Below are 144,179 nucleotides of genomic sequence, written 5' to 3'. Positions count from 1 at the left end.
AACGAAACATTTGTGTTTTTGTTTATCTAATTTAATTTGTAGAAATATTGTTTTCAGACTACCCATTCTGCAACGACATGGAAGACTCCACTTATTGTGTCGAAGCCGAAAAAGAAGAAATGTGCGGTGTAGAGTACTGGTTTCTAACATGTTTAAAAACATGTGCTTGTAAGTTTTAAAAATAACTTACTGTTTATTTATACTAAAAACAAATATGTTTAAAACTATGTGGTTGTAAGTATTAAAAAATATTTAATTGTTTATTCATATTGGAAACAATTATTTTTTTAAACATATGCTGGTATGCATTTAAAGAATTATGTTATTCATTATTAATTTTTATTGAAAACAAATGTAATCAAAATGTTTTGCTTTTTAGTATTTAAGAAAATAGTTTATTATCTATGATTAATTTTTAATTGAAACAAAAAAAAAAATTGTTTTATTTCATTCAACAAGTATGCTTGAAAACTTGTGGTTGTAAGTTATAAAAATAGTTTATTATCTATTTATATATTTTTTAAAGTATGTTTGAAAACACACGCTTGTAAATAATAATGAAATTAGTTATTTAGTATTTATTTATACTGGAAACAAGTATATTTGAAAAATGTGCATTTAAGTATTATAAAAAATTTCATTATTCATTTATATTGGAAACGATTATGTTTAAAAACTTATGCTGGTATGAATTAAAAAAGTTATATTATTCATTATTAATTTTTATTGGAAACAAATGTGCTTGAAAATTTTCGCTTCTTGGTATTAAATAAAACAATTTACTATATATTATTAGTTTATAGTTGAAACAAAACGTTATTTTGATATTTATTATTGATTTATTTGTGAAACAGATATGCTAAAAAACCTGTGCTTGTGAGCATAAAAAGATAGTTTACTATTTGTTAACAACTTATATTAAAACCAAGCATGTTTGTAGAATTTTCCTTGAATAAAATAAAAAATACTATTTGTTACTGATTTTTGTTTGAAACAAATATGTTTAAAGACTTGTGAATGCAGGTTAAATTTCCACTAGTATAAGTTTTAAAAAATATCTTACTAGGATTTGTGTTTAAGTCTGTAGATTTTAATGCACCCTTGTAAGAACTAAAATTATATAAGTATAGGTTTATTCTTACTTTGAAATCAAAGCATAAAGTAAAGCTTTTATTAATAAATTTGTTTCATGTAAACAATTTTACAATGGATATTTTTAAAGAAATAGTCATGCACACATTAAAAGTTGCAGAATTTCACTAAACTGTTAAAAAAAAATAAACAAACATTTTTTTATTTGTTTGTATAAGACCTAAATTAACTTTCACATCTAAACCTTCCTTATAACCTTTTTTAAATTAAACACTGTTTTTATAATAATTTTATTGTTGAAAACAAAACAATAATAACAAATAAATTTTCTATGGTTTTCAAAATTTGTTTTAATGCGCAACAAACTGCTACTTTTAAGTTTACGCCAATACAAACAAATCTGTTCTTATAAAAACTATATATAAACCCTTAAATTTTTTTTTTTTTTACACTAAAATAAATTCGCGTTTTTTAGACTAATTCCACATAAACGCTCTTATTCTAATGATTACTTATTGCCCTATTTGTTTAAATATTTATTTTTTATTACAATAACATATTCAGACGCCGACAAATACCCTACTTGCTTTGATGATTTGGACTATTACTGCTCATCGGACTCCTTTAGAAAACTTTGCATGAAGTCTTGCTACGAAAGAGGTGAAAAAACGATTTAAAATAAAAAACAACTAAATTTTTTTTGCACAAGTTGTTCACTTTGAAAAGTTTAACAACGCCTTCCTTCGGCCCATTTTAAGTCAAGTATCGGTGATATTTTAATGTTAAAATTTTTCTTGAAGTTTTTGTTACGAAAGAGGTAAAACGCATTTTTGTATTTGCATATAGAAATGAAAAAGTGTTTATGGATTCAAAAAAATTTAAACGTTATTAAAATATTTCAAGCTGCTTTAAAAATGTAACGAAACAAATTAAACTGTGTTAAAAGTATATCTAAAAAAAATCACGAATTCTTAATGAAGGATTAAAGTATCATTTTTAAATAAAAAAGTTTTAAATAGTTTATACACAAACCATTCGTTTTAAAACGTTTAACAACACTTTAGTAGTTCAGTCTTTATTCACATAAACAAAACTAAGAATACTAAAAAACTAACATTGCATAAAAAAAACAAGTTTTAAGTTTTCGTACATAACAACAGTATTGTAATCTCTTTGAAAATATTACGAAAAGTTTGAAATACTATCATAAATAGTTTCATTGTATTTCAAGTATATTTAAGTATTAAGAAAAATTAGCACTATAACTTAATATATATCTTTTTTACATTATTTTTATTAGCCATAACTTTTTGCTCTTTTTTAGCTTGCGTATAAATAACAAAATTAAATCAAAAAATAATTGATACTAAATCACAAAATTACTTATTTAAACTAAAAATGAATGTTATTCCTTTCAAAAATAATTATTTTATACGCTGCAGTTCTTATTTAATTTTTAAAATTTTTATTATTTGTTATATTTTTACTTTTAAAATTACTACTACTAGGTTCATATTTTTAATAGAAATTTTAAAATTCTGTTTTTTTTTTTTTTAATTCATTTTTGTTACAGATTGCAAAACTGAAGAAACTTAAGAAGAAAATAATGATGAAGAAGAAAACAACGAGTAAATTTTATTTCGATTATATAAATACGTGAAACGTATTGTTTTAGATAAGTATATTTTAATCGAAATAAACTAACTAATATAACAATGTGCATGACTTGTTTCAATTTAATTTATAACTTTTAAATTTCTTGTAAACGTCTAAACTTGTAAACGGTTGGAATTTAAAGCTTCGGCTGGAAACGACTTGTTAAAATATTTATCGAGTTGTAAACACCTATCGAGGTTACAGAAAAGTAATAAAGTAGAGATAAGTTATAAATAGTTTAAATTCTTTATTATATATCTCTACGCAAATGACAATACAAACTATTTTTGGATAATGTACTGATTTAAACTGTCACTAATAGTGGTAAGACTTTGTTCAATGTGCACTATTTTACTAGAAATATTATCGTACATATAAAATAGTTCTACCAATGAACATTATTTTAAATTTTGTAGCTTGCAAATTAAAAAAAAATTATTAAGTATTTACGCAAAGGTCAAGTAGCGAATTTTTAATTTATGTCATAACCATATTAGTTAATATTAATAAAAAATGTTTGTCTAAAGCTAAACTAAACTTATAAGAAACTTTTAATTTTGTAACTTAAGAACAGCTACGTTATAACAAGCTGTATAAAATGAAGTTAATAATTTTTTTATTTATACACCATTTATTTTGTTGCATACTTTTATGATAATTTCATTACTTCCTATAAGTTTTAGTGCATAAACTTTTTATTACAGAGTAAAGTCTTACCGTAAAACATAACTTTCAAAGTTTTTAAACTGTACAATGACTATGTACCAGAATTATGATCAGTACTAAAACTTTTCAAATTTTGAACCAGTAAAATTAATTACAGTAAGCTCTCGCTTATTTACGCACATTGTGTCCACAGCAAAAGTGCGTAAAGATATGAGAGATCGTAAAAAAACGAGAGGTACCAAATGTACTCACTAAAATGGCTGTTTTTTAATATTGCTTCTAGTTAAAAGCAGACTGGGCACTTTCCCACTTTTATCAATCTGTTTACTTTATTTATAAATATGAAAACAACAGATAAAACTATACATATATTATAAAAAAAGATTTTAATTTCTATAAAATAATAATACGAGTAGAAATAATATTACTATTTTAATAATAAGTAGAAATTATCTTTATCTTTATTTATATGTGACATTTATATTCTATTCTACTTAGCAAATTCAATTTATAATAAAGCATTTCTTTACAATAATAAAATGGTGTTTATTAATATATAATGCAAGACTGCTGTATATTTCTTTGTGTTTTAAACTCTCATTATTTAATTATACTTTCATTATTAAAAACAGTCATGTTTATTTCAGAATTTTGATTTAAACTCTTATTGTTTACAAAATTTCTGATATACTAAGGCAGTGCTTCTGAAATGGGGTTCCGCGGAACCCTAGGGTTCCGCGATGCCTCTCAGGGGTTCCGCGAAGCCTTTCAAAATTTAGAAAATAAACTTAAAAGAAGAAAACATAAATCATAAAACTTCAACTGTCCACTGACGTACTCGTTTTGTTACTCGTTTTTGTTAGATATTGTGGGCAGGAAGGATTCAACAAAGATATATTATTTTGTGGAGAATTACCCACAAAAACAATTTCTGTTGAAGTAATGAAATGTGTCGAAAATTTTTTCATCAGCAAGGGTTTAAAGTGGAATAAATGTGTCGGCATTTGTACTGACGGTGCAGCGTCTATGACTGAGTCTAAAAATGGTGTAGTGAGGAAAATGAAGGATAAAACAATTGAAGCTAAATGAATGCATTGTTTTTTTACATATAGAAAATTTGGTAACAAAACATCTTCCTTCTTGTTTACAAGAATTTCTCTCAGCGTCGATTAAAACTGTTAATTTTATAAAGAAAAGTGACACCAAGGCCAGATGTTTCAAAGACCTATGTGAAAGTTTAGATGCTGACCATCTGCGACTTCTTTATCACAACGAAGTTTGCTGGCTGTCGATGGGCGGACACTGGTTCGTCTCGTTGAATTATAGAAGCAGGTGTATTAAAGATGAAGGCTTAGAATTAGCGGAGTTCTTTGAAGATGATGTTATTTTGGCCAGGCTAGCTTATCTCACCGATATTTTCGAAGAAATGAACGCTTTGAACTTATGCATGCAAGGGAAGCAAAATTCCATTTTTGTCATGACCGACAAGATTGAGGCATTTAAAAATAGAATTAACTTTTGGAAGATAAAGGTTAGCAATGGTAATTTTGCGATTTTTCACTGGTTTGATGAGGCCCATGAAAAATGCATAGAATTCAACTTCTCTGACGAAATATACAACCACCTTGATCTTTTGTCTATAAAGTTTCAACATTATTTTCCTGAAGATGTTCGCATCGGAAATTTATGGATTTTGAATCCTTTTATGTGTGATATTGCTTCAGAAAAAGTGAATTTTCCTACAGATACAGAAAACGAATTGCTGCAACTATCTGAAAATGGCAATTTAAAATAGAGTTTTAAAGGAAGCAGCTTTTAGATTTTTGGATATGTGCAATTTCAGAGTACCCCGTCTTAGCAAAGCGTGCAGTAAAATTTATTTTACCATTCACCACCACTTATCTCTGCAAGTCCGGCTTTTCGCATGTAACAAACATTAAAACGAAGCATAGGAACTGTATGCTGACTCCAACCTTATCTGCCTGTCTCCGTCTCAGTCTATTCAAAATCCAGCCGCGCATTGACATGCTTGTTGCTAAGAGACAAGTTCAAGTTTCGCACTAAATGTTTTTTATCTATTTTTCGTTTGGCATCTTACCCGTTTATTACAGTAATCTGTGAATTTGATTAGGTTCATCTTCATTTCGTTATTGTTTGTAGCTCTCATTTTGTTTTTATTATGCAAGGAAAAATTTTTATGACGATGCAATTAATCATGTTTGTTTTCGTTTATCTATTATAGAATCATAAAATACCTAATGCCTCTGGCGCACTTTGAGTTCGACTCGACTTAATACTATTTTAATTGGTATGATTTCTAAAAATGATATAGATTTTTTTTAAATTCGTTTTTCACTGAAATTCTTTTGTTTTTGCCGGAAATATTATATTAAACATTTTATGTAAAATTAAATTAGGGGTTCCGCGGAAAAGTTGAACTTTGGAAAAGGGTTCCGTCACTAGAAAAAGGTTCAGAAGCACTGTACTAAGGTATAACTAAATGTTTATCAATTAGTCAAGGAAAATAAATTTACAAAGTCTAAAGATATAGAGAGGTGTGTTAGCATTCAAAAACATATTTTAATTTAAAAATATACATTAAACCTAATTTGTGCAATATTTAAAAAATAATTTTTTTATTTTCTGAATTTTATAGAATTCTGAAATGCGTAACTAAACGAGAGTGCGTAACGTCACGAGTGCGTAAAGATCCGAGAGGTTACTGTAATCTATAAGTATTTTTCATACAAAAACAATTTTGTTTTTAATTTATATTGAAGCTTAAACGAAACATAACAAAGTTTGTTTTATTTAAGAGTTTCTCGCAAATGAAAAAAGAAAATCATAAAAAAAACCGTAATATATTTTTTGATATATGAGGTAATTGAAAAGATTATTGTAAGTATGCTTATCAAATTATAAAGCAAATATAATAAAAATATCTTTATTTTGACTAACAAAAAAGTTGGAAAGTAAACTGCTTAACTTAAATAGATAACATTAATCATTCAGCCAAACTTTAACGCAAAACTTTAATAAGTGCAAAGTAGAAGATTAAAAAAAAAATCTTTGCTCAGCACATTATAACATATATTTTCATAAAATGAAACTTTTTAATTTGTTTGAGAAATCGAAATTACTCAAATTAGTAAACATTAATTTTCAATACAATACAATCTATCTTATTTTTTTTAACTTCTTAAGAGTTTTTCTTTCAACATTTTCCTGAAGAGCAGAAAAAGTATCATTAACGTTTATTATTTCTTTATCTAATTTTTTTCGCAGAGAAAAAAGCATTTTTAACTGGCTTTCAACAGACAATGTTGATAAATTATTCACACCTTCGTAAGGAAGCAGACAAAACAAATATTCCGCTTTCACCAGGTATATTTCTATCGGTAAACTAGTCATAATTTAACAAAGCCTGTAAATATTTTCACACTAAATTAAAACGCTTTGATACAACACTATGATGTTAGTTTTTTACTACCTATTACAACAATGTAAAGCTAGTTTGTTTTTGACAATTCAAATAAACTATACTTTTAAAATGCATTAGTAAGTTAACAACTAATTCTGATGTATCATTTGCTGGTTTATAGTATAACTATTATTTTAACAGAGAACTCACTAAAATGAAAAAAACTCAAGAAAAATGTAAAAAGGCATTCTAAACGCTTTAAAAAGCTTAATCTTGTTATAAGACACTCTAAAGCACAAAATAAACAATAAATAAAATAATGCAATAATGGCACTTAAAGTAGTTTAGAACTATCTCTATCCTAATCACTGATCGTCCCTTTAAAATAAATAAGTAAAGGGAAATGATTTAAGTTATTTTACTTTAATACAAAACATTTATACCTAAAAAAGTATTACACTTAGAAGATTTTCAAATAAAACACTCCAAAATAATGTTATGTTGTTAAACACAAGTCTTATAAAACTGACATAGTTTAGTTGAATATCATTCTGTTCTTTTAAGGGTTTACAGATTTAAACCTAGTACTGAACTTATAACAAGACTGAATATACTAAGCAATTTTAACTAAACAATCTATAAATATTGATTTTGGAATGACAACTGAACATGATCAAAGGATCACTGATAAAACCAATATCATTTTTCTATTGAATTTGACTTGACTACCTTCAGAAGCTAAATTTTTTATTAAATATGACTAATAAAATAGCAGTGGTTCTGAATGAAAGCGTTTATACTTATATATTCTTTGTTTTTATAAATTTTTAGATCTATCTGCAGTAGCAAAATACTTAAAAGAAAAAAAAGTAGATAAGGCAAGTTTTAGCTTTCTTATTTATTTTGCAATAGATTGATGTTTTTTGACTATTAGAGTGCCACTAATTATTGCAACAGTCTAATTGCCTGTATTAATGTTTTTGTTACTTTAACCTTGACTTAAGCCTGTTTATAAACAAAATGTTTTTTATCATTAAGTAACTTGAAGAAAACTCGAATTTTTCTATTAATGTAAGAATTAAAAGGAACTGATTGCAAATATGTTTGCCTAACACAGCTATTCGTTAATAAAATGTTTGTATATGATTTCAGACGTTGAACAAGGAAAATTGAAACGATTTATAAGCAGGTCAAATATCTTTTTGTAGTTTAAATTTATTTGATTAGTCGAATCTTAAAGTTTTGTGTTGTAAAATGACCATGAAAATATAACTATTCAAGTTTCACTAAAATTGTTTAGATTGAAAAATAATTAAGTAGATAGCATTAAAACTCTACTTAAAGAACAGGCTTCAAAATGCTTTTTTGAAGAGGAAACAATAACTAACTTTTTAGACGAGAAAATCATAAAAAAAACTGTACAAATTTAGATTTTTATAACCTAAATGCTTAAACTAACTAAAATATTAACGTTTAACTTTTAAATCAAATTTTATTTTGTCATTAATTGTGTTATTTGAAACAACTCTCTAATTTTAACTAGTCAATCATAAAAAATAACCGGCTTTTTAATCACCCTATAAGTCAAATAAAAATAATCTCAGTAAGTTAATACCTGATCAAATGTTTGTAAAACTAAATGAGAGTTGTAAACTAGAAACTTTTTTTACTTAGTTTGTTTAACATTTTTTTAATTGTGCACTTTCACATATTCTGTTTGAATAATATTTTATCAACAAGTGAAGATCTCGTTAAAACTTCTTTAATGTTTAAAACCTAAAAAATTGACAATTCGATACAACAGTTATTAAACGATGTATAAACAAAGTTTTGTTGCTTATATATTTTTTATAGTGAAGTTTATAAAAAATCACTATTGAGGTCTGCGGATGGCATATAAGTCGAAATTAAGTCTCTAAAACAATAAATACTAATACTGGTATCTAAACAATCAAAGCTTAATTGTTTTGATACTTGTATAGGTGGTTTTACCTCAAAAAGGGATAATACTATTATGTTAGTATTAAAAAGGGAGTGTCTAGACATTTTTCAGAGGGGTTACATGATCATTTGGTTTAATAATATAGTATTTTTTGTAGTGGAATTGTATATTTATTTGTCTTAACTAAAAAAGATTGCTCAATTTACTGGAATGAAAAGAGCTTATTTGAATAGAGGTATGCAAGTTAAATATTTTATTTACGACCCGGTTTCGGTGATAAAAAAATTGCGACCTCTTCATGTAAAATAAAATATTAAATTGTAGTAGAGTTAAAGATTACATTTTAAAGTATAAAGAAAATAAGATTTATTTTGACCACGTTTTTTCATGTCATTTTAATTTTGGTTAACAAAACTTTTTTTTCCATTAATTTGTTACATGTTTGGGTAAGGTGGGTCAGACAATTTTAAAAACTCAAAAAAAAAATATTTTAGAGAATAGAGAAAATAAGATTTATTTTGACCGGTCGTAGGATTGTCTCGGATGCTGTTGTTGTTGATATTGCGGTAAAGTTTATTGTTTATTATATATGTTTTAGAAAAATAAGAAAAAAACTTTAATAAAATTCGCACTAAAAATGCAAGGAACTTTTTTTCTTAAATTAAACGCGCAGATTTAGCTTCAAAGAAGTGCCGCAAAAGCGATAACGACAGCGATGATGTAGCGAATTTTGTGACGTCACTTCCACTTGTGACGTCATCATCTTTTGAATTGTATTCGTCGATATTTGCCACGTCGTTGCACTTGTTGCCTCGACAACAAACTATCTTCGGCGGATTTTCGGCTCTTTAAAAACAATAAAAACAATTTGAAAATATTTATGACTTTTATATTTAATTTTTTAGTTGATCTGATGTACAACAATAAGGTAGGTAGTTATCATAAGCTAATACGTTTTATCTACTTTTACTTAAAGTACCAACTATTATTTTCAAATGCTATTATAAACTTTTTTTATAAACTTTTTTTTTTTAAGTAGTTCTTTAAAGTTTAAAACTTCTAAGTTTACTGAATAGATGTATTTCAACTAAAAATCACTCTAAGAAATTAATTTACTTTTCATGTTAAGTTTTAAGTTTTACGTGAAAGAAATTAGTTGCTATAAATATAAAATTAAGTCAGCTGTAAAAAAACTCTTCGAAATTTCTTTGTTTTAAATGTTTCAGGTACGCATATGAACCTCCCTAAAATCTTTTAAAAGTAGATAATTTACTTTTTAAAAATACTAAAGACCTTTTTTCTATAACATAAATTCTTTAAGATTTTTAATATGCTATTTAAACAAACCTCAAACTTAAAAACTTAGAAGGTAATACCTTATATTTAAATGTTTTAAATCAGGAAATATAAAAACAATAAATACTTGCTATGATGACAACAGAAAGTTTGTTTAAGCTGTTCTTAAAAACAAACAAAAACTCTTTTTTTAAATATTGTATAAGGCCATAGGGGGGTCCAACATTTTTTTTTTCACAAAAATTAACTTTGGCTTTTATATGAAAGCTTTAAGTACAAACTACAAGCCAGTTTTTACTCGCCTCGACAACAAACTACTTTCGGCGGATTTTCGGCTCTTTAAAAACAATAAAAACAATTTGAAAATATTTATGACTTTTATATTTAATTTTTAATTTATCTGATGTACAACAATAGCGTAGGTAGTTATCATAAGCTAATACGTTTTATTTATTTTTACTTTAAGTACCAAGTATTATTTTCAAATGCTTTTTTGAATTTATCTGATGTACAACAATAACGTAGGTAGTTATCATAAGCTAATACGTTTTATTTACTTTTACTTAAAGTACCAACTAATACTTTCAAATTTTATTTTTTAATTGATATTATGAACAACAATAACGTAGGTAGTTATCATAAGCTAATATGTTTTATTTATTTTTACTTAAAGTACCAACTATTACTTTCAAATTTTATTTTTTTAATTGATATTATGTACAACAATAACGTAGGTAGTTATCATAAGCTAATACGTTTTATTAATTTTCACTTAAAGTACCAACTATTATTTTCAAATGTTATTTTTTTAGTTGGTCTGATGTACAACAATAACGTAGGTAATTGTCATAAGTTAATACTTTTTATTTACTTTTACTTAAAGTACCGACTATTATTTTCAAATGCTAAATTTTTTAGTTGGTCTTATGTACATTAGTACATTATTCACAATTTTTGTAATATTCATTTTCTTTTACTTGAAGTAGTATGTTTACCAACGAGTGAGAAACTATGTCAGCTTCCTACTGAATTCTGACAGTTCATAAGAAAAGTTATTAAAAAAATTTAAGTAAGAAACTAAAAAACATATTACTAAACAAACCCATCTTGAGAATTTGCAACATTTTAACTCTTCTGAAGTTTATTAATACGTTGTTTACAACTATCATTTAGCATTCTTTTTTTTCAGTCACTTAAAAACACTAATTAGCTATTATCACCAAAAATTCAGAAACCTACAATTAGCAGATCTTTTTGGTGCATAGTACCAGCAGTTTATCAAAAATTATTGATCAGTTTAAATTTATAATAAAAAACTTATGAAAAACAAACCCAGCTTGAGCTGTATACAGACGGTCCCAATACCCAAACTTGTCCATTGCGATTTGCAGCGAGTCGGCATCGTTTTTGTAAGCGTCGCAGTCGGGCGCGCACCCCCTCAACCTCTGTACCCTGTCTGTGTGAAAAGAAAATTTGCTGAAACTGCAAAAGCTCGTTTTTGCACAAAACAATAATTTTCGAGAGCGAGCTCTAGTGTTTTTTGCGCGAATATTTTTCACTGAAAACAATTTTTTCCTCGTACAAACTAATGCCTCGTTATGTTGCGCAACAGCATGCTTTTGAAACTTTGTGTGTTGTTCAAGGTTAAAATTTTAAACGGAAACTAACACTTATCGGCGCCGTCAACCAACATGCCCTCGCCAATCAGGCACTGATCGTTGCAGGCCACTGCTGTGATGTTTTCCTGCGACATTGGAACTTTGTTCTCTGTGACCTCCAGTCCCTGCATACACTGCGAGCCGAAACACAAGTGGGCGATGAAGAGGAGGACCAAAATTGCCAGCTTCATTTTAAACAAACAATAAAGTTCTGTTCGGAATAGTTTTTGCTTTGAATCAATTAACAAACTACTTAAAACACGTTTTATTTTAACCAAAATTGGTTGAAAACTTGACTTTGTTTCGAATCGGTTTAGTTTTTGGCTTAAAAGCTATGTTTTAAAGCATTTTATTTGTAAATAAAACGAGGTTGCAAATTATTTTTGGCTTTTTGTCGTAAAATAATTATATAGTTACATAAATTTTCTAGAAAATTTTCCAAAATCTAGATAAATACAATTCCTTATGTTTTTTATCTAAAGCGTCTATTAATAAAACTTATCTTATCTATGCTTAAATCTTAATTTTTAAGTTGTTGTAGCAAATAAATGTGTACAAATAATTTATTTTACTTATATTTTTAATAGATTCAAAACAAAATGATACTTATAAACTAACGATAAAAAAGAGTACTTATAATATGGGCGGGTGGGATGGTAAACAAAATCGAAAACAGCAGTACGAAGAAAGCGAAGCCTTCGAGGCATAAAAGCTGAAAGCAAGGTCGCACAATCGCGCGCAAAGCGCGCTGTTGTGCTCATTTTGCGAAGCAAAACCGAAAGAAAGCGGAGCTTTCTGAGGTTGGGACTTACAAAAAAAGCGAAGCTTTTGAGGCATGGAAGTTTAAGCTCACCGACAAAAGGAAGCTTTTTTTTTGAAATGCACAAATGGTGTGTATAAAATGTATCTAGAAAAAATAATACAAACGGCGTACAAGTATTCAATTTTTGGATCTTCAATTAATGGAGCTAAAACGATAAAAACAGCCGCTAAAAAGCAAAATGCAGGAATTGTCAACCAAACCTGTAAGTTTGTAACATTATTGTTCCTACTATCACTTTGTTATTGTTCTGTTTGTTGTACATTATTGTTCCGCGTGACCTCCAGTCCCTGCATACACTGCGAGCCGAAACACAAGTGGTCAAACAGTCTCCTTCCCCATCATCACCTCCGGACCCGCGTTGGTGGCTTCGGTTTGGGGGGTTTTGCTGTTCAAGGAAGTGTCGGTTGGTTGTTTGTTGGTTGTTTTCAAATAATTTATCATGTTATTTTTGAGTTTAATTACTAAAACTTTTTTTTTTGGATTATTTTTTTTAATTTCTGGATAAGGTGGGTTATGGATAAGGGTATAGATTAAAATAAATAAATGAATAATATGCTGTTCACACAAGTATCGGTTGATTGATTGTGCCGGTTGAAAGCTAGAAATTGAAAAAAGCTGTGTTTATAACAGGGTTGCCAAAAATCTGGGAGTACCTGGAGTTTGACAACTCAGGCAAAAAGAAAATCTGGAAAAAGCTAAAGTTTTAAACAAAAATTGCTAAAAAACGTGAATAAAAAAACTAGAATTTTAAGCAGTTATTGCATGTAAAAAAAAACACATTTAAAGTAGCATTTCAGTATCTTTTTAGTATTTGTTTTGCTGTTTTAGACAGTTTTGTTACCAAACAAATTTAATTTATTACTAGAAATGAAAAAAAAACTCGTACTTCGAAAAACCTATAATTTTTTTTAACCCTTGGCAACCCTGTAATTATTATTGATAACGAGAAATGAAATTTTTTACTTGTAGATGAAGTTTGTAAAACGAAGTGATTATACTTGGCATTAAAAATTTATCTGTTGTGTAGTTTTAAAGGTCTGTTTAAAAAAAAAAAAACTTTTTTAACTTTAGCTTTTTTTACAGGGTAAAAAGAATTTCCTGATAATGGCGATTGCTTACATGCTGACGATAACTGCTTCAGTTTTAGCAGGACTTTCCAAGTCTAAGTAGTGACCTTTTTTCTTTTCTTTTTTATAAGTAGTTAAACTAATTTGATAACAGTTTTGTGTGAAAACTTTTCGTTTTAATCAATTTTTCTAGGTTCTTATATAGTTTAATTATAATTTTTTTATTTTATAAAAGTTTATATCTCATTTTGAATTGTTGAACTTTGTCAAAGCCAAAATAACTTTTGTCTTATTGTTATTTCTAACAAGTCTAAAACAGTATTAAACTGTAATGTTGTTTTTTTAACAAACTTACTGCAAAGGTTGAAAAAGTATATCTTTTCAAGTCTTTAATAATACGTATTATATAAACATATTAAATTGAATAAATCATGAGTTTAACTTACAATCAGCGTTTTTAAAGTAAACATTTCGAACTTGAATATTTGTTTGTTTATATTGTGATTTGTTTGTTTGTCCTTGCAGCTTTAAATTATATTGCATTAAAAAAAATATTTGTAGCGTCAATGTACTGATTACACACTCAGTCATATCAAGTTTTCGTACAACATTTTTTTAAATAAATTGTTTTCTGTCCACAGACTTGATTTAAAAGTGTTAGTACAACCAATATATTTGTTAAACATTTTTTTCTTATTGTTCACAGCAGTTGGCTTCAACCTTTTCAAAAGCTGCGCACAATAAACTACTTTAAATTCTATTCACACTAGTCTATAAAATAAATTGTTTTATAACAAAACTTATTACTTGTTTATGTTTTGAACGACTTAATAGATTACTTTAAAAAAACTATTAATTTATGTTATGTATGGCTTAATATAGATATAAATAACAAAAAAAAAACTTCATTAAAAAAGTTATGTTACTGAGTTTACTGTGCACAGTAAAATAAATTATATGACACTGGTTTGTAGTGTTTTATTGCTTTGTTTGTGTAAGTATTTAGTTTCAATTTGTTAACTTTAAAACAAAACCATAAAACTAAAATACTGAGGTTTATCTTTTGTTTAAATTCATTAGTTTTTAAATTTATATACTTTTTTCAGATAAAAAATAAATTAATGACACAAGCTAGTTGTTTTTTTAATGAGTTTAACACAAAAATTTTGTTGTGTTCTAATGAAAAAACTTTACTTTTAAAACTGCTCTGTGGTAATGTAGGCTTAAACAATTTTTTTTTGCTGTAGCTTTTAAAATCCCGACGCCAATATAAAACATTGTAGTCAAATAAAACTTTAAGTCGGTGTTTTTGTTAATGCTTATGGGGTATAATAGTATATTAAACTGTGCGAAACAATTAATCCAAATTTGTTTAAAAAATTTTATTTTATAGTAGATACAAAATAGAAAATATTCAGTTATACAAGAAAATTAAAAAGTTGGAAAATTTTTCTTTTTAGCGTGTTGATTTATTTGAAAAGTTTCATTTAAAAAATATGATATTTGTTAGTAAACAATAAAAGTTTGTTTGCTTAATAATCTATATTACAAACTCTAACTTACTTAAAAGTAAAAAATCCTGAAGATCTCACTAAGTATTTTTATAAAGCTACAACTTAAATGCGTTATATCTGTTATTAGAGATATCGCTTACTTAAGCATTAATGTATATATTTCGAAAAAATATTTGAAAACTTTTCCATACAGAAGAAATAGTTAATACACAATTTTACAAGGATTAAAACAAATAACACCTAATTATACTTCAACTAAACTTATAAACAATTTGTTTAGTACTGGTCCATGTTAAAAATTTATAGATCAACTTAAAGAAATTGAAAACTTTTAGAATGGAATCATGCTCAAAAAAACATTTAAATTGAAATTTTAGGTAGCACAAAGATTTAAAGTATACTGAGTTAATATTTATTTAATTTTCGTATATTTAGTAGTTTACTTTATAGTATATTTTATTTTAACAGCCGTTCATTTTATTGCAATGAATGTCAAATAAATTGATGAAAGCTTTGTAAATGATAGTTTGGTTTATATTTCACTTGACAGTTGTTTATGAGGTATATAATAGCCTTTCTGATTGATGTTTAAAACTGTTTAACTGTCCGAAATAGTAGTGAATTAGCTCTTGTTCTGAATCTGGATACGGCTTACTTGATTTCATAAATAATATTAACATTTATGAAATATTGATAATTTAGTCTTTTAGGTTACACTAGTTTAAATTTAATACTTTTAACCTGTTCTAAAATATAATACTTTTGTATCACTAGTTTTTAGTTTGTTTTTTAACTTCAAATTATAAAAAGAGCAATTTGAACACAGCGTTTTTTGGCTAAAAAGTGCGTACCTATTTGGCATGTTACCCTATTAAATAGAATTATTGAAACTAGTTAGTGAAAAATTTATATATTTACAATTTTAAAGTGCAATTTTTTCTCTCCAAAAAGGGATTTAATTTATGAAGATTGTTTTTATCTCACAGTTGGTCTTCAAATAGTTTTTACAAACTTTAAATCTATTAGCAACAGCAACTAGTTTTTTTCTAGGGTGAAAATAGACATTTTGTTTAAACTTGATAATTTTTTAAAGGCTTACAACCAAGTTTTCAGTAAAGCTAGAAACCTAAATGTTTTCCATTTTGTTTTTTGTGTAATTCAACCACTGTTTTCCATTGTATAAAATTTTTGCACTTTTTAAAATAAAAGCTTTTAAATTAAGAAATGTGTATAGGTTGTACACTTTTCAGATTTTTATTTATACTACTCAAGTTATAAACCTTGGTGTGTATAAATAGTTAATGTTATTATCTATTTCTAATTCTTGTTAAAATTTTTTTATATTAGGTAAAGTTTGGGTCATATGGTTTTTTAATATAAAAAGATATGTATGTTGATTTTGATTTTTACTGAAAATTCTCTAATGTTCTTTGTTTAAAGAAACCAGTTGAGGACCTTTTTAGTAATTCATTTTACTCTTGATTTTTCTAGATAGTTTGAATTTTACAAAATATTGCTTGATTTCCCTCAAAGACACCAATAAAAATCATTAAAAAATTAAATTTGATTTACTTTTCAAAAATATTGTTTCAAATGTTTTTCAAACTATGGAATTTTTAATTGCAGAGCAAACCCTTTATTTTGAATTTTGTGTTTTTCTGAACAACCTAAAAAATGTGTAAATATGATAGCGTGTTTAGAACATTTTACTAATTTAAGTTCTTACAAAAGTTTAATTTATAGTGTTTTAAAATTACAGTTTTAACCAAACTCTCGTATTACTCAGTCGTTTGTAATAGTCTTATTTAGTCAACATGTTGCTGTTTACAAAAAAAATTAACGTATAAAAGAACCGAAATTTATGCTGTTAAATAACTTCTACGATAAAAGTACAAGTTAAAAAACAAATTTAAGTTAATAAATTATCGTTATGTTAGTACTTTTTAACTTGTTTCTATCGAAAACGTTTTCCTTTTTACTTTTACTATAAGTTTATACCACATCTAATACATTACTTTTATTTTGACGAGAACAAGCAAATAAAGTGACTGTTTTAAATATCTGAGAAAGTTAATAAATTTTATATTTGTTTACTATATTGTTATAAACTTTTTAGTTATAGTAATTTATCAAGTTTTTTCAACAAAACTATATGTGTTTTTGTAAACAATTAGTTTTTTTTATATTACAGTATTCATACTCATTATAGTACAAGTTATAAGCTTTTATAACAAATTATCATGTGCTGAAATTTTATATATAATAATAAAAATCAGGGTTTATGTTAAACGTATTAGATAAAAAAGAAAATACTTTAGGAGTTCGATTTAAGTTTAATAGAATTCCAGTAAGTGGGTATTTCCCTACAACTGTAATTGCACTCGAAAAGTTCGAGAAAGTAACTCTCTCTGGCACTAAAAATAACAAAAGAAAGTATAACTAGCAATTCAGAGACAAAATCACTTCAGTTAGCGATCAATTTTCAATTGAAAGCTGTTTTTAGAGTTGCAATACTTTAGTAAAAGCCTTTTTAATACCAATTGTTAGAGTTGTTTTACTTTGTTTGAGTTTTTTAATATAGATTTCAAAATTAGATTATTAGCATTTTAATAAAAAATTGTCTTAAATTAGGATTAGCAACTTTTCTAGTCTGTGGGTATTTGAAAATTGTACATAGAGTACAGTTCAAATTATTGATAGTAAAAATATATTTCTTTTAGTTTGCACAGTTTTTTTTTTTATAAGATAATTTTGCTGGTCTTACATAACTCACTCCAAGGCGTAAACTCTGTACTTGATGCGTTGAAAATAAATAAATTATAACATTTTATAGTTGACAACAAGCCGTTATAATCTAATAGCTAGCTTGATATCAAATAATCATAAAAATCAATTTACAGTAGATTATACCTTGAATTGCTAGAGAACGGTCACAACAAAAAATATAAAAGAATTCGATTAAAAGCTGGAGTTATCATAATAAAACAAAAAAACTTGCGTAGATTGATTGCAGCAGTATTTACTTTGTTTTTGTTTTACTTGAATAAATTTAAAAACATAATATTTAAGAAACTTGTGTGAATTTTTCAATTTTGAAATCTATAGTTTTTAATATAATAATTTGCTTTTATTATTTTAGTTTTAAGGTTAGAACTATCGTTGTTTACATTCTATATTGTAGTATGTAAGATTAAATTAGTCAAAAGATAAGTTTATAAAACAAAAGTATTTCAAAAGTTTGTCGGATAATTTTTAAAACTGGGCTAAATAAAAAGTTTAGCTCGTGATTATTTTAGTTTAATCAACAGTCGTTTTAGTTATAATCATTAATATTTGTTAACAAAACATAAAACCTCTAAATTTTGGTCTCACATAACCACTATTTATCAGCTTAATGAGGCTTTTAATAATATTAAAAACTAAGATTTTTATGCACAATTTACAATAGCTTGATATAAAACTAGGTTTAACCTTCCTTTGACTTTACTAAGCTGTTTTAGAAATTGCTGTATGAAAATTTTTCAAATGCACTCTTGAGACAACTAAAAATAAGTGTTAGTACTTAAATTAAGTTAAACTTCTGAAGTTGAACTTTATTTTAATTATCAATAAAACTTTCAAGTATTAAAACACTTTAAAACGTTTAATTACTGTTATTACTGTTTTTTTATTAAGATTTCTATAAGCTTTTAAGTGCATGTGTTCTTTTACAGTTTTGAATATGACAACTGGTTTATGTGAAAAGAGTTTCGAGCTAACTTTTTTGAGTTTGTGTAATAGTTTGTATAAAAAATAAGAGGGAGTATGTTTCTGTTTTCACATGATAATAAAAATGACGGTAAAATCCATGTTGGTAAAAATAATACTGTTTAAAAACTAGTGACATTTTAAGTACCACTTACAACTTAACATAAATATGTTTTTTATTTTTAAATGGTTTGTAAAACTTAAAGCTATTCGTATCTTAACTCTGACTATTTTTTTTAAAGTTAAATGAAATGTTAAACAAGGGTTTACAACTTATTAACTTAATTATCGGTATTTTTTTTTGTTTCTACTAAGTTTTTTATATCTTTGTACAACTACGTCATATTTAGTTTTAATATTTTTTATCTCAGCATTCAAAACTGTGTAACATTTTATTTAACGTTTGAAAAGCATCAGAGATAAGAATCGGAAATTTTTAAGTTCTGTAAAATTTTTTTAAATTTATATTTATGTTAAGTTGCAACAGGTACTTAAATACAACAAAGATCCTTCAGACAATATTATTGGTGACTTTTTAACTTAAAGCTTTTTATTGTTACACTATATCTGTTTTTGGGCTGAAAATAATTTTACTTGTCAATTAAAAGGAGGAAACTTTACCATTTTTAGTTTGATTATTACTAAATAAAGTTTTGCTGACTGTGATAAGCTCTTATAATCTACGCTGGAAAGAGTAGTAAAATTTGTTTTTATCAAAGTTTGGAAACAAAGTAAGATAAAGATCAGCTTTTTCAAACTAGATTACTTTTAGAAACTTTTACTTGTGTCCTTAACATTTATTTTATTCCTTAAGTATAAACTACTACAAAGTAAAATACTCTTTATGTTAAACTTAAAAAGTTAAACATAAATTTTAAGTTCATTTAAAGTAGATTATTTTATTAAGTAATAATGATTTGTTGCGAGGAATTTTACATACTAAAAAAATGAATGAAAGTTTATTCTTAACAAGTAACGGTTAATAAAACTTCTATTTCTATCACTTACTTTTGATGACTAAGATAAGTTTATAGCTTGTTTCAAACCTGTTTTTAATGTTTTAATAATTATAAACTAAAGTATGTATTAATAATTTCATTTGTTCGATCAATACTTCAGGCTTATTTTATGAGGTGACCAAAATTGTACTTTTTCAGCCAATATTCATGTTAACTTTTGCTTGTCTTTTATATAAAAATGTGAAAAAAGATTCAATTTATGTATACTTTTACTATTAATAGGTTTCACAGCCATCATTACAACAATTTAGCAAGTTTAGTTTTAATAATATTATTTTAAGTATGAGTTAGCTGTGATGAAACTGGTTACATGATAGTTCAAATTCCAACATTCAAATTCTTAGAAAAAAAAGTTTGTAAGGCCTAATCTCGAAAAGTATATTTTTAAAATAAAAAAACGGTTTTAAGTCTATTAATTATAACTATGGTATAAAAATTAAACTAAGTTTAAAACTATTACAAGTGAAATTTAAACATTACTAAAATAAGTATATTTTGAAACTTATTAGTCATATCTCTACAGATATTCAAAACTTTGCAAAATAAAAATAATGGTGAAAAGGTATCAATTATATTACAAACGTTTTTTTTAATATATTTTATTTTATAATTTGTAGCCATTTCTGAAAAATTTTAATAATTTGAATTGTTGGAATTTGAATTGTCAGAATTTGAATTTTCGTGCACCAAAAAAAATTATCTATCGTTTGAAGTTTATTTACAACTTTTTCTACTGATATTATTTAGTTATTTACTAAACGAATAAAAAGATTTAAAGGTACATATACTTGTGCGTATCTGGCTTTTCAAAAGCTATGATCAGTGCCGATATTTGGGTAAACAAAAATACCAGTGTTTTAGTGGTACAATAAAATAGTGTCAATGTAGTTTGTTAGATCTATGTAGTTTGTAAACTCTATATAAATTATTTGAATTAAATCAGCAATAAAAGTTAAAATATTGTTTTATCTAAAATTACATAGCAGTGTTTTTTATTTGTATAAACTATGAAACTAAAAGTAGCTACTTGATATATTAAATTAAATATCTAAAATTTTAAGATAGAATATTATTTTATTTAACCAAATCTAATATATAAAAACCTTATGAATAAACTTCTACTAAAGTTGTATTAGAGAATAATCTTTTCAATAAATGTATATTTTATTTACATGTTGATAAAATAGTCTTTTTTACTTTTTGAATACTGTTTTATCAAACAACTATATTTGAGTTAAAATTTTAAAATGGTTATAAAGCAAAAAAAAAAAATTAAGTTTTTACTTTCATTCAATTTGCAGTAAACTCAACATTAAGTATAATTTAATTTAAACAACACCACAAACACTAGTTTTGTGTTCGATTCTAGCTGTTCGAATGAAATTTTCAAATAAACAGCGCAGTGTGCTGGTTGTTCAAAATCACTTCAGTTAGCGATCAATTTTCAATTGAAAGCTGTTTTTAGAGTTTCAATACTTTATTAAAATCTTTTATAATACCAATTGTTAGAGTTGTTTTACTTTGTTTGAGTTTGTTAATTTAGATTTCAAAACTAGGTTATTAGCATTTTAATAAAAAATTGTCTTAAAGTAGGATTGGCAACTTTTCTAGTCTGTTGGTATTTGAAAATTGTACATAGAGTACAATTCAAATTATTTATAGTAAAAATATATATTTTTTTAGTTAGCACAAGTTTTTTTTTTTATAATATAAAATAATTTTGGTGGTCTTACATTACTCACTCCAAGACGTAAACTATGTACTTGATGCGTTGTAAATAAATAAATTATAACATTTTATAGTTGACAACAAGCCGTTTTAATCTAATAGCTAGCTTGATATCAAATAAGCATAAAATATCAATTTACAGTAGATTATACCTTGAATTGCTAGAGAACGGTCACACTAAAATATTTAAATAATTTTGATTAAATGCTGAATTAATCATAATAAAAAAAAGAAATTTAACTTGCGTAGATTAATTAGAGCAGTATTTACTTTGTTTTTGTTTTACTTGAATAAATTCAAAAGCATAATTTATAGGAAACTTGTGTGTAATTTATAAACTTCAAAACCTATAGTTTTTAATATAATAATTTGTTTTTATTATTTTAGTTTCAAAAGTTAGAACTATCGTCGTTTATATTCTATATTATATATTGTTTATTGAACGACAAAAAAAGCGCTCAAAATATTTTGTCTTAAGACTTGGTGCACGAAAAAGCCTTTTGGTTATCGAGTCGCACACCACGGATACCTTTTAATGTCTTGTCCAGGACTTTCTTATAGTATATAAGATTAAGTTAATCAAAAGATAAGTGTATAAAACAAAAGTATTTCAAAAGTATTTCGGATACTTTTTAAAACTGGGCTAAATAAAAAGTTTAGCTTGTGATTATTTTAGTTTAATCAACAGTCGTTTTAGTTATAATCATTAATTTTTGTTAACAAAACATAAAATCTCTAAATTTTGGTCTCACATAACCACTATTTATCAGCTTAATGAGGTTTTCGATAATATTCAAAACTAAGATTTTTATTCCAATTTACAAAAGCTTGATATAAACTAGGTTTAACCTTCCTTTGACTTTATTAAGTTGTTTTAGAATTTGCTTTATGAAAATTTTTCAAGTGCACTCTTGAGACAACTAAAAACAAATGTTATTACTTAAATTAAGTTAAATTTCTGAAGTTGAACTTTGTTTTAATTATCAATCAAACTTTCAAGTGTTAAATCACTTTAAAACGGTGAACTACTGTTAATACTGTTTTTTACTAAGACTTTATAAATTTTTAAATTCATGTTCTTTGACTATTTTGAAAATGACAACTGGTTTATGTGAAAAGAATTTCGCGCTAACTTTTTTGAGTTTGTGTAATATTTTGTATAAAAAAACAAGAGGGAGTATGTTTCTGTTTTCACATGATAATAAAAATGACGGTAAATCCATATTGGTAAAACTAATACTGTTGAAAAAATAGTGACATTTTAAGTACCACTTTCAATTTAACATATATTTTTCATTTTCAAATGATTTGTAAAACTTAAAGCTATTCGTATCTTATCTCTGATTCTTTTTTAAAAGTTAAACGAAATATTAAACAAGAGTTTACAATATATTAACTCAACTATCGGTATTTTTTGTTACTACTAGCATGTTTTTATAACTTTTTACGACTACGTCATAGTTACTTTTAATATTCTTTATCTCTGGATTCAAAACCGTTTAACATTTCATACAACTTATGAAAAACAATCAGAGATAAGAATCAAAAAGCTTTAAATCTACAAAATTTCTGAAAATTAAATTTATATTTATGTTAAGTAGCAACTGGTACTTAAATATAACAAAGTTCCTCCAGACAATAGAATTGGTGACATTTGAACTTAAAGCTTTTTATTATTACACTATATCTGTTTTTGAGCTGAAAACAATTTTACTTGTCATTAAAAGGAGCAAACTCTACCGTTTTCAGTTTGATTATTACAAAATAAAGTTTGCTGACTGTGATAAGCTGTTAAATTGACGCTGCAAAATGTGTTTTTTATAAAAATTTGGAAACAAAGAAAGATAAATTTTAGGTTTTTTAAACTAGATTACTTTTAGAAACTTTTACTCGTATCCTTAATATTTACTTTATTCTTTAAGTATAAACTACTACAAAGTAAAAGACTTTGTAATAAGTCTTTTAAAAGTTTTTTCAAAATGGATAAGCCGATGTACTGTTCTTGTACTGTTGTAATTCATTAGCCTCTTTGTTATTATCCAACGCATACCTTATTTCAGTAACATTTGTAAATACTTCAACAATTTTTAAATTAAATCATTTTAAGAATGAGAAATTATAAACAAAAAATAAATGGAATCCGGATACGGCATACTTGATTTTATAAATAATATTAACATTTATGAAATATTGATAATTTATTCTTTTAGGTTACACTAGTTTAAATTTAATACTTTTAAGTTGTTCTAAAATATAATACTTTTGTATCACTAGTTTTTAGTTAGTTTTTTAACTTCAAATTATAAAAAAAGCAATTTGAACACAGCGTTTTTGGGCTAAAAAGTGAGTACCTATTTGGTAGGTTACCGTATTAAATAGAATTATTAAGGCTAGTTAGTGAAAAAATTATTTATTTACGACTTTAAAGTGAAATTTTTTCTCTCCAAAAAGGGATTTAATTTATGAAGATTGTTTTTATCTCACAGTTGGTCTTCAAATAGTTTTTACAAACTTTAAATCTATTAGCAACAGCAGCTAGTTTTTTTTCTAGGGTGAAAATAGACATTTTGTTTAAACTTGATAATTTTTTAAAGGCTTACAACCAAGTTTTCAGTAAAGCTAGAAACCTAAATGTTTTCCATTTTGTTTTTTGTGTAATTCAACCACTGTTCTCCATTGTATAAAATTTTCGCACTTTTTAAAATAAAAGCTTTTAAATTAAGAAATGTGTATAGGTTGTACACTTTTATAATCTTCCGTTATAATCTAATAGCTAGCTTGATATAAAATAATCAAATTACAAAATAAGCAAATAAATTTTTCAAACTGGCACTAAAAATAACAAAAGAAAGTATAACTAGCAATTCAGAGACAAAATCACTTCAGTTAGCGATCAATTTTCAATTGAAAGCTGTTTTTAGAGTTGCAATACTTTAGTAAAAGCCTTTATAATACCAATTGTTAGAGTTGTTTTTACTTTGTATGAGTTTGTTAATTTAGATTTCAAAATTAGATTATAAGCATTTTAATAATTAATATTAATAAATAATCAACTTTTCTAGTCTGTGGGTATTTGAAAATTGTACATAGAGTAAATTCAAATTATTTATAGTAAAAGTATATATTTTTTTAGATTGCACAATTTTTTTTTTATAAAATAAAATAATTTTGCTGGTCTTACATTACTCACTCCAAGGCGTAAACTATGTACTTAATGCGTTGAAAATAAATAAATTATAACATTTTATTGATTATTTTAGTTTAATCAACAGTCGTTTTAGTTATGATCATTAATATTTGTTAACAAAACATAAAATCTCTAAATTTTGGTCTCACATAACCACTATTTATCAGCTTAATGAGGCTTTCAATAATATTAAAAACTAAGATTTTTATGCTTAATTTACAATAGCTTGATATAAAACTAGGTTTAACCTTCCTTTGACTTTACTAAGTTGTTTTAGAAATTACTGTATAAAAATTTTTCAAATGCACTCTTGAGACAACTAAAAATAAGTGTTAGTACTTAAATTGAGTTAAACTTCTGAAGTTGAACTTTGTTTTGATTGTCAATCAAAGTTTCAAGTATTAAAACACTTTAAAACGTTTAATTACTGTTTTTTTATTAAGATTTCTATATGTGTTCTTTTACAGTTTTGAATATGACAGCTGGTTTATGTGAAAAGAATTTCGCGCTATTTTTTTTGAGTTTGTGTAATAGTTTGTATAAAAAAATAAGAGGGAGTATGTTTCTGTTTTCACATGATAATAAAAATGACGGTAAAATCCATGTTGGTAAAAATAATACTGTTGAAAAACTAGTGACATTTTAAGTACTATAACTTAACATAAATATGTTTTTTATTTTTAAATGGTTTGTAAAACTTAAAGCTATTCGTATCTTAACTCTGATTCTTTTTCAAAAGTTAAATGAAATGTTAAACAAGTTGAAAACTTTTAGGATGTAATCATGCTTAGAAAAACATTTAAATTGAAATTTTAGGTAGCACGAAGATTTAAAGTATACTGAGTTAATATTTATCTAATTTTTTGTATATTTAGTAGTTTATTTTATTGTATATTTTATTTTAACAGCCGTTTATTTTATTGCTTTGAAAATGTAAAACAAATTGATGAAAGCTTTGTAAATTATAGTTTGGTTTATATTTCACTTGACAGTTGTTTATGAGGTATATAATAGCCTTTCTGATTGGTGTTTAAAACTGTTTAACTGTCCGAAATAGTAGTGAATTGGCTCTTGTTCTGAATCCGGATACGGCTTACTTGATTTCATAAATAATATTAAAATTTATGATATTTTGAACTTTTAGGTTACACTAGTTTAGATTTAATACTTTTTAAGTTGTTCTAAAATATAATACTTTTGTATCACTAGTTTTGAGTTTGTATTTTACCTTCAAATAATAAAAAAAGAAATTTGAACACAGCGTTTTTTGGCTAAAAAGTGCGTACCTATTTGGCAGGTTACCGTATTAAATAGAATTATTAAAGCTAGTTAGTAAAAAAATTATTTATTTACAACTTTAAAGTGCAATTTTTTCTCTCCAAAAAGGGATTTATTTATGAGGATTGTTTTTATCTTACAGTTGGTCTTCAAATAGTTTTTACAAACTTTAAATCTATTAGCAACAGCAGCTAGTTTTTTTTCTAGGGTGAAAATAGACATTTTGTTTAAACTTGATAATTTTTTAAAGGCTTACAACCAAGTTTTCAGTAAAGCTAGAAACCTAAATGTTTTCCATTTTGTTTTTTGTGTAATTCAACCACTGTTTTCCATTGTATAAAATTTTTGCACTTTTTAAAATAAAAGCTTTTAAATTAAGAAATGTGTATTGGTTGTACACTTTTCAGATTTTTATTTATACTACTCAAGTTATAAACCTTGGTGTGTATAAATAGTTAATGTTATTATCTACTTCTAATTCTTGTTAATTTTTTTTATATTAGGTAAAGTTTGGGTCATATGGTTTTTTAATATAAAAAGATAAGTATATTGAATTTGATTTTTACTGAAAATTCTCTTATGTTCTTTGTTTAAAGAAATCAGTTCAGCACCTTTTTAGTAATTCATTTTACTCTTGATTTTTCTAGATAGTTTGAATTTTACAAAATATTGCTTGATTTCCCTCAAAGACACCAATAAAAATCATTAAAAAATTAAATTTGATTTACTTTTCAAAAAAATTGTTTCAAATATTTTTCAAACTATGGAATTTTTAATTGCAGTGCAAACCCTTTATTTTGAATTTTGTATTTTTCTGAACAACCTAAAAAATGTGTAAATATGATAGCGTGTTTAGAACATTTTACTAATTGAAGTTCTTACAAAAGTTTAATTTATAGTGTTTTAAAATTACAGTTTTAACCAAACTCTCGTAATACTCAGTCGTTTGTGATAGTCGTTTGAAAAGCATCAGAGATAAGAATCGGAAATTTTTAAGTTCTGTAAAAAATTTTTAAATTTATATTTATGTTAAGTTGCAACAGGTACTTAAATACAACAGAGCTCCTCCAGACAATAGTATTGGTGACATTTTAACTTAAAGCTTTTTATTATTACACTATATCTGTTTTTTGGCTGAAAATAATTTTACTTGTCAATCAAAGGAGAAAACTTTACCATTTTTAGTATGATTATTACTAAATAAAGTTTTGCTGACTGTGATAAGCTCTTATAATCTACGCTGAAAAGACTAGTAAAATTTGTTTTTTATAAAAATTTAGAAACAAAGAAAGATAAATTTTAGATTTTTCAAACTAGATTACTTTTAGAAACTTTTACTCGTATCCTTAATATTTATTTTATTCCTTAAGTATAAACTACTACAAGGTAAAATACTCTATAATAAGTGTTTTAAAAGTTTTTCAAAATAGATAAGCCGATGTACTGTTAAAAATATTTTTTTTTTAATCGAGTAATATTAAGTTTTTAAACGTTACTCAAGATACCATTTTAGACTTGTTTAAGACTCGTGTATATATTTAAATAAGTTTAAAGTACATATGGCTGTGTAGGTCTCTAACAAATAAATGTTGATTATATGACTTAAACTACTTAAAACTATAAAATTAAACTAATTAACTATTGTGCTTTAGTGGCTTTTAAATTATTAAGGACTTTCAAATTTCAAATTGTTTTTTTTTTCATAATTATTATTAATTGTTTAAAAACGACGAAGTTTTGTACAAACTTTAATATGATTTGTCTAAATTGGAGCTTATTTTGTTATTAAGGTACCAAGTTGTTGTTTTTTATCCTAAAAAATTTAAAAATAAAACAATAAAGAAATATGTTTTTAAACCGTTTTAACTTTGTTTTGTTCAATTGCTATGAAAAGTAGATTTGGAAAACTTTTAACTAGTATACTTTTTTTTATTCTTTTTGTTTTTGCTGCGTGTTGTGATGCTCAGTTTTTTTTAAATGTTTTGTTTAAAATTATAAGTTTATGAAAGGTTTTTTGTTCGTTATATACTATTATAGTTTATTCCTACTAGTTTTAGAACAGAACACTGTGTGTGTATTTTTTATGTTTAAAATAACCTTTTAGACTTTCTCATATATAAACAAGATATATTTGTGTTATACAAACGAAGATTATAAAATTACGTTTTAATATGATTATTTTCCTTAAATTTTGTATTAGTTATATCTCAGCACTTCGAAAATAAAATACTGAATCTTAAGTAAAGCCTAAGTCTATCATCTTGAAATTTGATCAAATTTCATAATAAATACAAAAATCAAGCAAAACTATAATTTTTTTTATCCTATTAAATTAAAATAAACTTTCATTGTGTTTTATCATCTTTTCAAACTGTTTGAGAAATTATAGGTTTTTTTAAATTATGTTTCTTTACGTTTATGTACAAATTTTTGTTTTGTTATGAGTTTTCGATCACAAACAAGCATCGAAAACGAAATTAAAATATTTAATTAGCCTCTTTGTTATTATCCAACCCTTACCTTATTCCCGTATCATTTGTAAATACTTCAACAATTTTTAAATTAAATCTTTTTAAGAATGAGACATTATAAACAAAAAATAAATGGCTGTTTTGTTTTAAAATTGAAAGGTAAAGTTCTATAGACAAAAATCTAAATAAATCTTAATTGTTTTTAGTACTACTGACATCTAACTTACGAACTTACTTTGTTTTGGAAATTTTAAATACTTGATGGTGAAACACGGGTACTTTGAGGGTAATACCCAGTTGAAATAACAAATTCTTGTCATGTTGAATTGAACTTTTATAAACTATGGGCTGGTATTTAATTGGTAGAAAATTTATCAAACCATAAATATTTACTAGCATAATAGTTAGGTCATAATAAGTTTTACAGCTACAGTAAGCTTTTTGACCTCGGGTAGATTTTAACCTAAAATACACAAGAAATCCACTCATCTAAAATGGAAAAGTTCTAAGTATTGCAAGTAAGCGATATTATGTGTAAATTATACAACAATAATAGATATTTTAACTTCAGAACAACCTAAAGTGTTTGAAGAAATATTTTATAATATTTATTACTTATTATCAAAAGTCTTAATTGTTAAAAAAATGACATTTTAAACTACAATTATAAAATTCAAAGTGATAACTCAACAATTTTGTTAAATTACTTGAGTCTAACATTGGGGATTGTTTTTATCTCACAATTAGTTTTTAAATAAACTTTACAAATTAAAAAAGCCATTAACAATAGCAACTAGTTTTTTTCTAGGATATGAATAGAAACTTTGTTTAAATTTTATAATTTATTAAAAGTTTACAACTAAGTTCTCAATAAAGTTAGAAGTAAGCTTTAATAAAAACAAGAAAATTTTATTTTTAATATTGTTGTTTGTGTAGTTCAACCACTGTTTTCCATTGCTTATTTTCTTTTACTTTTTAAATATAAAAGTTATTTGATAAAAAAAACATATAGGTTGTACACTTTAAAAATTTTTATTTTTAATACACAAGTTATAAACCTTGGTGTGTATGAACAGTTGATGTTATTATTTATTTTTAATTGTAAATAAAATTTTTTTTTATAAAGGGTAAAATTTGAGACATATGTTTTTTACAAGAAAAAAGATATGTATTTTGTGTGTAATTTTTATTCTAATGTTTAGTTTTTAAAGAAATCAGTTCAGGTCCTCATTTAGTAATTAATTTCACTATGAATTTCTCTAAATAGTTTGAACTTTACAAAACATAACTGGATATCCTTAATAAAATTAAAAAATAAACATTAAAAAATGAAACTCAATTTACTTTTGACAGAAATGTTTCAATTACTTTTTTAAACCAAAGACCTTTTTAAAGTTTAGTACGAACCTTTTAAATTAGTTTTTGTATTTTTGTAAATAATCTAAATAGTATGTAAATATTATAAGAGTTTTAAGAACATTTTAAAGATTGAAATTATTTAAGTTAATTAATGGTGTTTTAAAGGTACAGTTTTTGCAAAAATCTTATCAATTTAAAATTAAAGGTTTGCCAAAAAACCTGATATCCTGAAAAAACATGAAGTCCTGGAAAAACCTGAAATTTGATACTTTAGGTTAAAAAAACCTGAAAAAACCTTGAGTTTGAGAAATTAAAGAAAAACCTGGAATTTTAAACAAAAATCAATAAACAAAACTTTTAATTTTGAACAATTTTACTTGTTAGGTAATTAAATTTATATATAACACAAAAAATCTAATCCATAGATTGAAATGTTAATCAAAAACACATTTAAAGAAACTTGACAATAAATTTTGAGGTTGTTGTTTTAAGACAGTTTTCAACTAGAGTTAAGTTTTAAGACCTTTAACTTAATCTTATTCCAGAAAAAGACCCAAAAACTAGTACTTTTGAAGACCTGAAAGAAGTTAAGAAAATCTGGAAAAAAAATCTTTAAAAAAAATTAGCAATTCTGCATTAAGAAAAGATTATAATTAAAAAAAAGGTTTTTGAATATATAAAAAAAATCTGTCAAAAAACATGTTTTGATTGTTGTTTTAATTAAAGGATTCTTCAGGGTTGCCGCACACTCAGGGAACCTCAGGGAATTTTCAAACTGTAGAAAATCTCAGGGAAACTCAGGGAATTTTGGCATTTTTCTTTTAACTCAGGGAAACTCAGGGAAGTTTTGATTTTTTCTCTAAATTTCAGGGAAGTTTTTGAAAATCTCAGGGAAATTTTTTTCTAGATCTAGAATGAGGTTTAGTTAATCCAGTTTCAATATTTTGTTCAAAAGTAGTAATTATTATTATTTAAGTGGTTATTTAGAATTTTTTTAGCCTTGCGGCTAGTTCTTCAATATTCTTAGTATTAACATTGTAGTTTTTTTAAGTTTTTAATTTATATTTACTTAAGTAAAATCAAACAGTTTAGAGAAATGAAAGTTGTTGTTAACTATTTATTGAAAAGTTCCAATAAACTTTTTATTTTTAGTTACTTATGTAGTTTAAAAAACACTATTTTGTACTATTAGTTCTTATTTTTTAAATAATAAAGTTATTTGTTATTTGTTTACAACTACTTGTTTTCAGTAAAAAAAATTATAAATTCATGTGAAATTATTATTATAGTATAATTAAATTTTGTCAGTTAAAATGTCAAACAAATTAAACTTTATTCTTTTATGTAGAAAGTTAACTAACAAGTCTACACAAAGTTGTGCAAAAACTTAGTTTTTAATTTTTAATTGGTTTAAACCTTTTAAGATTGAGTTTTTGAAAACAGTTTTTTTCATAAATTTAATGCAGAAGCATACACATACAACCTTCCTTTTATTATTAAAAAATAAAAATGAGAATGAGGTATTAATAATTTGTGTTAGAAGAGAAAAAAAAAATTTAAGATTTGAAAAATACTCAGGGAAACTCAGGGAAATTTAAGGTTACTCAGGGAAATTTTTGGTCACTCAGGGAAGATTTTTTGGCTCAAAGAGTGGCAACCCTGAAGTTAACTAACAAGTTTACACAAATTTGTGCAAAAATTTAGTTTTTAATTTTTAATTGGTTTAAACCTTATAAGATTGAGTTTTTGAAAACAGTTTTTTTCATAAATTTAATGCAGAAGCATACACATACAACCTTCCTTTTATTATTAAAGAAAAAAAATGAGAATGAGGTATTAATAATTTGTGTTAGATGAGAATTTTTTTTTTTTAATTGAAAAATACTCAGGGAAACTTAGGGAAATTTAAGGTTACTCAGGGAAATTTTTGGTCACTCAGGGAAGATTTTTTGGCTCAAAGAGTGGCAACCCTGATTCTTTTATAAAAAAAAGGAAATTACTAATTTAAAACCATAAGTTTTTTTTAAGTGTTATAGAATTCTATACAATAATGATTTTTTAAATCTTAATTTGAAATTTTTTACCAATCACTAAGTCATTAAGAATATAGCCAGCAATCAAAAAATGTCAAGTTTCTTTTTTATAAAAAATGCTTTTTGTTTTAAATTTCTTGGCTTTCAAACTAATGTTTACAAGTGTTTACTTAACTAAAAAGTTGTTAAAGAATAACACCTAAAGGATTAAAAGCGTTAATTTAAAATAACAAACATTAAAAGTATGTTTTAAATGAACCAGGTTGTAATCATACCAAAAAACATTAAGCGTATAATTAAAATTTAAAACAAATACATATTATACTGTTTTTATGCTACATACACAAATTTAAAAAATGTTAGTTATTTCTGTTGTAGTTTTAAAGTTTTTTCGTATGAATTATTTTTTCAATTTTCCTATTAAATGAAAAGGTTTTACTAAATCAGCTTGTATCTAACAGTTTGAAACTTTTTTTAGCTTATCATTAATTAACTATAATGTTACTCTTTCTAAATTTACATAAAAAAATTGGCTTATTTCTAAATGTCCTAAATTTTTTCATCCCCTTCAGTAAATGTTATATTATAACTATTTTTTAATTTACAAAGATTTAAGTATTAGATGTAAGCTGAGTTAATAACTTTTTTTTAAACATTTGTAAAAAAAGTTCATTAAAAACGTTTTCTACCAATTTTCTTTTAACTTTTTAAGCAAATTTAAAAAGAAAAGTTGATTATTCATTTACAAAAATGGCGTCGCCTTCTGATTCCAAAAAAGATCCTGAAGTCGGAATGTATAAAAGAGAGACTGGGAAAGTTTTATCATTATTGCAACAAGCAAAGGCAATAGCTAAATTGGCTAACCCGGACTTTTACCCGGACTTTGATTTCTCGAAAACGACTTTTCCGCTTCCCGAGCCGCTAGATTCCAAACACGACCTGATGTCGGCAACGAAGAAGGCCATCCCCGCACTCTTCAACTCGCAGGCGTCCGTTGCCGTTTCTCATATCATCAGAGTGGCTTACTCTTTGTCAATTGAAGGTTCTACGGTCCGTGAGAGATCCAAGAAGGTTGTTGAAGACCTAAAGGCCAGTGCAAGCGAAAGCAAGCCTTTGGAATTAGAAGTTGACGCAACTTCAGATTCACAACATTGCGGTCCGCTTCTTGATGCCCTGACGGAGGAAAATCTTTTGCACCACGTTTTTGGGATAATCAACACGCTTTCGCTGCTGGTCAAAATGGACGAGCCCGCTTTCAAGAACTACGCTGAGAGAAGATTCAAAAGCGTGGCTAGAGCGAACGGACTCGCTGCCCTTACAAATCTATTCCCGCCATCTTTGACAACTCAAACAATCTTCAGCTTAAAAAACGCTGTAAACCGTGGCCCTGAAACCTGTAAGCAGATGTACCTCCTCTACCTCGTGCAGCTCGACGCCCCTTCGACGAGGAAGAGCGCCGAGGCCTTCGGAGCGTCGCGACTGACTTGCCACACGATGATCCTGGCGTCCCTGTTCGTTCAGACCTGCGACTCGTTGAACTGGTAGCCCGGCAAGCTGTTGAAAGCGCTCGACTACTGGCCGTTCGAACGCGGAAGCAGAAAAGTGAACGAGTTTCTGAAGATCCTCAACGGCAAGAAGACGTTGGTTGGAAGGTACTCAATTTTATTGTCGGGAATCCTGCCTTACAATTGCAATTATTCTTCAAGCTATCTAACCGTCAAGGAGAACCCTGATATTATTGAAATGCTTAAAAAAATCAACATTCGGTGCGGCAACGACAGCGTCTCCGGGATAAGAGGCACGAAGCGAGCTCATCGGATCGACACGAGACTCGTCGAGATGATTGTGGCAAGGAGGGAACGAGGAGTTAAGAAGGAGATCACTCTGTTTTCCAGTTACGAGCTGTGAAAAAAGGATCTTTGATATAAATCTTAAACTTGTTCGTAGATAGCTTAAACATGTAAAAAGTAGTTTTTATGCTGTGTAGGTTTATAAATAAAAAAGTTAGTAGTTATCTTGTTGTTTTACGGTTGACAACTGTTTAGTTTAAAATAAGTCTAAAAAATTTTTAAAAAGAAGTCTTTGTTTTAAAACTAATTTAGTTGTTGCTCATCTGGTTTCATTAAACTGTTCTACTAGTACCGTTTGTTTTATCATATATTTGAAATTTAAATTATAAGTATTCTGTTACGAAATAGTTTAAAATTGTTTATGTTGGGAGTTGTATACATATTTTAATATTATTATTATTGAAGTTAATTGTGCGAAGATGGACTCTGGCATTAAAACCTGAGCCGCTTAAACAATACACACGAAAAAAGAAACAAACAAGCAACATTCAATAAAAATTGAATAACTAAACATAACATAGTAAAAAATTACAAACAAATAGTCCTGTATGATCAATTATAACCTAGTATGCACAAAAAACAAAACGAAATAAATTCACACACAAAAACTTATGCATTGACTATAAAAGATTACACATTTACAAAAATTATATATAACAACTTATAATCTGTAGGGGGAAGGCGTAGGGAAGAAAAAAATATTCTTAGTGATACTAATATTTTGAAATTAATTTTTATTCGATAATCACTGTATTTTACTCGTGTTTACATTTTTTAAATCTTTTTTTTTTGTTTTAATCAAAAATGTTCCACCCTCCCACACGAAACCACATCCTGCGGTAACCTATTCCACATATTTATTGCTCTGCAGAAAAAAGGATTTTGAGACTAACTGTTATTAAAATTATATTTACATTTTATTTTTTTATCATTTCCTCTCAAATTATAATTGGTCTAAGAAAAAGCAAAAAACTGATGAAAAATTCTTTATATTTACCATTAACAATTTTAAAAAGTGTTATCAAGTCAAAATGTCATCTTCTATACTCTAGAGACTCCAATCTGAACTTTACCAATCTATCTTTGTATGAGGTATTTGAAATGTTGCATCTATTACAAACAAAACGGGTAAAATTTCTCTGCACAGACTCAATCCTAATAATGTCTTTTTTTAAATAGGGGGACCATATTGGGGTATTGTATTCGAGTTTAGGGCGAACTTAATTTTTAAATAATTTAGTAAGAATACTAGCAGAAGTGATCTTGAAAATTTTAAGTATTTGATACGATGAATTTTGAGCAATTTTATATAAATAATTTACATGTTCGTTCTATTTTAGATTTTCAGATACATGTATTCCTAAGTCTTAAAAAATTTTTCTTATATTTTAGTTTTATTAATTAAAAGGTTAATAGGGAAAAGTTTATATTTTGATGGTTAGAACTTGGCATTTTTTTGGATTTAAATCAAGTTTTCTTGTTTTTAGCCATTCGTGAATATTATCTAATGTTAATTGTACAGAAGTTTCTGACTTGCTAAATACTTTTGCGTCATCTGCAAATAGACTTATTTCGCTTTGAATTTGAGTATTAAAAGTAATATCGTTTATGTAAATTAAAAAAAGAAGAGGACCAATGACTCCACCTTGTGGTACTCCACTGTGAATTTTCAGAGGATCTGATAATGTGTTGAGTACACTTTGAGTCCTACTATTAAAAATTCGTTAACCAATTCACTTAGTTATCATCAAAACCATATTGAGTCATAATTTTTTATAATCTAATATGTGACACAGAGTCAAAAGCTTTTTTGATGTCAGTATAGACCACTGTGACTGATTCATTGTTCAAGTAAGTTATTAAGCAAGTATGTAAACATGTCAGTAGTTGAATTCCTGGTGATCGGTGGGGAACAATTGTTTTGGTGTTAATAAATTAAAGTCCAAGAGGTGATTAAATGTTTTTTTAAAAATAATGTGTTCAAAAATTCGGGAAAACGTACTGGTTAAGGATATTGGCCTATAATTTAATGGGTCGTGCTTGATACCTTTTTTTGTATACTGGAATTACATAAGATGTTTTCCGTTGTTTAGGTATTTCTGACAATGCTAGGGAGCAATTAAAAATTAATGATAAAGGAAAAACTAATGACGTATAGTATGCCTAATTAAACGTACGGTCCGGATCTCAGAATAAAAATGACTGGCTTTCCAATTTGAAAAAAATTAAAGTGGAATTCGGCCCGCGAAAGACAAAACTGCGGCTAGCGAACAATACTGTATTAAAAGTTATTTAAACTAATTAACAATTTTTAGTGGGAACTTAAAGCATCATAGTAAAAAGTTTCCTAGAAAGATAATGCTACTTTAAAATATTATGACGTCACAATTGAAATTTTATTTAAAATCTATTTCAGCTGGGCAAAAAAGAGCATTTTTTGTTAAGGAAACTTTTTTATCTTTCAGTGTTATAAATTCAACATTCATTATTCAAAGTTTATCAAATAACCAAAACAAAGTTAATAAACAACGTTTTTAATGATATTCTAAGATTTTTTTTCTTCTCTTTTTTTTTCATGGGGTTCACAGGAAACCAGTCAAAACACGCCCCTGCTATGCTATCTAAACATTTAATCATTTTTATGTTGCAAAGTCTATAAAGAAATAAAAGAATATTATATTTTAACGTCTTGTCCTGGACAAGACGTTAAAATGTATCCAAATGGTGAGCGACTCGATAACCGAAAGGTTCTACGTGCACCAGGTCCTACGACCAAATATTTTGAGCGTCTTTTTTTTGTCGTTTAATAAACTATAACTACAATACATTAACATAAGTAAAACAACGTTAGCTATTAAGTAAAACAGTTATAATCAAATTACATAACTTAGTTTGATTTATCTTAACAAAGTATAAAAATGTATTATAGATGAAGTTAATCTAAAATAAAAAGTTTACATAGTTTATTTACCAGACATCCATAACACTTATCCAATGTGCGTTTTACATTGTACAATTACATAATAAAGTTAACCAAAATTAAAATAAGTTTTTCAGTTGATAAAAAAAAAGTTATTAATATGATCTATTGTGTTTTAATCTTTAAAGTTGTTTATAACTAGAATAAAGCAATATAAATTATATCATCATAATATATATTCAACATTATATTGATAGCTGTAAAAAAGTATTTGTTAATGAAATTTTGACGAATTAGTATATTTTTTTAATTTTTAAGATTTTGTACATAAACACGATAAAAAATAATATTTTACAAGCTGTTTAAACGTTAACAGTTTTAATATGATCAAAAACTTTATGACGAACATAGGTTGTTGTTGTCTACTATAAAACTTTAGTCGGATAGTTTTAAATTGTCTGAAAGAATGTATAAAAAAGCTAATTAAGTAGAAGATATTTTCAAGTGAAACTACTTATGTAAAGTTGTAGACAAACAAATTTGACAAAAAAAGTAAACTCAAAACATACACAATGGGAAAATAGAGTTAAGTTTAATTTATAAGAGTTAAGTCTGCTAGTGACCAACTAAAGTAGTTAGTTATATTTTTTTATCATTCAAAACTTTATGTTATTAATAACAGCTGTTAAAAAGACTATTACTGGAGCATCTTTATGTTATAAGCTTCTTCAAATTTTGAACAACGACTCAGACATAAATTCTTTAGTACTTTATATAATTGATTAAAACTAAAGTACTAGTTTTAAATTAAGGTTGTTAAACAAAGGATGCAAAGAATATTTTAAAACAGTTAAATGATAAGTCAATTCTAATGATTTCATATATAACATTTTAAAGTTGAAACGCTTTTTATCTATATCTTTAACACACTTTGTATTTAATTTCTGAAAAAAGTATTTATTATAATTAATACAAACAAAAATTTAAGTGTTTTACATAACATATAACTGTAATTAGTACAGTTTACTTACTTTATAAAACAAGTTTACAATTTTAATAGTTAAGTGAAGCATGATAGTTTATCTAAAGTTTAAATAGATAAAAAAAAATTTATAATCTTCCAGTAAAACCTTAATCTAAATAATAACTACTTTTTCAATTATATTGATTAAAAAATTGCTACTCAAACTTGTAATGTCGAAAATTATTAACAGTAGATCCATTTTGTTTTCACTCTTATTTGTATATTCTTTTATACATTTCAACAACGACTTGAGCACAACAGGAAACTATTTTTCTCGCACTCTTGCGTTTACAAAAAGCAACGTCAGCACAACAACGAACGAAGTCAAAGCAACACCACAAAGTGCTCCAGTCGATCCTTTTTGCGAGACGCGGACTGTCTTTAATACGAGCCAGCTCAAAACTTTTTTGAAACATTTTCACAACAACACTAAGCTTTACTACGGTCAGAACGGAGGGCCGTTTGTAACTGAAAACGAACCTTTTCCCAAAAAGATACCTGAATGCAACCTTAAAAATATCTACATTAGTTTTAACGAGTCTGGTAACGGCTCGATCAGTCTGGAAAGCTACAGAGAAAACCGCATCAGAGAGTTTGAAAGTGAAAACTCCGTGGCGATCAACGAAAAGGTTTTTTGCAAAAACAAAAGGTGCGTCCTGCAGCCATACCCGAAAACCGTAAAAAGGCCCGAACCGGAGCAGTTTGTGAAAAACGCTAAAAAAGAAATAGACGAGCGGGCCGTAAACGCGGAATTGAAACGGATCAAAGACGACGGTCTGCAAAAAGGCGACGACGACCTGGAAAACCTGGACTTTTTAAATCGGTACTTGAAAAGTGAGAAAAATTCGGAGTTCAAAGTGCCGAACCTGATCCACTACATGTGGTTTTCCTGCCACGAGTACAAAATTTCCACCTACTTGTGCATGCTGAGCGCGCTGAAAATTCAAAACCCGGAGTTCATACTGATCCACGGCGACTGCGAGCCGAATGGCAAGTACTGGGACCTTTTCAAAGCGGCAGCAGGACAAAAGCTCAAATTGGTCAAAAAATCCCCGGTCACTCAGATTTTTGGTAAAAATATTTCCGTGGTCGTTCTTCAGGTCGGGGGAATTTATTTAGACGACGACGTTGTTGTGTTGAAGTCGCTGGACGCGCTCAGGCGTGACCACGACATCGTAATCGGCGAGGAGTCGCCCATATCGGTGGCGAACGGCGGCATAATATCCAATAAAAACTCGTGGTTTCTCAAGCGCTGGTTCCAGGAGTACCAAAGTTTCGACGACTCGCTCTGGGGCGCCAACAGCTTCCAGACCCCTTTGGCGTTGTGGCAGCTGTTCCCCGAGGAGGTCGAGGTGGTGCAAGTTCGCATGATGCGGCCCAACTGGATGGAGTACCACATGCTGCACCATGGCTTAGTGGACTGGTCCAACCACTGGACCGTGCACCTGTCCACAAGGTTTTTTGACGAGTTAGACGGGAAGAGGACGCTGAGTCAGTTAGCCAGGTTGAGGACCAGCTACGGCGAGGTCGCGCGGTTCGTTTTTTGGGGAAGCCCCGAGTTGGTGGACGTCGAAGAATGGGTTTTGCACCCTGATTTTAACGAGGTGTAAACTTTTTATTGCTGATTTAATTTTTTGGCTTTAGTTTCTAGTAATGAAAATAAGATATTTTGCTAATATAAGACATTGTAACATCGGTTCAAAAGTATGACTGATTTTTGACATTTAACTTAATAAAATATCATTTAGACTTCTAATGCTGTTAAAAATTTAAGTATTTAAGTACAATACTGTTGCTTGTTGCTTTCATTTAAGGTTAAAAACTTGTTATAAGTTTTGTTTTAGTTTATTTGATAACATCTAAAGACATATTTCGCATGAAATTGTAATTAATACTGTTTAATAGCTTTCTTTTGTCTATTGCACTTTAGGTAAACATACGTATTCAAGTTTGAAGTGGGTAGCTGTCTAATTTGCACGAGTGCATTAAATTGCAAAAAGATACTTTTGCACGAAGGGTCACTTTTGCACGAGCAGACAATTTTACATGGAGACATTTTTGCACGTGTTAATTAATTTTTTTTGTATTAGTTTTAACTATATCTTATTTTTCTTTTTAAACTGTTACCCCCTAACCCTTACCCTCGGTCGGTAAGTTATTATTTAATTTATTTTTTTTAATTATTACAATAAATTTTCAATTTTTTTTTAGTTTAATTTTTTTTTTTCTGTCACTGTTACCTCTAACCCTTATCCTCGGTCGATAGCTTTTTTTTTAGATTTTTTTTTTTATTAATTCTCATTAGTTATTTTATTATTTTTATTATTACTATCACTGTTACCCCTAATTCTTACCCTCGGTCAGTAACTTTTTTTTCTTTTGTTTGATTATTTTTTAGTTCTTTTTTCTGTATTTTTTTTACTCTCGTGCAAAAATGTAACTCGTGCAAAATTGACCCTTGGTGTACAATCATCTTCGTGCAATTTTATTCTCTCGTTCAATTTTGTGCCCTCGTGCGAATATGGCTTCGTGCAATTTTGTGCACTCGTGCAATTTCGTTCTCGTGCAATTCAGTAACCTCGTACAATGTTTTCTTCGTGCAATTTAGACCCGTTCCCGTTAAAAGTTTAGTATAGCATTTTTTCGCTACAAATCTTATAAAAACTTCATGCAAGTTTGTTTTTTATAATGAATTATTTTTTATATTTTTGTTATAACTGTGAGATTTATAATAATTCTACTGACTCATATGTTTTTAGCAGTTTAACAATTTTGGGAGAACTTTTATATATTGAAGTTTGTTTGGAACAGCTTTACTAATATGGATAAAAGTACTTTAAATTCTAAAAAACTGTATTTCTTAAATTTTAACAACAGTAAATTGAGTAAAACCATTGAAAACAAACAATTTAGAATATGAGCAAAGAGCATACAGCAATTATATTTTTTTTTACGTGTTAAAAATCCTCAAAAAAATTTATTTAAAATTGTACCTTCTTTATTTAACATATTTTTTTTGTCTTTTTTAAATTACTTATATTTTCGCTCAGTATCATATTAATAAACTTAGATTTTAAAATATTTGTTTTTATGTTTGATTTGAGTCTTCTGAGCAATCTTAAATCTTTATATTTGATGTAAGTTTATTGATTTTTAATAATGAAATTACTGGTCAATTGAACCAAAAATATTTCTGTTAAACGAACTAATTGTAACAACTGAAAAAAAAATTAAAGAACGTAACAAAACTACAAAATAATATCACTTTTACAAATTTTAAGCTTTCACCGATATATTGCTCATTTTGTACTTTGTAGCCAACTCAAATAAAATAACTTTGAGACGAAGCAAAAACTTAAGCTTAAGTTTTTCAAAAAATCTAAAACTAAATCAGTTTATAATCAAATTTGTTGTATTGTAAAACAAAACTTATTTTTGTTTTGTAATTAATTAAATCTAGTTTTAATTGTTTTGAAATTTGTTGCACGCTTACTACCGATAAGATTGAAAAGCTAGAGACTTTTCAACTAAGTTATTTAGAAACAAAATAAAACGGTTTTTTTTTTCTATGCAAGCTAAACTAATGAATAAAGTTTAGCTTAAGTTTTTCAAAAAATCTAAAACTAAATCAGTTTATAATCAAATTTGTTGTATTGTAAAACAAAACTTATTTTTGTTTTGTAATTAATTAAATCTAGTTTTAATTGTTTTGAAATTTGTTGCACGCTTACTACCGATAAGATTGAAAAGCTAGAGACTTTTCAACTAAGTTATTTAGAAACAAAATAAAACGGTTTTTTTTTTTTATGCAAGCTAAACTAATGAATAAAGTTTAGTATCTTTGTAAACTATTAATATGCACCTAAATCAGGGTTTCCCAAACTTTTCTTAAAAGGCCCAAATTAAAGAAACTAAGGAAATATGGCCTCTCCAACAGAATTACTAAAAAAATTACCATTAAAAACACATAAGACCTTGTTTTTTGCTTTTCATCATCAACTCCAGAATATCTATTGTAAATTCCAATTTATAACCCCATGGCCCCCTGTGGCCCCTTTGCTGCTCATGGCCCCCTAAATTTCTGTCATGGCCCACTTTGGGAAACCTTGCTTTAGATACATTCTACTAAATCCAAGAAAAAGTTAAAAACAAAAGTCAGTTCACAAAAATACTACGTATACCTATTTTTTAAGCAAGTTTTAATTTAATCAATAAAGATTAGATAGACAAATAGTATAATAAACAATCAACTGTTTAAACTTTCATATATACAAAAAACTATACAAAAGCAACTATAAAGTTAATTTAACTATATCATTTTGTTACAGCTCATTTAAAATAATGTACTCCAATAAAACAACCAAACAAGCTTTTAAAACATTAACATTTATTTTTAACGTTTGTTTTAAAATTACATTTTTTAATTCATATTTTAATCTAAACATTAAGTTTTTTCTTTAATTAAAGCTTTAAAATTTAAAGCTTTAATTGAAGAAAAAACTTAATGTTTAGATTAAAAAATTGAATTTTTTTAAGTATTTATACATTAAGTTTACAAGTTAGATTTTTAGGTTATTAGGTTTTTTAATATTAACTTCAAAACAAAAAACACTTTTTACATTAGAAGGTAAACAATCCTTATTTAAATGCAGTAGTTTAATATCGTTTCTGTTTTGATACTTTCTTTAACAGGTTCATGTTTACAAAAAAAAAAATTAACAGCTTTTTATTTTTCTGCAGAAATTTATCTTATTGTCGATGTCGATTATGATTGTAATAACATTCGCTTCAAAAAACTAATAAGAACATTTTTAATTTTTCGACATCGTACTTAAACATAATTATACATTAACAAATTACAATTTTGAAAACATCGGATCAGACTAAATTTAGAATATTTTTTTAAACATAATCAAAAATTAAAGTTAAGCTTGTATTAAAGTGACGCATTTAAACGACTATATAAGTTAAATCACTTAGTTAGACTACTATATTTAAATAGTAAAAGTTAAAATTATACGTTTCAGATTTTTTTCAGTGTAAGTTAAGTTTGTTGTAAAACTACAGATTTCTACGGTTTATAAATAAAATATACCTATGCAGATTTCCGAGAGGAAATATTAAAATTTAAAACATTTTCAGATTTGAAAGTTTCATCGAAGCAGCCGGGTGACTGACAAAAAACGAAACTATCAACAAAATTCGAAGATTGCGTCAATATAAAAAGCACAGACGACAGTGATTATGATATACCTACTTTTTATGGTTATAAGTGCGAAAGTTATGAAAATGTTATCAATTCATTGAAGTTTTTGCAAAGTACGAAAACAGTTAAGTTATTTATGCCACCTATGTGCCTGTTGGTTGTTATAAAAAAGTAAGAATGCGAAACGAGACGTTAATATGAGTAAAATTAAAAGATATCAAAAAATATTTGAGTAAACTTAGGTGATATTTATCTGATCAATGAAAAACATTTTAAATGTAAATTTTGTATTGTTGTTTAAAATTTATAAACAAATTTAAAAGTGGATGTATATTGTCTGTTAAGATTCTAACTTAAGCTAAGTTATGCAGCATGTTTTAAAATTTACTGAAACTTATAAATTTTGACTACAACCTTAAACTTGTTATTATTTTAAACTAAATTATACAAATAAAGTAAAACAGTTTTTACAATTTATTGAACGAGTACAAAGAGTTTTGTTTATTTAATTTCATAAAATAAAATATTTGCATTAATAATATTAATGTTATAATTCATTTTTGTATTAATTCCATAGAAAATTTGTTTACTTATAACTTTTCAAAACACTTTAAACATTTTTTTAGTAAATTTGTATTATAGTTTAAGACTTTCATTTTATCTACATTTATACACATATAAATAGTTTGAGTTCTCAGTAAGTACCTTTTAATAATATCCACATACAAAAACTTAAAAATTCATCAAAAACTTATCTCCACATAAAGTTTTAAGCAATCAAATTTTAAATTTCACATACAACTAATAAACAAAATTTATTTTTTTAATTTTTGTGGTAAAATGAAACAACAAAAACTTAGAATTACTTTAATTACGTAGTTTATCATAGTTGTAATTATACATATTTTGTAATTTTTCAAAATTTTTCTCATAATATCTAGTTTAAAGTGCAGAAATAAACACTTTCTCCATCTATGAATTCTAACTATGAAGATAAACAAGTTTACAGTGTTGAATAAAGTATTGTTCCTCATCAAAATAATTGTTTTAATTTTTTTAATATAAATTTTTTCACAAGTATTCTATAGGCTTTATAACGTCAGAACAAGACGTTAAAATGTATGCAAGTGGTGAACGACTCGATAACCAAAAGGTTTTTTGTACACCAGGTCATAGAACCAAACTTTTTGAGCGATATTTTTGTCGTTCAATAAACCAGATTATAAAAAAGCTAAATTCACGTAAAGTACTTTTTGAAGCTAAAGTACCAAAAAATATAAAGTGCGAAGAAAACGGTTGCTTTTATAATAAAACAGAATAAGTTTAGAAGAAAGTGTTAGTTAAAAAATAACGACCAAAAAATGTTAATGCTAAAACTTTAAAATTTACCTCAACGTTACCTTGGTAAAAGTATTTTTATGATAGTTACAAATGAAAACATTATGCTACCTGTAAACGATTTTTAATAAGTATTTTAAAAGAACCATTAAAAAGTGATAATTTGTAAAAGTCTCAACGGCAAACGGAGGCATAATAACCAACAAAAACTTATCTTGAATTAAGAATTTATGAACTACTCTAAAAAGTTTTATTTAAAACAATCACAACTATGATATTTTAATAGGTGCTTATCTATTATAACAAAATGATAAAAACTGTTCATGGAAAAGTTTTTATCAAATGCAAATTTTTCACCAGACTGGGCGTGAAGAAAGGATATTCGAGGACGGTGGCTTTCCGAAGATCAAACAAAGCCAAAGAGCACGTCAACCAGTATTCCGTTCTGGAATTTACTCGGCGGTTGGTAACAGCTGGACGGGAGCTCACTCCTGCACTTCTCACGAAGAAGAGGAGTTTTACAGCGAGGAGTCGTCTGTCGGGAATTACGACAACGTGACGTTGTTGGTGAGAACTGTCAGGTTTCGTTACAACACAGGTCGAGTGTTCATCGTACACAAGGAAGACGTTGTCAGACAAAATATTAAGGGTGGTTATTCTCTGGAACGGCTCACAGCAGAATCCGAAAAGTACATGAAAGCAAAGTGCGGCGTTGATAACTCAACGGAGGTGGAAGTTCCCATGAAAAGTTTGAAAAGAAAAGTTACGTCGCTTGGAAGCCGTTGAACAATGGAGACGTCACACCGAAAGACGCAGTTTGTGCGGGAACTTTTGAGCACTACAACGCAGTTTATATTTTGAGGCGCGACAGCACACCAGGTTTCGTCGGCACGCTTTCAGGCAAACTTAATTCATTTTGGTGCACGGTTTGGACATGAGAACATCCGGCGAGGTTCCGCTCACCAACGGCTGTTTCCAATGGGTGGAGGTGGTAAGGGGTGAAAAATTCTTGGACACCGCCGTGTACTCAAGAGTAGACTAGATGGAAAACCCGGCTTGGGTCGGCAAGTCGATGACCGGGTAGCACAGAACTGACGGCGCAAGAAGGGAGCAGGATGGGAAGTTTGTGGAGCATCAATCTCGGTGAGCTAGATCGCGGGTATATGTTGACTGGTTCTTAATATGTGTTTCTCATTATGATGAAAACTTCAAATTAAACTGAGCAAATAAGAACTAACTTTATTAAATTTATTTCTGAAAGCAAGAAAGTTTGCTAAACGAGAAAAAATAAAGCTGTGTACAGAACACTGAAAAATCAATCACAAAATAAAAGCATCAAATGTCTTAAAATGGACAAAGCAAATGGAAAGTTTTGTAAAACACTACTGAATTCTAATATAGTATTTCATCTTTTATACAGTTGTTTTTGTTTTAATAAGTACAAGATATGTTTATAGTAATATAAAAATCAACAGGTTGCAATTGTTTTACAGATTAATTATAAAACTTTAGCTGATCCTCAGAACTTGTTTATTATAAAACTGAATAAAAAATAATTCTCAAGATTTGATGAAATGACGTAATGATTTGTTGCTGAGCTGTTCAAAATTTAAAAATTCTTGTATGTTTAATACGAAATTCAGTTATTTTTGAGATAATTATGTAAATGATTTTATTCATAGGCTATATGTTTGACTTGGCAGGGGATATATGTGTATTTTAACACAACGTATTGAGCACTGCATACCAGATTTAATTAAAACAACAAACTATCTACTAATGCAAGATGTATATCATTATATTACTTTCTGATTACAGTGTACCAAGATTTAACTTAGTCTTTTTAGTTGAAGAAAAAAAGTTGAAAAGTTTGAGTTGATTTTAGAGCTAAGGGCACAAGTTAAGTGATTAATTTAATTTTATTTGTTTTTATAAGCACTATTTCGCTATTGTCAAATCTAAGTATTCGCCAAAACTTGTATTGGCTCTATATGATTTTTCCATTAAGCACTCAATCTCATTTTCATATACAGTTGGTATGGAATCCCATTCTTGATAACTTTGTTGTGGAAAACTGTTGGTGTTTATTATTTATGTACAATATCAGATGTTAACAAAAGTCATTAATTTTTTTCACATTTTATCTATCATTAGATTGATTGTATAGCAAGATATTTGTAATAATATTCTAAGAAACTGCTTTTATTTTTACTCACTATATATTTTTGCCATTAAAAGTAAACATAGAAATATTTAAAACACAAAACATTCAAATACTTAAAAACTAATAAAAATTTTGAAAGTTAAAAAATTTTGTTTCAACTAAAGATTATAAGGTAAGTATATAGACTGCATTTTCATTCTACATATCAAAATTTCTTCAATTTTTATTTTCATATTTACTAGTTTTTATATTTTATTATACTGGGTATAAAGGTACTAAAAAATAAAACAAACTTTTTTATTATACTTTCAAAAATTTTAAAGATATTTTCTGATGAAACATTAAAAAAAAATTTTTATTAAAAACTTTATCTGTCTTGTTTACACAAAGAAAAATACAAAAAATAAAGTCTATTTCTAATAATTATACGAATTTACATCATATACTTACATATAAAACATTTTCGTAAAAATCAAAACACTAGCCCAATAGACATGCATATGCAAGCATTGAAAAAACCGCAGTTCTCTATAAATTTAGCAGCTTTTAACATGTTTGTATTAGGCTTAATGTAGGTAAATAAAGAAAAAGGTACGCACTGCCGGTTAGGCACGCACTTTTGTGCTTTGTTCTATGTGCATACCTAAGCGGTAAGTTACTGTACTGAATAAACTGAAGCACTGTCTACTACCTATGGGCAGGACACAAAAAATGAAAAGAAAAAAATAAAATGAAAAAACTAATGTTCAACAACGAAAAAAAATAAATTTTATAGCCTACCCTTTCCAATTCAAAGTGCGTCGCAAGTCGTTCAGAGTTGCCTTGTCATCTTTGAGCAGCGACCCGTCTCTCATCAAGATGTACTTGCTGCAGACGAATGCGAAAGGGGCCGGCCTGCTTATAATTGAACCTGATTTGTCGAAGGAGCACGATTTGGCAGTTTTGTCGGCAGCTAAATTGTTACTGATTTTTTTCTCAAGCCTTTTTTGTTACGTTACTTGCAACATATAAACAATTATTAAACTATAAAAAAATAACCAAAGCTTTTATTTTACACAAATTATTTTCATTAATTTTTCTAAGTTGAAAAGCATTTGCTAGGTAGTAAGGAAAAAGAAAAATACGTTTACTTTTAATTGCAACCCAGGTAGAGTTTTTGAAATAGTTTAATCTATGAGCTTACTATTTTGTATTACTAAATAACTTTTTTTAATTATTTACACTTTGATTACTTAAGAAAAACAACTAGAAAAAAGGTTGTATAAAATGTATAAAAGTACTACTAAAATAAAAAATAGATACAATATAACATAAATTTTATAGATCTAACGTTAAAGTTAATATAAACTATATAAAGAGTATATAAGAGTATTTATAAGGTATAAAGAGTTATTAGTAAACTATTCTTTAAACCAATGACCATCTTTAATGAATTACTAACACATTAAAAGATCCCTGAACAAAACTATAAAAGCCAACACTTTTTAGGTTTAATTATTTATTATTTTTGTGATGGTTACTACTAACCTATATCGATTGAAAGATGAAACTCTTCCATGTAATAAACTTTTTCGATGATGTAAAGTTTATGAACATGTGGCAGCTTGTCAGTGTCAAGAACTAAATTTTGTATCTGCTTTCTGTGATTCCCTACTATAATGCCTATACCAGCCATGTTGGCCTGCAGTAACTTCCAAAGTTTTTCACTTTTTAAACCGCAAGACCGCCTGAATTATTAAACTTGTATATATTTTTTTTTTCTTAGCCTCATTAAAATCAGACGCTACGCTTTATCTAACACAATATTTGGAGTTTAAAATAGCAAAAACAAAAATAAAAAGCACTGTTGCTTAGAAATTCAAAAATAGCTGTGATGTTGTTAGCAAATAAGTTGATATTACCAGTGAGTAAAGTTCCAGTGAGTAATTTTAGCAAGGAGAACATTTTTTTAACACAACAATGTTCGCATACTACTTACTCATCGTCTAAAGTAAGAAGTTCTTCATCGAGTTTACGAGCTTCAACCTTGCAGTCGGCGCTGAGCAAGTCTTTCAAATTACCGACTACCTGGTAACTACTATCTTCCCTTTTCTGCAAAAATATTCAGAAATTTGTGCATAAGCTTAAAGTGTGACCGTTTAAAAGTGTTAATGAGTGGATGTTTGAGTTTAAAACTTACGCGATTGCCTTTTGTCTTTGCCAGAACTGTGTGCAGTTTGAAATCCAAAATGCTCGGGCCGATAAATGGAACAGGAATCAAGTTGTCGAACTCTGGATAAAGTGTTTCTATGATCAACAACCTAAAAAAAAGTTATAGTTTAAGATATGTTTGTGTTTTTGTATTATAGTAAGCACTGATACTTTTTAAACACCGACAAATAAAAACATTTTTTTTGTCAACAACTTTTTATTTTTAAGAACTTAAAGTTTTGCTACTTTTAAAAATAATCCGTGTAAACATTTAAATTAAACTAGTTCGTATTTTAAGTTTTACAATTAATTTATGATAACAGTATTTAAGTCTTTTTATGTTACATTTCTTTTGATTATGAATTTCGCAATCAGAATTTTTTAATTGGAAATATCTTTTTACATTTGAGATTGGTAAAATACCTTAAATTTTTTTTGAAAGTTTCGTGCGTATAAAGACTTTAGTTTTTAGGTAAATCCGTGGAGAAAGTATACACTTTTTAAACTAGTATTTTGTATAACATATCGGTTATAAAGTTTTAGACCTCAAACACAATGGTAACTAAAATTATTAGTTGAACTACTAACTAACCGGAATAGCTTCCATCCCTCATCAGGGTCGCAACTAACGAGTTTTTTAAAAGCTCTTTTTTTTCTCAAGTCCAATTCGTCATTAGGCTCACCATAAATTCGGAAATTTAGAGCAGGCAAAAATGACATTTTTCTTGAAGATTACTTTAATAAACTAACGAGCGAAAACTTTCTTGCTTTTTATTTAAATTTTGTATTTTACTTTGTAAGTTTTACGTTTCCATAACAACAAGATATTAGTTCTTAAGTAAGTTAGACAACGTTTGGAAATCATCATTTAAATTAGCATTTTATCACTTAAACAGAGCTTTGAAGTATAACAATATAACAATATATTTTAACTGAAGTAACCTACCCATACAAACTAAACAAAAATTAGTATTCATTTGTATTGATATTTTAGTAGTCTTTCTTTTTTAAGCGTATATATTTTATTCAATGTAAGTGTACTGGTTAAAAACTTCTCAAAAACTAAACCTTTTTTAAGTTTTAGAACTTTTCCAAGTATATTATTACTTTGTCATGTCAATAAAGTTTGTCATAACTTTCACAAATCCAAAACTTTGTAGACACCTACAAGATTTTAAGATTTTAAGAGAAATAAAAAGATTAAAACTAAAACGGATAACAAACTTTCTAAAAATAACCATTACTATATTAAAATATAAAAATACTTCTAAAAGTAGTTTAAAAACGAGTACCGTACCTTTATTTAATAAAATTTCATTGTTCTGGTAGTTTTACTATAAACGTTGAACTATAGGTTATAGAAAAAAATATTTTGTTGTAAACTTTATGAACAAAAATTATAACAAATATATTTTAATTGCAGTTTTTCAGAAAAGTGTTTAAAAAAAAATTACCGAAAAAAAAAGTTTTTGATACTAAAAGTACAAGTAATTTATAATTAACTTGACTTTAATAATTCAATGGGACGGAAATTCATACACCATTAAAAAACTTTTCGCAATCTCTGTGCTTACCTTTTTTTCTATAAATTGATAAATCAAAGAAAGCATCGGCGAAAATCTAACAAGCCTAAGTCTTTACTTAAAAACGTAGTGAGACACACTCAAGTTTTGAAACCTTTTTGTTAACTTAAAATGAGGATTTATATTTAACATAGTTTATTGAACGACAAAAATATTTGGCCACAGGACCTGATGCACGAAGAAGATGGTTATCGAGTGGCACACAACTTTTAATGTCTTGTCCAGGACATATACCGAAGATTGTGTAAAAACGATTTTTTAAACCTTTACATTCTTCTTTGATTCTGAAAAGTAAAAATTTCGTTTTATTAACCAGCAATAATGATATAAAAAATGTACTATTTTTAAAAACTTGTCATATTTTTTCTGAATGAATAAATTTCGTTAAAAAGTATAATAGGTCAATAAAAAATATGGCACCTCTTTTAATCTTCATAAGTATTTAAACTTTCTATTTTCTTTAAACTTATTTTTTGATAACAATTATCCTAATGTCCTGGACAAGACGTTAAAAGGTATCCGTGGTGTGCGACTCGATAACCGAAAGGTTTTTTGTGCACCACGTCTTAATACCAAACATTTTGTGCGTCATGTTTTTTGTTTAAAAAACTAAAAACTAAAGGCTTCAATCAGTTGTACTTCATAAATGATAAAAATCGCTAATTTTTTTCTCTGGTTTTAAGATCTTTAATCTAAAAAGTAATAAAATAAAACATTAAATTTTTACCGACATGCTTGTTTGTATACGCACTATTCATTACCATAATATTCTTTTACGTTTTAATGTTACTTTATTCATTTTACCATAAGATTCTTTTACGTTAAAATGTTTTTTTAATTTTCAATATATGAGAAAATAAATTTCGAATACTACTTACTTAGTTTATACTGAATTAAGAGCTTGTAATTTTTCATAGTGTTTGTACATCTAATGACTAAATAAACTTATCTTTAGAACAAAACTTTTTTTTGTATACTTTAAAGATGCAAACTTGATAGATCTTAACATACCTTCTGCTTTACTTAAGAGCATAAAAGTTTTACTTTTACTAAATGTCTACGTAAAGTATTTTTAATAGCAAGTGTGTATTTCGATCTGAATCTTTAAACATAACAAAACGGCTAACCAACATTTTAACATCAAAAATTAAGTTCACCTAGCATTTGGTAAGTACTTTAGTAATATAAATTTCTAAGCTCTAGTGAGTTATTTTTAGTTTTGGTAAAAATATTTTTGTTTAGTTTAGCATTCTTACTATTATTTCTAGTTCCTTTATTTCTAAAAAACTTTATTACACTCGTATAGTTGGGTTATTTAAATCTTTAAAATATGCAGAAACTTAAAATGTGACAAATAGACTTATTGTTTTACAAAACCACCACCGATTATTTAAAAAAAAATATCACCTTAAACAGTTTTATATAAGTTTTAACTTTGATAAATTAAATAAAAAACTTTTATAGTTGTTGATTAAATATTTTTAAGACTTCCATATATAAAACAGTAAACTAGTATTTTTTTATGAGGCAGTTTAAAGTACCAATAGAAGTTTTACGTTACAGGCTAATATAAAAGTTGGTAAACAGTTAAAGGAAGTTTTCAGATATCTAAAGATAGTGAACTTGTGCAGCTGCAAAGTATTTTTTATCCATAAAGTATTTTTTAGAACTAAAATAATCACCATTCAAAGTTACTTAATACATTTAAAAATATGTTACACCTTTTTTCAATTAAAAAAAGAGTTTTTGTTAGTCGTTATCTATCAAAACTACTTGTGCTTTTAAAAAATGTATTACTAATAATTTTTTTTTTTAAAGTAGTTTTACTTCTTAAACAATTTACGTTTTATTAGTCAAAAGGTTAGGTTTACTAAAACAATTTTTATTAAAAATTTTACCAGTTTATAACAGTATATACTTGTCTGGTAAAAAAGTGCCTAATGTAAACTTTACCAGTATACACAGATATTTTTATATGTCAGTATACAAAATGATAGCTGTACTAAAATTTGTTTTAATATAGTCGGGTGAAAAATATTATAAATTAAGAACGTAAACTATAACCAAATATAGCTTAAGTTTGATAAGATCAATATTTTTTAATTTTACTTTAAACAATACAGTTTTTAGTTTACGTATACTTTAAAATTAAAACATTTAGTTTAATTGAATAAACAATTTAAAACGAATCATTCACGGTTATAATTTAAAAATATTTTTAAGTATTCTTGTCTAAAAAAGTATATGCACATTTGTTTTTAGTTTTGGTTTTTTCTTTTGTTGTATCTAAAGCTAGTTTGTAGTAAGTTTGAAAAAATATGCACAACGAAATAATAAAAAACATAATAAGAATTTTTTTTTTTTATTTAAAGTTTTTTTTCGAAATATTTAAAGTTTTTTTTTCAAAAAATTTAAAGTTTTTTAAATATATAATATTAAGAAACTTTATTTAGTTGTAAAATTAGCATGATAACTTTTTTAATTTGTTTTTGTTGGTTTGCAGTAACTTTATTTTTAACCTTTTTACGTGCTTTTATTTTTAGTTTTTAACCAATACTAGATACTTTAATAAGATTTAAAACCAAGTGTTCTTTTTATAAAGCTTAATTGGTTTTGTATCATAAAATTATATGCTCATTTACACAACTAACGTGCAAAGAAAGTAATTTGTGCAAGTCAGTCGCGGCTGACATCGAGATTACTTGAAAGCAAATCAACAACAAACCCAGCGTGTTTATACAGTACACCATACAAAAGAAACACGCTTTTCTTCGAGCAGGATAAGTGGCTGGGTTCAAACAAAGGAAAAGTTTTGCGGCCGGAGGCAGTGATCAATGACAAACACAGTTGCCAGTCTCAACGCTGATTGAGGTGTGTTTGGTAACTTTCCGTTTAGCTCAGTCTGCTTTTAGTGATATGCTTTTTTGTGCTCTCAGTCATGTTTGCTTGTTGTGTAATTTTTACTGATAGGCTTGTTTACTTTGAAATTGAAACTGTAAAAAGTTTTAATTTTGATCGTCATTGGCAAAAGCAGATGTTATGTTTAGTATTAAGATTTAAAAAAGTAAAGTGTGTAAAGGATTTGTTTAATGTTTTCGACTAATTTTTGTTTAAGTATATTGTACAAACTAAACTTAAATTAAGAACTAAGCATGTAGCTTGAGTTTTCTGTAAATTATTTATCAAAAAGCTATTAAGCTGATTTTACTTTAGAATCTTTTTAGTTTAGTTTAAAAATTTTTTTTTAAACAGTTAAAATATTAGAAGACTAGATATTCATTTTATGATATTTTAAGAATGTCTAGGTTAAATATGTAATCAGGATGTTATTCATATACATATATGTGTTTTTTACTGTTTGTTAAACTTATACTTAACTACTTACAAATACAATTACGTTTTTTTAAATTACATTTATTTAATCTTAAATTGGTTCTAAAATTTAAATTTTAAGCATTATAAAGTACAGACAAAATAGTTTTGTTTTACTGACGACGAAACTTACAGTTAATTCCGCCTCAAGTTTTATGTTTAAGCTTTGAACTCATTAAATCAAGTACAGAACTATAATAAGTAGTTAAAGTTTTGAAATATTCAATACTTTAAAGCCAAATTTAATTTTTCGGAATGTAAAAGTTTTGCTTAAATAAAGATGAATTCATACTATTCCGTTTTCTAACGCCCTTAAAAAACACCTTCAAAATGAGCACCGTCTTTGAGAGCGGAGGTCAAAAGTTCAAACCGGACCGCAACACCGTCACCAACCTTCCCTTCCGCCACCGCGCCACCGTCCACAAGCGGTACGAGCTGATAAACCGGCCGTCCACCGGCAACGACGACCAAACCGATAAAGTGGAAAAAGTGGACACTTGGGGGCCGGTGCAGGTGGGCGGGGAGTACGTCAGATTCCTGCACCGCCACAAGAGGACCTGCACCAACACCGAAGGCTTCCTCGATTCCAGCAGGCACAAGAACGCTTACCGCACGATGTCGCTGTCCGGATCCCTCGGAGACGGCGCCACCAAGCGGCAGATGAACTTTCAGAGCGTGAGGAGGCCGAATACGGCGGCGGGGGCGGCACGGGACGCGGAGCACAGGCGGAGGATGCACGCGATCGAGAGCCACATATACAAGCACAAGCAGGAGGAGAGGAACCTGAGCAGGCTCGCGTACGATGTGAGTTTTATTTGGTGTTTCGGAACTTATATTATTTTTTTAGCAGCTATCAACCGAAATGAAAGTTTAAAGTGCTTCAATATAAATAAAACTACTTTTCGGTGTAACATTAACTTTAACTTTTTTTTTTATGTTTTGTTCTTTGGTTTTACTAAATTAAACAAGTTTTATAAAAGTTTTAAGAACATGTTTTTGTCTACAAACTTACGAATTCTTATGTATTGATTTTAAAGTTTAATTAAAATCATAATTTTTTAATTCACTTGTGAAAAATGATTATTTTGGTACAACTTTAAAATTTTTTAATAGCGTCTAGATATTCTATATAATTAATTTAAAACTAGTAAAAAACTTTAAGACCTAAAACAAAATACAGAACAGTTACTTTTTTATGCGTATAATATGAAATGTTTTTAATACACTTAAATATTTCTAAACCTGTATATATTTCAAAACTCTTCGTAGTTTTCAAAAATATAAAAATATGATTTTACATACGAATTTCAATGAAATGCGAAATATTTGTATTCAGCTAAAAGCTAAAGTCTTGATTTAACGTTTTAAAAGTTTACTTTAAATTTAGTTGAGATTTAAGTTAAATCTTAAGCAAATAAAACTGAAAGTTTTTGATTTATTATAAAATATTGTATTACGAAAAAATATCAGATAGGCATACGCCGTATATACTTATCTTTCAAAGATTAAATTCCAAGAAATAATTTAACAAAAATGTATAAAGAATTTTTAAAAAAACTTCCAAAACCAAAAATTAAAAGTTATATAAGTTTTACTACGTAAAGTTTTATTGAACGTTTAAACATTCAAATATGTTTCAAATAACAGCACTTATAATTCATGTACCATTTTTATCAGGTTGGTAAAAGCAAGGTTTCCATTGAAAGAATCAAAAAGAAAATTATCGAAGAAGGAGAAAAGCTGTTGGACGAACAAAACGAAAAAATAGCGGAAAACAAACATCGCGCGAGTGCTGTGCGAGCGCAAGGCGCTAAAACTAAAAGCAACTTCAACAAGAACAGGGTCCACAATGCGCATGTGGATTTGCAGGTTACGTTGAAAGTTGATTTTGTAAAAGTATTGGCTTCAACTCAAATATCCACCTAAAATCTTTGACTTAGTTTTTGTTTTAGTGTTTGTATAAATTTGTTTTGTTGAAGAAAACAATTTTAGTAGATTCTTAAAATCGATAATCTCATCCTTTGGGGGCAATAAATGTTAAAAAGGAAAAAAATGCATGAATTTTATGCAAACTAGGTCTATAATTTGTTGCTCTCACGTTCACACAAATTATTTTTTCAGAAAAAAAAGCACGAGAAGCGGCAGTTGTACAAGCTGTTGAGCGACAAGGAGCGGGAGTACGCGCTCAAGTCCGCCGAGCTGGAGGGGAGGAGGAAGAGGATGGAGGACCTGAGGAGGGAGGCGGAAGAGAGGATCAGGAGGGAGGAGGTGGAAGCCAACGGCATTCAGAAGGAGCTCGCCGAGCTCGCCCTTCACATCGGTACGAAGATTTTTATTTTGAAAATGTTTTCAACGTTGTAAAGGTATTTAAAATTAAAAAAAGAAGAGCTTGGTCCGAACTCGCTCATAACATTGATACGAGGTTTTTTTTGGCGCGTTAATCAAAGTGTGCAACGATATGTAAGGGAGCGGGAAGGTCAGTTCGTACTTAGCTAGTAAAGGGGAAATGTCTGATAAGAGGGTGGGTGATAGTTTTTAAATTTTTTGTTAGCGGGGGGATTATAACTTTAGGAAATCCTGATTTAGATTAAGTTAAAAAACAGATGTTTATGGTTGTCATGTTGAAATTTAAACGCAAAATGATTGAAGAATATATTTTTTGTTTTCTTGATCTTTTAGTAATCTTACTGTTGGCTTTTGTTACTTAAAATCTGAAATTTAAAACTCAAGAGTTTTAATATTATCAGCGTTAAAACAGCTACACCTAATTTTGAACTATTTAACTATTATAACTAGGTGTTATAAAACCCAAATTTCGTAACATAGATCTTGTAAACTTTTGACAACTAAATTCATTTTAATAAGTCTATGAACTTGTTTTTTCTTTTTAAATTTTAGTATTTTTTTCATTTAATAATATTAGATAAAATATTTTATCAGCTACACTTATCTTAGCGAAATTGTTAAGTGAAAATAAAGGGAATGTGTAATATTCTCTGTACTATTTGTTTTAGATTATTTCAATCTAAAAGTTTGTTTGTAGAGTAAACAAGAGTTTTACACTAGTTTCAATTTTGGTAAATCGAGAAATTTTTCTTAACAACTATGATTTGCAAAAAAGTCTTAAGAGTTAGAAGCAAATTTTTCAAATAAATGTATATTTATCTTTGTTTTCAAGCTGTAAAAATCAGTATTTGATAAAATAAATACTTAGAACATCATTCAAATTTTTCTGTAAGTGATTAAAGTGGTAAAGTATATAAACTTTTTAACTCTTTAAAGCTTATTTACAAGACTTAAATGTTACGCGTATTTATTGTGCTTACAAAATGTTTATTATTTTTTTTTAATTATTACAATTAAGTTTTTTTTTGCAAACCTAAATAAAACAAATTTGTGTACTATTTAATAAGTTTTTTTCTAATATAATGCGAAACTTGCTTGAGTATTAAGTAATTATACAAAATTTAAATTTTTTATGCATCTATCAAAAGCTTTATTTTAAAGTAACTAAAAAAGGTAAAAGCCTACGGTAAGAAAAAAGATTACATGTAAGTTTTCTTTTATGCTTTCAAATTTGAAAAACTAATAATCAAATACAAACAAAGGTATGGAGGGTATTAAAAGCAAATCAAATAATTACGACTTTGAACGGAGTGAGAAAAACAAAATATTAAAGCACTTCAACGAAGATAGTGAAATTGAAAATAAATTATTAGAAAATTTAAAAAATACTTCACTAAAAATAAGGTTTATTGTTGGTAATTTTTTATGTTTATAAAATTTTACAACTTGTATTAGATATTAAAAAACATCAGTTTAACTTGTTTTTTTAATTTTTAGCAATTTATTACTTCATTTGACTTTCAAAGTACAGTAGACTACCGCTTAAATACGCACTTTTTTGGTACGCACCCCGCCTTAAGTACGCACTTATTCAGAAAGACAAAATCGAGAATCCATTTTCATTTCAGAATTTAAAATTTTCAATCATCAAGTTTTTCCAGATTATTTTATGTTTCCAGGTAGAATGGCCAACCTGCTGAGTTGATCTGAGACTTTCACAACTTTTAAACTAGGGTGAGTAATCTTGAGTAGTCTAAATGGCCCGAGATTGTTACAGTCCTGTTATTAAATGTTAATAAACTAAATACTTATGTAGTGGTTGTACAACATAGTTAAGTCATAATTTATATTAAATGTACACATATTGATGTTTTGAAAATGTTTAGTAAACACAATGTAGTTTGATACTTTCCCTCTAACAAAACAAAATATGGAAAATATGGCTTAATATTCTTTTTTATATCATTGACTGACATTGACTTTCTATATTAAATGTATGTATTAATTATGTAGAAACTTTTAATAGATAAAAAAAAATCATTTTAAAATCTTTACAAAAACTTTACAGATTAGAATTATGTATTAAATTTTATTTAAAATAAAAAGACTTGTTTATTTGGCTTAATTAATTGGTGGCTAGTTGTAAGAAAGAAAACAAACAACTAAATCTCATATTATTCTATTTCGTCAAAAAGTACGCACTACCCGTGCTAAGTACGCACTTTTTGGTCGGGTTCAATTTGCGTACTTAAGCGGTAGTCAACTGTAACATAATAATTACAAAATCCATATACTATTAAATAAATTTTTTATTTTAATGTATTTACATACTTGACGCTTTTAAAACAGGTTTACATTTACTTTTGACAAAGAATCAAAGAGACGTTTCGAAAAGATTTAAGTGTATAAATTAAAAATAAGTATAGTTATATTAAACTGCAAACTAAATACAATCAAGCTCCTTCCGACAGTAGAACTAAAAATATCAAATTTTTAAAAAAAACTTCTGTTGACTTTACGCTGAATCACCCGACAGGAGAGACGAGTTCAGGAAGCGGCAGGCAAGCGCCAAGAGCCAGCAGAAATTGGAGAGGGTGGAGGAAAGGTTGCGGGATGGGGAGAGGAAGTTGAAGGACATGAAGCAGTTAGTGAGCAACAACGTCAGCAATCAGAAGCGACTGATGACGGAGAGGGAGGACGGAAAACTGGAGAGGAGGAAGAACCTGCTGCAGGAAAAAATCGAAACGGGCCACGGCAGGAAGGTGAGGGCCATAGAGAGGGCGAAGACGGCCAGGAGGAGGATCAGCGGGGAGAGGGAGGGTGAGTGGAGCGAGAGGTACAGGCAGGTGCGGGACGGGTGCAAGATCGACAGGAACAAGGAGCTCATCAGGGGGCTGAGGAAGGTGGTGAGGTGCGACGGGGAGAACGAGAGGAGGCTGGAGCAGGCGTTGAGGAGGCAGAGCGCCGAGGCGCGGGCGGAGGAAGGCAACGTGAGGAAGTTGCAGGAGGAGTTGGTGAAGACGAGAGCGAGGTTGGACAGGAGCACTCAGAAGGCGGTGGCGGAGGCGAACGCGAAGACGCGGGATCTGGAATCGAGGCTGATGGCTGCGAGGTCGCGGCTGATGCGGAAGCAGAACCAGGCGAACGGGAACCAGCTGATGCTGAGGAAGTACGTGTGTTCGGCGAAGGAGTCCAGGATGATGTGCGGGGAGCTGGAGAAGAACCACCAGAGATTGCTGTCCATCAGCAAGAAGACGAGCGAAGGCAAGTGAAGTGTTTGATTTTTTTATGGAGAGAATTTAGAACAGCTTGTTTATAAAAATCCGATATATTGCAGGTTAAAAACATTTTTGTAACTATTTAAACATTTCACGTAGAACATTAAAAAATTTGTGTATGAACTTTTGGATGATATTTTTTTTTGTAATGTTGCATTAGTTTAGGTTGTAAAAGTCTACTAGCAACAGTAAGTTTAATATTTTATATAAGTATTGTAAAAACAACTAATGATTTTAATATATTAAATAGGTTAAACACAAAAGCTCACTTTTCAGTGCCTAAACAATAATAATACTTTCCTTTTATAATATATAATGTTAAATATACATACTGTTGTTTGCCTCTTTTAAAAAACGTCTTTTTTAGATCCTTTGTACGTTTTATTAAACTTTATTTTGTTAGTTATGTGTCGTTTATAAATGTTTGTTTTTTATAAAGCATTTAACATATTTATTTTAAGACAAATACATGTGTGCTAATAAACAAATTTAAAAGATTAACTTTTATTTACTTTACTAGAAAACACTGTTTAAGCCGTTAAAATGTGAATATTGTTAAGGATACTTTTTAAATGCGTTAATTGGAAACTGTAAAAGTTTATTTAATGCAAAAGCCTTTAAATATTATAGAAGAATTTATTTTATAACCAGTTTCATAAAAACAGTCTTACAAAACTTGGTATCTATTATTTTTCAATGTTTTTAAGCAAAATTTACTTATTACTATACAATCAAAAAATATTTAAACCAACTTAAGAAAAGCAATCTTTGTTGTTATCATAATCTAGATTAGAATAAAACTAATCACTTTCTTCATTATTTCTAATTTACTTGTGTCACTTACTCACAAAAATTACCTGTGTTACATCAGTTTACATGCAAAATTTAATTTTATTTAAGATTTTTCTATTTTTTCGACAGTTTTACAAAAATTGTATGTGTTTGTTCTTAGTTATTAGTTTTTTTTTAATAACTGTGTTTTTTAGTTTTCGGTGCCATCGAGATTTTTACGAATTTAGAAAAAATGCAAATTATTGCTACAGCTGTGAGAAATTGTTTTACCTTTTTTATTCAATTTTTTTTGTAAATACCGTTTATATTGTTTTTAAAAACTACAAATTGAGTTTTTATTATGTACTTGCATACTGTGCTTTTATACAATCGAATATAATAATACTTATTGTTTTTTCACTACACAGATGTGTATATAAATATATTTAAATTATTCATGATTTTATTTTTTGATGATTTCATTTAAAAAAGAAAGATATAAGTTGTATAAGAAAAAATACTTAAGATAAGAAACTCTATGCACTGTTTTTTAGACTTTGTTGTAATACTATACGTTCAGTTCGATAACAAAATTAAAACAAACGTATATTTCAGTATATTTAAACTGCAGTCAAAAAAGTAATAATTAAATATAAAAAGTAATAACCACTCAATAAAAACATTAGACACTTAAACATAACCTTTTTTTTTTAAATAAATAAACTCTAAAAATAAAGCAATGAAACTAACAAAAGTTGTTTTGCTTTCTTTTTAAGTTACTAAATTACAAAATAATTTTATTATAGTGTAATTTTTTTATAATCTTAAAATTAGTTGAATTGTTTTAAAACTAAAAGTAAAGTACTAATAACTGATCGAAAAACAAATGTTGGTGAGCTTAAATGATTAGTAGCTTAAATTTAACGAAATTTTTTATCAAAGAATAGTGGTATATATATATTTTCTTTATTTTATAAATAATCGAATATAATTTTATTCAAAAGTACTTGTACTTATGCTACAAAAATATTTAGCAGGAAAAAAAATCTTTTGTTAAACTATGCATTTCCATTTACTATAAAAGTTTAAAAAAAGAAAGCATATGTGTTACCAATCTTTTCTATAAATTTAAAACTTTACTTCTTTTACTTCTACTTACTTTATTTAGGTAAATAAATCTATAATACTTTAGTTTTTAATAATTTAAATTATAGCTTAGTATAAATAAAATTATTAAGCAAAAGTAAAAAACTACTCAAAAACGATAAAGTAAGACATTCAAATTTTTTAGCAAATCATAAAGCAGTTTTTTTATGCATACACACAAAAAACCTTTAACTTTGTTTTATTTCTCACAACTATGAACAATGAAAGTGTTTTGGTTTAATTTTTCATTGCTTTTGAAAGTAAAATTTTCAACTTACAAAGTTTTTATATAGTTGACAAGTTTAGTTTATCATAAACTAAAATATTCAACGTAATCATTTGAGTTAAATAGTAAAAAATCAAATTTTCAAATTAGTCTGAACATCGAGTACTTAAGTTTAAAGGACTATGTACATTTTTAGATTTCTTATTTAGTCTTTAAATCACTCTTTGCATATAGAAAGATTTTAAATGTTAAAAATCTGGAGAAAAAACTTAAAAGTTTTTTGAAAGTAAATGACAACAAACTTTGTTCGGAGCATCAGTATACTTAAATGGCTATTAGTGCTTTCACAGTATAACTTAACTAAGGTACTTATATACTTGTACAGTATTAACATAGCTAAATTTTATATTACAAAAATGTTTAGTGTACGTCAGTAAAAATAAATCAGTTTTCTATACAGTTATTGTTATAAAGAATTAGAAATGGTATTTGTATATTATTGAAAACGTCTTTCTTAGCTTTCGATCAGAAAAAACTAAACCTTTTATCAAGTTTAGAATTCCAAGTAATCAATATGGCTAGTTTTTTTAGTAATATGATCCCTTTTTTCCGAGATATATATTTTTTGCTTACTGTATTTCTCGAGCTTGATTGATAAAGACAGACATAACGACAGAATTATGAAAATTGTGACGCTATATTTTCTTAAAGCTCAGTTTTCTACTTGAAATATACATTTTTGTTAATGTTCCTAATCGTTAAGTTTATATTCTTATACAGTACACATAATACTTTTCAAATAAAAAATATATAAATTAATTTATTTAAATTTTTTATAACTTAAAGCCGTTTACAGACCAGCAAAATCAGTTTAGCTCTTTCTTAAAACCTGATTGATTTTTTCCACCCCGAAAAAAAAAAACTCGCAATGTCGTGGCTGTGCGAAAAGTGCCTCAGCCTCTTCAACTGTTACGTCACAGAGGAGACCGACGCGTCGAGCACGATCGTCATGAGAAAGTCCTTTGACGTGATCGAAGACCGCCGGCAGTTCAAACGAATACTGGCGGAGCGCGAGAATAGGGACAGCTGGAAATTGGAGTTTCTGGACAGGGGAATTTACCGGATGACCGGCGGCAAACTGGTCTTGGACGGGTGGTGCCTCAAAAACAAGCGGAGCCTTCGTTTAACCGAGACGTTCCCGCTGAGCAAAATTAAGTTCTGGGCCGACTTCGAGTGGTACCAGTGGGGAGTGGGGATAGTTGTGGACGACGGGGGCAGGTCGAACGTCTACTTGCTGTCCACCCTGGAAGCTGAAGCGATTTATGCGTACCTGAGCGCGCGCGCCGGTAAAAAAGTTCAGGAAAGAAACAAGCCGGAGCCTCGGCCGAAAATAAATTATGGTAACAGAGCAACTTGTTGACTTTTTTTAAATTCATAATTTCTAATGACTATTGTTTTTGTGCTTAGCTTTTTAACTTTACATTATGTTTTTTTTTAATATTTCGGTACTTTTTACTCTGCGTAGTTTTTAGTACCCGAGAACGGGTACCTTTTAATTTCATGGTATATTTAAGCTTAATTATTTTTATTACTTAAGCTTTTTTCAACAACATTTTTGAGATTAATCTGTTTATCAAACTACAATAGTTTCTTTATGCTATAACTAGCACATTTCTAACGAGTTTTTATAAAAAAGAAAAAGATGTAAATAATTAACATTTTTAGTAACTAAAACTAACAGTACAAAACAACATACATTTTTGAGCATAAATCTTTATTGTTTCATTGAACGTTATATTTTAAAATTTATTAACTGTAGAACACTTCTTGACTGTTTGTCCTTTAAATGCTGAAACAATTTCTTTATTATAGTTTTTTATCACTCTTTTTGTATAAGGTTTTTGAAATTTAGTCAACTTCCTGCTTGTTCTGGTGTATGCATGTGTGTTATGCCAGTAAAAAGATACTTATTCTAAAGGATAAAAAACCTATTTTTAGTAATTAAAAAAATATTTTACAAATTAATGATACACAAAATTATAAATGTGTTGCATCATTTTTTAACTTTTTAATATGTTTAAGTTACTTTAACTTTACTGTTTTTTATAGTTTTCTAATTTTATCTACTTTTTTTTAAATGTACAGTGTTGAAATTTGTTAAGTTATATTGTAATCAGTCATACTTTTGTTGTTATATTACTAAACCAGCTCTAAATATAGTGTAATTTAATCTAAATAAGATAAGTGTACTTAAACATGCTATACGTTTTATTTTTACCGATTTGTTCAAATCTTAATTTTTTCTTATGTTTTTAATTTTTAATTAATTTTAATTAGTAGTAAGTGACACAATGGCTTTAAGTGAGTATTTAGTTATCTAATCTAGTCGGAGCTGTATGATTCTTTTAAGAAAATAAATACAATGTAATAGTTTGTTGTTTTCTTTTTTTTTACACAAATCAAAGTTAAGTACAACAAAATTATTTTTCTATAAAAATTTAAAATAATGTTAACTTCTATTTTATTCTAACTTTACTTAAAAATTAACTTATATTATTTTTTTCTTTGCTTTCATTTTTAACAGATTGACTTTATTAAAAAACAATTATAGTCATATGTTTTAAAATATGTTTAGTTAAGTTTCTAAGCTTTTAAAATAAAGTTTTTTCTTATAAACAAACAACATTTAAAACAAATTATTTGTAAACTTTATTACTCAAGCAAAAACTTATTTACTACTTTTTTAAATTTATAGCTTTTTTTGCTCATATAGTTTTTTCTACCAGCGTTTTTGTATAAACTAGTATAACTCATTTACAACTTCGTTTTTTATGTCTTATGACTTATATTATAAAGATTTATGTTTTAGTCTGTTTAATCATTAGTTTACGTAACGTTTGACATCATCAAATTTTTTTTTTCAAATTTTATTAAACTAAGTGTTAGTTTTAGAAGTAGTAAGTATTATATAACACTAATAATAATATCAAATAACCTTTTTACTCAATAAAGAATTTTAAATATTTACATGAAATACTTTTGTTACTTTTTAAGCAAATTTAAAGTTGTTAAAATAACTTTAGCAATTTAAAGTTTTTAAAAAAAATAATTAAAAAAACACAATTTTTTTATAAAATCTGAAATGTTCAGTATTAATGAAATATAGTCTTTATAATAATAATAAACTTTAAAAGTAAATTAAAACTTTTATTTTTATATACTAAAAGATTATTATTTAGATCTAAATGACTGTATTCTGAAAAAAAAACTTAAACATTTTAGTGTAATTGTTTTTAATTTTGTAGCTGGATTACTTTTTATTTTGTAATAAATAAAATTTAAATAAAACGCAGTATTAGAGCTTTTATAAAAATAAAAGTACGAAACTTTATTTACAGTCAATATTTATATCATTCTATCAAATAAACAATTAATCGAAAATTTCTTATCTAAAAAATCTAAAACAATTTTAAGCACAGTTTACAGCGCTTTCTAGTGTTTAACTATCATTTTTAATTAACTTGGATTAAAAAAAATCCAGTTATCCAAAACTAAAGTATCAAAATGTATAGATGATTAAAAGAAGCTAAAAAAAAAATTACAAGCTGTTGGCAAATATGTGCAAGCTTGAGCTCAAAAGTCTCATAACAATTGTATTAAACACTTGATTTAGTTTGCCAAGACTAATGTTTTTTTACTGACAGACCTTAAAACACCTTAAGCAATACAGCTGTTACTTTGCAATGCTGTTAATTTGAAGAAGCAGTAACAAACATGTTCTTCACAGAAGTGCGAAAGTTTTTGTTGAGCAGATTGTATATAACGAAGTTCCAGCAAGTGCTTGAAATCAAAACGATTCGGGACAGGTTCAAGTTTTCAACGGAAACCACAAAGCTGTTTGTGATGTTGGATCTTCGGTAGTACCAAATGAGCATTTCCGGCAAAAAGCACAAAGTGAAAACGACCACCATGGCGACGAGCACTTTCGAAAAAGTAATTTCTCTGCTTTTGTTTTTGCGCTCGACGCGGTTCAGCGATTTTGCTTTCTTGTAGCTTTGCACCAAAATGCAAACGGTCAAAATGTTGACGAACCAGAGCAGGACAAAGTAAGCGATGAGAACGAAAGTGAACTTTATCTTGTAAACGTCCAGCAAAACGACCCACAAGCTCGGCGTCGTCCAGGAAAACGCCGAAGCGAGCTTGGCGTTCTTGACCGAGCTCGACGCGCGGTACCGGAACGGGAAGGCCAGCGCGAAGTACCTGTCGACGGAAGAGAAGATCATGACGTTGAACGACACCACGATCGAGTACAGCAAGATCATGTCCAGCGAGTGCTCGGAAACGATCGGCAGCTCCGGGATGACGACGCCCGTCACGCCGTACGACGTCACGGTGCCGTTGAAACCGACTTTCCTGTCGACGGAGCTCACCACGAACTCCTTCTCGGACTTGAGGAGGAACCGCTGGCAGAGGAGGTGGATCTGGCTGACGGAGCCGAGAACGCCGAGGACGACGTCGGAGACGGCGATGGAGCACTTGAAGACGTACTGGCTGTGGTTGAGCAGCTTGTTCTTGTGGACGACGGCCAGCAGCAGGCAGTTGCCGAGCAGAGTGCCGATTCCGATGAGGGAGTAGAGAAGTATCTGCACGACCAGCTCCGTTTTCTTGCTGAAGTGTTTGTTGTTGTTAGTTTGTTGAGCTCAAACTATTTGGTCGTATGGTGCAGGAAGAACATTTCGAGTCGCACACCTCCTGGATACCTTTTAACGTCTTGTCCAGGACAGTTATTTGTTTTCAATTTTTACGTGGTTTATATGTTAGAAAATTTAGTAAGTTGTATATTAATCACGTTTTAGTCACAATACTGTTTGGAAAATGTTAAATCTTAAAATATTCGTTTTTTTGTAATAAATTTTTAAATAATATTTTAAATACGTTTTCAATTAAAATTTATCTTTTTCGTCGGGGTAAATTTTTTTAGTTATATAAGTATATCTATATTTTATAAGAACAGTAAAAAAATTCTTTTAGTATTGAATCTATAACAAAACTCTAAAACGTGTGTTTTTTAAATACGGACTATGCAAAATTTATTTTAATAGTTTATATATAAAAAGTAATCCAAATAAACTTATACAAACAAAACGGTTCAAACTCACACCCTGTTGAGAAACGAGCTCCACAGTGAGTAGTTACCGTTTGTGTGCGAGAGAAACCGGCATATGTCAAAGCTGTCTTCTTCAATCGAAAGCAGCTGTACCGGCAATTTGAGAGTGGCTGTGAAATGATTCTTTTTCTCGTAATAATCAAAAGCTCCGCACCACATTCCCAGGTCCGAGGGAGTCGAGTTGGAACAGTTTGTTCCTCTGCCTTGACACAGCTCATCGAAAGAATCCATTGTGTGCCTGTCAAGCTCAGCGCTGTAGTAGTTTCGGTGTTTAAAGTAGGTCTCGAGTTCTTTTACAGAAATGCTGGTTTCGTTGCAGCGATTGTCCTGAATTCTGATTTTGTACAACTGCTGTAAGCTGGTGCTTGGAGAGGAAAGGCTGATGCAAGCTTCAGAGATGTTCTGATCGGGTGAGCTGCACTGAGCTAGCTTGATAAACAGCAAAAAAGTTGTTAAACAAGTTACAAAATATTCCTTCATATCCTTATTTAGACGCTTGTTTTTACAAATTTTCTGAGTAAAAAGGAATCGTTTTTACAGGTAAGTTTAAAACAACTAAATTGCTAGAGTTATAATACGAGAAGCATTTAAATTAAAATATTATACTCTAAAGCTTATGTAAACAAATATAAACGATCGCTTAAAAAAATTAAAATCATATTTGTTTACAATAATTATATAGTTATTTGCCCTAACTAAAAAAGAGTGCTCAATATACTGGGATGTAAAGAGCTTATTTAAATAGATTTATGCAAATTATATATTCTATTCGCGACCGGTTTCGGTGGCAAGAGATTGCGACCGAAACCGGTCGCAAATAAAATATATAACTTGCTTAAATATATGATTACAATAATTTAAAAAAAATATTATTATACGATAGAAACTTTTTTTCCGTTTAGTTCACTTTTTAAGCTAAAAGAACGATTAAATGAATTATTGAAATTGATTGTATTTTAATACAACAGGTATAAACGTAAAAAAAAATTAGTATTCTTCTAAATATAATGAAATAGACTATAACTCCTAAACAAACTTTTTAAATTTTTAACTACTTCTGAGTTATAAATAAATACAATGAGATGGTCTTTAACAACTTATTTTGAATTTGCTACTTTAATAACCCTCTTTGCTTACTTAATCTATTTATATCAAGAAACTAAGAAAACAGCTTTAAAATTAAAAAAACAAGATATTTTAATTTTTTTTATTATACTTTTGCTAAATATATAAAACTTTATCTATAAATACGTTTTTTTAATACTTATACGCAAAACAGTCAACTTAAGTTACACCTTATACATTTATACAATAATCGTATATAAAGCTATGTGAAGCATAGTTAGATTGGGTAGGTGTCAAATATGCACGAAGACACTTTTGCACGGGTAGAATTTTTTTTTTGATTTTATTAATTTTTTAAATTTATTTATTTTTATTTTTTTAACCTGTTATTTATCTTTTTTTTTATATCACAGTTACCCTTAGCCCTTACCCTCGGTCGGTAACTTATTTGTTTTTTATTAATTTATATATATATATATTTTTTCTTTTTTTTTGTTTTTGTATCAATAAAATAATTTGTTTTTATTTTCTTGTTTTTTTTTTCATTAATATATTTTTTTTAATATCACTGTTACCCCTAACCTTTACCCTCGGTCGGTAACTTCTTTTTTCTATTGAATTTATTTTTTTTATTTATTTTTTATTTTTAATATTTTTTATTGTTTACTTTTTATTTTCTATTTTTACTATTACTGTAATTAATTATACTAACTATTATGTTCAAAAACTACCCTTCGTGCATAAATGTATTCGTGCACATTTGACCCGTTCCCAGTTAGATTGCGTTTTAAAATGATTAAGTTATTGCTGCAATGTTTTGAGTTAGAATATTTTTAAAATCCTTAAAAACACAAAAATTTGTTATTTGATTTGACTTAAAATTTCACGAATGATTATTCTGTTTACTCTTTTTTTTTTATAAAGAATACTAAAATTTTTTAAGTGTGTAAAACACTAGATTTTGTTTTTTAGATTATTTCAAGATATTTTAAAGCAGACTCAGTTTCCGTCAAAGACCTCTTCAGTGCTTTTTTAGAAAAATCTAGAAAAATATATGATAGTAATGGAAAGCAGTGTTAAAACAAAACAAAAAAAGAATAGATGCAGCTATTTTTTACTTAAAAACAAATCTTTACTTTTGAAAACTTTTGAAACTGAGTCTGCTTTAAAATATCTTGAAGGAATTTAATAAATATAATTTCTCTTCTAGAAGTTGAGGTCTTTTTATTAGTTTTCGAAAATCAAAACAGACAACACTAAATTTTGTTTAGTTCATTTTGTTAATATTTAAAACATATTAATGGCAATTAAGAAGTTTAACTTTACAGTAATGTTTTTATGTTAGTTATTTATTTCTTAACCGTAAATCATCAAAAAAATTGAAAAGCTTTTTTATATAAAAAATAATTTTTGTCTACTACATTTTTAGCCAAACATATCATATTCATAACAGTAAAGTCAAACAATACGCTCTATATATAGTCTACGACTAACTATTTTTTTTATTTAAATTTTTTTTATACTCTTCTTGACGTTACTTTCTTGGTTTATGTAACTCTTTGCTATACGAATTCATTTTATATAACAAAGATATTTTTCATTAAATTAATCATTTCTAGATATTTTCAAGGAAAAAAAATAAATACGAACTATTTTTCATCGTAAAGTAAACAAACATATGCCGTCTAGTATCTTATTACTTTACCTACTAGTTATGCAACAAAGTTGTTTACCTATAAAATATTTTCCTAATTTTAAAAGTCAATCAAAAATTTTCTAAGGAATTTTTCAGAAAAAAAAACTTCAGTACTCTTTAACTATATTTATAAAACTATTAGTTAGTATTTACGAAAACCTAAGTCTTTTCCTCAAAATATACAGTTTGTTTCTAAATTGTGAGTTTGTTTAACATTGAAATTAAATTCAGAAACCGAATTTTTTACGTAAAGTTTTTTAACAATATTTTTTATGTCTTAATGATTACAATCAAATGGTGTTTAAAATTATTTTTTATGATCAAATATTTTAAGCAAGAATTAATGTATGAAATATCAGCGCAAATCTGCAATATAATAAAGTGCTAACTTATTATTGAAATATTTTGTAAAAAAACTTCGACTACCAATAACTTTCAATTTCTTCCGATAAAAAAGCTGTTTAGAGTTAAAAGTGTTTTAAATTTTTAAACTACCATGAATAATTTAACTTATACTACCTTTTGAATAATTTTTTTTTGAAATATATAAAAGTTAAAGTATAAACTTTTTCATAGCTAAGTACAAAAACAAATCAATTATTTGATTAATAAAATCTGTTTACTTTGAAATTTCGTTATTGAGATTTAACTACGGAATTTTTACGTATATAAAAACTCAAAACCTTTGTGATTTCAGAGGTGTTTACTAAAAATTTATGTAAAGTTTTCTTTTGTAGTTTATAGTGATTAATCTACTATATTTTTTTCAATTTTAAAACAGACTTACAATGTATTTAAAATGTACAAACATGCTGTCCTATTAAGCTCATCATAAACTAGCTTATATTCAGTATGCTTACATGTCATTTTTACAATAGGAATATCTGCTACAGAAATGCCAAAATAAATTCTTTTATAAAACTGAATAATTATTAAAATACAAAGAAGTATAACGATTTACAAAACTTCACTGAAATTTAAATTGCAAGGAAAAAAAATTGCATTAGAAAATGTAATTTTATTTAAAAAATGTTGTATAATAAATGTTTTACGCTTTTAAGATTTTGCATTAAAATCAGCGAAAATCTACCAGTAATTTTTTTTCTGATATTAAGAATGAAGTTTACAACAGCAAACATCAGCTAAACTTTCTAGTTAACAAAACTTATATGATGCTTAAAGACTTGCAAAACTGTCAATTTTATAACTTTTTTTACTGAAACCTGTTTTAATTTAGATTGACAAGCTCAAACAATATTTTGTTGCGAGTCGATTTGCAATCGGGTATTAATTTCAATTAATTTTCTTATGTCACCGTCGCTTATAATAACAAAACCTTTTAGCTGTACATTTGACGTGAATTTTATAAACATTTTTAAATTTTACAGTTTAGTTGCTTCGAACTTGACTGCTTTTTTAAAGTGAAAAAAAACTTTCTACTGCTTTTTAAAGAAGAAAATTGTTTTTTTAATGCAAACAGTAGTTTTTATTGATAAAAAAAGTTACATTTCATAGTGAAATTAATAGTGTACAAATAAAAATTAAACTTGCAATAAATCAATTTAATAATTACAACATTTAGTGTATATATCCAGAGTCTAGAACTGTTTGTTCTTTCAAAATATGTTTGTCTTAGGATGAGACGAAAGTACTTACAAACAAAAAATATTATAATCAAAACTAAGTTTTAAAAAGGTAAGTATTAAGTTACAACTTTAAAATAGAAGATAAAAATATGAATTAATCAAAATTGCCAGTCATCTAGCTTTCAAGTTTTGACTAGATATTAAAAAAAGTTCGAATTTCATGAAAAATTTTAAAAGATCAAACTTTATATAACTTATTCCTATATAAAGGAAAATTTTGAAGTGTTTTAGAGTAAATAGGAGTTCCATTTAGTTTAAAAAATGTCTAACACGGTTATAAATTAGTTTTGAGAGCATTTTAAAGCGTTCCAATATTATTATGCTGTCAAGACAGTAATTTTTTAATGACAGCACATTTTTTATATTTCATAGTTTTGATTATTTGAGTCTAAGTTATAGTACTTTATATTATATTTTGTACCAAAATTAATTTAATTTAATTATGTTTTGTAAATGTTATCTTTAAAACGTTTGCACGTGTTAGTTTAAGCAAGCTATCAAAGACAAGGCGCAGAATGTCAAAATAAATGTGATACTCTGGATATTTATAAAACTTTAGATAGTTTCAATTTAATACTTTTGACATTTGTTCAGTATTAAAATTCAGCTTTTTATAATGATTAAAACAATTTAACAAAACAATTATTTAAGATTGCATAATAATTTTTATTACTGCTAAACAATTTTTAAGAAAGCTTCTTTTTTAAGTAACAAAATACTAGCTTTTTAAATTTAGTTACATACTTAGTTTTTATTAGCAATCAGTAGCCTTATTTAAGTAACAGGTTAAAATTTTCCTGAAAGCTTTTGCTTGTGGATAACGTTGTATTTAAAAAGTTCTCTTGCAAAGCGCAGTTAAATACAGGAAACGTAATAATCAGTTTAAAATACATTTTAAACAACAATGGTGATAAAGTAAAAAACAATAAAGTACTGATAGTTTTTTTGGTTTTTAAAATGTTTTTTTTTAGATGAAAAGTGTATCGCCGCAGGTTTTTGATTTCTAGGCCTAATTTGACCTACAGCTTGCTGACCTCTGATATTACTAATTTAATAAGTTATTTATTGTGTTTAGTTTTTAACACCAGAAATTTATAAGAATTTAACTATTTTAATATCATTTATCATAGTATTTGTTTATAATTTTAAAACATTTCGACAAAACTTACTTCTTGTTGTAATACTAGATTTGTAAAAAAATATTTATCTCTCTGGTATTCAATTCTGTATATTTTAACAATTATATCAAATTCACGATGTAAACAGATGCGAAATTGCGTTTTCATTAAATAATGTAATATGATGACTATTAAATCGAAGAGACTCAATAAAAAAGTTTCGATGTGTTTAACAATAAAGCATTTATAAAAAAACATAAAAGTTTCTTCAGTTTTTAGTTCAAACTAAACTCTTTGGAAATTATTAAACTTTTTGCTCTACGCAAAATTGATTTCAAAAGTTTACGTTCTATTTTATAAACTACATTGTTATTGGTTATTTTTATATCTTTATAACATAATTCTTTATACACTAATTGTACATCTAAAACATTACTTAAAACAACAAAAAAAATCATCTATTGTAGTTATTTACATTAAGAAGATAATATTAGCTTTCGGTATATCATAAGTACTGAAAAATTAAAAAAGTAACACTAATACTTCGCTTTGTTATCAATAAACACAAAATAAGAAATAATTTACATTTTTATACATCATTTTTATAATTAAACACAAATTAAATTAGCCTTGTACAAGTTTGGATTCATTTTTACAATTAAATAAACAAAATAAAAGTTTTGCATAAATAAGTCAGAACCGCAAACATTTTATCGCCAGTCTTTTTGGAGTTTCAAAACTACACTTAAAGTTTGTCAAATAACAAATATCAAAATTATGTCGTGTGTACTTCAAGTCATTTTTTTGAACCAATTTTCAGAATTTAAGCATGTCACATAAATTATGGAATAATGTTTTTCAATCATTCCAAAATAATAGATATCAAAAGAGTTTACAACAAACGCTAATTTGAAAGTTTAAACATTTCAAAGCAAGAGAACAAAAAAAAAACTTCTAGATGTTAAAAAGCTGTGTTTGAACTTAAAACCCCCGTATGCATAACTGAACTTTACAGGAACCTAAAAAATAATTGGTGCTAGTTTTTACTTTAATATTTTAACCAATCGGTAAGTTTTTCAACTTTTAATTATTCTTAGTACTTAATAGACTCTTGGTAATAAAAGTATCATATTAATATAAAAAACAAAAATTAAGAGTGATACGCTTATTTAATAAACTAATAGTTTATTAGTGTAATACTGTCAGTAAGAGCTAACAGATGAAGCTACATATTACAATGAAGGTTTATTAAAACACTATTCAAATCTTTTTAATTTGTTATATTACTAATAACTTTATTCAAAAAATATTTTGATTTAAAAATAATTTATTGAACTTAAACAAGTATAAGTAAAGTATTTTACTTTATGAGTTGTTTTGTTATTTAGCAACAAGTAATGAACATACTCATACTTAAGTTTAAGTTTTAAAATTTATCATAGTTCTGGTTTGTTTAATTTTTCTATAGTATTAATTTTTTAACTTTACTCTCTGAGTTAAAATTCTAAACAGGTTTCAGAAAATTATCTTTGGTTTTACTATTAGTTTTAATGTATTCTATGAAATTACTTTAATATTATCAAAACAATCAAACCTATTTTGTATTAATTTTCATATACTTTATTTGAAATAAATGAAATTAAGTTGACATATTTTTATAACTTAAGGATCAGTAGTATTATTGTCGTTCACTGCATCTTCACCTTTTTTCTTGATTGAAGTTGCCGTGTCCTTCAACTTTCCCAATGCTGAACTTGCTGCTTTCTTTGCATCATCTACTGCTGTTTTGATGTCTGCAAAAACTTAGTACTTTTTTATGCTTTAACTAAAAATTAATTAAAATATTTCTAAAAAGAAACATACACAGTCTTGCTAAAAGTATATCAGTTTTCTACTCATACAGGACTAATGACCAACTGATTGAATATTTAAAAAACAACATTCCACTATTACAAAATTAATTATTTATAGTTAAAAATTTTTGTACAAAACTAGATAAATTTTAAAATAATTTAGCTTACTATTTAATTATTTTAAGCTTACAAAGTTCCGTTCAAAACTAAGTTATTACTTTAATTTTTATTGTTGCTAACTAGATATATTGCAATGGTTTGTACCATTAAATAATGCGCAACTTTGCACATATAACATTCTTGTTTTTATTATTTTTAAAACACCGATTTAAAACACCCTCAGATGCCGGAATTTGTGTGCAAAGAAATGTTACACATGGCTGTGTTAGGTGTTGAGTTTAGTTTTGATGGTAAAATGTATAAACAAATAGATGGGGTTGCAATGGGTTCACCTTTAGGTCCTATCTTGGCTAATATTTTTGTTGGTTACCTAGAAAGTAAGTTATTTTTGAACTGTAAAAGTCCTCTCATGTATCTTCGATACGTAGTTGACACTTTTGTTATGTTTGAAAATAGACAAGAGAGCTCCAGTTTTCTTAATGATCTTAATAATCTTCACAAAAATCTTAGTTTTACAAAAGAAGAAGAACACAACAATTCGTTAAACTTTTTAGATGTTTGTGTCCAACGATCAGTTGAGGGGGAACTTTTAACTAAAATTCATCGTAAATTAAATTCAGAAGCATTATATGTTCCGTGGGCATCTTTTGGTCCAGTCAAACAGAAGTTAGGAGTTTTAACGGGTATGGTGAAGCGTTTCACCAGACTTTGTTCTCCTTGCTTTCTTGAGGGCGAGTTGAAAACACTTCAAAACACTTTCCTTTCGCTTGGTTATCCAGGTAACTTAGTTTCGAAAGTTATAACAAGAGCTAGAAGTTCAACAGCTTTAAAAATGATTGGCCCTCAGAAGTGTCCAGTATACTTAAAACTTCCTTACCTTGGAAATATTTCTGAGAGGTTTTCTAAGAAAATTTCAGAGGAAATAAGCCAAGTTTTCAGCTCTGTTCATTTAAGAACAGTTTTGTATACTGATCGACCTCTAAATGGAATTTACAAAGATGTTTCTCCCACCCATGAAAAAAGTAACATCATCTATAAATTTAGTTGTCATTGTGGTAGTGACTACGTGGGAAAAACATCTCAAAGGTTCCATGTAAGAATCGATCAACATGTTCCGAAAGTCTTGAAAAAGTGGTTTGATGGCCGTTCTGAGAAACCAACTAAAAAATACTTCTCGGCGATTGGGCAACATTTGTTGGACAATCCTGAGTGTGTTAAAAATTATAAAAAGGACAATTTTTCAGTCTTAGTGAGAGCGGAGAACTCTTTTCAATCGCATATTCTGGAAGCCTTATGTATTCAATCTTTAAGGCCCAGTTTATGTAAACAGAAAAAGTTCGTTTACCAAACTAGACTTTTTAAATCGTTATATTAGTAATTTTAAAGTAATTAGTTTCTTGTTAAACTTTATTTTTAAGCATAGTTTTAATTTAAAAAATTTTTATTGCTTCTTTATTTAGATTGTTTTAATTCTACCGAGTTTTATTAGTATACCAAATTTGTTTAGCATTAGAACTTATTTAATTTTAAACTTTTGATTATTACGTCATTTTATATCTTAAAACTTTAAACTGTAGTATAATTTTATTTCAATTTGTATTCATTGCAATCCAGTAGGAAACAATTTCTGACGAGTCCTATTTGAAAGTACTTAAATAAATTTAAACAAAATGAAATGCACTCTGTTATATATTTTTAGTAAGTTATGCACCGGAAAAAAGCTATACAAGTTATTTTGAAAAAAAAGTTAAAATATGTCCACCTCACAATTTCATATTTTGTGATAAACAATATGTTAAATTTAAAAAGCTGTAGGAGTTAAAGTAGTAAAAGTTCGAGATATTGGATGGAGACATATAGAGGATGTGGGTAGTGTGGTAGTGGATCACTGCCAATCGTATTTGCAACGAAGTGGTGATATACAAACACTGAATGTGACTTCTACAGGTTTAAAAATGATATGTTTTGTTATGTAAAGTTTGATTTATTTAATTATATTATACAATATTTAAAAAAAAAGATTTTTGGTTTGTTTTTTAGAACAACTTAAACTAACTTTCTGTTGTCATCAAAGCAAGTATTTATTATGTATTTTGTAGTACATAAAAATATAAATAGTATTTTATTTTTTAATTTTACAACAATTTATTTGTTATCTAATCAAATTTTTTAATTTTAGGTATTGAAATTGTTCGTTTTTTCTGTTTTTTTTTTAATGGTTTTCAATTAAAGTCTATGAAATAATTTAACATAACATTTTTATAAGTCTGTTTAAAATTTGCATAATGCTGAAGCTAGGAGTATATAATTTGTTTAATATGAAAATAAGTTAACAATATACTTCATTAAAAGTTATAAAAAGTATGTTTGAAATTATTATTTTAGTTTAACTTATAGACACCAAGCAACAAAATGGAAGATTGTGAAAAAATTATATCAAACTGGAACTTGCTGCTGAAAAAATCAACAGATTTTGATTTATGGGGCCAACCGGTTGAAGCTGAGATAGAATATAAAATGTCAGTTTATCAACAATTTTGATATTTTATAAAGTAAAAGTTTGTACTTAACTATTTGTAAAGTTTTATATATATTATTCATATTCAAAATTTTTCATTCTATTTGTAATTTAGAAATAAAATATGTTTTCACTGTATATTAGTTTTGAATTAGCTGTAAAGTAAAAGACTATTAAAGTTAAACAAAAGTATTAAGATAGTAAGTTATATATTTTCTTAGAGTGGTGGTTTTTAGGTTAAATATAGCTATGAAGTAAACTACAAAGCAATTAAGAGGTACTTTAGATTGAAAACAGATTTTAATAAACAGCCGAGAGTATTGCACACCGCGCGCAAAGCGCGCTTTTGTGCTAGCCGAATATGGCAGATAAATATTATAATAAGTAAGAAAAATTTTTTAGATAACTTAAGTTTAAACTAAGGATTAGATTTCAAATCAAAAAATTAGGTAATAAAAATTAAATAAATTTGTGTTAAGTTAATACTAAAATTAAAATTTTTACTAATAATAGTTTATACGTAACACATTAAAATCATTATGTTTTATAGAAACAGAATTTAAAATTGTTTTATTATTTTAATAACTTTATTAAGACTAGTTTGGTTCGCCAAAAAATTCAAACATAAATTATGGAATAATGTTTTTAAATCATTCCAAAATAATAGATATCAAAAGAGTTTACAACAAACGCTAACTTGAAATTTAAACATTTCAAAGCAAGAGAACAAAAAAAAACTTCTAGATGTTAAAATTAGCGTATGAAATTTAACTACAGGTACAAAGCAGTTGTGTTGAACTTAACACCCCCGTATGTATAACTGAACTTTACAGGAACTTTAAAAAATTTGGTGGTAGTTTTTACTTTAATATTTTAACCAATTTGTAAGTTTTTTAACTTTTAATTATTCTTAGTACTTAATGGACTCTTAACTATTTAGTAATAAAAGTACCTTATTAATTTATAAAACTAAAGTTAAATGTGATGTGCTTATCAAATATTCTAATAGTTTGTTATTCTAATACTGTCAGTAAAAGCCAACAGATGAAGCTAACTATTAAAATGAAAGTTTTATAAAGAAATTATTCAAATATATTTAAATAAATATATTATTAGTAAGTTCATTCCAAAATACTTCTTATTTGAAAAAACTTTATTTAACTCAGAAAAGTTTAAGTAAAGCATGGTAATTTATGAGTTATTGTGTTGTTTAGCGACAAGTAATGAACATACTCATACTTAAGTTTAAGTTTTTAAAATTTATCATAATTCTGGTTCGTGCGTAGTAAAACAGTTTCCATGCAAATTAGTGTGCACAACTAGAATAAACAACAATAAAAAAAATTTAATCATTAAAATTTGTAAACAAATTTAAAATACATTATACAAAAGGAAACAATTACTTTTCGTTATTTTTTTTCTTTTTTATTATAAATGAAATCAGGCGTATATAATTGTTGTTATTTAAAATAACAATAAATTTTAGTAAATTTTCACCTTAAAGCAAAATATATATGGTATGGAACATTATAAACAATTCAATTCTTTTTAAGATTTTAATTTACGAAATATTGCATCTTTTTTTACTGGTTTTTGCTGCATCTTCACCTTTTTTCTTGATTGAAGTTGCCGTGTCCTTCAACTTTCCCAATGCTGAACTTGCTGCTTTCTTTGCATCATCTACTGCTTTTTTGGGTGTCTGCAAAAATTTAGTACTGTTTTATGCTTAAACTAAAAACTAACTTAAATTTTAAAAAAGACACAGTCTTGCTAAAAGTACAACAGTTTTCTACTCATACAGGACTAATCGATAACCGATTAAATATTCAAAAAACAAATATTTTACTATTACAGAGTTAGTTACTTTTAGTTAAATTCTTTTATAAAAAACTAAATAAATTGTAAAATAGTTTAGCTGACTATTTAATTTTTTTAAGCTTACAAAGTTCCCCTCAAAACTAAGTTATTACTTTAATTTTTATTGTTGCTAACTAGATATATTGCAATGGTTTGTACCATTAAAGAATGCGCAACTTTGCACATATAATATTCTTGTTTTTATTATTTTTAGCCGTTTATGTTATAAAAGTATTTTAAAGAGTTAAAATCTTTAAGTATGATAGTCTTAAAAATTTGAATTTCACCAGGCTCTAATCAAGATTTCAAAATTATTTATAAGTATATTACTAAAACAAGTTTGTTTTCCTCTATTTGCTTTAAAATAATTCTAACCACCAGGTTCTTTAACCAAAATTGTCTTGAGCATCAGTTTGTTTATTGTATTTAATAAGCTTCTACGATAAGTTATGAAACTAAAAACTTACATCAGTCATTTTTGAAGTTTTTAGTTCTTCGACACTGCTTTCTTGTTATAAATTAAAAGTAAATGAGAAATCAATTTAAAGAAAAAAATTTATGACTAGTTTTTTTTCATTAAATTTGTAATTTTCAAATATTCTTATATGACAAACGTTACTCAATTGTTTGTCAACACATATTCATACGTTCATAAGTTATTTAAGTTTATAATTAAGTTCATATAAACTAATTCATAACTAAAAGTATACTTAATCATAACTGAAAATAATAAACAACAACGTTATACTTACACAGGTATCTAATAAATATAATTTAAAAATGTTTTGTTTATTAAAAGCAACTGGCTCTTAACTAACTAAATGCTTAAACTTTTAAAATGCTTCTGTACTTAAAAATATTTTGATTTGTGTTGTTATATTTTCTTGTTAAGCCAAAAAAAAATTTTCAGTTAAAGGTGTTTTTGTGAATTCTAAGTTTTGAAATATTTTTAATGTTGTACAATGTACAGTCGCTCTTAATTTTTTATCTACCTTATTTTACTTTTAAGCAAAAAAAAATTACAAAACTATGAATCATGGTTCTCAACAAATAACTAAGAAAACTTGTACAACAAGAATTTTTACTAAAACAGCTTACTGAACAAAGAAAAGCGCTCAAAAAGTTTGGTCTAAGCATATGATGTATATAAAAAATATCAAGTCGTATACCACATGCTTTTACAATTTACTACGACCTAATAAAAAGAATGTTTGTACTTTACAGAATTAAACCTCAACAATCAAAATTAACGACAAAAAGATTAATAAGAAAATTAAACAAAAATTAACTAAGCAATATATTTACAAAGAAAGTTGTATTCGAAATATACTCAAAACATGCCTAATATTATACAAATTAAAATATAGTCTAATCCTAAAACTTTGAAAAGGAAAAAAAATATCAGTATAAAAAGTTATGCCAATCAAAAAGCAGCTCAAGGAAACTTGGCGTTTTGAATGCAAGCCGCAAAGCTGAATCTTTGGCAAAATTTCCTAATCAAGTGTTTGTTTGCTTTGTCTAGAGCATTTACATTCGCTTTATACTTTTCTTCGTAACTTTGTAATTTTCCATCTTACTCTATATAGTTTTCATGTTTATTCAAGTCAAGTCAAAACGTTGACTTCTGCTGCATAAACGAACGTAAACGGTGGCACCAACTTCAGCTGTATCTGAGCAACAACTTCTTATTCAAGTAATTTTTTTATCTTTTTCAAAACATTTATTTTTCATTGGATACTTTTTTTTGTAACTTCGTAACTTTATCATGCAATTTCTACATCCGGTATCAACAAGGAAGCACAAGTATAGTGTACTGAATTAGTAAATTGTACAAACAACCATCCGTTACAGCACAGTCGTGAATTGCAAGAAGCCTTCTAAAGTAAGATAACTTTATGCTTGCTTAACCTTTTAATTGTGATATTAATTTTACTGTATAATAAAGCATGTAGATTGTAGATTTGTTTACCTATATTGATTTTAGTTTAAAAGATAGATTTATATGTTGAATACAACGCTTAAAAAGCCAGGACACAGACAATTTTTGGTTTCTGATTTTTCTACTATATCAAGTAAATAAAAAATTCAAATGATTGTTTAAAAAGATACACAAAGTTTATTGCACTACATATATGTTTAAAACGCTATCAGGTTCAAAACCCTTCTTCAATGAATTTTCAATACGCTTTTTTAAAAGTTGTATAAGCTTGTAGATTTTTCTAAAGAACAATTAGTTTTTTTTATTAGGTTTATAAACAAAATGAAAAGGGTAGCAGCTCTTAAACCACTTCCTAGTCGGTCGAAGACCGATGGATTAAATTTAATAAGATATGGATAAAAATTTACCTAGTTATCAAAGCTTTATTGTTACACTGACTTTTTTTAATTTTTTTTATCATTAAATATGTATGATTAAAATTTTTAATTCTTACGATAAATGCAATTGAGAACTACTAAATAGGAATATTTTGGTTATAATTAGAACTTTAGTAGACTTACTTTATTCTGTATCATACATTTTATTTGTGATGGTACCTCAAATTTATGAATTATATCTATTCATGAAAACTGGTGGAAAATTCTTCTCACCTTTTCCTGGTCAAGAAAGCCAACGAGTGGGGAAACTTCGCTTGCAAGTAACTCCAATGAATCGAAAAAGCTTTCTAAATCTACGGACTCTAATGCGTAAAAGATCTTCTTTGGTAGTAATAAAAAAGTTAAGCAACGCGCTTAAATTTTTTCTTAGCTTTGTAATATTATTAAGAGTTGTAGGTTGTAACTTTTTTAGTATTATCTGTTTAAGTTTTAAGTCTATTCTTGATGATACTGTTTATTACTTTTTCTTTTCTTTGTAGTAGGTTCGACATCTAGCTAGGATTAATGTTTTTCGGTATTGTTAATTAAATTAATTAAAAAAACTTTTTATTTTGAGACAAATTTTTAATTTTAAAAACTTTTATCACTTTCTATATTCAATAAACATGTCATATTGAAAAAACTAAAATGTATAATAAAAATTATTTTCTTGAAACATATTTGTTTTTAAGTTTTTTTTTTTTTGTACTATATAGTTTTATCAAGTAGTTTGAACTTTTATTAAATTTTGCTCATAAGAGTGTTTTTGTAATTGAAATTTTAAAGCTTTCATGCAATATCTTATATATATTTAACTGCTTTTCAAAATTTTAAGTAAAATATACTACAAAAGTAATATTGTATAGTATATACAACAAATTTTTAAGTCCTTCTTTATTTTGTTCAAGTAAAAGTTTAAATTTCCTTTATGTTCTTTAGTGGTTTATAAAACTTTTTTTTATCGTCTTTTTTTAAATGCATTAGCTTAAAACTTTTGTTTTGTTTTTTTAGAGAATTTAAATAATTCATTAAACGATAAAAAATAAAAAAATAAAAAACGATTTACAATGATTTTCGTTATACATTGCCACTATAGTAAGCTAACAACTTTCTACTTTAAACAATTTTTGTAACCTTTTCAAAGAGCAGAGGTTTTTTTTTCTTAGGTATAAGTAATAACTTTCAAATTTTTAACTACTATTTTCAAAACGTTTTCTTCAGCTCGAATATCGAGATTACAGAAAACGAGTCAAAGATCTTCAAAGCGATTTGATATTTTTAATTTTATAGTTGTAATTCGTAACTATTTTCTTTCCTTGAAGTAAATTTTGCTTTATTAAAGCAGTTTTAGACTGCAAGAGTCCAATGCTTTTTAAACACAGAAAGTATAAACACAGAAAGTTAAACCGTACTTTTCTAAGTTTCTAACAGTATAACAGAAAATTATAGTTTATTTAACGACTAAAAATACGCACAAAATATTTGGTCTAATAACCTGGTGCACGAAGAACCTTTCGGTTATTGAGTCGCACATTTACGGATACCTTTTAACGTCTTGTCCAGGACAGTATTACAACTTGTATAAAGTTTTGTCAAATGGTATAAATTTAAGAACTATGTACTACTATTAAAAAGCGATATAAAAAAAATCATACTTTAGGGACTTCTGGTGTTAATAATATAATATTAAAAATATTAGTTATAAAAAGAACTCAAACGTAGTTTTAGAATTAAATCTTCATTCAATATTTTTGGCTAAAATGTTTTCTATAGTAGTAAACTCACAAATTCTTTCAACGTTTTTTTAAATATAATAGAAGGTTTAATGATTTTCTATACAATATCAAACTTTTTTGTATTCTAATTTACAACCAATATTCTACTTGCACACAAAAAATTAAAATATTTTACTTGCTAAAGGCAAAAAAATGATTTTAAAATCACAGTCTATTATAAAATGACAAAATATTAAATCTTGAAAATTTTTTTATTTTCCTTTTAATTAGAAAAAATACTAGAATCATACACAATAATAATTTATTTAGTTAAGCTTAGCAAAAGTAACTTTTTATTTTAAAGTTTAACTTGAGTAATTTTTACACGCATTTGAGTAACTATAAAATGTTTTATTACTACAAAAACGATTTATACTTATAAATCAAAACCAAGTAGTTACGAAAAACAAACGAAATTTTTTACTTTTATAGACATTTGTGGAAAGCTATGATTATTTTTATATTTTAGCAATAGTTATGTTTTTTATTTTAATTAGATAATTATTTAAAACTGTTGGTGATTTATTTAAAATATTTTTAACGTTAACCAACTTAATAACTAATTATAACAAAAAAATAAAATTAAAATATTTTATTTCATGATACTTAAAAAACAGAGTACCAAGCAAATGTAAGAGTGTAGTTCGTTTTTTGGATTTTGAATTTTTTAATCAGAGGTAGCTACTGTGGCTCTCAAAAGGATAGATCTGCGGCCCGCAAGCATATTTTTGTTTGAAATGGAATGCCCGCGAAAATTAATACTGTGACCCGCGAAGCGAACATCTAACTAAACCTTGTTTTCTAAACAATAAGTTGTTAAAATTCACACTAGATATTCTTAGAATTGTATGAAAAAACGTTTATTTTTAAATTACAACTGCGGCGGGTCAAAACTTATATTTCTTAAAATTGGCTCCCTACCACCAAATGCCTGTCAAGTGATGACCCCTGTTTTAAACATATGACTAAATTATAGTAACTTGCAACAAAAATTTTGTGAAACACTGTTTTCTATTCTTTAGGTATTAACCAATAGCAGAATGTCTTAAAAGGCAAGTTTACTGGGGAAAAACCAGGATTTTGTACCAGTATGTTATTACCCTATGCAGATACTCTAAATTCCTGTATTCAACTAAAAAGCATGCTGGATTATATATTTAACTATTTTTATAATGTAATAAGAATCAGTGTCTAAACTTTAAAGGTCTTGTAAGTTGGTGAGTTATAACTCATCTTATATCTGGAAAATAGTATAGTTAAATTTCAGACAAAATCATAGTACAACTGTTACTTTCTTTGAGTTTTTCAAAAGCTTTAATATATATTTTTTAATATTTGGCCTGATGGTATAGGAGTCCAAATGACAGCTTTTAAAACTTTTTGAGTAGAAATTTTCAAGATCAAAACCCAGTGGTTGACACACAAATAAAAAATAGTGCACCTATGTTGTACCACCATAACTTTATTTAGCCTTTGAAAGTATCAATAAATAGATGACATGCTTTCTTCTTGTGTATTATTATTTTGAAATGTTTGTTATGTGGTTTTTTATTTCAATAGTGCAGAACGTACATAAAAAGGCAGATTTCCTGCCTGCTATTTAGAAGTATATTGTTATGCTGATAATGATATTTTTACAATTTTCTGGTTTTATATTTATACTAAAACTGAATTTAGGGTTTCAATACACGTAGCAGGGTTGCCACACACTCACGGAACTCAGGAAAATTTAAAGTTGTAGAAAGTCTCAGGGAAACTCAGGGAATTTTGATTCTCTTTTTTCAATTCAGGGAAACTCAGGGCAGTTTTGGTTTTTTCTGAAATTTTCAGGGAAATTTTAAGATTTTTAAAAAATCTCACGGAATTTTTTTTCTAGATCTAGAATGAGATATAGTTAATCCAGTTTCAATATTTTGTTCATTAAATTTTATTTTATTCATTTTTAAGTGCTTATTTAAAAATTTTAAGCCTTGCAGCAAGTTCTTTAATATTCTTAGAATTAAAATAGTAATTTTTTAATAAATATAAATAATTTTAAGAGTTTGAAAAAAACTCAGGGAAGTTTAAGGTTACTCAAGAAAGATCAAAGAGTGGCAACCCTGACGTAGGCTAGTTTGAAATCAAAAAAAAAGACTCATGCTATTTTTATGAATTGAAAATAACTTTTTTCTTTTAAACTCTATTTTATTTAACAATAGTCCTTTGTTACGACAATTGTATTTTAAGTATTTAATCTTGTTTTTTTTTTTAACATTTGTCTTTCATTACTTTTTTTAAATTTTTTTATAAACTTTTGCTATTTTGGTCATCTAGTCTGATTTTTCGGTTTCAATAGATGACAACCTTGTTTCTGTAGATAAAATGGGGTTATAGAATTTATGCAAATTAAAAACTTTAATTATATGGCAGTTAAGTTAATTTTCCAAAACTATCTGTTAAAGTACTTTCTTTTAAATTTTTTTGAACAGTAAGCTTAAAATTGTAAGTTTAATTAAAAGTTCATTAATAGCACAAGTCTTTTTTTTTCTGATCATTTTACATTAATTACTATGCTACAAATTGTTTTTTACTGTTTTTTATTTGTAAAATTCAAAGTAACATTTTACGCATAAACAATTAAGTTTGAGAATATGTTTATTTCTGGAGGCACAAACTTAAATTTAAAAAGTAGAAGATTTCATCTAAAGTCTAACCCTCCTACAATTTTTGAGCAATCATTCAAAAAATTTCTTAGTCTTGTCTTTAAAAAATAAAATTACATTTAACAATCTTGTATTAAACAAAACTTTCAATTACTAAATATTTTTTTAATAAAAAAAAAACATTATATTTTTTTAAATATTTTGGTCAAACCAGAAAAAAAATTGTTTCCTCCAAGTTATTATGTATATTTTTGTTTCAGACAGATTTATTTTACAAAACTGGCTGAATCTAAATCATCTAATCTTAAAACAGGGTTATCACAAACTCAGTATACTCTAACTCAGGTCAGTTTGATTTTTTTTAAACCTCTGGATAACTCAGGCTAGTTTAAAATAATAAAAAAACTAGGATAATTCAGGCCAGTTAGTTTTTATTTATAAAAAACTCAGGATTATTTTAAGATAAAAAAAATCTCAGTCCAGTTATTTTTCTAATTCTTGAACGAGCTTTAATTAATCTAAGTTTAATATTTAGGTACTTTACAGAATTGTCACTCTTTTAGTCAAAAAAAATATCTGTAGTGACCAAAACTGTCCAGAGTGACTTTGAACTGCCCTGAGTTATCATGAGTTTTTTCAAATAGATTTAAAATAAAGTTTATTAAATTTACAAAATCAATAAAAACTGGATTTTTCAACAAAATTGACTGTAAAATATCAAAACATTGAAACCAAATCAATTAAATCTCATTCAAAATATAGAAAAAACTGCCTTGAGATTTTTAGCTGCCTTAAAACTATTCTGTTTGTTTTTAAAACTAAGCTGGAATGAGTCATCCTAGGATTTTCATAAGTTTCAAAATATCTTGAGTTATCCTGAGTGTGTAGCAACCCTGAGTCTTTATAACCAACTTTGTTTAATAATATGATTTTTATTGATTTTAAATTTTTTTTGTAGTTTATCTTCAATTAAATTGAATTTTTTTTAATGATTTAAAAACTCCGTACAGTTGAGATTACTCAGGATAGTCTTTTTGACTCAAAAAGTAGCAACCATGTTAAAAGGTAATTCAAGTATGTTTGTTCAATAAAAGTATATAATACTTTAAACTTATAAATATGAGCAAATGTTGATTAAAAAAAGTTTGACCCCCTATGTTTTTAAAAAAATATTTCAATGAATTACAAAATATTTTCATAAATGATCATTAGTTGTTTGATTTTCTAGATTTTTTTATAAATGGTTAAAAATATGAGAATCTTAGGCAATAGAGTCTAAAGAATTTTATTTACAAATATGAATGTTAATAAACAAGTATGAAAGCTTTTAGTATTTTAATAATTTTAAACGGAGTACAAAAAGTTTATTAATTTTTTGTAATGTAGTTAATTTTGTAAAAGTTGTTAAACTGATTATAAACTGCATATTTTTTATTGTCAAATTTGGGTACAACTTGATAAAAAAATTTAAGGTTTATGTCCCAAAAAATAACTTTAAACTTAAAATTATAAAAAGTACTAGGTCTAATTAAAAAACATTATGATTGTAAAAATATTCACAGAACAAAAACTTACAATTGATTAAAATAGATTTTTAACTACAAACTTAACTGAGCAGTTATTTTTCAATCCTTATATTGAAAAAAATTTGTAATAAAAAGTCAGCATAACGTGTTTAGCTAATAACATTTGAGAAATAAAAGGAAATAAATTTCTAAATAACAAGCTTAACTTACTTAAGGGGTCCAACATTTTGTTTACAAAATTAAGGTTTGCTTTTAAATGAAAGCATAAAGAAACAAATACTAGTCAGTTTTTGTAAAACATAAAGTTTAAACTAATTTTTGAGATTAAAGTTATTGTGAAAAAATCTTAATACAAACCTATGGACCGCAATTTATTCATTGTCAATCTTATCAGAGTTAAAAATTCACTAAAATATGTCTTACTAATTTTTTGATCTACAGATCTTAAATTTATATGAGATATACTTGCAGTATTGAGAAAATATTTCAGAAAACTTTTTTAAAACTTAAAAATGAATTTTAATTATTAAAATCAGAAATAAACAGTTTTTAGATTCTTTATTATCAAAAAAAAAAAAGACATTCATCAGGATATTTTTTTCAATGGTTAAATGGCAAAGTTTAACAATTATAACATATAGATTTTTATTGAATTTATCTTTTTGAATTTTTAAATTTTTGCCTTTCTCAAGCTAGTTGAACATAAGAACTTTGAACTATATATTTTAATAGTTACTTAAACTTTTTATAGTTGTAAAAACAATTTGTAGCTTAATTTATTAACTAAAAATAAAAAGGGTGGTCACAAAACCTGAAATCCTAGAAAAATCTGGAATTTACGAAATTTTGAAGAAAAAAACAGGAATTTTGAACAGAAATCACCTAAAATTTGAGTTTTAAACAATTTTGATTATATTATTTTATTTAATTGATACAGAAAGTCTATCATATAGTTAAAAAAAATTTGATCATCATATTTTTTATTATAAAACAAACTTAAAGTAGCTTTTAACTATCAATTAATGACATTATACTACTTAACACAGTTTTGAACTTTAAACTAAAACTATACCCAAAAATGTATACTGGAAGAAATCTCTCAAAATCAAGTGGCAACTCTAAAAAAGGCTTAAGCATAAATTGATTTCCCAATGGCCTTTATTTCCAATGCTCCTAACCATAGCTCCTTGGTGTTTTAGTTTGCAGCACACTACATAATAGAAATATTTGCACATTAGATTTTTGATAATTTTTATTTAAGAACAAATATATAAGTTTATTATAAGTTTAGAAAATTTAAATCAATTTTAATTTGAGTATAAACTAGTTAAACTTTTCTTACTATTCAGAAGTTTTTTGTTCACATAGTTATAATTTTGAAAAAGTGTACTTTGAAGAATACATACAATTAAAAAGATAACACTCCAAGGAAGTTTAATATATTTTTATTTTGTTCTTATTAAAAGTGTTCAGATTTTATTTTGCTAGTTTTTTTATATATTCATGTATTTTCTGTTCATGTGCTTTTTGATGCCTGAGTCCAACATTGCACACAGAACCATAAAAACAATTGAAAAAAGATTGTTATAATTAAGGACATAAAAACTTTTTTCACAATTTGGTGGTATTTCATATTGACTTTTTTTACAAAGCTACAAGGTGCTTTTTACATATTTAAAAAATTCAAAATAGTTTTTGAGATATAGCTGGTCAAAGTAGGAGGCAACAATAGGCTCCTTATGGGAGGCGCAAATGAAACAGCCAAAATAGACTTTTTTATTAAAAATCTATCTTCTCCTACGTTTTTTTTAGGTAGTGTTCCTTGATATATTTAAAAAATTCTGTTAGAAAGAATTTAAAAAAATATATATATATGTAAAATATAAAAAAAAAACATTTTTTTTTTTTTAAATATTAATTTTTAAAGTTTTGTTCTGACAAAATTATCTAAATATTGCAAGGAACATTCTCTAAAAATTTGAGGTAGTTATTTAAAAAAACCTAGGAAATAGATTTTTAGTGTTTTCTAGTTATTTGCCGTTTTAGTTTGCGTCTCCATAATGAACCTAAATTTGCCTTTGACCAGCTATATCTCAAAAACTATTTTGAATTTTTTAAATCTGTAAAAAGCATCTTGTAGCTTAGTAAAAACTATGTAAAATAAGATCAAATTGTGAAAACAATAGTGTTAACCCCCCTATGCCCTTAAGTTTTAAAAACATCCAATATACTAGGAACGTAATTTCACACTTACTTAGTTAATGTTTTTCTAATATCATTTAAAAAACAACAGCATAAAACAATTAAAAAAAAGAAAGATAGTGTTTTTACAAAAAAAAACAATCTTAAAATTAAAAATATCTTTCTAATTTCATTAATATAAATAGTTTTTCACAGATAAATTTATATAAATACAATCAATGAGCACCAGCAGATCCCACATAGGAGGCGGCGACGCGCCTCAACAAATTGTTCTCAAACACACATCCAGGTCAAATGCCATGAACAACATGTACCCGGAAACGGTATTTTGTTATTATTGTTTAATTTTGTTATTACAATTTTAGTTACAATATGTATAACTGATTTTTACTGGTAGTGGGCCTGTAAAGTTTTACTTTATTATAACACTAATTAATAAAATATTAAAAAGTCAACTTTTTAAATAATTAGTTATTTAACAAGTTAATTTTTTGGAGAAAGTGCAAAATTTTCCCTAATGTGTTGGAATTTTTGCACCATATTTTTTAACCAATGAAAATTTTAATTAAATTTTATTTCATAATAAACATTTTATTTATATATAATAAAATCAGTTTTTTGTTAAGTTTGTAATAAAAACCTATGGAAGAGACTATTTTTGTGGACAGTTTTGTCTTAATTATAAAAAATAATTTAAAGCTTTCATCTTTCTACTTTTTTAAGCAGTTTACTCAAAAAAAATTCCTTACAATATTGTAACTAAAAGCAAGGGTATTTTTGAGAAAAAAGTGACAAAAAGAGTTTTCTAGTTACTACGGATAAAAATTTTAGTTTTTGATATGCTCCATATGGAAGGCACAAACTAAAAAAGCAAAAAAAAATATTTCATTAAAAATCTATCTTCTAAAGTTTTTAAATTAACTCTTGCTCTTTAATCTTTACAACATTTTGAAAATTCTGTAAGAACAAGTTTTGAGTATTGGAATATTTCTTATTTGAAATATTAACAAAAAAATAGTTTGATTTAATTATTTTGTGGCTTTAGTTTTTTTATTATGTTTTACAATTTTTGTAAACATCTAAAACACTTCCTGGTAATTTGAAGTCTCTAGCTTAAATATTAAAAAAATAAATATATTTTTATTGGTTTTTAAAGTTTCAAAAAACAAGAAGACAATGAAAAAATGTTAGTAGAGGAAACTTTTAACAAAATGAATATATCTCAAAAACTCATGTATTTTTTAATGAAAAGATATATAAAATTCATTTAAGAGCCAATCTCAATTACTGTAAAAAAAGATGGACTCTTATGCTATTAATTATGTTATATTATATTTATAGTTTCACTTTTTTTACTGTCTATCTATTTATGTTTTATGATGAACCTTTTCATATTCAAGCTTGTATTAGTTTATGAAAATAAAGAAAAATATTATATTTGTTTTTGTCTAATTTAGATATTTTAATAAAGGTTTTCTATTATTCAAATAAGATTACAGTAACCTCTCGCTTATTTACGCACATTGTGTTCACAGAAAAAATGCGTAAAGATACGAGAGGTACCAAATATACTTACTATAATGGCTGTTTTTTGATATTGCTTCTAGTTAAAAGCAGACTGTTGACTTTCCTACTTTTAACAATTTGTTTACTTTATTTATAAATATGAAAACAAAAGATAAAACTACACATAAATTTAAAAAAAATAAATAAATTTATTTAAAATAATAATACTTGTGGAAAAATAAGGAGATTTTATCTTAATTTTTATTTAAATGTGACTTATTTGATACTTAACATTTATATTCTATTCTACTTAGCAAATTCAATTTATAATTAAGCATTTGTTTACAATTAAGAAATGGTGTGGTGTCTATACTAAAATGTGTGTTGTTTTATTTATATATAGAGCAAAAGTGCTGTATTATTTATTTCCGTTTTAAACTTTCATTATTTAACACAGTCATATTTCTTTTAGAATTTAATTTAATCTGTTATTGTTAACATAATTTCTGATATACTGAGGTATAACTAAATGTTTTTCAATTAGTTAATGAACATAAGTTTACAAAGTCTAAAGATATAGAGAAATGAGATAGCATTTAAAAACATATTTTAAAGTAAAAATGTACAATAAACCTAATTTGTGCAATATTAAAAAAATTGAAAATTTTATTTTTTGAAAATTTTAGAATTCTAAAATGCGTAACTAAACGAGAGTGTGTAACGTCACGAGTGCGTAAAGATGCGAGAGGTTACTGTAATTAAAAATCCAGATAAACTTGTTTAATTAAAGATTATTATGTCAGTTCAGCTTCGCTAGTTTCCCATTACAAACTTGAAACAATATTAATTTTCTCTTTCATTCTATAACTGTATAAACATTTTGTACATGCTTCAACTACATAAAAAAAAATTTCTATACTTTAACTTATTAAATTTTTGGTTTCAATTAAATTGGCTTTTTAAAATGTAGTACATTATCATTAACTTGATTATGTATATATTCTTATAATTTAAATTCTACAGATTTTAAAAATAAGTTTGTTTAATTTTTATTTTTTTTAAACCTAACTCTATCTCTAGCTTTCTAAAATACAAGTTCAGAGTATATATTGAAATAAAAGTTTAAAAATTACATTGTAGAAATATGCTAACTTATAAATGGTGCGTAGTTGTTTTTCTTTCAGCTTTTAAACTAATCTATAGTTTTTCAGTATTAATGTGTTTACTTTCAAACTTACAACTTTTATTTTAAGAAGTTATAAACATTTCCAAAGTCAGATCGTACCAACATCTTTAAAATTCACATTTGTTAAATTATTTTACAGTCTTGCTGATGTTTTAAAAAATACCAAGGCTATTATATACATTAAATATAAACATTAAGTTTTTTTTTGAATTTTCTTTATTTTATTGAACACAAATGTTTTATTATTTGTGTTTAAAAATTTCAAGTTGTATTTTAAAGTTGAAAAATTTAAATTTAGTTAGGATTAACAATTTTGATATAAAAAAACTAAGCTGTCTTCTTAAAATATTTCTTTGGTATTTTGATTATTAAATTTTAAATTTTTTCATAAAAACTTCATTATCAATCAAACAAATGCCCACACAGAACAACGGAGAACCGTTCTTGGAGATAACGGAGAACGCCAAGCAGCGCGGGTTCAGGTTCAGGTACACCTGCGAGGGCCCCTCCCACGGGGGAATACCCGGGTGCACCAGCGACAGAAACAAGAAGACTTTCCCGGCTGTCAGGGTTAGTTGTGAGTGTGTGGGTTAAATCCGTTTATTTGTTTCCATTTCATTGATTTAATGTTTCATTAAAAAAAGGTGTCAAAAATAAGGTACACAAATCAACTGAAAATTTATTATTTTGGCAATTAAAGTTTTTTTTTAGTTTGAAAACATTTTAGTCCAGTAGAGCTATAAAAATTTTAAAGATAATTGTGCAATTAAGAATTGTTCATAAAAAAATTATACAATATTCTCTCAAGCTCATAAAAAATTTTAATTTTTGTCTTTGTTTGTAACTATTTCAATGTACACACCTAACAAGAAACCGGTTTAGATTAATAAAAAGTTCAAGTTTTAAAATTATCATGACTTATTAAAGTTTAAAAACTGAATTATTCTAAAATGTTATAACAAAAACATTTCTGGAAACTTATGTAAAAATCATGCTTAAAGTTGTAGATAGTGTTCACCTAACTAAAGAAGCTTAAGTATATTTATATTGAAATTCTTTTACTGACTGAAACTTATTTTGAGAAAACTATTCAACTAAACTCTACCAACATATAAAAATAAATAGTTTTTATAAGTAAATAAATTATTTTTCTTACAGATTTGCAACTACCAAGGTTACGCGAGGATAGTCGTGCAGCTGGTCACGAACGAGGAAAACCCGAGGCTCCACCCGCACTCCCTGGTCGGCAAACAGTGTCAGAACGGTATTTGCACGGTGCAGTGCGGACCCAGGGACATGACTGCCACGTTCGTTTTTACATATAACTATACTGTATTACATATTATTTTCACTTCACATGTTAGTGCTTAAAAATATTTTGTATGTTTGTTAACATATTATTTTGAAAGACTTTTTTTAAATAATTTACCACTGTAGGTTTATTTTTTACCTTTTTTTACTTTATATTTAAAAGTACAATTTTTGTAAAATTATTATTCTTATCAATTGGTATTTGTCTATTTTGAGTGTGATATATCATGCAGATTTCCAAACTTGGGCATCCAACACGTTACAAAGAAGAATGTTGCTCATATTTTGGAGGAGCGTTACATCGCCGCTGAAATGCAACTCACTTCAATCAACGATGGCTACCCCCAAGATGTGCAGAAAAATATCAAAGGTTGGTTCTTAACAAAATGCTAATATATTGTTGTATGCAGAAAAGTTATAATATAAAGAAATTCCACGTACATTCGACAAATGCTAAGGGATTCAAGTTAACTTTTTTTTGATTTCGTTTTATCATATATAATAACGGTTTTATAATTTTTACTGGTCACTGTCCAAACTAGTATAAATATAAACTAACCAAACTCTGTAAAAATTTTTTAAAGCTAATATTCGCACTCTCATACATAAAACCACTTCTGTATTTCTAACCAAATTTTTTCTATATACAGACGAAGACAGGCGCAGGATAGCGGCGAAAGCACAAGCTGAGGCGAAGTCGATCGACCTGGCGGTGGTCAGGCTGATGTTCATCGCCTACCTGCCGGATTCCAGCGGCGCCTTCACCATCATGCTGAAACCCGTCATCTCCTACCCCATATACGACAGCAGTTAGCACACTCGTTTTTAAAAGTTTTGATGTAATTAAAATGCAGTTTAAGCTTTTATTAATACAGGCTTGTTGTATGAAGTGCATATTTTACTAGGTTTTTATAAAGAGGTAAATTTTAAAAAGTGTGCTGTCAATTTTTAGAAATTTCAACTATTTTATCTATTTTAGATTCATTTTATAATTTATTTCGTATATACTTTAGTTATTTCGTAACTTTGAATATAAACTTTATCCTATTTTTTTACTTTATAAGTTTACAACAGCTTTATTTTTACTGTATTTTTTTTTTTTTTTTAATATCAATTAAAAATAATTAAACAAAAATTTAATATACAGAGGCGCCAAATGCTGCTACACTGAAGATCTGCAGGATGGATTGCAACGCGGGTAGCGCTTGCGGAGGAGATGAAGTGTACCTGCTTTGCGATAAAGTTCAAAAAGGTAATATGATAACCTAATAGTTTGAGTAATTGAAATTACTTCTTCATAACCATACATTCATTTTTTTAAATTTTTCTTGCACAAAGTTTAAATACAAATTACAACTAGATGAAATTTAAAACCTACATGGAGTTTTATAATTTTTAAAAAATTTTACTTTTAAATTTTAAGTCACAAAAATATTTACAACATTCCAGACGACATTCAAGTGCGGTTCTTTGAAGAAAACTTGGCTGGCAACACGGTGTGGGAGGCGCTGGGCAACTTTCAACCGACCGACGTGCACAGGCAGTTCGCCATCGTGTTCAAGACTCCTCCCTACAGAGATCAGAACATCGACTCACACGTCGCAGTGCACGTTAGAATTTGCACCTGTTGTAAAAAAATAATCATATTTAGTAAGAACCCTTGTAAAATTGTTTATCAGCGGTTTGGTCATTCCAAATCAGTTTGAACTAGTGTATGAGCAACAACTTAGATTTTGTTTAAAATATCAAATGAAATGTTTTATTGTTTGTTCAAACCTTTGAATTAAAAAAAAAACATAAAACTAGCTCATTTTGTAAGAAAGTTATTGCTGCTTGAATACAATAAAAGCTAGTAATTCGTTAACTCCGTCCTTTATTTACAGAGTTTTTATTGATTGCTTATTAGAAAACAAAACTAATAAAAATAATTGACATTTACAGTGTTTTTGTATTTTAACAAAGATAGAACTTAGTCTAAGCTGATTTTAAAATAATTGAAAGAGCAAAAAATATTATTTATTTACTTAAACATATTTTTAGTGTAACTCTGAAAAGGTTATTGATAACTTTTTACATATTTTATCAAAAAATAGTCCCCTATGGATGTTTTATTGGCAAATTTATGGTTTTTATGCTATTAGAAAAACCTTATAAGTCTTGTTGTAATTTTCAATACAAATGAATTATTTTTTTGTATGTACTAGAAATTAAAATAAATAGCAGTTTTTCACTAAAAGCAGTAATATAAATTGTTGTAAAGCCTAGTAGAATTTCAAATACAATTTAAAAGAGGCATGAAAAACAATATAAATTCTACTTTGAATTATTAACTTATAATAAGATTTTTAAACAAAATGATACTGCAACTTTTTTATAACGTATTTTTTTAGCAATTTCATATCAACATATAATTTCATTTTAATAAGTTGATAAGTTTTTACCTGTGTTGCAAATATTTCAAAATAAAAATTTAGGTTCAGCTTCGCAGGAAATCCGACCAGGAAGTTTCGGAACCTCGTCCGTTCACGTATCTCCCAAATTCAAGTTTGCAAAATTATTAAATTAAATTTATTTTTATGTTTTACCTTGTGGTTTTATGATAATTATTAATTTTATAATTCTCTATAGTTTTATACAAGTTTTAAGTAAGTGTCAACAGTTTAATTTTTATAAACTGCAAGTCGTTAACTTTTATTTTTTTACTTGGACTAAATTTATTAAAAAGTATATTTTTCTAAAAAATAAGTCGCTAAAATTATTTGCAGACTCTGATTTTGATGGGGTTGAAAAGAAAAAGAGGAAAATATTCACCCTTCAGGACATGGTTGCTAATAATAGATGTGAGTGATTTTTTTCATCTTGCTACCAAAGTTTGTGTTACAATTTTAAGAGTGGTTAAGTTTCCATTTACCTTAATGTTCAATTTTGACTTTAACTCGTAGAAGCTTACTTTGAAATTCAGATACAACAAATCCAAAATGTTATAAAGATATAAAAGCTAAACGTTTTCAAAAAAGCTATGAGATCACTTAAAATTTACTTCTTTTTACAATAATAACCTAGAGTCTTCAAAACGATTTTTTTTAAGTTTAAAGTCTCAAAGAAAAAACTAATTTTCTTCTAACATACCTCTAAACCTAAAGTTTATAACCAATCTAAATTTTTTGGTAATGACTTAAAGAATGACAATGACTTAGTTGCTTAAAGTAAAAAAAAAATGTACATAAGACTTAAAAAATAGTTACACAAGGTTTGGTGTGTTAGTTTAATTAATTTTAAAATTTCAACATTTTTTTTTTGTTTTTCGTGTTATAGTAGAATAATATTAATTACACAAGGCTTCGTGAGTCTAATTATTTATGTGTTCGTTATAAAATCAATATTTTTTTTTTATGCAGTCATCAGTTTGACATCGAACCACCAGTTCTTTTCGCTGCCTAGCAACCAATCACAAGGGGGCATGGGCGGGGGTGGGTCCAACTCTGGTGGTAACCATGACAACGTGGTTAAGCAGAGGAAGATGGCCGTTGCTAACAAAAACCGTCACCACAAGCAAAACTTTACACAGAACGCCCCAATTGACCCAAGAACTATTTTCGCACAAAAGGTTTAAATTTTTGTAGTGGTTAAGTATATATTTAAAATAAAATTTTGCTCATAGAAGCAGTACTTAGTTTTTATGAAAAAAAAAATCCAACTTAGACTACTTTTTATATAATTAAAACAGATCGAAAATGGAAAAGAAAACACATCTGCATACGTTACAGTAAGTTATTTTAACAAATTTAAACTTATATGCATTATAATTATGCTTATTGTTTTTTTTTCAAAGAATTCAAAAACATTTCAAAGTAAATACTAAATCTCAATCTAATTACTTTAAGATAAAATTTAAAATTCTGTAAATAATAAACATACTGAAGTTTTTTTTAACACAGCTCAAACAAGAAAAGAAATCTCCAGCAAGAAACAATCCTGTTGAAGAAAAGGACACAAAATTGTTCGATGAAAAACCACAATTTATTCCCGGAACTCAAATACCATTGCCCTTCCAGTTGCAGCAAAAGAAACAAAGTCCCAATTACAGCCAATCAACATTTGACAGTCGTGAGTATTCTTTTATTCTTTGTTAAGTTTTGTTTTTTTTTTTTAAGACATCTATCTCTAGACATAAATTCCTTCCGTTGAGAATCAGAAACTTTAACTGTTATGAGTTACTTAGGAAAAAAATGTTTTGCCTTTAATGTATAACCCACATAGTTTGGTTTTTTTTGCTCACCAAACATCTTAAATCACAAAAGCTGTTTCAAAATAAGTCATAGTTTTCAAATTAAAAATGTAGTTTTCAAATAATAAAGTATCATTTTTATACTACATGTTTATAGATCTATAGTTTCAGTATTTTAAATCTAAGTAAACTTTAAACTAAAACTTTGTACTTGAAATAAAAAAACAACAAACAAACACTTAACGTACGTTTATAAATACTTTTAATTAGATACCGTTCCAAAATAGAATAAACTGCATTCCAAATACACGAATAGTTATAGCAGTGTAATCATCAAATATTATTTTACCAGCTCAACAAAGATGCCCGTCATCCGAGTGTTCGTTCACGGACGCCAGCTCGTTCGCCAACAGCCCGTCAGCGCAAGCGTTCGTTCCGCACAACTCGCAACAGCAACAGGTAGAAATTTGTGTACATGAGAATATTTTTTAAGTTTTGTACTTTACAAGATTTGTTGTTTGTTAAAAAAGAGGTTTTAATTTAACATGCTTTAAAAGTCAACAGTATTGTATATGTTAATATTTTTCAGAATCGGAAAAAATATATATAGGCGTTTACAAATTTAATAGTATAATCTTTTTCTCATCAACAATTAAAACAATAAGCAAATAGCATTAAATGGAAAAGCAAATTTATAATTATGTTATTAATAAGCATATCTTTACTTTAGTTTTACTTGATAAATCTCTAAAGTTTGTATTTATTTGAATTTATTCATACGTCATAATTTAAATTGTTTTACTAACCAATTTTTTTTCAAATTCACTTGAAAATGAAAACAGTATAGTTTTGAGAAGCTTCGTGAAATAAAATATAAAATAAAATGAGTAATCTGTTAATAATAAGCTGCAAATGGAATGTAAATTAAAACATGTTTTTATCAAGTTTCATATATTTTTTTGGATAACATTAAATTTTCACAGAACCAGTCGTGGATGCAGCCGCCGGCTTACGAGAAGGTCACGCCTCAGAGCACACCGGAGCACAAGGAGCTCACGTCGATATCGAGGGACGAAGTGGACATGGTGCTCAGCAACATCGAGCAGCCGCACTTCAGCTACCAGGACAGCTTGAACGACTTCGCGGACTTCAACCCGGCTTCGTGGCTGAGCAACGGTATTTGATTTATAAATTGGTAACGAGACTGGTTAAGATATTAGGACAAACTTCAAAATTTATGTAAAATTAAACATCAACCTAACAAAAAGTAAACACTAAAGCAAATTATATTTAAACTTTAAAGATTTTTTTGTTAACATTGTTGATATAAAAGCTTCTTTTCTACTGTTATAATAAAGTAACAACGGTATTATGTTTAAGATTTAAATGCAAGATCCGTTAAAGTATTTAGACAAAGTTTAAGTTTTATGTTAAAAAGTAAATGAGTTTTTAGTTTAAATGGGTTTTTTATCTTTGCTGTTAATTTAAAAGCTATGTTTTACCCTTACATTAAATTTAAAATATAAATTCTTATAATTTTCAAACTTGAAAAACAATGTATATAGTTTTAGACTTATCTTAATAATAATATCCTATATTACCTTTGATTTGTTTGAATATTATATGGTTGGCTAATAATTCTCATGGAATTTTTTTTATCACAGAAACTATTGCTTTGCCAACTCAAACAACATTCCAACAAGAATTGTTCACCGATACTGGAGTTGAAAAAACTCAAGAAAAGGTTAAATATTTCACTTAATATCTGTTTAATTTTTTTTTTAACATTTACTTCATAAGGACAGGGTTGCCACTTTACCTGAAAAAACCTGGAATTTAAGAAATTTTGAAAAAACCTGGAAAAACTTGGAATTTTGAACAGTTTTAACATTTTCAGTCGTAAAATTTCGTTTTGACACAAAAAATCTATCATATAAATAAGAATTATTATCAAATTTTTTTTTTATTAAAAAGCACATTTAAAGTAACTTTCGAATCTTTTCAATGTTTTTATACTATTTAACACAGTTTCTTACATTAAACTTAAATTAAAACTAAAAATTAGTGATGTACCGGACCCACAATTTCGGGTCCGGCCGGACCCGGATCCGGACTTTTTTTTCAAACTAGAATCCGGCCGGAACCGGATCCGGACTTTTTTTTCAAATTAGAATCCGGCCGGAACCGGACCCGGACTTTTTTTTCAAATTAGAATCCGGCCGGAACCGGATCCGGACTTTTTTTTCAAATTAGAATCCGGCCGGATCCGGATATCAGACAAAAATGGCAATATCCGGCCGGACCCGGACAGTGAGTCCGCTACATCAATAGTATAAACTAGCCTGAATCAGAATGAGGTTTTTAAAAACTGAAAAAAAAAATTTAATCTAATAATAAGTAGAACAGCTAGCCACAAGGTTTACAAATTTAGATGTTATTTACAATTAAAAATCTGAAATCAAGTTCTTGAACAAAATACACTAGAAAATTACAAAATATTGAAAACTGGATCATCTCAAACTCATTCAAAATCTAAAAGAAAACTAGCCTGAGTTTTTATAAAAAAACTAAACTAGCCTGAGGCAGTCAAAGATTTTCTAAAATTCCCAAAAATTTTCAAACTAGCAGGGTTGCCACTGTTAAGTCAATAAAACTAGCTAAAGTGAGTATAAACAAGCCTGAGTCAGAATAAGGTTTTAAAAAACTCAAAAAAAAATTAATTGATCTAATAATCAGTAGAACAGCTAGCAAAGGTTGACAATTTGGTAGTAAAGTTGTGCACTAATTCTGGTACACTTAACTTATTAGTACTATCCATCAATCCTACCTTATTTAATTAATATCTAACAAATACTAAATTCTAACTGAGACTACTTTCTATAATCAGACACGACAGTTTTGAGTTATAAATCTTTTATATAAAACACAACAAGAAATACTAGCATATACAAAATTATTTATTACTTTGGTAACACTTTAAAAAAGTGGAAGCTACTTAAATCTATATCAAAAGACTTAAAACAAAAAACTAAAAATTAAATAAAACTTTTAGTAAACAAGAAACTGTAAAATTTTTAATAAACTATTAAACTATATTCCTGGCTTAAATATTTAAACAATTAAACACCTGTTGAAATATTCACTTATAAAATAAAACACTACTTACAATAAGCATTCACAAAAACGTTCAAGATATTTTGTTGCTTCAAGCTACACACCAAACTAACTAACTGCTTACATATAAACTGCCTGTCATGTTCTGATGTTTTGTTGCATCAGTATTTAGTTTGAAACATTTCGTCATATGATTCTCATTGGCTCGTACATTCAACCGTATTAACTTTAAATATTCTCTGAGCTCGACTTTAAACAATAAATAATGCAAGTATTCATTCCAAAGTTTTCAATTTTACAACATATGTAAAGAGTTGCATTTCATGAAATGTGTATTTTTAGTTTAAATTTAAACAAATGTAAATTAGTCACGTGTACAAAATGAGCCAATCACGGTAGGTGTTTAATTCTAACTGACGAAAATGAATCTTATTAATTTTCACAAGGTTTTTCTTTGAAAAAATACTTTTCAGTATGCTCTTTTTTACTAACTAGATCCGGGTCCGGCCGGATCTCTGTTAGGATCCGGCCGGACCCGGATCCGGACTTTATTTTCAAATTAAAATCCGGCCGGAACCGGACCCGGACTTTTTTTTCAAATTAGAATCCGGCCGGAACCGGATCCGGACTTTTTTTTCAAATTAGAGTCCGGCCGGATCCGGATATCAGACAAAAATGGCAATATCCGGCCGGACCCGGACCCGGATAGTGAGTCCGGTACATCACTACTAAAAATAGACCCAAAAATGTGTACTTTGAAAAACCTGGAAAAAATTTGGAAAACCTGGAAAAAAAACTTGAAAAAACGAGTGGCAACCCTGTAAGGATTAATGACCGGAAATATTTTGAAGATTTTTTTCAAGTTGTTTAGTTTTCTTTTCTTTACAGATGATATAATTTGAACACTTTTAATATTTATTTTACCAATCAAAGAACCTAAAGACTTTAACTTTGTATTTAGTCATAATTTTTAAAAAATGATAAAAGCATCATTAATTCATAAATATCAGTTGATTTTATAGTTACATACACTTACTTTTTAAAACACAATTTTAAAAAACCTTAGTTAAAAACCTATCTTATTTTTTTAAGTTTTTGTAAAATGGTGTTTTAATCCTAGCAATAAAACCAAAACAAATTTATTGTTTATATTATATAAATTAAACCAATTTTTACAGACTGATGACATCACAACTCTGGTGAGTGACGAAAGCGAAGACGATTGTGACGTCACAAGCTCCGTGCAAATCGTGCGCAAGGAAAAATACGTCAGCAGCTGTGACGTCATGGGGGCTTCGGTTCTCCGGTGGATTATGTGCGACCCCGCGGCAGCAAGTTTGGATCAAAACAACACGTGAGTCTTTCGGCTGTGGTTTAAGGAATACATTTTTCAGTTTCTTTTTACAAGTTTAGCGCGTACTTTTTGTTGATCCTGCCAAAAAAAAAAAAAAATACAAAAACGCGAAATTTACGGTGGCTTTTGTTTTCTTTGGCAATATTTTAGTTTAAAACATCAATGCAAAGTTTTTTATTTTGTTTTATCTTTTTCAAATATGTGCATAAACCATCAAAGCTGACAATAAAAAAACATATTCTGTAATTTTTTAAACTAATAATAAAATATTTTACTTCTAAAATAAACATTTATTTTTTACCCACAGTCCCCTGCACGCGTCCATAATATCCGGCAACAAGCAGTGGACGATGAAACTGTTGAACTTCGTGTCGCAGGTCGCCACCCTCAACTCCGACCTCGATTTGAACGTGCTGAAGGTTGCCGTGGAATGCCAAGATGCAGTCTCTGTGCAGGTTGGTGTTATCATTTTACTTTTTTTGTTTGTTAAGTCTGGTACGTGTTTAGGTTAACTGCAGTTCTTTTTTAGTTTTAGTCGGTGTTTAGGACATCCTAAAGTAGGTAGCTTTGGTTAATAGGTGGCGATAACTAGTAGGGTGAAAAAAATAAATGGGTATTCAACTATTGATGGGGCAATATTTTGTAAATAAGCGATTGTTTATTTAATTTCTACCAAATGGGATATTATAAAAATTAATTTAGAAAACTGTGGTTTGAAAAGTATCAACAACACTTGCTGTTTTTTATTTGTTAAGTTTGGTGCGTAAATAACACTAAGCAACAACTTGATAACAATTTTTTTTTATTCTTTAATTTTAACCAAAACTTGCTTAATAAACCTATGTAATAAACGAGTTATCTAATTGATTGTAAACTTTGCAGTTGGTATTGGAATCGTTGGGAAGTTCGAACGTCATGCGTGAGTGGTTGCAGCACGAGGACAGCCAATCAGGAAGCAGCATTCTGCACCTCATCTGCTCACGTGACGACTGCGATATTTTGAAGCTGGTCGTCGGTAAAATGGTGGAGGTTTTCGGTGAAGATTCCGTTCAGTTCAGAAACATGCTGCTGAACGTCAACTACCAAGGTTGTTTGTTGTGTGAAAATTATTTTGAATGATCTTTAAAGTACGGCTGGTGGTTTTAGCAGAAGAAAATCTGTTTTAGTTTGATTCTTGCTGGAGACGACCCAATAATTTGTTTTTGAATTCTAAATACAAACTTCATACATAGTAAAGCTATTTTTATTACATTTTATTCATAAAAGTTTTTTAATTGGTGATTTTTTAGAAAAATTTATGTATCCGTTTGAAAATATTTTTTAAACATATTTATTGCAGGTGAAAACTTACTTCGTACTTGTTCCGCAAACAACGCGTTGAGCTGTTTGAATTTTTTGCAAAGTTTTGATGCCATCAGCGACCTTCTCAAAGCTGATAACCAGCAAACACCAGTTGCTTCGTCTGAAGATCTGAGTAGCATCTTTGAAACCTTGCAGGTTGTTATTATAAATGTTTAAGATTAAACTTTTAAATGTGTTACAGTTATACTAAAATATAACGTATGTGTCCACTAACAAGTTTTCTAAATTTAGGTCAGCGAAAAGAAGTGCTCCACAGAAGGACAAACAAATACTAGCTCAGCACGTGGTTAGTTGTGAAGCTTAATTATAAATTGACTGTCATTGTGCTGTGAGTCTTGTAAAAATGTTTTGTCAAATATTTTAACCATAATATGTAAATCAGGCGTTCTCAGCGAGCGAGTGGTGTCGTTGCTGAAGGCGAACCTTGACAAGTTGAGCGAAGACGAACTGGCGAGTGTGTACGAGCACGCGATGCAGCCCACACGCGACCAGCAAAACAACAACAATATTGTGGAAGACATCCTCACCGCGCTTCAAGTTTGTTTTTGTGTACAAACACTTTGGTATCAACTACACATTGACTATCTGTCAATAAAATATTAGAACAAAGTTTCAGCTATTTTGAAAAATGAGAATTTTTTGTTGACTTTTGGGGATGGTACCTATCAAATTGTTGTTCTGTTTTGTAATTTTTTTGTGTAAACAAATTTAAAGTGACTTCTTAAATAATCGCGCAAATTCAGACACCAGATGTCATTACTTTTCAATGCTATTAGATTTAAAAAAAATTTTTACTTTTTTAGTACCTAATTAAAGATTGAGTGTAAAAAAATAAATATCTGTTTCAAAAAACTTAAATGTAGTGATATAGATTTTGCTTTTTTAACATATGTACTTTATTACTTTTAACACATTGTTTAATTATATCAAGTTTGCTTAAAATTTAATCTTATGTTTTTGTAGATATTTATCAAACTAATTATCTTTAAAAAGGTTTCACTTCAATAAGTTTTGTCTTGAAGTATAATTTAAAGATTAAAGTAAAAACTTTTTTTTTTTCACTTTGTAAACAAATCTACATCTAGTTTGGAAATAAAATTAAAATGGCTTCAAATTTAAACTTTAAATAAGTCAAAATATTTATTAGTTTAGTTTTAGTTTACAGCAGAAAACTTTAAACATGTTTTCTAAAATTAAAACTTTTATGTAATAATCTGTCAGAGATAAATTAATAACATATTGTTTTTTTGTTAAACAGTGGTAGTAAAAAATAGCAAATATCTTTTGCAAATAAACAAAAAAGTTCTCTTACTTTTTTCTTGATTTAGGATGTACAATGGCTGGCTTTATGTACAGTTTTTAAGCTTTTTAATCAGCTTGGTCTTTTACATCTTAATTACTTCTTCTAACTAAAACCTCACACACAGAACGAAGATTGCGATTTGTACAAACTGTTCGTGGAGCTTCTCTGCCGCGACAAACTGGACGACCAGCTTATGAGCGCCGTCAACCACAACTTGATGCAGGCGGTTTGCTGAACCAAGAAAATAGTGTTATTTTGTAGGAAGCGTTTTTTTATCGTGTACAAACATTTCTTTCGGTGTACATATACGGATTAAAATGAAAACAATAGAAGATCGGTTTTTTTATTAACTTTTTCTATCGATGATTAAAGTATATAATGTTTTTTTTTAGTAAATAAATTTGGTGCGTCTCATTTTTCGTTGCTCCTGCTTGTATGTATTTTTTAATTGAATAAACCATCTTAGTTGTACAAAATTAAAATGTAGTCAACTTTAAATGGTTTTTGTATATAACAATATTAATACAGATTACTATTTATCACATTAATTAAAAATGTAACCATTTGTTTTGATTAAAAAGTAAACAGTCGTTTTATTTTCAGTGATTTTAACCCTAGACTTTGAGTTTAATGCAACATCTTTATCAATAAGTAGTTTGCTGCTACAGTAAACAATTTCGTTCACTATAAGAACCAACTTTTATTGGTGTGGCAAGTTAAAAAAGCGTATATTAGAGCAGGGGTCATCCGTATTTTATGGAGAAGGGTCCATATCACACTGAAAATATAAAAAAATGTATATGAAATCAGATAGTTACAGAGTTTTAAAGTAGGTAGCATATTTTACACGCAATCAAATAAGAGGGAGCCGATCATTTCTAACCCGCTATCACTTCTAACCCGATCATTTCTAACCCGATCATTTCTAACCCGATCACTTCTAACCCGATCATTTCTAACCCGATCACTTCTAACCCGATCACTTCTAACTCGATCATTTCTAACCCAATCACTACTAACCCGATCATTTCTAATCCGATCACATCTAACCCGATCATTTCTAATCCGATCACATCTAACCCGATCACTTCTAACCCGATCATTTCTAACCCGATCATTTCTAACCCGATCATTTCTAACCTGATCGCTTCTAACCTGATCGCTTCTAACCCGATCACTTCTAACCCGATCATTTCTAACAAGATCACTTCTAACCCTGTTCAGCCCGATCACTTCCAACCTGATCGTTTCTAGCCTGATCGATTCTAGCCCGAACGTTTCTAACCTATTTAACTTGTTAATTTACGTTTATTTTCTTTTTAGGTTTTTATGCAAAAACAAACAATTCTTAATAAAGTAATTCAAGTAATTAAAAAAAGTTTAATTTTCAATTTTTTATAAACATAATGATTTAATGTGTTACGTAAAAAAATGTTTTTTGTATAAATTTTTTGTTTAGTATTAACTTAACGTAATATTAATTTACATTTTTTACCTCATTTTTTGAGTTGTAAAAACATCTAATAACTTATATTTGTAAATAATATATAATGATTGCAAAATAATCTTAAGTTTTTGTGATTTTGGAAATCTATGAAATAATAACTTTTAAAAGATATCATGAAAAATATTAAAATAGTTTTTACTATTAATTGTGTAAAATTATTTCTGCAATTTTAAATTTTTTAAACTTATACATTTTTATTAAAAATGTAAATTTATTTTGCTTTATATACAACATATTTTAAGGAAATATGAAAAAATATAAATAATAAGTTTCCGACACTTAACTATTATTTCAAGTTTATTATATAATATTTCTTATTTAATCGTTAGATATAAATTACCATTGGCTAAAAGAAAGAAAATCTAGTTTAAGTTCTAGTCAATGACAGGGTCTTTTTATAAAAAAAAATAACGTTTACCTCTACTTTTTACTTTGTATTAAACAATTTACACTTTCGTTTTAAGAACTTAAAGTTTAATGATGATAATTTTAAATGAAATTACCATACTAATTACGACTACTAAATTTTATTAACTGTATTATTATATGTTTCATATATACTAATACTCTTAACGAATAGTATTTCGTATAAATTTTCCCTAAATTTGAATTCAACTTGCCAATCTGGTTTCCATACTTAAACTTTATACTAACCATATAGAGTCTTTTCAAGAAAAAGTTAAGAATAGTCTTTAACCGTTGCAATGCTCATTATATTTCTTACATTGACGACTATCAAAACTTAATATTTAATCTTTAGAATACTTATACTTTTCCTAATGCTTTTAAAACTAAAAACTACAGTTAATTTGTAATCATTTTTTGAATCCTAATAAAATAATTAATTTCCACGATTATAAATCGAAAAATTCATGCAGTCATAAGTATTTTTCAGTTTGAAAGTGGAGTTAGCTTTTAAACAAAACTAATCTTTGTATAAAGTTGAACAAATTGATTAAATGTTATTTGATTAAAATAAGATACTTTATATTAGAAACTATCAGTAATTTAACAAATTTTAAAACTTATGAACCATTGATTTAATATGTAGGATTATGTTCATTCTATAGTTTGATTTTATTAGAATTACTTTTCCTATGTAAATAATAAACTATTTTTCAATGTTTCCGATAAATGTTTGTTTGACCTGTATTATTAATGTCATTGAGGCTTAAGGTTTTAAACTTAGTGGTTAGTCAATGCATTTAAATTTTTGATTTTTTTTCAGTTGTCTGTACTTAAATTCTAATAATGTTTATTTTAATTTTTCGATTATGCTTTGGCAAAGCTACAAAAAAAATAATAAAAAATAACAATGAAATACCAAACGGTTGCACAAATGTGCAAAACCTAACTCTAAAAGTTAGGATGTGTATATCCGGTAGATATATAAACAAGAAGAAGTTTTATTCATAAATTTTTCTAGGCTGTTTTAATTCTGACATTATAGTATATTCTAAATTAATTTTATAAAAGTAATCCTGAACCTTACTTTATGTAAAAGTGCGTAACTCAGACTATTTTGCTAATTGCTGAACTAAAATCATAGAAAAAATTTACTAAATTGTCTCAGTATGTTTTGCTGAATTTTGCAGAGAAGGTTGTTTGTTGAAAAGAAGTTGGAAGTAAACTCTAAAATAAAAGATTGTGCAGCTGTGTTTTGTTTTATTGGAACTCACTGATCGTTGAAAGAGTTGATATTTAAGTTGCTAATTATAAAATTAAAACCAAGTTTGTTAAAATATTTCTCCTTCGAATCACAAATAAGTCTAATGCTAAGTGTTGATTTTTTATCCTGTTAATCAATAAAAATTAGGTAAAACTGTAGTTTATGATTTTAAGGTTTATAAATGTTTGTCTCTTCGTTATGTACTATTTAGTTTAAGCGGTTCAGATTTTTATGTGTAGGTCTAGCGTAGAAAAAAAAACTTCGAACAGCAAAAAACATCAAAAATTAAATTTTATAAAACTATCTACTTTTACTTTAAACAAAACAAACTAAATTTCGATGAAAAAACAACTTTGTTGAGATTATTTTCTTTTTAAAACAAATCCTTACTTTAATACGATAATACATAAAAATATTAATACAGATCGAATTAATAATTGTCAGGTTAGAAATGAACGAGTTAGAAATGATCGGGTTAGAAGTGATCGGGTTAGATATGATCGGGTTAGAAATGATCGGGTTAGAAATGATCGGGTTAGAAATAATAGGGTTAGGTCGGGTTAGAAGTGATCGGGTTAGAAGTGATCGGGTTAGAAATGATCGGGTTAGAAGTGATCGGTTAGAAATGATCGGGTTAGAAGTGATCGCGTTAGAATTGATCGGGTTAGAAGTGATCGGGTTAGAAATGATCGAGTTAGAAGTCATTGGGTTAGAAATGATCGGGTTAGAAATGATCGGGTTAGAAGTGATCGGGTTAGAAGTGATCGGGTTAGAAGTGATAGCGGGTTAGAACTGATCGGGTTAGAAATGATCGGGTTAGAAGTGATCGGGTTAGAAGTGATCGGGTTAGAAATGATCGGGTTAGAAGTGATCGGCTTAGAAATGATCGAGTTAGAAATGATCGGGTTAGAAATGATACCGAGTTAGAAATTATAGTAAACCCAAATAAGATGTGTGCTTGTAAACTCTTATAATAAACAATATTGAACTTTTTTCTACTGCATTAGTTATTTTTTAGCTTAAATTTACTTACATATTTAACGTTCTAGCTTAATAAGCTATAATTGGCCCACAGTTTGTTGACCCTTATATCAAAGGTTACTTATTCTGGTGTGCACATAAACTTAATTAACTATTTTGATAAATAAAATATCAGCTATTATTGTAATTACTAACAATTTTTGTTAAATAAGTTAGATCTGCAAAGAAAGCGCTCCAGTAGAACAATTTTGTAATGACTGAAAATTACGTAGTAGTTATAATTTTTGTTAAAATAATGCAAATTGTTTATAATAAGTAAAAAAAATAAAAGTTTTAAAATTACTAAGTTATCTTTTTTACATTTAGCTTTAAAGAATTGTGTCATACAGTTTAACCCTAAAAGTAACTTCATGCTAAACAATTCAGTAAGTTTTTCATTGAGAGAACTAGAAACAATAAAATTCATGATTCAATTGCTCTAAAACTACCTAATTAAGCTTAAGTACCAAACAAGTAGCAGATTTTAAAACTTTTCTGCACACTTCATAAAGTTAATGTATTCCATACTGGGCAATGACAAGTGATGATTAACAACCAAAATAATTTATTAAATCAACTTTTATACAGAAATAGTACTACTTATAAGTTGCTGCTTAATTTTGTTATTGCTCTGAAGGAACTATTTGTTTTTAATTAAATTTTATCCTGACTCCAGTATTATCTGAGTGCATCATCTAATTTAAACACTTGTATGCAAAAATAAATTAATAAGTAAAATAGTCATAGTGTTTAAAGTTTACTAAGCGTTTACTTAAGTAAAAACGTAGTAAAATAATTTTAGCTCACTAATAAACTAACTTGAAAACCACAAAAACTTTATTAATAATACCTTAAGTAAAACTTTGTTGAAAAATGTTACTTAAGTTTTCTTTGAAATTTTATCAACCACTAAAATAAAGTTTTATTTTTGTTTAAAAACCTTAAATAATTAGAAAACTTTTAAGTCTTTTAGCTAAACCATACTTTTAAGTTTAAATCACCAAAAAAAATTTATAATTTAAAAACAGTTTTACCATAGGCAGTTTTTAAATAAACCTGAAATAAACTTAAGTTTAAAGAATGAAGTTGTTTTTAAATGTGTTTTTCTAACTTTAACTACCTTTAAGGGGGAGCGGGTCAGAATGACACAGCGACAAAATGACACGGTCGTCAAATAGACACGGTGCGTCACTTTGGCACAGCGACAAAATGACACGGTGCGTCACCTTGGCACAGTGCGTCAGTTTGGCACGGAGGGTCACTTTGGCACGGCGACAAAATGACACGGTGCGTCACTTTGGCACGGCGACAAGATGACACGGTGCGTCACTTTGGCACAGCGACAAAATGACACGGTGCGTCACCTTGGCACGGTGCGTCACTTTGGCACAGAGGGTCACTTTGGCACGGCGACAAAATGACACGGTGCGTCAGTTTGGCACAGAGGGTCACTTTAGCACGGCGACAAAATGACACGGTGCGTCACTTTGGCACAGAGGGTCACTTTGGCACAGCGACAAAACGACACGGTGCGTCACTTTGGCACGGAGGGTTAATTTGGCACAGCGACAAAATGACACGGTGCGTCACTTTGGCACGGAGGGTCACTTTGGCACAGCGACAAAATGACATGGTGCGTCACTTTGGCAAAGAGGGTCACTTTGGCACAGCGACAAAATGACACGGTGCGTCACTTTGGCGCAGCGACAAATTGACACGGTGGTTAATTAGGGAGGGAACGATTTGTTGTGAAACTTCAATCTTCATTGGTATGGACAACGATCTTATTTTTCTAGGAAACTTTTCGGTTTCCTGTCTTCTAACCGGTTTTGTAGAATCAGCAACAATCACATTGATTAACTTTAAAAACAAAGACCGCAGGAATTTTTGATCGTGACTTTATAAAATAAAGTGAAACACGAAATGTTTATACCTTCTATTCTCATCGTCGTACTTATAAAAAACATGCTCGTTTTTAAGCAATAGCAAGGTGTTAGGTGTCCTTAAAAGCTGTGCTTAATAAACAACAACTAGTTGTTTATACCAAACAACGTTCACAAAGATGCAAAAGCAGCATTTTTTTTAACAAAATACGACTGCCAAAATTAACGAAAATTTATTTTTGATTGCTTTCGAATGGAAAATCTTAAAAACAGTTTAGTACTAGAACTTGAAACGAGTAATAAAAATTAGAAAATGACTTGCCATTTTACGACTAAAAAGATAAAAACTTATATAAACATATTATTTAAACTTCAGCAACATTATGATTTAAAAAATACAATCTTCATTTTAGACAAATCATTCAGTACATCAAAACAATAAACTAGTAGATGTAAATACAGAGGAAAATTTGTTTTATAAACTAAAACTCAGACGTTATCGAAAGCAACTTTTCTGCTGTTGTAATTCTAAATTCTAATGCGGTTCTTATTTTACGTTTTTATGCTTAAAAAAAATAATACTTGCGCTATTTTGGCGACTTAGTAGGTTGCAAGATTAAAAATAGAAAATTAAATATTATTTTCATAACAGAGTTAAGACAAAACCGAGTTTTTTTAAAAGTTTTTTAAGTTTGTAATAAAACTCAAGAATATAAAGTAGAAGAAATGTTTTACACGCAAATTAAAATCTGCTTTTAATGTATCATTATGAAATTTATTTACTGATTTTGTATTAAATATAAATGCAATTAAATCCTTATATGCAATAAAATACTATAATATCTGTCATAATCTAAGTTTATTTTTTTATATTTTAGACTAAAAAGTTTTTTTAAAATAAAAAAGACTTAAAGTATTAACTTTAATAGAATGGCTGCAGCTTTAATTAGAAGGCTGCAGCAGCAATGTTGTATGTATAACCTCTTCTAGTGATTTTTTTTAAGAGTGATAAATATATAAATGCGCATGAATGGTTGCATCAGACTCTTAATTTTCTCTCAACTGTTCATAATACTATTTTTAACTTTTTCATAAATTTAGGCTCCAGGTCCGTTTATTTTAATTATTTGCTTTCAGACAAGTTTATTATATATTTTCAATACAGAGTTTTAAGTAAACATCCTAACTTATTAACTTTTGTTAAATATAAATATATATACATATTTAATATAAATGGCTAGTTACTACAAAAGCAGCTTAACTCTGTATTTTTAAAAACTACAGTTAGAACACGCATGACTTATTCTTACTACGAAATAACTCTGTATTAATTTAAATCTTAGTTATTTTTTTAAACAATTCCTGATAATAATTAATTAAACTTAACAACAAAATATACTAAATTTTGTTCATTACATAAATATGAAAAGTCGTGAAACGTAAAAAACAAACTTAAGAAATTTATGTTTTTATACTATGACCTAAATTTTAAAGCAATGTAACATATATAGTTTCAAATGTATCAAGCTACTATAGTTTGGAAAAAGTATAGTAAATCTTTTTTTTAACTAATTACTATCAAAGTTTTACAATTAAAAGTTATATTACTGAAGAATTTTAGTTTTGCATAGAAGTTTGTTAATCCATGCTATCGTGACGCACCGTGTCATTTAGTCGCTGTGTCAAAGTGACGTATCGTGTCATTTTGACGCTGTGCCAAAGTGACGCACCGTGTCATTTTGTCGCTGTGCCAAAGTGACGCACCGTGTCGTTTTGTCGCTGTGCCAAAGTGACCCTCTGTGCCAAAGTGACGCACCGTGTCATTTTGTCGCTGTGCCAAAATGACGCACCGTGCCTAAGTGACGCACCGTGTCGCTGTGCCAAACTGACCCTCCGTGCCAAAGTGACGCACCGTGTCGCTTTGTCGCTGTGCCAAAGTGACCCTCTGTGCCAAAGTGACGCACCGTGTCATTTTGTCGCTGTGCCAAAGTGACGCACCATGTCATTTAGTCGCCGAGCCAAAGTGACCCTCCGTGCCAAAGTGACACACCGTGCCAAGGTGACGCACCGTGTTATTTTGTCGCTGTGCCAAAGTGACGCACCGTGTCATTTTGTCACTGTGCCAAAGTGACGCACCGTGTCGAAGTGACGCACCGTGCCAAAGTGACGCAGCGTGTCATTTTGTCGCTGTGTCATTCTGACACCCACCCCCTTTAAGGTACTCATAAAGATCTTAGTAGTTTGGATTTTTAGTCTTTAAAAAACTAAATAGCTAATATAAACTAATTACAAAATAGTTGTAAAAACACGGAACGTAAAAGAGGTATGTTCTAATAATTTAGTAGTATTAAAATTTATTTTATATCTGTTTTTTATACTTGGTTTAGTCCCTAAAAAAAATAGTTTAGGATCCAAAAACTAATATAAGTCGATAAGTTAATGTTGTAGAGTAGGGGCGGGCTAGTTGTGGAAAAATTTAGTCTTTGGTGGGCTGGCATTTCAATTTCGTTAAGTTCACGAAGTTTACTTTATTATCTAACTCATTTAGCCAAAATACTAGTTCTATGCTACCTTTTTTACTATATCTAATGTAAGTTTTAAATCTTCAGTAAATTTAACCTTAGTACTCTTTTCTCATTAAATTTCAGAACATTTGTTGTAAGTTTCAAGTTTTAATTTGGTTTAGCGGACAACAGTTTTACTAATCGTTATAGTTACTTGTAGTCCTGGACAAGACTTTAAAATGTATCCGTGGTGTGCGACTCGATAAGGTTTTTTGTGCACCAGGTCATATGACCAAACATTTTGAGCGTTTTTTTTTTGTCGTTCAATAAACTATAATACCACGAGTCGGATTCCACTTAAGTTTTTTAAAGATTGGCTGGCCGGATCCGACCAACGAGGCTTATGTTGCTCAACCCTAGTTTAGATCAAACAAAAACTAGTTATTTTTTAAATATCTTTTTAGTTTTACAGATATTAAACAAAAAACTAGAGACAAGATACATTCAAAAATACCTTTATACTTTGTTGAATGTTTTTGAATAAATCTTGTCTCAAGTTTTTGTTATACTTTATTAGGATGAAAATTTAAGTGCAGATGATAGGTAGTTAAAGGTTTTTTGTTTTCTTTTTTAGTATTAAAGTTTTACAAAATTTTGATAAACGACATTTTTGTTTTACTAGTTTTTAACAAATCATTACCAAGTAGTAACTGATTCAACAAATTAAACTACTATTTAATTTAAAGTATCATTCATAGTGCAAAAATCAATTTATACACGACTACGTAAACTAAAAGCTATTTTGTTAAAAAACACTTTACTATTGTGCAGAATGAAAAAAATATACAAAATCATTATGCTTTTACTTTTAGAATAAAAGTAGCTTAGCTTATCATAACAGAGTAATTAAAGTTTAGTTGAAAAATTTTCTAATTAATAATGTAAAGAGTTGCTTAAAAGAGCTTAGTGTATAAATATAAAGACTAGTGAATATAACTTTAAAAATATTTAATTCAGTATTAACAGAGAAAAATGAAAACCATAGTATAGTATGTACTAAAAGGTCAAAAAATGATTTAATTTAAACTGAAGCTGAATAACCTATGAAAATGTTAAGAGGAATAGCATTTTAGTATAATGTACATTTTAAATTCTGTTTCAGTTAAAAAATTAACTTTTATAAATCATAGAAGTTGGAGATATAATTTTTTTACTCTCTGTTTTTAAAAGTTTTTACTAAAATTCAAAAGAAAGTTATATAGTTTAAACAGTTTCTTATAAATCAAAAATTTTTTGTTGATGTTATTTCTGATCAAATAATATAAGCTATCATGATTTTTTTTTTTTTTAATGTTTACTATACACAATGCAAAACTTGCATTTATATCATCAAATATTTTTCAGCATTTGAAGGTTTGTTAGGATGCAAGTGTCAATAAACTTAGACGGTGAAGAGATCGCGTTCAACGTTCAAAACCTCCCTGCTAACATTCTTCAAATAAAACAAGCGATCAGTTGAAGAAGCGGCATTCCCGTCGAGGACCAGAACCTCTTTGGTTATCCTGAGGCTCCGGACCAGGGACCCGGGTTGCGATTGTACGCGGACAACCACATTTTTTCATACATAGCTATGATGAACGCGCAAGTCAGCTTCGTGCTCACACTTGGAAACGTGTCTTCGTGGGTGTATTTCTATGTCCTCTATCCGCGTGCTGACGGCCAACGAGCAGTTTTGAAGTGCAAATGTCACAAACTCCAGACTATCGCCAACCTCAAAGGCCAGATTTGCGCTTTCCTGCAAGGGTTGGGATTGAACAGCTTTCAACTGTCTCACAGCATCCACGGGAACCCTGTGTTGGAAAACGATTGGAATATGTTTCAGAGTGGAATCCAAAACGGATCGAGCATACATTGTGTGTAAAGTGTAATTTTTTTTTTTTTATATTTTGAGTTGATATGTCATGTAAACGTGTATGATTAACTGTTGAATAGTTGTGTTTACTAGTTATCGTTTCTTGTAATTCTGTTTCAATAAACTGTTTAGTATAAATGTTTTGTCATTTTTTAGTTTTGAACAACTTTAATTGTAGTTTATTTTAAAGAATGAAAACAAATATTTTATTTAAAGTATTAATAACTTACTACCGCCTGAAACAAAATGTAACCTAATTTTTTTTATGTTTTATTATTTTTAGCAACTATTGTTGACTTGCTGTGATTTAGGCAAAGCTCCGTACAAAACAAACCATGATTTACATATTCCTACAATTATGTTCAAGCTTGTATAAATACTTATATAATGTTTATGGCCCCGTGAAACTTAATTTTTATGAGCAGCAAAATACCTTCAGCCGAGTTAGGATTTTTATTTTTTTTAAACTTTCTTTGATTTCCTGATGGGCGTTACTTTTTTGTTCTCAAGGAATTCAATGCAGACAAAACCAAAATAATAAAAGTAATAATTAAGTGTTGTAAGTCGAATTATTAAATTACCCTATACAAGGTAACTGCTTGATTAAAGATGGCTTGTATTAGACGCAATTTTAGATAAATTTGTTTAAATGTAATTGTAAGGTTGACAATAAGTAACGTAATAAAGATACAAAAAAGGTATGTTTTATATCTTGTCGACGGGAGGCCAATTTATAGACAGGTACACTGGACATAAGTACACTTTTTATCATGTAAGTAAAAAGAATATCATTGGGTTGTTAGATTTTGATATTTTAAAAGGTATGGAGCCCAACCAGAAATGGAGTGGCACATCATTTACCACGCCAACAGCAACATCGGTGGTACGAGTAAGATCTGCCAAATATGCAACCTCAAATGTTATCAACAGCAGTCTAAAATAGTAAAATATTAGTAAACAATAGACCTTATGTTTCAAACGACTGTGTAGTGTGTACACAATCGACGGTTCTTCTTCAAATACTATCTTGGCGCTTTATCAACTTTTAATTTTTATTTTTACATAAATATCTACTTTTAATATGTTAACTAAATATTTACCTACTTAATCTTCTATTCTTTTCTCGCAGTACTTGATCTTTTTATTGAACTCCGTGGAACTCTTTTAACTTGTTTAACACAGAGAAACATATGTCAGTTCAGTAAAGAAAAAATGCTGTGCAATTTGTTTAAAATTTTTTAATTGAATAAAATTTCTTTGAAACCACTTTGACAGATTTAACTTTAAACAAGAAAAACTGCAGAATAATGAGAAGTTTGCTACAACTGAGTGAAAGTTCTAAAAAAATATTTTCTAGTTGTTTCTAAAAATCAAAAGACAGGTGTTCGAGCCATTTTGGTACAATTTTTTATCAGTTTCTTTTTTGTAAAAGTTCTACTTGTTTTTTATTTATACTGTTGCTAAAAGGTTGCTTTACTAATTATTTTTGTTTGGATTAAGGTTTTAATCGGTTCGTTACCGAGGTATTATATGTAAAAAACCAAGTAAGAAAAGTCTGAAGAAAATATAAAAGCTGCAGAAAACTTTTTTTTTTGTTCTTTACTTCAATTAATCATATATTTATTAGTTTCAAGCTTTAATTTGGTATAGCAGGCTACATTTTTACTTACCGGATTCCACTTAATTTTTTTAAATATTAGTGGGCTGGTCATTTTCATTCTGCGAGCCGTAAATTGCCCATCCCTATTATAGAGTGAAGCTAAATTAACTTCATTTTGTTTTTCTGACTAAAGTTAAAAAATTTTCAATAAATATATAAACATAAACTTTGTTTGCTGTAAAAAAGTACAAAATTTTTAAGTAATTTAGTAATAAAAAATACTTAGCATAAATTGTTTGTATTCTTTTTAAATTTTGTACAATTGTAAAAAAACACATATTGTTCATTTATTCCATTAAAACAACTTAAAGTAGACGTATCAAAATTGTATCCTTTTTTAAGTAAAGTTGTTGTTTACCTATCTGGAACATTAATTATAAAATTATATTTGATCATAAAGATTACATTTTATAATTAATTTTTTATACAGTTAGTCACTCACTATACGAAATAACTATTAAGAACGTTAAAAGTTAATTTATAATATTTTTTATGCTAATAATTAAATTTAATGTTTTGTCTTTAACTAATATTACTGTAAGGCAGACTAAACTCATCAAACTGGATTAGTGGTGAAATTCAATAGAACTATAAGTTTTCAATACAAAAATAGTTTTAAATAATTGTTTATTAAATTAAAAAAGTTACTGTTGTGGGTTTTGAATAGTAGAAAACACGTTCTTAAATTAATACTTGCCTTAAATTTGCATTCATTTGGTGAGAAAACATTATTTATAAATTTGAAACTTCAGCCTATATTTGAACAGAGAAATTTTAAGTAGCGTCATTAAATCAAGTATATTTAATAACTTAAATGTTTCGTTTAAAGTAAGCTATTCTTTTATTTTCAAATCACAATATTTATTTATTTTAAAATCAGCGATTTTTCACTTTAAGCAGTGACAATGGAGTCGATCCAGTTTCTGACGGAGAATATTTTTGAATATGCGCCTGGGAACAATGGATTGCATTTGCTGTCTGCCCAGGATGCAGCCCCAATGAGAACCCAGTTTCCTGATTCCATGACAACAAGCGGTCCACCGGAATCCCCCTGAATTATTTTTGTTTAACACCTTTACAATTAGTTAGGAAAGTATTAAATCTAAAACTCAAAACTTTTACTAACTAAATAAGATTGATTAATAATAAAATAAAATGTATAAACTTTAATAAGCAAGTATTAAAATAAAAAGTCCACATTCACAGAGCTCAAAGTTCTGGTAAAAAATTTAATCTATCTGTTTATTTAATTTTTTTTTTGCTAGCACCTTATCTTCATATATTTGTTTTATGAACAAAATTGTTCCACTAACGGAGCACACTGAAACTTTTCCGTTCCCTCCGACGCACTGCATTCTGTCCGTTATCTCCATCACCGTCCCCCAGATGAACTGGCACTCCTCCTGGCTCATAAGAGGGAAAGTACCTTTCTGGAGAGCCCTCGGTGTGGTCTGCACGTGCCAGCCCGGCTCGTTGTAGCCCCATCCCGTGGCGACGGCAAACTTCTGGGTGGTTTCGGACGTTGCCATGGCGACGGTGCCGACGTTGCTGTTGAGGGAAGCCGCTGATTGGAGGGTGATGACCGCAAAGTCAAAGTCCAGGGTCGTCGAGTTGTGTTGGGGGTGGACGTGGAATTGGGCGACGGGGATCAGCTGGTCCGGGTTTCGGTAGTCAACGGAGCCCATGGCAACCACTGTCGGGCTGTCGCTGTTTTTATTTTGTAATCAGTGCACATTAGAACAAAGTTTAGTTCGAAAAAAAAAAATTTGTACTGTTACTACGTTAAATTTATTGATTTACAGTCATCATAGTAGCAAAAGGTCTATTAGGATTTTAAGTTAGTTGATATTATTAGCAAAATTACACATTTTATAACTTTTATGCTAAATATAAAAACTTACTTCAAAATCAAGTGGTTTTTTAACAACAAACTAAAACATCTATGTTTAAAAAAGAAAGACTAACTTATGCTTTTTAAACTATTGATCTGTTTTTATAAAAACACAAAGTACTACTCTTAGTCTAAACCAGTGTTTCCCAAACTAATTTTCATAAACGTCCCTTTGGCGAAATATGAAAATAATCACTTTGAATTTTTAGATACTGTCCCTGTACTAGTTAACTAAGTTAAAGTTAATTACCAATTAACTTTAAACTGCCCTACTAATACCCCCTGATAAACGCCCCTGACAGCCAAGTTCGCTCCTAAAAGTATATTTACTGCCCTTTTAAACTATCGCCCGAGTTTAAGCAAAAATTCAATTGTAATTTAAACATATTTTAATAAAAAGAGCAATAAAAAAATTAATAAACTCTAATTCTAGAAAAGTTATTTGAAACTTAAAGTTTTTAATATATCTAATTCAAATAAAGTGACGTGCTCTAAAAATGATTTGAGCTTTAGAACTGCTTCTAAACATATTTCACATAAAGTTCGACTCTTTTTCGTAGTAGAGTTTGTAAAACTTTTAATGCTATTCACCCACTAACACAAACTAAGTTTGCTTAATTAAATTATAAAAAAAGAAGCGAATCTCCAACAATAAAAACGAAAAACACATGTTAAGTAGTTTAAAGTTAAAAAATACTAACAAATAGAAAAATATTAAAAAAATGTATCTTAAGCAAATTATACTTGCAAGTACAGTATCCTGTCGTTTAATTACGTACTTTAAGCTCGGCGCAAAAGTGCGTACCCAACTGTTAGTGTGTACTTAAGCGGCAGGTTACTGTAAACAAGTGATCAACACAAACGTGTAGCAGTGAGCCGCAGTTACTACATGTTGGGGAGAAACCAGAGATCCTCCGCAAAAGTGGCGACCAGAGTTTTGGAGGGAAACACTCCACGGAAATTCTCCTTCTGCCGCTTCCTCTCCTCCGACGATTCTCACGTCCCTCTTGAACGTGGGAACTCCCCTGACTGAGGTCGCTGTTAAAAAATATGATGTAGTTGAAAAGTAATATTTTTAATAGCTACTTTTACAAATTTACTGAAGAACATTCTTTTAAAGTTCTTTAAGTTCATACTGTAAATATCTAAAGGTTTAAAATAAGTAAACTTCATTCAATAACATGATTAAAAAAATCAAGTTTATAACTAACTGTTAGTTAGTTTTTAAAAATTCTACAAGTCTTGTTTTATAAAATATCTTGTTGTTTTTAGTTTTACTGTGGTAATAATGTTGGATACATATTTATTTTGTTGAAAAAAGTATAGTTTGCATATAGTTTCATTCAGTTTAGACAGGAATTAATTAGTTTTATAAACTCTTTGATATAACAAAAATTTGTTTATACATTTATTAACATGCTAAAAATCCAAATCACTACTTTTTGTAACAAGAATTTTTTTCAACTTACATAAAACAAACCTGAAATAAGTGAAACAGAAGCAAAAACAAAGTAAATCAATATCATCTTTGTCACTCAAACTAGCTGCACTAGTAGTAACATATAACTGTAAGTTGTAACATATACAACAATATTTTTTTTAAACGTCTGCTTAGTTTCCCACCACTTTTAGATGCATAACATAAGTTTTTTTGTTTGCCATTTGTTATGCAAGTAAACTGAAATCATTTAGCGGTTAAGTCGGTTGTGTAAGATTGTTGTCTAAGTTTTTGTAAAAAATTTAAAAATAAATTTTCCATTTTTATGAATAGATTATTGAGGGGCACAGTTTTCTAATTCCGTTTAGTTACTTTTTTGCTATTTAAAAAATTGTTTTTTTAACAAAGAAAAGTTGTTTGCATAGTATCATTTAACTTTTTGCAACTGTTTTAGTGTTGGTATTGGTTGAGGTGTGCGAACAATGTTAATTATTAAATAAACATGTTTCTAAAAATATAAAAAATAAAAAGCGGTAAACTGTTTTAATTTTACATTGACTTTACAGTTTTTTTAAGTCTAAAACAAAAAGTTTTTACTAAAACAAGATTAAAGACTAAGGGCTATTATTAATATAGTTAAAAAAAAAAAATTTTTTAATGTTTTTTACGTGTAAAATAAGTTTTGTAATAAGAACATGTAAATCGTATTAGTATGGTTTTATGTCAGGTAACCTATAATGAGCACGTAAAGTGTAGTCATGCTGTTACACAATTTATCAAAAATAAGTTTGTTTTTTTTATTATAGCTCAGAAATTTACTCTCTAACTATTATAATTCATTTTAAATAATTTATAAGTGATCTCTAAGAGAATGAAAGATTGTTTAATGCAGAAAGTCTTTGAAATAAGACATTTGTACATTTTATTCTCTTTACGTTATAAATAAAACAAACAGCTTTAATTTTACTTTATTGTCTAAAAAATTCAAAGTTGAGAAATAACTTAATAGAAACATTTTCAAATTAAAATACTAAACTGTACTGGCTCGACAATAAACTAGCTTATAAAATAAGTAGCTCTTCAGCTTTCTAAAAACGCTTACATAACAAAACATTGTCAAAAACTTGAGGTATTTTACAATTATATTACTTTTCTAAAAAGTATACACTTTTTTTTAAACACTATAAATATCTTTACAGGTTCTTAACCAGCACTGTTTTTCGAGCATCTTAAAAAAATAGTTTTTAAATTAAAAATGATCTTATTTAAACAAAAACTTTACAAAATTTTATTTTTTTATAAACACTAAATGTTATAGTTTGTTGATATTTTGAAAATTCAACAAAACTTTCGTTGAATCTTTTGTTAAAGTTGTGTTGCAAATTTGAGTTAGTTTGAATCCGAAGTTTTTTCTACCTATTTTTTCTTGTAACGATTGTAATTATAATATGCAGCTAATTATATTCAACTAAAGCTAAAAAAACCTTTTTTTAATTCTAAAATTTGATTTTTTGGCGTCGAAATTTGATTTTTACAGTGAGTTCTTAATTGACTTACAATTAAAATAAAATTAACCAATTTATGTTTTTGTATTTTGTACTAAAATAAATAAATAGAGTTAAAAGTTTTATACCAGTACAAAACTAATAACTTTAACATCTAGTATATATTTTTAATTAGGCTAAAGAAAATGACAAAGCTGTAAATACGTTTTTATAATTGTTAAAAGTAATGTTTTTAGCTTCATTTCAAAGTTAAGTCATTGAATTTATGTGTTAAAAGATGGGTTACACTATTACCAATTTAATTTTTTTAAAGGCTTCACAATCTTTTATTTATTAGAATATTTGTTAGACTACAAGATGTTCTGATATCTTAAGAAGTATAAACTTTAAAACAGTCTCTAAACATAAAAAACTTTTGTTTCAGTTGTTTAGTAGCGCACTCAAATTCTTAATTAACGGTTTCATTAATTTACATAAGTTTGTTTTAAACTCAAAAACAATTGACGCTTAAAAATGAACTGTTTTGTTAGAATAAAAACAAAATGACCCTTGTCTTACTACATTAACCGAAAAAAAAATTTCGTACACCAGGTCCTTGGACTTATACTTTTTGAACGTTTTTTTTTGTCTTTTAATTAATTATAACATTAACTTAAAAAACAATTAATTTGAAAGGTTAATGTAAGCTTTATTAATTATGAGTAATACACCAGTAGCTTTGTAAAAAAAACATAAACATATCAAAAATACGAATGGCCTACTAAATAGTCGTCAAGAAAAAAAAAACAGAAGAATTGCACAAGGAAGTAAAATTTTTGCAGTGAAAATTATTTTATACATGACAAATTCGCTATCTTCAGGTAGGTACCTGTGTCTGTGCCTTTCAAAAACTACTTTAAGTTTGCAAACGTAGAACGCTCACAATTCAAATAGCTTTCTGGTGTCATGTTCTCACCTTTTTCTACTTCTATTGATTATAGAATTTTAAAAGAAATACTGTTGAAAACACCCTATAACATGCATTTATGTAATTAAAATTAACAGAAAAAACTGTTTGGATTAACGAGCAACAATCAGTCTAAGGACGTTTTAAAGTTTTAAAACCTGCTTGTAGTTTTTTTTTTTAATTTTTGTAACGAACTCTCTGAATGTGATAGCTTAAAATGATTGTAATACCTTATCTGTTCGAAATCAAAACTTTTGAAAAAAATTGCTGGTATCAAGAACTAAAGTATTTTTTACCAATTAATTTTTCAAATTGAAAACTTACTATTTGTGTCGACACTCTTTCTGTGAAGCAGACGTCTAAAAAACAAGTACCACGGAGTACGTTGAGTTTGTATTGTAATAATTTTAGAAAATTTTATTTATAATGTAGGTTTGTCAACAATTTAATATAATTAAGAATGTATACTTTTGTTATAGTGGCTAAAAGTTTTTATAGCTTTTAAATCTAAAATAGTTATATCTTTAAGTTTTCGTGTAAAATGACTATACCAGGGTTATGATGAGTTTTACAACGCCGTAGAAATTGATCAGCTGATTGAGTTTTCTAAAGTTTGGTGAAAGTACTCAATAAGCAGATAAACTGTCTTGTTCTAGGCCAGGGTTTCCAAAAGTGGGCTAAGTGGCCCTCTTGGGGGCCATGACAGATACTTAGGAGGCCACGAACAACAAAGGGGTAAGAGGGGGGCTATGACAGTAAATGAGCTACAGGGGGGCCATTAAGTCATAATTTGAAACTTACACTAGATATTCTTGAGTTGCAGATGAAGAGCAAAAAAAAAGGTCTTAGGTGTTTTTAATGGTAGTTTTTGAGTAATTTTAGTGAAGGGGGCCATGGATTTTTTAATTTCTTTAAAGGGGGCCATTTGTAAAAAAGTTTGGGAAACCCTGTTCTAGGCTATCGGTATCAAAAAAAAGTTATTTTTAGTGTTTACATTCTCTTTAGTATATTTAAATTTCTTTTAACTCTTTTGTTGTTTTAATTTCAGGTCAATTATTGCAATTTTGAAAAGCTAATAAAAAATATATGTATATAAACATCGTTACACAGTATAAATGTTACTCGGAGTTTTGCTTTATTATTATATTAAACTTGTTATATAAAAATATGTTGATAAACCTTTAGCTGCTATATATAAAGTTTATTATATTTCAAAAATAATCTACAAAACTTTAATTTAGACTAAATACTTTCAAATGTTTCGTCAGCTAGCGACTAATTTATTATTAACTACATATAGTTGATGATTGGAGTAACTTAAATATTATTTTATTTTTACGATAAATACTTAGTTAAAAGTTTTTTTTTTGTGTGTTTCTTAGCTACATTTAATAAAACATAATATTTCTTAAACAAAAAGCCTTACTCTTTTTTTTGTCAAAAAGTAATCAACAAACAGCGTTTCCCATTTTATTTTGATACCCAAAATGTTTATCAGAAGACGATGAATAACTACCAAAATTGATGAGCTTATTTTAATACAAAAAGAGCTTATATTGTGGGAAGTTATAAAGATTACTTTTTGTAACATTCAACGCTAAGTTTTGATCGTTTATCTACAACTTGACATTATTTTTTGGTAAAACCACTGAATTTAGTAGTTTATATTATTTTTATCCAGTTTTATAAACTTCTTATTTAAATATAAAGTGAACTTAAAAAACTAATAAATACTTGACAGTTAGTTGGACAAGCAGTCATAATGCTTAGCTAGAGTGAGCTACAATATTATAATAAAAGTTTTGTTTTTTTTTTGTTCAGCTTTATTACAATTCTGCATTTAGTTGTTAAACCTTAGTGTTTAAAAAAAGTATTCAGTGCTCCCTCAAATTTTAAACTTTTACTTTAAAATACTTGTTTATGGTTTTAGCTTTTCCAAAAACAGTTACGGAAACTTTAAATAAACAATATGGTGTTTAAAACCTAGGAACAACTTCAAAAAAATAGGAAAACCAAAAAAAAAGTAAACAAACTATACAAACATTTTTTCAATACTGTATAAGTTAACAACCAGGGTAAACTGTAGTTAAACATGTATTTAAATCGTAACTAAGCTTTTATAAAAAGTAAGCAGTTGTAAAGTACAGCTTTCAACCACTTTTATATTAATACTTTTACTTTTATTTTTCTATTAGTTCCTAAACATATTATAACTCATTTTTACTTACTCTAAAAAAGGTCGTATATATACAAGTTGACTACCAAAACTAAATTTTTACAATTTACTTTTATACTTAATTACACTAAAAAGTACTTTAATATACTAAACCAAGGACGTAGCTAGCTCAAAAAGTTACGAATCTGCAAAAATTAAAAAATCTGAATCAACACGTCCTAGCGGTAACACAGCAATTTAAACTACCTCTCATGTTATTGAATTTAATCTGAAAATATGCAGTTATGTTAATATATCAAAAATGGAATGTTGAATTAGGAGTGATAACTGTGCACAAGGCAATTTATTTTGCTCCACACCCCTATGACTCTTTATGTCATGCCACTTGTGTAAACCCAGAAAACATTCATTAAAAATAAGTATAAAAAAACACAATTTAACTCAAAAACATTTATATTGTTTTCAAAATTAAGCACGTAGTCAATAGTAACAACAAGTTATGAAAATTTTTGTAAAAAAAAATTGTATGATTTTGATTTTTAAAGCTACAGCTTCCATTAGAATCAATTTTGCAATGCAGCTTATTGACAAATTAAAGCTTTAACGCGCTAATTGTTACAAATTGAATGTATTTAATTCGTTTAATTTTTAGACACTAAAAATGCTAAAGAGTACATATATGTCAAAATTATCTCTCAAGAGTGCATAACTAAGTATAAATGTACTATTATAGGAAGGTTTTTGAACGTATTTATATACCATTTGCAACTTAATATCAATAGATTATTCATTTTGTTTTTTATATTTTATTACACAAAGCTTTTCAAAACCATACAAGATTTCTTTGTCAAGTGATAAATTTTAAATGAAATTTTTATTTTTTAAGCTATTCACTTAACAAATTTTTTTCAAATTTCATTTAAAATTTATCACTTGACAAAGAAAATTTGTATGGTTTTGAAAAGCTTTGTGTAATAAAATACAAAAAACAAAATGAATAATCTATTGATATTAAGTTGCAAATGGTATATAAATAAGTATAAATGTATAAATGATTTGCAGAAACGTACCAAACTACGTCCCTAAACGTTTAGTAACTAAACTATTAACTTCTTTTTGCTAGTTTTCTGAAGCCCTTTCAAACAAGATACAATAATGTATTATCTCAACAAATAAACCTGAGGTTGTTTATATTTTAGCCTGAAAAATATTATACTTTTAAAATTTATTATACAATTGATATGAGTTAACGCAAATAAGTAAACTGAAACTCTATAGTACAGTAACATCTCGCGAATCTAAGCACTCGTTTGGTTACGCACTCTTGTTTAGTTACGCATTTTGGATTTCTAAAAATATTATAAAAAAAATATTCAGTATTGTAATTTTATCGTATGTATTGAGTTAACTTTTTTTATTTTAATTTTTTTTCAAATGCTTACACTCTTCTATATTTGTTTAAACTTTTTGAAATTTTGTTCCCGTTAACATTTTAGAATTTAAAAATTAACTTATAACATTGCCTCAGTGTACTATAGTTTTGATAGTTAACAACAGTTTTAAATAAGTCCTGAATTTAACATCCTTAACTAACAATCTGACTAGCAATAATGAAAGTTTACAACACAATGAATATTTATTTCAAGACAGCTCAAGTTTTTAGCAAAATGAAACAATGATATTAAATTAAAGTAAAAGATCTTTCTCTAATACCATGCAAAACAAGTTTAATCTTAAGTGGTCAAGGAACAAATTAGAAAAATAAGTTGTATACACATAAACAGTTTTTGTTTAAAAAACTTTTCACATATATGTAAAAATTGAACAAAAACTCTATTTGTAAACAAGAAAATAGGAAAGCCCCCAAACTGTATTTAATCAAATGCATTATAAAAAAACCGCCAATACAGTAGGTTTGCTACCTCTTGTTTAGTTATGCACTTTTGCTGTGGACTTAATGTGCGTAGATTCGCAAGAGGTGACTGTATTTTAGTATTATGATATTTTTTCGCTAAACTACTTCAATATCTTGTTAGTTTTTATTCGATATACATTTTAACGGTTTTAACAAATTTAAAAAGTATTTAGCTTAATAATTATACTAAGTTTTATTGTTTAGGACAAAGTTGTATATTTTTTTATTAACTTAGTTTTAATTTTAATTTTTTACAAACTAATTTGGAAAGATGCAACTAAGTTTTGCTTTATTGTTTAAACCTATTTACTTAGTTTTGTTTTCATTATTTTGGTTTTAGTAAAGTAGTATTAAGTAAAAACAAAGTTAAAATTATTTAAGTTAGAACTATTTAAACTTTTAGATTGAAAATAATTTTTATTGAATAATTAAAGAATATTTTATTTAAAAATCATACAGTTTTTTAAAGTAACATTGCTTGTATACTTGTAATTTTAAATACTTTCATTATAACGTAACAAAATAAGTAAATTTATTTCATCAAATAAATCAAAAACCACAGTAACGATTTTAAGCCCTTTTGTAATAGTAGGCTGAAATGCATTTTCCATTGTCATAGTCGCAAACCTGTTTAAATATTTGAATAGGTTGTGTAATATATAAACAATTATTTATTTTAAAATATAGCGTCTTAAATATTTAACTTTAGTTGATTGATTGAGTGATTTAAGAAGTATGTTGTATGATACTAAAAAATTTGTTTAGTCCTTAAAACCTTTTTTTTTGATTATGTTTTAAATAAAAACAGCATCTAAGCACAAAACAAAATATTTCTTGGTTATAATATTAATTTAGAAAATTAATATCCTTATACTTTGAATGAAAAATTATAAACTTACATCTTTAAGCTCATCACCCTCAACAGTTCTTATGTATTTGTGATGAGTTCCTTTGTAATCAAACTCAATTAAAACAGAGTTGTTGTTCGATCCTTCAATGAACTTCGGAAAAACCTTGGAATTTTTTTTTTGAAAACTATTGATATCTTAGGTACTGTTCAATACGTGAACTTTAGCAAATTTACTAAAAGAATTTTTTAAAGTTTATATTAGTTTTGTTTGTGTTAACTCATATTGTATGAACTAGTATTCTTTAAATTTCTTAAAATCTAAGAATTTTTAATTAGTGGAAAAAAATTTCTGTGCACACCGCACACTATATTATAAAAAAATGTTAACTAAAACACTTTTTTTTATACTATCAATGTATTAAATTAAAACAACATGTTGAAAACTGTGAGTTATTTAATAACTAGTTTTTTACTTTAGCTTTTCTAAAACACTTGTTTAAACGAAATCTATTTTAAAATCTTTTTTTTCATCTCACTAAATTTTCTGCGCACAGTAAAATAATTTTTATGCGCACCGTGAAGACCACTAGTACAAACAATAAACTAACGTCTATTACAGCTTTATAACTGTACTATAATGTATTTTAGCAAATTCTTTCTCTAAAATTAAAGTTTTATCAAAATATATTTGTTGAAACTTTAAAATTTAAGTAGCAAATAAAGTTGCAAACTGCTCTTAACGTAAGTGATTATAAAACTTTCTTTACGTGAAATAAAAACAAAACTAACGTCAACTTTCCCATCCTCCATATTGAACACGGACTTCCCTCCGACGTTGATGATGTACTCCCGGTTGAAGTCTCCCCTCTTGTACACCTCCGAGTGGCTGTCCGCTCCCCCTTCCTTGTTGTGGGAAATCACCATCGTCGGAACTATGTCCTTCATACCATCGTAAAAATGTCCGTATCCTGAGAACGTTTTGTGACTGATAAGCTTCAAGTATTACTAAAATCAAGTTTTTTTAATTTAAGGAAAAGTTTTAATAATAATAAACTTTTATGTACTTTGAATAAAGTCTCTCTTTCATTTGTTTTACTAAGTTTTAAAAGAAATAAAACTAATAAACTTATGTTTAGTCATGCTTACTCATTTTTAGTTATTTTATAGTAATGTTTGTTTAAAAAAACAGTTAGTAATTTATCTATAAAAAAATCATTGGATCCTTAAAATAAGCATTTTAAAAAGTATGCTCCTTATAAGAATGCTGAATTTTTTTAAACTTTAATGGCTCTAAAATATTTGGTTACGTAATTTTTTTAACAGAAATAATTATAAAATCAACAAGTAACTTATTAGAAAACAAAGTTTAACTTTTTGGTAATTTGAACTTTTTAAATTAAACCCTAAACATTGCAGAAATATAAAAAGTAATAATGTCTTTAAAAAGTTTATAGCTGAAGTTTAAACAACAAAAAGTGCGTAAGATAATTGTATTGTAAAAACATTTGGATATCAATCTGTAAAAGTTAATGTAAAATATGTTTTGTGCTTTAATTTAAAAGATTGCTAAATTAGCTAAAACTAGTATAAGATTTACTAAGTTTTCACAAAATTGCATAAAATAATAATTAAATTTAGTAGCTTTGATACACTTTATATCTACTAATCCTTAAAATGTAAAACTAGTCACTAAATATTTTTTATCGATAAACTATTATTTTTTTTTACGGGATGAAAAAAAGTTATACAACAAATATTTCTTAATTATCAAAAACTTGATTATTTATTGTGTAAGTTGTTTTATTAAAAAATCTTTGAATGTCTAGTTAACAAAGTTTAAAAATTTTTGTAAAAATATATTTTTTGGAGAATAATATAAAGAAAGAAATAAAAAATTACTATACCCTAAATATTTTTCAGCTTTTTTCTATCAAAATAATTAAAAAGGAGTATTTCTATCTATTTATTTTTTAAATTTACAAAACGTTAAGAAAATTATCGAGATAGTATTATAATTATTGTATGAAATAGAGCAATTGAAAGCTCTGTTTTATTAGTTTAAGCAATAATGACTTTTAATTGATCTCAACATTCAAAACAACCTCAAACGTTATTAATATTATTTTCAAACAATAAATTTTGAGTGTCACTGTAGTTTAACAAATCTTAAAAAAACAATAAAGAAGTATATTCAATAACAAACTTAACAAAATTTCTTGTATTTGATACTGCTATGTTTCATCACACACGTTGCTTTTAAAAGCAATTTATCAACTGAAAAATAAAACAACTTTTAAAAACATATATATTTAACCTATATGCTCCATAGCTGCTTTTTCATTTTCAGCTTTATATCTGATCCATGTTCCAAAATGCGAAGACATTTTTTAAACTTATTAATACAGTACTTAAACAAACTGCAAAATGAAATATTAGTTAATTGCTGTTTCTTAAAGTAATTAAAAAAGTTGTATTTTATTATGTAAAACCACACAAAAATGGTTATATTTTAGTTAAAAGTAATTTATTTTCAACTTTATCAACTAAGAAAACTTTTATTCTTTTACTGTATGACATTGCATTCTGTCTTTGCCTGTATTACTGGCGTCTTACACTTATGCTTTTTGTATAAAGAAAGACTAACGCCTAAGTTATTTGTTTTCTATTGTGTCACGCTTACGTGCTATGAGTGTTTACATTTCAAAAACTTACACTTTTCATATAGAACTTTGCATTGTTGTTTTTAATGTTTATTTAATAACCTAAGAATGCATATAACGTTCAAACGTATTAAGGCAGTACAACAAAATTCAAAACTTTTATTCAAGTGCATATAGAAAAAATATTTTTAACTATCTGCTATCGTTTGAAATTTAGTTGTGAATATAATATAAAGCATAACAAAACGGAAAAAAAACTTAAAGGTTTTACTAACTACATCTTAGTAACTATTCTTTTAAGTATCAAATGTCTCTATCAATAAAACCTTATATTGAAAATGCGACTTAAATAATTTACGGTACAGTTTACTCACGTAAGTTGTGTAAAAAATAATGTTTGTTTAGATGATCAAGTTTATTTACGTTACAGATAATTTTGATAACGTTGCTAAGTATAAAAATAATAATAATAGGCTCGCTATCAGCCGAGTTCGGCTAAGCGTATAGGAATACAATTATTTGATAATAATAAATTAAAAACGCAGTGAGGCAATAAGTAAAACAAACATAATATATAAAAATGTATAGCAAAATCTATAAAAATAAATACAGACAAAAATACTTTTTGCTTCTCATTTTTTTAACTGCTTCTGTTTTTTTAAGTATTAATTTCCCTTTTCTTTCAGTCTTTTGTGTATAGTAGATCGCCATTTGGCGCAGTCATTTGCGAGCAAATCTCACTCATAAGTTCTAATATTCAAGATTTTTAAGTCGCGCTTACAGCTAAGACCGAGCCAGCGAAGCCTGCGCTGACCCGGTTCAAAAGTCACATAAAATAATAAACTGAGTTGTTTCTAACATTCTTTCATTACCGTAATTCAGTAAATATAACCTACTTTTTCTTTTCTCATCTCAAAAGTACTGATGTTACCTACTAAATTTTTATTACAAACAATTTCATCCACAATAGTTGCATTACAAAATCTTTAAGCTTTAGCAAAAGTATGCTTCAGAATTTTACCTTAATTCTTTAAAAGCAGCTAAACTCATACAGCTAATTTTAGCTTTAAGACCGTTTTATAAAGTTTAGCAAAAGATGTTAAAACAATAAAACAGAATAAAAAAATACTATGTTACACTTATTAAGGTCCTTATAATTAATACGGATTGGAATTTTTAGCTTAACTAAGCATTAAAATAAATTTACAAAGACGCATCTCGATAAAAGAAATCTAAATAATATAAAAATGATTCATTTCTAATATATAGTCACTGTGTATCACGAAAAATTGACAAGACACACTTATTTGTATTTTGATTTATGTTTTTGAGCATTTTCGAAAGGTTTAATTTTCAAAACTTATTTGATATAACCTTTATACATATATTTATAATATAATGTCATAAGGACAGAATAAAACATTTTACAGCAAATTAAAACTCTTTAGCACTATATTTATTTTAAAGATGATGACGTTTACACTAAAATAATGTTTTAAATTAAATAATCTAAAAGTAAAGAAACTTGGTTAAAAGTCATTTACACATTAAAAACAACCAACTTATTATCAACAATATTTTCATTACTTTTTATTTAGAGATAGTGCCCTTTTTTGTTATTTTGTAACAAAACTAACAACATTACTTAATGGACTTTCAAATTTAAAAAAATTTAAGTTTTAGTTAAAAAAGTATCGTTCTTAAAGATAGTGTAAAAAAATAAAAAATATTATAAACGTGCTTTGAAAGCAGTTTTATTCATATGGTTTGCTTTAGCTCAATAGATATTTTGTATGAATTTGTACTTTAAGTTGAAAAATAAAAATACCACGCAACGTTCGTTTTTGATTAAGTTGTAAAGGAACTTATAAAAATCACTGCTTTTGATTTTTAAGCTTTAAAAAACTTAAAGAAATTTTTAGGGAGGTTCACATCGAATTTTTGAAATAAAAAACTTTAAACGAACCCCTTATAAAAAACATGACCACTAGATATCACGAAAACTCAAAAAAATATTTTATACTTTTTAACAGACTCGTATTAAAGTCATGAACATATTTGGTTTGAATGTTATCACTTTTTAAATAAGTGCTGTTGTTATAAAAGCTAAAATCACTCAAAACTTAACGCAAGTTAAATCTCAATAAAAAAACTTTTGTGGTAAAATCTTACATTTACGCTCTCTATTTAATGATAAATAGCAAGTAGGGTTTTATTTTAGAATATTATATCTTTTTTTAATTAAAAGTAGTATTTTTCAATATATTAATACACTTTTTTGATTAATTGCGGTTTGTTGTTTTTAAAAGGCTACTAACCCCTGATGTACAACAAAAAAACAGTACAGGTACATATTAACTTGATTATTATTAGGTACAGTTAATATTGAGTACATAAATCGTTTGAACAGAACAAACTATAAATTTTTGGTCAAGGCCTTAATAGAAAATATAATAAATTGTTACAATTGTGACGTAAATTTAAAAGTTTTTTTTTTTTGCAAAAGTTGTTTGATTAAAAAAAAATTAAATTATTGTAGTCGTTTGTAAGACCGAAAGAATATGCCTTCTTATTTTAAAAGTTCTCGGAATTTTAAGGATCAACAGCGAATTTTCTCAGTCTACAGAAAGTTGCCATTAAAGTACGAAACACGAAAACTTATTAATAGAAGACAACAAATAAAATACAGGACAAAAAAGCTTAAGTACCAAAGATTGCTATCAAAATTGGAAAGACAAAGATTTAAATGCCTACAATCGTCCACAGGTGCATTAAAAACAACAAAAGGAAAATTTCAAGTCGATCACAAAGGTTGTACAGAGGTTTAGTTCGTATAAGCATAATTTTCATGAACTTTTTTTAAGATTTTTTTTCTCAAACTAGAAAAATTTTTAAACTTTTGAACAAAAAAGTTGTGTTTGAATTTGTTTATTTTTTAAGCTTCACTGCGTACTTATACTAGGACCAAAATGGTTTTAAAACATATAAAAATATAAATATATATTTTTATTTTTTAAGCTCCACTGCGGGTATTATCTCTCGATGACGGGGATTTTCCGGATCCCGTTCGGTCACCGCTGACCGCTTTCAACCAATCAGGTCGCGAGCTGAAGGGAGAAATGGCCGACCCGTTCAGCGAGTACTACAGGACCAACAAAAGTGACCACCACGTCTGGACGGACCAAGTGGTCATCAACAGGGACACCGATGTGAGTTTCACTGATGGGGGTTCCCATAACTTCGTGAAAATCGAGGAAGTCTTGGCGGGAAGTTCCATGGTCGATTTTCGGTCGCCGCAGAAGTACTTTTATTTGAAGAAAACTCCGATAATGGGACTCGGGCTGTTCGCAAATAAAAAGATCAGAAAAGGTTTGTTTGAGTTTTATTTAAAATGTAAAAATTAACAAACAGAGTTTGTTTATTGAAAGACTTTAGCTTTATTTAGAAACAATTTATTTTACGAGCAACAAAACGAGCTTTTATGTTCGATTTTTTTAAATTAAGAAAAAATACAGCTAATGTTTTATAGGGAAGCTCATCGCAGAATACACTGGAGAAATGATAACTCAAAGCGAAGCTAACAAAAGAGAAAAAGTTTATGATGAACTTGGTGAGTAAAAATTAAAAAATATGTAAGACTTTGTAAAAAAATATTATAAAAAAAGTTTAGAAGCTCATCAAAATTATAAACTAGGTTTCCTTGTGCAATTTATTTTAGTGTTGCAATTTGCACAAAACAGAAAAAACTGATTAGACAACAAAAAAAAACAAGAAATTTTTACATTGCATAAAATTTTCAAATTTAATATATATATATGAACAGCTTTTTTCCGGTGCATAACTTATTTAAAAAATATAACAGAATACATTTCATTTTCTTTAGATTTATTTTAGTACTTTCGTAGTAAGGCTCATCAGAAGTTGTTACCAAACTTGACTTTTTAAATCCTTATATTAGTAATTTTAAAGTAATTAGTTTCTTGTTAAATTTGGTTTTAAAGTATAATTTTAATTTCTATCGCTTGTTTATTTAGATAGTTTTAATTCTAACGAGTTTTATTAGTATACCAAATGTATACAGCATAAGCACTTATTTAATTTTTAACATTTGATTATTACGTCATTTTGTATTTTAAAACTTTAAACTTCAGTCATTTATTTCAATTTGTATTCATTCCAATTCAGTAAGAAACATTTCTAATGAGCCTTACTACGAAAGTACTAAAATAAATTTAAAGAAAATTAAATGTGTTCTGTTATATTTTTTAAATAATATATATATATATATATATAATACAAGGGCTGGTCAGTTACACGTTCGAAGCTGGTTGGATGGTTGTAGATGGCGGACCAATGGGAAACCATGCCAGGTTCATCAACCACAGTTGCGACCCTAATTGCAAGGTAACTAGTATATACGTCATAATAAAGTATTAGTATTGTCTGTGTTAGTATATCAAGTCCAAAAACTATAGTTGCAGCCCTAAGTGCCAGGTTTAATATTTTCAATACGGTTGTAAAACTAAAAAACTATACATAGCTTAATTTTAATATATTAAATAAAGTGAAATCAAGATAGTAAACTTAATTGTTACAATATATTCACAAAAAGTGTCTATATATTTATACATACAAACTGAAACATATTTACATATTCTTTTGTGATGCATATACTATATGGAATATAATTGTAACGATGAAACTTAGGAATTTTTATAAAATTTAAAAGTTAAAAAAAAAGTGTTTTCTTTTCCAATAAAACAGTATTTCAACAAATTTCAAATATGCATAAAATATATTAAATCAAATAGTGTAATTTTTCTTATTGAAATAATATTACTAAATGTTTTTTAACAATTTGTGTTTTAGTATTTTTATTGAAACAAACTAATATCAAATTTTAATAATTGATTTAGTAAATTATAAACTATGGAATAAGTTGTGATAAATAAACTAATTGAAATTAAATAAAACTTTAAAAGGTCATACTAACGCTAATTAATGGTCTTCCGAGACTTTTTTTCAAAACAATTAAGACGATTGAAAAAGACGAAGAAGTTTTTATCACTTACGGAAAAAGATATTTTGAAGGTTCAGGTATTAAGTGTAAATGCGAGCATCCAAGCTGTTTTGAAAAGAAAAACTGAAAAAAAAAAACTTTGTTACGAAGCAGCAATGGACAAAGCTTAAATGAAATAAAAATTCAATCTAACAAATTTTAACAGTTATAATGAAACATCTGTCTTTATCAATTTAACGATGCTTAGATTACGTTATCAAAAAAGTAAAAACATTAAAATAAATTGGAACTTCCTTAAAGGTGGTAATAACTAAACCTTTTTTTTTAATTACCTGAATAAGCAATTGATTTAAGTTTAAAATAATAAATTTTGATAAAATAGTTATAAATTTAAAAGTGAACTTACATCAAAAAACAAATTTTCTTATCTGTTTTGTTTAGTTATTTGTTTAAGTACTTTTAAAGACTTTTCATGATTTTTATATCTATAACAAAAGTTAATAATTTTGTTGCACTAGAAACGGACTTTCAAGAAATAATAAATTAAAAACTGTAAAAGGTTTTTAGTTTTTTTTTCTAGTAGTCTGATACAAAATAAAAATTCACTAATGATATAGAGTTTTATGAATGTAATGGTTGTACTTGGTATGCTTAAAAACTCTTTGAACTTTTAGTGGTGCATCGACATGTAACACTATAAGTAATAATACGAGAAGAAACCACAAATGTGTCATTAGCTTAAATCGTAAGGAACACAAAATAAGAACATATTTATAATTTAATATGATTTAAATTATGCTCAGTAATATCAGAACAAAGATTTATAATAAGCGTAAACAAACAGTATTTTTAAGTTTCTAGTAAGTAAGAGCTTAGTACTGTTGAATTATTAACTTTAGCTTTTCTTTTAAGCTGTGAAAGTAAAATAATTCAAAATTATATTCATTAACTTAGTTTCAGGTTTAGTAGATTAGGCATGCATAGTTTTGGTTGATATAAAAAAAACTTAAAACTTTTATAAAATTCTAAAAATATGTTGAAAAATTTAATGACTCTATAAGTAATGTACATTTAAACTTATGAAAGTTCTTAGAGCTTTTACTAATAAAAAGTTTTAAAGATTAAAGTTACTACTGGTTAACTGAGGGGTCGGCAGCCAATCGTTGGTCGCGGGCAAAATTTCGCTAATAAAAACGTTTCGAGGCCAAAGTTATTTAAGTTTTTATGTACCAAAGACCTTCATTCTTCTGTCTTCAATTCAAACCCGAAAATATCGGGTAGGACTTTTTATGGGTAGTATTTTATGGGCACTATTTTATGTGTAGAATTGCTGCAATCAATTCTGCCGGGTAGGTCTTTTTATGTGTACTATTTTATGGGCACTATTTTATGTGTAGAATTGCTGCATTCAATTATGCCCATAATTTGATGTGATGTCATCAAAATTATGTGTAGTATTTAGATGTTGCTGCAATTAAGTTGCTGCAATTAAGTGAAATAAATTTTTGTACTTTTCTTTTGTAAACAAACAAAAACTGTATAGGCCTCTAAAATGTTGAATTTAAATTTATGTTTATGCCATGTAAACAATACTGACTATAACAAAACATTGAAAATTTATATTAGTGTTTTAAGTGTTAAAAATTTGCTTATAGTTAAGTTTATGAATGCTTGTTTTTTTTAAATAGCCAAATCACTAGAAAAATTAGTGTGTAACTTTTAATTTTGTCATAAAAATTGATTAATATTTTTTTTTGTTTTTGTTATTCATATTGAAAACTTATATTTCTAACTAAAAGAGTAATATACAATATGTTACAAAATATTTTTTTTCAAGAAAATATAATTTTAACATTTTATATATTTTGTATTGTTTGAAAAATTTTGTATTTTTTTTACAAGATTTAAAACTTAAAAGAAGTAAAAGTGTCAGCAGCAAAATAGAAGACTATATAACAGAATTAATCTTAACTTTTTTTTGTAAAATATAGAAAATAAATATATAGGTATTAAAACAGTTGTTAAGTTGGTCTTTTTAGGTTAAAGTATTTGTTATAATGCTCATTAAATGTTTTTTTTTAGTAATAGTAATATTATTTTCAGGGTTGCCACTTTACCTGGAAACATGGAAAAACCTTGAGTTTGTAAATTTAGGGAAAAAAACCCTGAAAAACCTTTAATTTAAGAAATTTTGAAAAAAACCTGGAAAAACATTGAATTTTAAACATAAAACCTGGAATTTTATACAGTTTGAACATGTTCAGTAATAAAATTTAAATTTGACACAAAAAATCTATTTCATAGAGAGAATTTTTTTTTTTCATCATCAGAAATTAAAAAAAAAAGATTTAAAGTAGCTCTACGGGATTTTTTAATTTTTTTATATTATTTAACATAGTTATCTTAACTTAAATTTAACTTTATACAAAAATATACCCAAAAATATGTACTTTTAAAGATCTGGAATAAATTTGGAAAAAAAAAATTTTAAATGAGTGAAAACCCTGTATTTTGGTATCAGTTATTACACAGTTTAATTATGTGGTTTTTAGTTCTTGCACAGTAAACTCAGTTGCTTTATATTTGAGTTTCTTAATTTTACCATGTTTTTTGGTTTCTGCCTTTGACTGGTTAAATATCAAAAATAATTTGATTTTTGTAAAACAGTAAAACGCAATTTATACCTTAGTTCAAACCCTACAAAATAAGATCATTTACTAAATTTGTTTTATAAATTTTTTGTAACAGGTTTCTTTTTTAAAAACTATGACACAAGAAGTTTTTTCTTTAATTAGTAAATTGAAACATTTGCCAGAAGATGAGTTTAAAAAACTTTTCTTTAGCGAAAATTATTAAGTATTCTTTTTGTGCCTATTTTTCAACTTGATAAGTTTTAGTATACCAAAAAAAGTTCTAAATAAGGTATTAGTCATTTATCATCTAAATTCTTTATTATTTATCAAGTATACGTTTTTACTACATATCAAATAAATAGTTACAGATAGGTTAATCATGTTAGTTTTTTACTAATCTGCTAATGTTGTAATACAAGTGTGTTTCGTTATAAATTCTTTATTATTCTTTTTTATTACTTCTTTACAAGTTACTTACTTTAACATTAAAAGGTTAGATCTTTAGAAAACATTAATTAACAGAAAAATTTTGTAAAAATAGAAAAAAAAAATTCATTATACTTGTTAGTGATCTATCTTTTATTCATTAAAATAAAAATTTATTAAAAAACTTTGTTTTTTTTAGTTGTTTAAGTTTATTTTCTTAAGTGTTAGATAAGTAAAATTTAAATTTATTACCCATAATCTTTCAATTAGTCTAACCACTAATTCTGTTACTTTACAAAATATTATTTCAATAAATGTAAAAATAAATCAAACCATTGGTTTATGTGTATTCAAGTTATTTTGTTTTTGTTTGTTTTAAATTTAAAAATACAAAAACTATCCATAATATTTATATAAGATCTAGACAGTATTTTATTTTTCATTTAATTTCAGCAACTTAATTGCAGCAACATCTCAATACTACCCATAATTTGAAAAAAATCACATCAAATTATGGGCATAATTGATTGAAGCAATTCTACACATAAAATAGTGCCCATAAAATAGTACACATGAGACCAAACTACTACTTCTATAAGTTTACTAAGTATAAATTACATCTATACAACTATAAATCAAACAATTGGTTTATGTGTGTTCAATTTTTATTTTTTAATATTGTTATTAAAATCTTAAATAAAAAAAATATCCAAAATATTTATAAAATGCCAAGCCATTACTTCTGTTAGTATAGAAAAAATAAATTACATAAATATAATTATAAATCAAATAATTTTTTTCTTTATTAAATATTACATAAAAAAATGCTCTTCAAATTATTTTAGTAAGTCTAGCCACTACGTCTGCCAGTTTACAAAACATAATTTAAATAAATGTAAAAATAAATCAAACTATTGGTTTATGTGTATTCAAGTTATTCTGTTTTAGTTTGTTTATAAATTTAAAAATACAAAAACTATCAATAATATTTATATAAGTTCTAGACAGTGTTTAATTTTCATTTAATTTCAGCAACTTAATTGCAGCTACATCTCAATACTACCCATAATTTGAATGAAATCACATCAAATTATGGACATAATTGATTGAAGCAATTCTACACATAAAATAGTGCCCATAAAGTAGTACACATAAGGCCGAACCTCTACTCTACAAGTTTACTAAATACGAATTACGTATATACAACTATAAATCAAACAATTTTAGATTTAAATCAAACAGTTTATGTGTGTTCAAGTTTAGTTTATAAATTTTGTTTATAAAATTATAAATAAAAAAAATATCAAAATTACTTATTATATGACTAGCCATTAATTCTGTTAGTATAAAAACAATAAATTACATAAATATACATATAAATCAAACAATTTGTTTAAGTGTATTCAAGTTTTTTTTTTCTTTATTAAAAATTACATAAAAAAACTATCCATAATCTTTTAATAAGTCTAGCCCCTACTTCTGTCAGTTTACAAAATATATCTCAAATGATTGTAAAAATAAATCAAACTATTGGTTTATGTTTGTTCAAGTTATATTTTATTTGTTTGTTTATAAAATTAAAACTACAAAAACTATCTATAATATTTATATAAGGTCTGGACAGTATTTTATTTTTCATTTAATTGCAGCAACTTAATTGCAGCAACATCTAAATACTACACATAATTTTGATGACATCACATAAAATTATGTGCATAATTGAATGCAGCAATTCTACACATAAAATAGTGCCCATAAAATAGTACACATAAAAAGTCCTCAAACCCGAAAATATCTAGTTAAAACTTTTAAAATTTTCTTTTGCTGGTCAAACTTTTTCCTTTTTGTGGGCCGCAGCTTGCCAACCCAAGATTGTTTTTCTAACATGTTAGCTCTATTTTAAGCTTATACACAATCAAATCACAATATTTCGTTATCCATAAAAAAACATGATTGTTACGTCATGCGGAAATTTTAGTATAAACTTTCAGAAATGTATTAAAATTCACCAAGATTGAAAGACATGGCCCGGAAGTGCATATTGAGTTGCCTTCTTCTGTTGGCGCTTTCAAACTGCGCAAAGTCGCAAATCAAGGGCGGGCGCGACGCGGAGGAAAAAGAAATTCCGTACCAGGTCGCCATAAAGCTTGCCGAAGGCAAAGACTTGAAAGGGCGCCCGCAAAGCCGCATGTTGTTCGAAAGGATCGGTATCATCTGCGGCGGCTCGCTGATAAACACGCGCTGGGTGATGAGCGCGGGTCACTGCGTGAGAGACGTGAAACAGGACATGGTCATCACCGCGTTCAGGGTCACCGCGGGAACCTTGTACAATCGAGAGCGAGGAAACGAGCAGTTCAGGCGCTCCAGCCTCTCCAGGACTTTCTACTTTCACGAAAGGTTCGGAGACAAAAAGAAAAGATGGACGGAGGGGAGGCACGACATCGGCTTGCTGCACCTCGAAAACGAAATAGAGTACAGCGATTGGATCCGACCGGCCGTCTTGTCTCATATTGACCACGACCCGGAGCCCGCTTGGAACTGCAGGGTGTCGGGGTGGGGGCTGACCGAAAGCAGGATGGTGAACGGCAGGAGGCTCCGCAAGAAGCCGGACACTTTGCAGGTCGCCGAGCACTTGCGCACGATCAAAGAACGCCACTGTCGCGTCTACCACGGCTTCAATAAACACAACTTTGAAAATTTTGTTTGCTACGCCGGCGACAACAACGGCAAGACCGGCTGCCAGTCCTCCGCCAACGGCGACTCCGGGGGGCCGGTGGGCTGCAGGCGGTCGCGGCAAGTCAAGTTCGGCGACGTGGTGCACGGCGTGGTTAGCGGCGGAACGACTAACTTCGAAATATCCGGAAGCTGCCACTTTCCGTCGTACGCGGTCAGGACCTCCGCCCACGTCGGGTGGATCGAGGAGAAAGTGCGATCGAAGACGCCGAACTTGATCGTCAAGCAGGCGGGGTCGGACGCCGGAAGAAGAGAAGCCGCCCACCACGTCTCGGTTCACGCGAAGTACAGCAACAAAGACGGCTACGAGATAGCTTGCCAGGGCGCCATACTCGGCAAAAGGTGGGTTCTGACCGCGGCGAGCTGCGTCGACGATTACCCGTTGCAGCATGCGAAAGGACCTGATCGCGATGAGCTCGTCAGAGAAAATCTCGAGCGCTTGATGGTCAAAACCGGTTTGAACGAGGGAAACAGCTTGCAGACGGAAGTCACGACGAGCTGGTACCAACACGAAGACTACAAAAAGCTCAACGACAAGTATGATAAGCACAACGTCGCGTTGGTGTTCCTCCGAAACGATCTCAACTTTAAAAGTGAGTTCGTCAAGCCGACCAGAATGATCCCGGAACGCCACGTAACGGACTGCAGAGTTTTCGGCTGGGAGCACAATTACGAAACCAATCCTGATGCTTACGAAAACCCTCTGCAAGTCAGGAAAGTGGAAATTTTAGACGAAAGAAGGTGCAGCTCTCCCATGCTGAAACTGAGAGCTTTGAAGTTGTTCTACGGCCATCACATTTGCACCGAGCAGGAAGAAGGAAGGCCCACCATCAGCGTTGAGGCGGGAACGAGTTTAGTTTGCAAGGACAACATCGGTGAAGGAATTTTCGGAGTCGCGTCTTTCGGCGGGTACTGGGAACGTGTCGGAGGCGGCGCGGGACCGAAGTTCTTCACCAGAATCGAACCGAACATCGGTTGGGTCATGGACAAGCAAGAAGAGATTGAAAGAAAAAACGGATTGCGTCAGTAGTTTTGACGAAATTCAAGAAAACAGAGTAAAAAATAACTATCAAAAACATTATATTTAATATATAACAACGATTTAAAATAACATGTAATCAATAAAGTAAACTCACAGTAAACTTGTGTACTTTTGCTTAAGATAGTTTAAGATTATAATTTCTTACCTTATTGGATTTTCTTTTAAAGTTAGATTATATTGGTTGTTAGTCATTTTCACTAGTCGGTCTAAATCAAGTACCAAAGACAATGTTTACCAAAACAGCTGTCAAATGTTAGTAATAAAATACTGTTTATACAATGGTAAATATGACCTAACCTTATTAACTTTTAATCATATCAATACAATACTACAAATGAAAATTTCGATTGAATAGCTTCAAACAACTTGTAAAAAATATTTTTTTAAGTTTAAATAAATGTTATAAACTAAAAACCAGCACTTTTAATTCATCTTAATAAAAAGTAAAAATATCAAACTTCTTTTAACATCAAATTGATAGTAAAACTACTAATGTTTTTATGACAAATTAATATATACATACATAAAAAATAATGAACTTTACTACACGACCATCAACAACAGCATCCTAGACAACCTACGATCCGTATTAGAAATCATCTCAAGTTTGTTGATGATGGCCGAATCAAATGTTGATTCAAAATGGATGCATACAGTAAATATATTGTAGACAAAAATTTACGTCACATTGAAAACAGCAAACTAGAATTTTTTGTGTAATAAACAGTATTTCAAAATTTATCATAATCTTACGCCTTTAGCTAGTTTGATATTTTTGTTGTAAAGCTTTTTAAATGAAAACAAAAACAGCTTGCATAATTAGATAAATTCAAGTAGTAAATTTTTTGTAAGTTGTTCTTATAACTCATGAAAATCACGTTGAGTTCATGTTTGTTATGTGTAAAAGAGAAGAAAAAGTTTAAAATTCTAGCCATATGTAATCAGTTTAATTTTCTTGAAAATGAGGCATCTAAAAAGATTAAGAAGATATGTTAAAATTTACTTACAAATAAACTCGAAAAACTTGCCCAAGCATGCATACCAAAAAGTTAATAAAAAGCCCTTGGTAGTGAAACCCATGTATCAAAAGATGAACATTTTATCAAACAAATGTAAAAACGTAAAGCTGACTAGCCAACAAAGTATCGAAAAAATCAAAAGAAGCTTATCGTCGTCCAGAGAAGAAGACATAATAAAAAGAGAACGCGAGTTAAGTGACCTGAAACTTGTGATGAAAGATAAAACTTTGAGCTACTACCAGAAGCTGACCATACTGTTCAAGCAGTACGGAAAAGTTTTAGTGACTGTTCATATCGTCACTTCGATAATATGGCTCGGTGCAATTTACAGATTTATCACCATGTTAGTTTATTTTAGTTAGTAAGTATTTGACTTAGCTGGAGTAAAGTTGTAAAACGTAAAAAGTAACCTGTAAACGCTTTTTTATTACTTTATTGTTTGGCCTACTGTATGTTGTTTTTTAAGTGCTCAATAATATTGCGAGTGCTTTAAAGTTGGCATAAAAAAGTTATATTGATGTTTAAAAGTTTAGTTTATGCTGTATTTGTTTGTCAAATTTTTTTTTAATGTGTGTTATTTTAAGTTCAAGCAGGTTTTGTATCAATAGAGACAATTAAACCACAACAGAAACAGTTTTTGCTAAAATAAAAACTTATAGCATTAAACTTTAGTGCAAGGGCGAATAATTGTAGCTAAATTTAATGTAGCACAGATTTAATGTTGTTATTAATAAAGTAAAATACAATTTTACGTAAAGACTTTTCACTTATGTTGTCAAATATATTCATGTATTTGAGTAAGAGGACGAACATTTTTAAAGATAAATATAATCAAACTAAAACTACTACTGTGTAGTTTTCCTTAACCCCCTGATCTATTCGCTAACTTTTTTTACTTTTATGTAAAGTTGTTCGAATCTATTTAATGTTTTATAAGACTAATAATAAGTTATAACATACGAAACAATTGTTCAGGCATGTGAATTGTGAGAGTTGCATGGAAGAGTGGGGGATCGTTTCGGCAGTCGAAAATGCGGGTTTGAACGCTGACAGCTTGAAGTCTTCAGATGCGAGTCTGTTGCTCCTAATTCACGCCATTTACGAGGTTAATTAACTTTGTTAACATTTACAAGTTTAGTACGCTGTAAAAATACAATAGCAAACTTATATAGTTTCTGATTTACTAGTAAAAGATAAAGCTACATTCAAATCAAAATATATAAATACACTACACTTTCATGTATGAGATAAGAAACTTTTAGCGGTATTTTTTGTATAAGTTTTAAATTAACAGAAAACCACTTTGCAATGTTTAGAGTACTATCTGCAGAAGCTCTTAAACTTTTTATCTCAGTTTGGTTACCAAAACTCATTTTCGTAGTTGCCCAATTGGCATAAATTTAAAAACAATCGCCCTCTACTATTAGATATGGCTCCTTAATTATTTAATTACCCATTTATTTTTTGCCCCTTACTAATTGTACCTTCCTGATAG

General features: G+C 27.6%; 6 protein-coding genes across 6 annotated transcripts; 4 read left to right on the top strand and 2 right to left on the bottom strand.

The window, feature by feature from the left end:
• Positions 1–4,356: 4,356 nt before the first annotated feature.
• Positions 4,357–8,008, top strand: LOC145844906 (protein FAM200B-like). Its single transcript, XM_082952325.1, has 3 exons — positions 4,357–4,464; positions 4,607–4,945; positions 7,988–8,008. Exons 1-3 carry the CDS (start codon positions 4,357–4,359, stop codon positions 8,006–8,008), a joined length of 468 nt encoding a protein of 155 aa, XP_082808451.1.
• A 45,861-nt stretch (positions 8,009–53,869) lies between these two features.
• On the top strand, positions 53,870–59,632 carry LOC145844905 (uncharacterized). Its single transcript, XM_082952324.1, has 5 exons — positions 53,870–54,408; positions 55,282–55,473; positions 55,726–55,924; positions 57,213–57,354; positions 58,487–59,632. The coding sequence occupies exons 1-5, from the start codon at positions 53,935–53,937 to the stop codon at positions 59,220–59,222; spliced, it is 1,743 nt and encodes a 580-aa protein (XP_082808450.1). The 5' UTR covers positions 53,870–53,934; the 3' UTR covers positions 59,223–59,632.
• A 29,462-nt stretch (positions 59,633–89,094) lies between these two features.
• Positions 89,095–104,742, top strand: LOC145843935 (uncharacterized). The gene is made up of 22 exons (XM_082951215.1): positions 89,095–89,234; positions 92,030–92,173; positions 92,762–92,910; positions 93,148–93,284; positions 93,565–93,723; positions 94,062–94,166; positions 94,364–94,524; positions 95,389–95,458; positions 95,680–95,754; positions 96,313–96,521; positions 96,642–96,680; positions 96,853–97,021; positions 97,495–97,601; positions 98,126–98,318; positions 98,807–98,886; positions 101,435–101,610; positions 101,918–102,065; positions 102,493–102,697; positions 102,950–103,107; positions 103,204–103,258; positions 103,355–103,509; positions 104,400–104,742. The coding sequence occupies exons 1-22, from the start codon at positions 89,130–89,132 to the stop codon at positions 104,508–104,510; spliced, it is 2,910 nt and encodes a 969-aa protein (XP_082807341.1). The 5' UTR covers positions 89,095–89,129; the 3' UTR covers positions 104,511–104,742.
• A 12,580-nt stretch (positions 104,743–117,322) lies between these two features.
• LOC145844904 (chymotrypsin B-like) lies at positions 117,323–119,847 on the bottom strand. The gene is made up of 4 exons (XM_082952323.1): positions 119,802–119,847; positions 119,185–119,359; positions 117,744–118,137; positions 117,323–117,481 (listed from the first exon to the last, which is right to left on the bottom strand). Exons 1-4 carry the CDS (start codon positions 119,845–119,847, stop codon positions 117,323–117,325), a joined length of 774 nt encoding a protein of 257 aa, XP_082808449.1.
• Positions 119,848–126,792: 6,945 nt separating this feature from the next.
• Positions 126,793–129,570, bottom strand: LOC145844610 (uncharacterized). Its single transcript, XM_082952007.1, has 4 exons — positions 129,466–129,570; positions 127,941–128,119; positions 127,201–127,314; positions 126,793–126,928 (listed from the first exon to the last, which is right to left on the bottom strand). Exons 1-4 carry the CDS (start codon positions 129,533–129,535, stop codon positions 126,872–126,874), a joined length of 420 nt encoding a protein of 139 aa, XP_082808133.1. The 5' UTR covers positions 129,536–129,570; the 3' UTR covers positions 126,793–126,871.
• A 10,343-nt stretch (positions 129,571–139,913) lies between these two features.
• LOC145844902 (transmembrane protease serine 9-like) lies at positions 139,914–141,653 on the top strand. Its single transcript, XM_082952322.1, has one exon. The coding sequence runs from the start codon at positions 139,914–139,916 to the stop codon at positions 141,651–141,653; it is 1,740 nt and encodes a 579-aa protein (XP_082808448.1).
• Positions 141,654–144,179: the final 2,526 nt, after the last annotated feature.

Source organism: Thalia democratica, chromosome 9 (genome assembly GCF_965202585.1).
Source record: "Thalia democratica chromosome 9, ktThaDemo2.hap1.1, whole genome shotgun sequence".
In the NCBI taxonomy this organism is placed as follows: Eukaryota; Metazoa; Chordata; class Thaliacea; order Salpida; family Salpidae; genus Thalia; species Thalia democratica.
Note: the sequence above shows the minus strand (reverse complement) of the source record. Positions and strands in the feature narration are given on the sequence as shown.

Bases quoted from the DNA above. Each gene is read 5' to 3' on its own strand.
- LOC145844906 (XM_082952325.1), top strand. From the start codon at position 4,357: ATGAAATGTGTCGAAAATTTTTTCATCAGCAAGGGTTTAAAGTGGAAT. The intron at 4,465-4,606 runs GTGAGGAAAATG...AATTTTATAAAG, and splicing joins CTGAGTCTAAAAATGGTGTA to AAAAGTGACACCAAGGCCAG. The intron at 4,946-7,987 runs GTTAGCAATGGT...ATATGATTTCAG, and splicing joins TTAACTTTTGGAAGATAAAG to ACGTTGAACAAGGAAAATTG.
- LOC145844905 (XM_082952324.1), top strand. From the start codon at position 53,935: ATGAGCACCGTCTTTGAGAGCGGAGGTCAAAAGTTCAAACCGGACCGC. The intron at 54,409-55,281 runs GTGAGTTTTATT...CATTTTTATCAG, and splicing joins TGAGCAGGCTCGCGTACGAT to GTTGGTAAAAGCAAGGTTTC. The intron at 55,474-55,725 runs GTTACGTTGAAA...TTATTTTTTCAG, and splicing joins ATGCGCATGTGGATTTGCAG to AAAAAAAAGCACGAGAAGCG.
- LOC145843935 (XM_082951215.1), top strand. From the start codon at position 89,130: ATGAGCACCAGCAGATCCCACATAGGAGGCGGCGACGCGCCTCAACAA. The intron at 96,522-96,641 runs GTTTAAATTTTT...TAATTAAAACAG, and splicing joins GAACTATTTTCGCACAAAAG to ATCGAAAATGGAAAAGAAAA. The intron at 98,887-101,434 runs GTTAAATATTTC...CAATTTTTACAG, and splicing joins TTGAAAAAACTCAAGAAAAG to ACTGATGACATCACAACTCT.
- LOC145844904 (XM_082952323.1), bottom strand. From the start codon at position 119,847: ATGATATTGATTTACTTTGTTTTTGCTTCTGTTTCACTTATTTCAG. The intron at 118,138-119,184 runs GTTTGTGTTGAT...AAATAAAAACAG, and splicing joins ACTGCGGCTCACTGCTACAC to CGACAGCCCGACAGTGGTTG. The intron at 117,482-117,743 runs GTTAGTGGAACA...AAAATAATTCAG, and splicing joins GAAAAGTTTCAGTGTGCTCC to GGGGATTCCGGTGGACCGCT.
- LOC145844610 (XM_082952007.1), bottom strand. From the start codon at position 129,535: ATGTCTTCGCATTTTGGAACATGGATCAGATATAAAGCTGAAAATGAA. The intron at 128,120-129,465 runs GTTAAATATATA...AAACGTTCTCAG, and splicing joins AGCAGCTATGGAGCATATAG to GATACGGACATTTTTACGAT. The intron at 127,315-127,940 runs GTTAGTTTTGTT...AAAAATTCCAAG, and splicing joins TGGAGGATGGGAAAGTTGAC to GTTTTTCCGAAGTTCATTGA.
- LOC145844902 (XM_082952322.1), top strand. From the start codon at position 139,914: ATGGCCCGGAAGTGCATATTGAGTTGCCTTCTTCTGTTGGCGCTTTCA.